We start from the raw sequence: 144179 nt of genomic DNA, 5'->3' as shown, positions 1-144179 counted from the left end.
GCAGACAGAATCAGAAGATACTCCCCCGTGTTTTTTTTCCCTCTTTTCTTTCTTTCTTTTTGATTTCTGATTGCTTCCCCCACCATTTTTTTCACCTTTCTTTCTTTTTCTTTCTCTTTTTCTTCTCTTTTTTCATTTTTTTCTTCCTTTTTTCTTTTTTCTTTTTCTCTTTTCTTTCCTTCTCTCTCTCTCTCTTTTTCTCCTTTTCCCAATACAACTTGCTTTTGGCCACTCTGCACTGAGCAAAATGACTAGAAGGAAAACCTCACCTCAAAAGAAAGAATCAGAAATAGTCCTCTCTCCCACAGAATTACAAAATCTGGATTACAATCCAATGTCAGAAAGCCAGTTACGAAGCACTATTATACAGCTACTGGTGGCTCTAGAAAAAAGCATAAAGGACTCAAGAGACTTCATGACTGCAGAATTTAGATCCAATCAGGCAGAAATTAAAAATCAATTGAATGAGATGCAATCCAAACTAGAAGTCCTAACGACGAGGGTTAACGAGGTGGAAGAACGAGTGAGTGACATAGAAGACAAGTGGATGGCAAAGAGGGAAAATGAGGAAAAAAGAGACAGACAATTAAAAGACCATGAAGACAGATTAAGGGAAATAAACTATGGCCTGAGGAAGAAAAACCTACGTTTAATTGGGGTTCCCGAGGGCGCGGAAAGAGACAGAGGGCCAGAATATGTATTTGAACAAATCCTAGCTGAAAACTTTCCTAATCTGGGAAGGGAAACAGGCATTCAGATCCAGGAAATAGAGAGATCCCCCCCTTAAATCAATAAAAACGGTTCAACACCTCGACATTTAATAGTGAAGCTTGCAAATTCCAAGGACAAAGAGAAGATCCTTAAAGCAGCAAGAGACAAGAAAGCCCTGACTTTTATGGGGAGGAATATTAGGGTAACAGCAGACCTCCACAGAGACCTGGCAGGCTAGAAAGGGCTGGCAGGATATATTCAGGGTCCTAAATGAGAAGAACATGCAACCAAGAATACTTTATCCAGCAAGGCTCTCATTCAAAATGGAAGGAGAGATAAAGAGCTTCCAAGACAGGCAGCAACTGAAAGAATAGGCAGGCAGCAACCTCCAAACCAGCTCTGCAAGAAATGTAAGGGGGACTCTTAAAAATCCCCTTTAAGAAGAAGTTCAGTGAAACAATCCACAAAAACAAGGACTGAATAGATACCATGATGACACTAAACTCATATCTGTCAATAGTAACTCTGAATGTGAACGGGCTTAATGACCCCATCAAAAGGCGCAGGGATTCAGACTGGATAAAAAAGCAGGACCCATCTATTTGCTGTCTACAAGAGACTCATTTTAGACAGAAGGACACCTACAACCTGAAAATAAAAGGTTGGTGAACCATTTACCATTCGAATGGTCCTCAAAAGAAAGCAGGGGTAGCCATCCTTATATCAGATAAACTAAAATTTACCCCGAAGACTGTAGTGAGAGATGAAAAGGGACACTATCTCATACTTAAAGGATCTATCCAACAAGAGGACTTAACAATCCTCAATATATATGCCCCGAATGTGGGAGCTGCCAAATGTTTAAACCAATTAATAACCAAAGTGAAGAAATACTTAGATAATAATACACTTATACTTGGTGACTTCAATCTAGCTCTTTCTATACTCGATAGGTCTTCTAAGCACAACATCTCCAAAGAAACGAGAGCTTTAAATGATACACTGGACCAGATGGATTTCACAGATATCTACAGAACTTTACATCCAAACTCAACTGAATACACATTCTTCTCAAGTGCACAAGCAGCTTTCTCCAGAATAGACCACATACTGGGTCACAAATCGGTTCTGAAACGATACCAAAAGATTGGGATCGTCCCCTGCATATTCTCAGACCATAATGCCTTGAAATTAGAACTAAATCACAACAAGAAGTTTGGAAGGACCTCAAACACGTGGAGGTTAAGGACCATCCTGCTAAAAGATGAAAGGGTTAATCAGGAAATTAAGGAAGAATTAAAAAGATTCGTGGAAACTAATGAGAATGAAGATACAACCATACAAAATCTTTGGGATGCAGCAAAAGCAGTCCTAAGGGGGAAATACATCGCAATACAAGCATCCATTCAAAAACTGGAAAGAACTCAAATACAAAAGCTAACCTTACACATAAAGGAGCTAGAGAAAAAACAGCAGATTGACCCCACGCCCAGCAGAAGAAGAGAATTAATTAAAATTCGAGCAGAACTCAACCAAATCGAGACCAGAAGAACAGTGGAACAGATCAACAGAACCAGGAATTGGTTCTTTGAAAGAATTAATAAGATGGATAAACCATTAGCCAACCTTATTAAAAAGAAGATAGAGGAGACTCAAATTAATAAAATCATGAATGAGAAAGGAGAGATCACTACCCACACCAAGGAAATACAAACGATTTTAAAAACATATTATGAACAGCTATACGCCAATAAATTAGGCAATCTAGAAGAAATGGATGCATTCCTGGAAAGCCACAAACTATCAAAACTGGAACAGGAAGCAATAGAAAACCTGAACAGGCCAATAACCAGGGAGGAAGTTGAAGCAGTCCTCAAAAACCTCCCAAGACACAAGAGTCCAGGCCCAGATGGCTTCCCAGGGGAATTCTATCAAACATTTAAAGAAGAAATCATACCTATTCTACTAAAGCTGTTTGGAAAGATAGAAAGAGATGGAGTACTTCCAAATTCGTTCTATGAGGCCAACATCACCCTAATTCCAAAACCAAAGACCCCACCAAAAAGGAGAATTCCGGACCAATATCCCTGATGAACATGGATGCAAAAATTCTCAACAAGATACTAGCCAATAGGATCCAACAGTACATTAAGAAAATTATTCACCATGACCAAGTAGGATTTATCCCCGGAACACAAGGCTGGTTCAACACTCGTAAAACAATCAATGTGATTCATCATATCAGCAAGAGAAAAACCAAGAACCATATGATCCTCTCATTAGATGCAGAGAAATCATTGGACAAAATACAGCATCCATTCCTGATCAAATCTCTTCAGAGTGTAGGGATAGAGGGAACTTTCCTCGACATCTTAAAAGCCATCTACAAAAAGCCCACAGCAAATATCATTCTCAATGGGGAAGCACTGGGAGCCTTTCCCCTAAGATCAGGAACAAGACAGGGATGTCCGCTTTCATCATTGCTATTCAACATAGTATTGGAAGTCCTAGCCTCAGCAATCAGACAACAAAAAGACATTAAAGGCATTCAAATTGGCAAAGAAGAAGTCAAACTCTCCCTCTTCGCCGATGACATGATACTCTACATAGAAAACCCAAAAGTCTCCACCCCAAGATTGCTAGAACTCACACAGCAATTTGGTAGCGTGGCAGGATACAAAATCAATGCCCAGAAGTCAGTGGCATTTCTATACACTAACAATGAGACTGAAGAAAGAGAAATTAAGGAGCCAATCCCATTTACAATTGCACCCAAAAGCATAAGATACCTAGGAATAAACCTCACCAAAGAGGTAAAGGATCTATACCCTAAAATCTATTAAAATAAAATAAAATAAAATAAAATAAAATAAAATAAAATAAAATAAAATAAAATAAAATAAAATAAAATCTATAGAACACTTCTGAAAGAAATTGAGGAAGACACAAAGAGATGGAAAAATATTCCATTCTCATGGATTGGCAGAATTAATATTGTGAAAATGTCAATGTTACCCAGGGCAATTTACACGTTTAATGCAATCCCTATCAAAATACCATGGACTTTCTTCAGAGAGTTAGAACAAATTATTTTAAGATTTGTGTGGAATCAGAAAAGACCCCGAATAGCCAGGGGAATTTTAAAAAAGAAAACCATATCTTTGGGCATCACAATGCCAGGTTTCAGGTTGTACTACAAAGCTGTGGTCATCAAGACAGTGTGGTACTGGCACAAAAACAGACACATAGATCAACGGAACAGAATAGAGAACCCAGAAGTGGGCCCTCAACTTTATGGCCAACTAATATTCGATAAAGGAGGATCCATTGGAAGAAAGACAGTCTCTTCAATAAATGGTGCTGGGAAAATTGGACATCCACATGCAGAAGTATGAAACTAGACCACTCTCTTGCACCATACACAAAGATAAATTCAAAATGGATGAAAGATCTAAATGTGAGACAAGAGTCCATCAAAATCCTAGAGGAGAACACAGGCAACACCCTTTTTGAACTCAGCCACAGTAACTTCTTGCAAGATACATCCACGAAGGCAAAAGAAAAAAAAAAGCAAACATGGACTATTGGGATTCATCAAGATAAGAAGCTTTTGCACAGCCAAGGATACAGTCAACAAAACTAAAAGACAACCTACAGAATGGGAGAAGATATTTGCAAATGACGTATCACATAAAGGGCTAGTTTCCAAGATCTATAAAGAACCTATTAAACTCAACACCAAAGAAACAAACAATCCAATCATGAAATGGGCAAAAGACATGAAGAGATGTTTCACAGAGGAAGACATAGACATGGCCAACATGCACATGAGAAAATGCTCTGCATCACTTGCCATCAGGGAAATACAAATCAAAACCACAATGACATACCACCTCATACCAGTGAGAATGGGGAAAATTAACAAGGCAGGAAACCACAAATCTTGGAGAGGATGGGGAGAAAAGGGTACCCTCTTACACTGTTAGTGGGAATGTGAACTGGTGCAGCCACTCTGGAAAACTGTGTGGAGGTTCCTCAAAGAGTTAAAAATAGACCTGCCCTATGACCAGCAATTGCACTGTTGGGGATTTACCCCAAAGATTCAGATGCAATGAAACGCTGAGACACCTGCACCCCGATGTTTCTAGCAGCAATGGCCACAATAGCCAAACTGTGGAAGGAGCCTCGGTGTCCATCGAAAGATGAATGGATAAAGAAGATATGGTTTATGTATACAATGGAATATTACTCAGCCATTAGAAACAACAAATACCCATCATTTGCTTCAAAGTGGATGGAACTGGAGGGTATTATGCTGAGTGAAGTAAGTCAATCGGAGGAGGACAAACAGTGTATGTTCTCATTCATTTGGGGAATATAAATAATAGTGAAAGGGAATATAGGGGAAGGGAGAAGAAATGTGTGGGAAATATCAGAAAGGGAGACAGAACATAAGGACTCCTAACTCTGGGAAACGAACTGGGGGTGGTGGAAGGGGAGGAGGGCGGGGGGTGGGGGTGAGTGGGTGATGGGCACTGAGGGGGACACTTGACGGGATGAGCACTGGGTGTTATTCTGTATGTTGGTAAATTGAACACCAATAAAAATTATTTTTAAAAAAAAAGAAGAATTTTTCCTAGGTTAATGAAAGGCAGTTAACTCAGCAGCCTAGGGAAGAAGCTAAGCTAGATGAAGGCAATTAGCCAAAATGGATAATAGGCATTCCCCATGTCTACTGACAACAGCACGAGAGGAAATGCTCCTAAACTAAAACATATGGGCTTTAGGGGAACTTTAAGGGACTGTCTGGATTGTTGGCAGGCAATGGACCAGGCTTGGAGAAGACATAGACTTCAACTCCAGAGTGGATCTTTGGCATTTTGTGAATTAGATGTACATACCTTGCTTGGAGTGCAGAGACCACTCTCCAATGTAATATTTTGGTACCTCTGCTTGAGAGGACAACCTGGATGGGTTGAGCCATTGTGCCCAGCCAGAAGAGACATCTTTTTGTTATTCTCAAGACTGAAAACAGGAAAATTCCTTTCTGCTTAGGAAGATTTAAGGAAAATACACTGAACAATCTATAAAAGTGCTCCAAGCTCAAGGGGTTGCTGACAACCAGCATCTGCTCAATAAAGATACATGTAATACATGGGCCTGATGTAAGAAACTGGTAATTTCTCACCCAGCATTGATGTGTCCTTCTGGATGGGGGAACAGCTTCAGGGAGAGCTAAAGATGTTTTTCTTCTTATCTGAAACAGGAAGCATAGAGGGCCAGGCATTCTTGGGTTCATTTACTCTTCACTCCAAACACTCCTGCACTGTCTTCCCACTTGTGTTACTCCCATCTACTTTGTCATTGTCATTCATTATTCCTTCACCCTGGCATGCCAAACCATTTTCTCTGCCATTTATTTCTTTACTTACTCCTTAGATTATATATGTATTTCTAACTATATATGACTGGTATGTGCATTGGTCAGGATAAGATAGGCTATGGTACAATAACAAATAGACTGTTACATCTCAGTGACTTGGCACAATGAAGTTTCTTTCGTATACATATAAAACCTGATGAGAGTCAGCAGGGGCTATCCTCCAACTTGGATAACTTGGGAATCCAAGCACGTTCCATTCTGTGATGGCACCATTTCAACATGAGGTCCAAGTTCTGTGCAGCAGGGCAAAAGAGGGCTAAAAATATTTTAAAGGCCCTACTAGAGAGAAACATATATCATTTCTTCCACATTCCATTGGCAAGAATGCAGTCACATGGCTTCCAGCCACTTGCAAGGGCAGATGGGAAATGTAACTTTCCCATGAGCCCAAGAAAATGAAAATAAAACAAGATTTGGCAAATATATAACATTGTCTCTGATAGCCTTTATGTCTGTGTTTTTGTGCCTTCTTTTTCATCTTTGTGTCTGTCCTCTAGGGGAACACCTTACTTTTCTGCCCCTCCACGCAAAAGGGTGAGTATAACTAGATAGTTGTGAGCATGAACATTATCTTAGAGCTAACCTAGTAAGTAGAGTGTGGCACCTCCAAGGCCACAGTAGCATATGAAACTAATTTGCCTCTTTCTGTAGTGGGAAAATCGGATGTAATATTTATCTTGCAGTGCTATCAGGATTATAAGCACCATAAGCCAGACACAGGTAGGAAAAGGACATAGTCTTTACCCCATGAAGATTCATGACCACCAGGATGGATTCAGAAGCTTTCAGGCTAGCTTCTCTGGGATATAGTGAAGCCTGTAGCATCTTACAGTGACCTATTCCCTGGGTATATACATTTCACCCTTCTGAAGAGACTGGCCATCTTTCTGATAGGCATGCCTACATAGGGAGATTATGCACATCTGCCCAGGAGGGTAGTAAAGATTTCATTACATAGCAATAGAAAGTTCCACGGAGCTGTTTTAAGGAATGGCAATAGCTACCATTTATTGAATGCTTGCTACATTCCAATTACTTTATGTGTATATTTACATCTAATCTACATAAAAATCCTCCCAACTTTACAAATGTAGAAAACTGAAGAGATGTTAAGAAAACTGTCCAAGATCACGCAACTAATAAGTGACAGAGCTGGAGTATGAATTCAGGTCTGTCTGGCTTATAGTGGCCCTTTGGTGGGAGATATAGAGTGAAGGAATGGAGTGTTTGGAAGAGTGACCCTTCTGCTTCAACTGCATTTTTTTCATCCTCTGTTCCATCTCCAGTTTAACTCCCACTTTCTCCACTTTTCCTTGTCTCAATAGCACAGCTCCAGCAATAACTAATGTAGGAGAGCAACTTGATCTGGAAGAAGCCTCCAGACCATAAAGACATCCACTCAGAAAGGGTTTTTGGACCAAAGGATATCTTGTCTATCATAAATGAACAAATTAGTTTATTAGAGAAATAGCATATAGCTAGAAAGCCATGAGCAATTAGTGAAATGACCTTTACTTCTCAGCTAGCAGACCCCAGCATGAAGCATTCTTTTGGTAATATAATGCACAGATGTAGAGGAAATGCAGTCCTGAGCTGACCTTACTGAACTTGTAATGGGGCAAAAGAGTAAAAACAGGATGAGGAAGCTTCTGCCACCAATCCAGCAGTGACCAGATAGGAAACTTGCTGGTAACCAAGGACTGAGCTACCACAGAAGCCTCCATCAGCCCCAAGTGCAACAGTGGCCAGGGAATGAACTGAGGCCAGTTTGGATGAGGGATAGAGTAGTGAAGGGAGGATGTCAAAGTTAAAAGGGCCTGCAGACATATCTAGTCTAACTCCCTCATTATCCCAGTGAGGAAACCATGGCTCAAATGGAAGGGGCAGGAGACTTTCCAGAAATCACACAGCTGACTAAGTGTCAGAGCCAGGACTAGAATTTTAGCATTTGGACTCTAACTAGAAGGCTCTTTTCATCTCGTCAATACATAATGCAAGAAACCAGTATTTAGAAAAGATATGTCCTCCTAAGTGTGCACATTAGGGAAGATAGGAGATTATACTTTGGAGAGGCTACCTGTGCTACCTTGCTTTACCCAGGGACTGTACCACATTGCTTCCGAAAAGCCTGTTATTTTTCTGCACATAGGACATCCCTGCTTTTAGCATACCCTCATGCCTCAGAAAGATAATGGGAAGAATCATCCTTCCATCTTTCTACCCTTTTGATCCAGAAGTTTCCTGCCCTATGTATTCACACCTTACTGTTCTGGAAAACTAACCAATGTTACATCAGACCAGCCAGTATGTTGACTCCAAAAAGCTGAGATTATAGACCAGAACTTTCCAGAAGCCACTATGTGGACCAGTTCAGTCTATGACCATATTTCTACTGGTCTGTATTGAAATTAGAAGAATCAGAACAATGCAGCGAGATTTTTTTTTTATGATAGTCACACACACACACAGAGAGAGAGAGAGGCAGAGACACAGGCAGAGGGAGAAGCAGGCTCCATGCACCGGGAGCCCGACGTGGGATTCGATCCCGGGTCTCCAGGATGGCGCCCTGGGCCAAAGGCAGGCGCCAAACTGCTGCACCACCCAGGGATCCCCAGTGCAGCGAGATTTTTACAAATTAAACTTACTCTAAATTTATTCTGTCCTTTCTACTTTTTTGGAGCTAAAATATCATTTTTACTTTTTTGAATTTTTAAATGAAATAATGGAGATTTTTGCTTGTAGAGGATTTTTATTCCACGAAATAAAAGCCAACCAACCTATGCATTCTTAAATAAATGATTTGTACACTTATACAAAATTCTAAATTCTGGGAAGCACTGATGTAAGCTACCCAGTCTACTTCCAACAATACATCTTCCCTCTCTCTGGGCCTTTTTTCTGCTTGCTGCTTCTTTTCTCAACTTTGCTTCCTGCCTTGTAAAGTTAATCTTCAGATGCGAGGAACACAGCCAGTGTCAGGTATTAGTGATGCTAATGCTAATAACTGCTTTATCAAATGCTTAATAAGATGCCTAGGGAAAGGCACACATGCCACATGCCATGCCTGTTTATTAATGGAACCAAGGGTAGCCACAGAATTATTAATAAATTAATTGCTTCATGATGTGAACCCCCACACCCCTCAGGCTCATTCTCCTAGCTATTGGCAAGATTAAAAAATAATTTGTTATATTGGGAATATCACAAAAGGAAATTTGGCAGTGGCAAAGTGTTGGGGGTACTCTGTATGAAAGTAATTCCTTCTCATAGTTAAACTGGGAAGCAAGACAAATACAAAGCCCATAGAGGAGTGGAAATATAAAAGCCGCAAGGAAAAAGGACCCTTTCTCATAACCCAAAGCCATCTGATCTCTAATAGGCCAGTGGTAACCACAGGAGAGGATGAATGGCATGGCCATGGTCTGATGAGGCTATGTGCATTGGTGTTCATTGGTGTTCCCAGGTCTATGGTAAAATTAGGGAGGTTGACTGTATGATTTTTGGCCCATTCCACCTCTGCCATTCTGTGGGTCTATACATTATAGGCTGCTAACTGAAGTGATCTTTAGACATCATTAGACTAGTAACTCCCTGAACAAGGCAACATATTTTTTAAAGATTTTAATCATTTTTTTCATGAGAGACACAGAGAGAGGCAGAGACACAAGTTAAAGGTAGAAGCAAATTCCCTGCAAGGAGCCTTATGCAGGACTTGATCCCAGACCCCAGGATTGCGTCCTGAGCCAAAGACAGATACTCAACTGCTAAGCCACCCAGGCATCTCAAAGGCAACATATTCCTTAAACCAATGAGTTTTATAATCTCCTTAGTTCTACAAGCCTAGGCGCAACCCTACTGCTGTGTGGTAGTTATCCACTTTGGAGAAAGAGATCTCACTTCCCCTTGTGTGGTACTTTTAAGGTAGGATAGAACACCTGAGATTCTTAACTTCCTCTAGTCCTTGGTAAAATGAGGTGAGGAGTGAATAAGTGAATGCTTGCAAGCATGCTGAAATCTGACTCTATTGAACTTGGTTCTCAGAAGTAGACATCAGGGTGCAATACACTCGGCTTCCACTAGTTTTTCACTTCTTTGACCCATTGCTGGGGTTTTCATAATCCTTATTCCAGGCCAAATACCTGACCTCCACTCTTACAGTGTTTCTTCACTGGTGACCCAAGGAAGACAATAGCTTATAAAATCTGTGAGTGGGTGACAGGGAAAGGAACTTAAATGTGTAAGACCTGGAGGGTACTCTGGATGAAGAACTAAATGTAAAAATGTTCTGTTTTCCAAAAAATCTGACTCCTATATCTTTATCCCTTCCAAAGCAAATTGGCTTGGTTAATCCCTAGCCATGAACCAACCATCTATATATGTCACTTTTCTCAGTTGCACCTGGCACTCTTCCACTAAGAACTTTTTTTAATCGAACTATAGCTGACAATGTTACATTAGTTTCAGGTGTACCATAGTGATTCAACCTCTCTATTCATTAAGCTATGTTCACCACAAATGTAGCTACCATCTGTCACCATACAGTGCCATTACAATTGACTATATTTCCTATGTTGTACCTTTCATTTCCATGATATATACATTCCATAATTGAAAGACTGTATCTCCTACTCCCCTTTAACCATTTTGCCCATCTCCCTACACACCCTACCCTCAGTAACCATCAGTTTGTCTTCTGTATTTTTTTGCTTTATTTTCATTTTATTTTACTTTATTTTATTTACTCTGTATTTATAGAACTCTTTCTGCTTTGCTTGGTTGTTCATTTTTTTTTTTTTAGATTCCACGTATGAGTGTTATCAAATGGTATTTGTCTTTCTCTGTAATTTATTTCACTTAACATAGTACTTTCTAGGTCTATCCATATTGCTACAAATGGCAATATCTTATTCTTTTTTATGGCTTATTCTTTTTTTTAATTTTTATTTTATTTATTCATGATAGGCACACAGTGAGAGAGAGAGAGAGAGAGAGAGAGAGAGAGGCAGAGACACAGGCTCCATGCACCGGGAGCCCGACGTGGGACTCGATCCCGGGTTTCCGGGATCACGCCCTGGGCCAAAGGCAGGCGCTAAACTGCTGCGCCACCCAGGGATCCCCGGCTTATTCTTTTTTATTCTTTATATGCATGCATGCCACATCTTCTTTATCTATTTATCCATCAGTGAAAATTTAGGTTGCTTCCATATCTTGGCTGTTGTATATAATGTTGCAGTAAACATGGGGTTGCATATAACTTTTTGAATTAGTGATTTCATTTTGTTTGGGTAAATACCTAGTAGTGGAATTATTAGATTATATGGTATTTCTATCATTAATTTTTTGAGGAACCTCCATACTGTTTTCCACACTGGTTGCACCAATTTACATTTTAAAGAACAGTGCACAAAAGTTCCTTTTTCACCACATCCTCAACAACACTTGTTATTTTGTGTGTGTGTGTGTGTGTGTGTGTGTGTGTGTTTTAGCCATTCTGGCACATGTAAAGTGACATCTCATTGTGGTTTGGATTTGCATTTCCCTGATGATTAGTGATGTTGAGCATCTTTTCATGTGTCTGTTGGCCATCTGTATGTCTTCTTTGGAAAAATGTCTATTCAAGTCTTCTGTCCCTTTTTAAATACAATTTTTGTATGCATTGAGCTGCATAAGCTTTTTATATATTTCATATATTTTGGTTATTAAGCCCTTTTGGATATATCATTTGTAAATATCTTCACCCATTTAGGAGATTGCCTTCCTCTTCTATTTTTTTAATAGTTTGAGAAGAATAGGTATTAGCTCTTCCTTAAATGTTTCATAGAATTTACCCACAAACCCTTCTAGTCCTGGACTTTTTGTTTGTTGGGAGTTTTTATGACCAATTCAATTTTGTTATTAGTAACCAGTCTGTTCAGATTTTCCACTTCTTGATTAAGTTTTAGAAGATTCTGTTTCTATAAGTTTATCCATTTCTTCTAGATTGTCCAATTTTTTGGCATGTAATTTATCATTGTAATTTCATAATCCTTTGTATTTTTGTAGTGTCGGTTGTTATTTCTCCTCTTTTTTATGATTGTATTTATTTGGATCCTAACTAAGAACTTTTAACTAAGTTAACTAACTTGACTAAGGTTTTTTGTTTTGAGAAGAAGGACTAGAGCAGAGTAAGCAGGAGCATGACAAGTCACCCACAAAAAAAGTCATGTTTACCAAAGATGTTGGCCTTTTACCTACACCGAGACATCTTACCTCTCAGGCTGGCCTTGATGTTTGGCTTCAGCCACAACCCATGTATGCTAAAAATGTTCAGCCTATGTTCTAGGCTGCTTAAGTAACAACTTGCTGAAGTATAGGGGTCCCACATATGTCTCACCAAGCATCTTATTAATGGGCAGCCCACCAGTTATCCAGCACATGCATTGCCACCAAACAACAGGGGTCTCAAAGAGCCATGCCATGCCAGCCAAGGCTATGATGGATGAAAGATGGAAGATGAATAAGAATCTTTTTTTTTTTTTTTTTTTTTAGTTTTCCTAACTGTCCTGTGGTCCGTAGCACCTGGCATTACCAGAATTAAAAATTGAATTTCTTTTGTTCAACTGCCTGCATTTAAGGTACATAGAAAAATTTCTAGAGCTATACATACCAAACTGCATGCAGCATTAACTCATGGGGTAGAGATTGGGGTATTAAAAGGAATATTTGACAATATGCATGTCTTTTGGAATTTAAAATAGTCTGTGAATGTAGATTTGGTACCAGTTTAAACAGGTTGAAGAAGGAAGGAAGACTTATGCCATAAGACACCTGAGAGGGAGAGGTGCCAAGGGCACTTAAATTTCTGAGCCAGGGATTGGGGTGATCAGCCTGAAGCAAAGCAATGAGGAATCCTTCCAGGTTGGGCTGGAGTAGCTGCAACTGACTGATGGACTTGTTTCACCATCACCAATCTACTCCCACAACCCCAGAAACAAAAAATCAAAGTGGTGAGTGGTTGAGATAGAGTTGCAAAGGGGTGAATTGTGAGCAAAGAGAATGAGGAAATCTATTTCCTGTCCCTTTTTCTAGCTCAAAACCTTCCTTTATTTTATACTCAGAGGGCTTAGGGGGCAAAGGACTCTTTAAACGTTCCTTTTTCTCACTTCTTTATTCACAGGCAGACTCAGCTTCTACCCACTACCCACTCCCTCTGCCATTTGCTGCCCCTCCACCACCACCACCCCCCCACACACACATACACACTGCCTTTAAAAGCTCAGGATCCTTCTGGCAGCATGGAGTAGTCAGTCTCATTTGAAGCATTGGCCAATGGCTGTGCAATCAATCCATTTAAAACTTTGTGGGAAAGCAGATTTATTTTCCTATTTCATCAAAGTTACCATGCCAGCTGGGATGCCTAAAGGCATGCACAGGTGATGGATGGAAGATGAATAAGAATCTTTGTATATACAGACTATAGCACCTTTCACATAAGTTTGACTCAGGGGGGCAGCTCTGGTGGCGCAGCGGTTTGGCGCCGCCTGCAGCCTGGGGTGTGATCATGGAGACCCGGGATCGAGTCCCATATCGGGCTCCCTGCATGGAGCCTGCTTCTCCCTCTGTCTGTGTCTCTGCCTCTCTCTGTGTCTATGAATAAATAAATTTTAAAAAATCTTAAAAAAATTTAACTCAGGGACTTCATCAACAGTTTGTTGTTTAGCTGTATCGGATTTAGATTTTGGAGGTACGTGGACACCTACCAGGACACTGAGATATCTAGTGACTTCTGATGGCTTGTTCAGTGTATGTCTGTGGCAAGCCACAGGAGGGCAGAACAAAATGCCAGGAAAGAGGTGAACTGCTTACTTCCACAGGCCTAGTGATTTTAGGCCATCTAAAAGACTGATGATTGACCAAATCCTGAAGGATTAAGGGGCCTCTAGCCTGGCTCATGAGATGACTGAACCAAATAGGTCATTGCTTTGAGTCTGTTTGAAATGTGCAGCTTATTCCCAGGGCCAGTGAAGTTTTGGCAAAGAGAATCAATTTGGATTCTGGCTTCCAATTAGACTGGACTTTTTGCCTTTGGGCACACTCTTCCAAGATTAAGGCTAACCAGCCCCCATTAACTAGTAGCTTCTTTGCTTTTTGTTCTCGGGCTGATCTTAGTTTTTGAATATGAGAAGAAAATATGATGTTTGCATGAGGTTAAATCAGTGAAAATGGCTTCTTGCAGAACACCTGACCTCAATAGTCTGGAAAGAAACATACACATATCTAGTAACTTCTATTTTCCCAAGGACTTCCATATATACTATTTCTTTTGACTCTAGCAACATCTCCATGAATGAGATAAAGAAGAAACAAATAGTCACATTTGACTAGTGAGGAAACTGAGGTCCAGAGAGATAACATGATTTGTCCCAACCTGCAACAAGCAAATAACAGAGTTTAGACTAAGTCTGAAGTTTTCTAACTCCCAGAGTTATGTTCTTTGTTCTGTGATATATTATCTTATATCATGTTTCCTTTTTTTCAAATATTTCTTGAATACCTACCACATACCAGGCACTATTTTAAGAACTGGGGATAAGGCAGTGAACAAAACAGTCTTTGCTTTCATGGAACTTACATTCCCCAGCAGGGGAAACAACCCATAAACAACTAAACTTAAAAGTATAATTTGTTAAGTGGTGTTGGATGCTACAAAAAATGTTTTAAGGAAAATTAAAAGTGTGATTGATGCTCTTTTTGAGAAGATAATCATGGAAAACATTCTCCACTAAGATAATATTTGATCAGACACCTGAAAAAAGGAAAAGAGCAGATTATGTGAAGGCAAAGTAGTCCAGGCAGAGAGAATGGCATGTGCCATGGCAAAGACTAAGGCAAGAATGTACATTGTGTGTTTGAGGAACAGTAAGGAGGTCAGTGCATATTTTATAATGATATCCACAGACATCCTACTGTATATGAAAGCAGACAACACTCTTCCACCTTAGTTTGTTACTCATCCTCTCAGAATTTGGGTGGGTTTATGGGTAATATGACACAAGGAGCAACTCCATCAAGGCAGAGCTAAGCTCTCCAGAGTAGGGCTCTATCTCTGAGAGCTCAGTGGCATCATCAATCAAGAACTGAAACTGACTGCACTAAATCTATAACAATTCAATCCAAATTTAATATTAAGATCATTTTGAAGTTCTGCATTAGTCTGGGCTAAATCACTTTAGAAAATGCACAACATCAGTTCCAATTTCAATCAATTCACAATATGTTAAAAAAACAACACACTTTTTAAAAGTTTTATTTAAATTCTGGTTACTTAACATACAGTGTTATATTAGTTTCAGGTGTACAATATAGTAATTTAACACTTTCACTCATCACCCTATGCTCATCAACCTGTGCACTCATCACCGGGTACATTTCTTAACCCCCACTACCTATTTAACCCACTCCCTCCACCTCACCCACATGCCCTCTGGTGACCATCAGTTCAGTGCCCACAGTTAAGAATCAGATTCTTAGTTTGCCTCTTTTTTTTTCCCTTTCCTCATTTGTTTTATTTCTTAAATTCCACATATGAATAAAATCATATGCTATTTGTCTTTCTCTGACTTATTTCACTTAGCATAATACTTTCTAGCTCCACCCATATTGTTGCAAACGGCAAGATTTCATTCCTTTAGATGGCTGAATAATATTCCATTCTATATATCTATATACCACATCTTCCTTATCCATTCATTGGTTGATGGACACTTGGGCTGTTTCCATTGTTTGGCTATTGTAGATAATGCTGTTATAAACATTGGGATGCATGTATCCCTTTAAATTAGTGTTTTTGTATTCTTTGGGTAAATACCTAGTAATGCAATTGTGAATCATAGGGTAGTTTTATTTTTAACTTTTTGAGAAACCTCCATACTATTTTCTGGAATGGCTGTACCACTTTGCATTCCCACCAACAGTGCAAGAAGGTTCCCCTTTCTCCACATCCTTGCCAATACCTGCTGTTCCTTGTGTTGTTGATTTAAGCCATTCTGACAGGTATGAGGTGCTATATCATTGTATTTTTTTAATAATACATTTTTTTTGGTGTTCAATTTGCCAACATACAGAATAACACCCAGTGTGCATCCCGTCAAGTGCCCCCCTCAGTGCCCATCACCCATTCACCCCCACCCCCGCCCTCCTCCCCTTCCACCAACCCTAGTTCGTTTCCCAGAGTTAGGAGTCTTCATGTTCTGTCTCCCTTTCTGATATTTCCTACCCATTTCTTCTCCCTTCCCTTCTATTCCCTTTCACTATTATTTATATTCCCCACATGAATGAAAACATATAATGTTTGTCCTTCTCCGACTGGCTTACTTCACTCAGCATAATACCCTCCAGTTCCATCCACGTTGAAGCAAATGATGGGTATTTGTCATTTCTAATAGCTGAGTAATATTCCATTATATACATAAACCACATCTTCTTTATCCACTCATCTTTCGATGGACACCGAGGCTCCTTCCACAGTTTGGCTATTGTGGACATTGCTGCTATAAACATCGGGGTGCAGGTGTCCCGGCGTTTCATTGCATCTGAATCTTTGGGGTAAATCCCCAGCAGTGCAGTTGCTGGCTCATAGGGCAGATCTATTTTTAACTCTTTGAGGAACCTCCATACAGTTATCCAGAGTGGCTGCACCAGTTCACATTCCCACCAACAGTGTAAGAGGATTCCCTTTTCTATGCATCCTCTCCAACATTTGTGGTTTCCTGCCTTTTTAATTTTCACCATTCTCAGTGGTGTGAGGTGGTATCTCATTGTGGTTTTGATTCGTATTTCCCTGATGGCAAGTGATGCAGAGCATTTTCTCATGTGCGTATTGGCCATGTCTATGTCTTCCTCTGTGAGATTTCTGTTCATGTCTTTTGCCCATTTCATGATTGGATTGTTTGTTTCTTTGGTGTTGAGTTTAATAAGTTCTTTATAGAATCAGAAGAGACCCCGAATAGTCAGGGGAATTTTAAAAAAGAAAACCATAGCTGGGGGCATCACAATGCCAGATTTTAAGTTGTACTACAAAGCTGTGGTCATCAAGACAGTGTGGTACTGGCACAAAAACAGACACATAGATCAATGGAACAGAATAGAGAATCCAGAAGTGGACCCTCAACTTTATGGTCAACTAATATTTGATAAAGGAGGAAAGACTATCCACTAGAAGAAAGACAATCTCTTCAATAAATGGTGCTGGGAAAATTGGACATCCACATGCAGAAGAATGAAACTAGACCACTCTCTTGCACCATACACAAAGATAAACTCAAAATGGATGAAAGATCTAAATGTGAGACAAGATTCCATCAAAATCCTAGAGGAGAACACAGGCAACACCCTTTTTGAACTCGGCCACAGTAACTTCTTGCAAGATACATCCACAAAGGCAAAAGAAACAAAAGCAAAAATGAACTATTGGGACATCATCAAGATAAGAAGCTTTTGCACAGCAAAGGATACAGTCAATAAAACTAAAAGACAACCTACAGAATGGGAGAAGATATTTGTAAATGACGTATCAGATAAAGGACTAGTTTCCAAGATCTATAAAGAACTTATTAAACTCAACACCAAAGAAAGAAACAATCCAATCATGAAATGGGCAAAAGACATGAACAGAAATATCATTGTATTTTTTATTTGTATTTCCCTGATGATCAGTGATGTTGAGCATCTTTTCATGTGTCTGTTGGCCATCTGTACATCTTTGGAAAAATATCTATTGATATCTTCTGCCCATTTTTAAATTGGACTATTTGTTTTTGAGTCTTCAGTTGTATAAATTCTTTATATGTTTTGGATACTAGTCCTTTATTAGATACAGCATTTGCAAATAATTCTCTAATTCTGTAGGTTGCTGTTTAGTTTTGTTGTTTCCCTTGCTGTGCAGAAGCTTTTTGTTTTGATGAAGTTCCAGTAGTTTATTTTTGCTTTTTTTTCCCTTGCCTCAAGAGACATATCTAGTAAGAAGTTGCTATGGCTGATGTCTCTAGATTTTGACGGTTTCAGGTCTCATATTAGGTCTTTAATCCATTTTGTTATTTTTGCTTTTGGTGTAAGAAAGTGGTCCAGTTTCATTCTTTCACATGAACAACACACTTTGTTTCAGATTACAGTTCAGTGAGACTATTTGGCTTCAGTTCGTAAAGTGTGACTTAGCAAATGGATGTGGCTAGTCCTAGCATTTGGTTTTTTTGGTTCCATTCAAATTCCAGTATTCAATATCCATCAGAGACCCCTTCTGTAAGCATAAGTAGAGCATCTTGAAGCATTGATGGTGTTGGTGATATGAAAGTGGGTTTTTTAATGTTTTTTTAAGATTTTATTTTTAAGTAATCTCTACATCCAACATGGGGCTCAAACTCACAACCCCAAGATCAAGAGTTGCATGCTCCACTAACTGAGCCAACCAGGAGCCCCTGTATAAAATGTTTTTTATTTTTTAATGGTTCAGTAGTTTTTCTTATGTCAAATGTTTTGAAACAATACCTTTAAAAAGCTGGAACTTCAGTTAACAGCAATGTGGCTTAATGGTTTGTGTTTGTTTATTTCATTTCACATTTTGAGGAAACTTATTTTCACTTATGTGGACAGACAAAACCCAGGGAGCACACGCTCTGACTCTAGTTGCTGAATATGCTTGACCCCTTCCACCCTTCTGTGTTCTCCAGTACCTGCTTCATCCATCAAATTTCTATTGAACAAAGCCTCAAAACTAGGAAATCGTTCCCTCAAGTGGGAGAAAAAATTCCCAGAATTCAGAATTCCAAGTAGTCCAGTGCCTTGCAAAGTCTGTAGTGAAAATGTTATTTTGGTCTCATTGAATAATTTCACATCATATGAGTATAGTAGAATGTGAATAGGCTTTGGAATCAAGATGAACTGGTTTTGATTCTGCTTGCCACTTACCATGTTTGTGGCCTTGGGTAATATCCTTAACTTCTCTGAGCCTCAGATTGTTTATTTGTAAACAGGGGTTAATAATGGTACCTGCCTCCAGGACTGTTGTAAGGACCAGAAGAGATCATGTATGTATAGTTTCTAGCACATAGTAGGTACACAGTCATAGTGCTAATCACAATAATGAGATTTTCTGCTAAAAGGAATAGATTAGCAATTTCTGGATTTGAAAATGTTATGCTGTTAACTGGCACTTTAGAAAACTAATGATGCCTGGAATTAATAGCCACAGTTGATGTTTACTCCAAGAATGATCAGCTAAAAAAGAAGTAAGTCTTGAAAATTCCACAGTGATTTGATTTCTCATAAATAGACAGCCAAGATCATTTCAGCACCCCTACCACAAACAAAAAGATACCGTGCAGATAATTTATCTGGTTTGGCTGCTTCTGCGGATCCGATTAAAAGGGTATTTACCAGATATATTTGTCAACCTTACCTTGATTCTTTGGCTCAGAAATGGATTAGAAGAGAAGCAGAAAAGAAACTCCAACTATTACCCATCTGGCACTACCTCTTTGACACTGTAATAAAAAAAATGACTGGTGAAACTTCCAAGCACATGCCAGGATTGCCAGGTTGTTTGAATACCCAGCTGATGACACAGGATATAGATTAAACAATGAGCTACTTTAATGAGGCAGACTTTGGACAGACTCTACAAGACAGCTTATTCCAAATTGTTCTATTGTAGTCAGGTAGGTAGATGGTGTATTAGACCTCTGGATAATAGTCTGTTTCACTGGTTAACATTCAGTATATTAAAGTGTCTCTTGGAAGCTAAGCTTATCTCTATGTCACTGACCAGAGAAAGGGACAGGAAGGGAAGGATAGGTCAGAATTGCAGTGCACTGAACTGAATGCCACCACTGCCTCTAACTGACTTTGAATAAATTCAATTCTCTTTTCCCAAAATGGAGAATACCACTCTAGTGACTGTCATAAATAGGCAAACTGGCACTCATTGGCATAGGTACAAGACAGAATTTTGAAATCAGTTAACTTAATATCACCAAAGCATTATTTTAAGCAGTTAGCCTGAAAACCTGTTACCTATGATATGGCAGCTCTTAGCAGATTCTCAATCTACTTTTAACTTTTCATAGAGGATTTGGCTCAGAAGATTTAGAAATGAACCAGTTGATATGTGATCCTAAACTGATCCATTGATTGGTAATTTCAAATCTTTCTCCCATGGGGGAGAAGAAAGCTGAATAAATATATTATTCACATAAGCATGATTTACTTGCTTATAAAGTTTAAAGACTAAGTCCATTTAGAAAGCATAAGTCAGGAAATTCTTAAGAGTGTAGACTAAATAATCAAAAGTTGAGGCCTTTCCTTTCTACTGATGTGATATAACTAACCAACTAAGCTCGTCCAAAAAAATAGTTTGTGTAACTTTTTCAGTCAGTGCCAAAGAGGAAGAGGGAAAATGCAAGATCATGGAGCAGGCTATAAAGTACATTGCCACATGAAGACCTAATTAATTGCTAATGATTCATTGGCTTTATAATGGAAAGGGGTCAAAATATACTGAACTGAAACACAGAAGTTATTATGGACACTCGGTGCCTTTTTAGTAGCAGATACTCTGCCAATAGCCAATGTTTGAATTTAATATTAACTATGCACCTGAAACAGAAAAGAAGTTCTTAGCCCATCTCTGCCACTAACCAGCTGTGGAAACTTGGAGAGAGTCATTTCTTCTCTGGGAGTAGTTTCCCAACCTGTGAAATAAGAAAGTTAAACTAAATATTTGAGGTCCCTTCCAGCTTTAAAATTCTATAAATCTATTTATTGGGAACAGAAAAAGGAATAAGAAGGTGCAAAAACTGTATATTTGGTGTCCTGTAAGGTAGAATATTTAGGTAGATGATAAAGAATGTAGATCATAGGGCAGCCTGAGTGGCTCAGCGGTTTAGTGCCTGCTTCAGCCCAGGGTGTGATCCTGGAGACCGGGGATGGAGTCCCATGTCAGGCTCCTTGTGGGGAACCTGCTTCTCCCTCTACCTGTGTCTCTGCCTCTCTCTCTCTCTCTCTGTCTTTCATGAATAAATAAATAAAATATTTTTAAAAAAGAATGTATATCATAGTAATCAACTATTAAGGTTGACCTGCATTTTAATTAATTAATGCAAGGACCTTTGCTAAATTCTTGAGACATTATGTCAACATTGCTATGAATCATTGAGTTATTCTGATTGTTATGTGTATGCCAACTACTACTCGCCATATCTATCATCAGAGTGCAAATCCCATCTGGGATCAAAATCCCATGACTTACATGAGATAGTAAGGTTAGAATGAATACTGAAGTGATTTACTTTGTTAATTTGGGAGTAATCTTGAAGAGATCTAGAAACTTAGATATACGAAACTTAGACTTCACCTTTTCTATAAATATAGAAGCTGGTATTTTTTTTTTATTTATTTTTTATTGGTCTTCAATTTACCAACATACAGAATAACCCCTAGTGCCCGTCACCCATTACTCCCACCCCCCGCCCTCCTCCCCTTCTACCACCCCTAGTTCGTTTCCCAGAGTTAGCAGTCTTTACGTTCTGTCTCCCTTTCTGATATTTCCCACACATTTCTTCTCCCTTCCCTTATATTCCCTTTCACTATTATTTATATTCCCCACATGAATGAAAACATATAATGTTTGTCCTTCTCCGACTGGCTTACTTCACTCAGCATAATACTCTCCAGTTCCATCCACGTTGAAGCAAATGATGGGTATTTGTCATTTCTAATAGCTGAGTAATATTCCATTATATTCATAAACCACATCTTCTTTATCCACTCATCTTTCGATGGACACCGAGGCTCCTTCCACAGTTTGGCTATTGTGGACATTGCTGCTATAAACATCGGGGTGCAAGTGTCCCGGCGTTTCATTGCATCTGTATCCTTGGGGTAAATCCCCAACAGTGCAATTGCTGGGTCGTAGGGCAGGTCTATTTTAAACTCTTTGAGGAACCTCAACACAGTTTTCCAGAGTGGCTGCACCAGTTCACATTCCTACCAACAGTGTAAGAGGATTCCCTTTTCTCCGCATCCTCTCCAACATTTGTGGTTTCCTGCCTTGTTAATTTTCCCCATTCTCACTGGTGTGAGGTGGTATCTCATTGTGGTTTTGATTTGTATTTCCCTGATGGCCAGTGATGCGGAGCATTTTCTCATATGCATGTTGGCCATGTCTATGTCTTCCTCTGTGAGATTTCTGTTCATGTCTTTTGCCCATTTCATGATTGGATTGTTTGTTTCTTTGGTGTTGAGTTTAATAAGTTCTTTATAGATCTTGGAAACTAGCCCTTTATCTGATATGTCATTTGCAAATATCTTCTCCCATTCTGTAGGCTTTTAGTTTTGTTGACTGTATCCTCTACTGTGCAAAAGCTTCTTATCTTGAAGTCCCAATAGTTCATTTTTGCTTTTGTTTCTTTTGCCTTTGTGGATGTATCTTGCAAGAAGTTACTGTGGCCGAGTTCAAAAAGGGTGTTGCCTGTGTTCTCCTCTAGGATTTTGATGGAATCTTGTCTCACATTTAGATCTTTCATCCATTTTGAGTTTATCTTTGTCTATGGTGAAAGAGAGTGGTCTAGTTTCATTCTTCTGCATGTGGATGTCCAATTTTCCCAGCACCATTTATTGAAGAGACTGTCTTTCTTCCAGTGGATAGTCTTTCCTCCTTTATCGAATATTAGTTGACCATAAAGTTCAGGGTCCACTTCTGGGTTCTCTATTCTGTTCCATTGATCTATGTGTCTGTTTTTGTGCCAGTACCACACTGTCTTGATGACCACAGCTTTGTATTACAACCTGAAATCTGGCATTGTGATGCCCCCAGATATGGTTTTCTTTTTTAAAATTCCCCTGGCTATTCGGGGTCTTTTCTGATTCCACACAAATCTTAAAATAATGTGTTCTAACTCTCTGAAGAAAGTCCCTGGTGTTTTGATAGGGATTGCATTAAACGTGTAAATTCCCCTGGGTAACATTGACATTTTCAGAACATTAATTCTGCCAATCCATGAGCATGGAATATTTTTCCATCTCTTTGTGTCTTCCTCAAATTCTTTCAGAAGTGTTCTATAGTTTTGAGGGTATAGATCCATTACATCTTTGGTTAGGTTTATTCCTATGTATCTTATGCTTTTGGGTGCAATTGTAAATGGGATTGGCTCCTTAATTTCTCTTTCTTCAGTCTCATTGTTAGTGTATAGAAATGCCACTGACTTCTGGGCATTGATTTTATATCCTGCCACGCTACCGAATTGCTGTATGAGTTCTAGCAATCTTGGGGTGGAGACTTTTGGGTTTTCTATGTAGAATATTATGTCATCGGTGAAGAGGGAGAGTTTGATTTCTTCTTTGCGAATTTGAAGGCCTTTAATGTCTTTTTGTTGTCTGATTGCTGAGGCTAGGACTTCCAGTACTATGTTGAATAGCAGTGGTGAGAGTGGACATCCCTGTCTTGTTCCTGATCTTAGGGGAAAGGCTCCCAGTGCTTCCCCATTGAGAATGATATTTGCTGTGGGCTTTTTGTAGATGGCTTTTAAGATGATGAGGAATGTTCCCTCTATTCCTACACTCTGAAGAGTTTTGATCAGGAATGGATGCTGTAATTTGTCAAATGCTTTCTCTGCATCTAATGAGAGGATCATATCGTTCTTGGTTTTTCTTTGCTGATATGATGAATCACATTGATTGTTTTACGGGTGTTGAACCAGCCTTGTGTCCCGGGGATAAATCCTACTTGGTCATGGTGAATAATTTTCTTAATGTACTGTTGGATCCTATTGGCCAGTATCTTGTTGAGAATTTTTGCATCCCTGTTCATCAGGGATATTGGTCTATAATTCTCCTTTTTTGTGGGGTCTTTGTCTGCTTTTGGAATTAAGGTGATGCTGGCCTCATAGAACGAATTTGGAAGTACTGCATCTCTTTCTATCTTTCCAAACAGCTTTAGGAGAATAGGTATGGTTTCTTCTTTAAACATTTGATAGAATTCCCCATCTGGCCCTGGACTCTTGTGTCTTGGGAGGTTTTTGATGACTGCTTCAATTTCCTCCCTGGTTTTTGGCCTGTTCAGGTTTTCTATTTCTTCCTGTTCCAGTTTTGGTAGTTTGTGGCTTTCCAGGAATGTGTCCATTTCTTCTAGATTGCCTAATTTATTGGCATATAGCTGTTCATAATATGTTTTTATAATCGTTTGTATTTCCTTGGTGTGGGTAGTGATCTCTCCTTTCTCATTCATGATTTTATTAATTTGAGTCTTCTCTCTCTTCTTTTTAATAAGGCTGGCTAATGGTTTATCTATCTTATTAATTCTTTCAAAGAACCGACTCCTGGTTCTGTTGATCTGTTCCACAGTTCTTCTGGTCTCGATTTCGTTGAGTTCTGCTCGAATCTTTATTAATTCTCTTCTTCTCCTGGGTGTAGGATCTATTTGCTGTTTTTTCTCTAGCTCCTTTAGGTGTAAGGTTAGCTTTTGTATTTGAGTTCTTTCCAGTTTTTGAATGGATGCTTGTATTGCGATGTATTTCCCCCTTAGGACTGCTTTTGCTGCATCCCAAAGATTTTGAACGGTTGTATCTTCATTCTCATTAGTTTCCATGAATCTTTTTAATTCTTCCTTAATTTCCTGGTTGACCCTTTCATCTCTTAGCAGGAATGTCCTTAAGCTCCACGTGTTTGAGGTCTTTCCAAACTTCTTGTTGTGATTTAGTTCTAATTTCAAGGCATTATGGTCTGAGAATATGCAGGGGACGATCCCAATCTTTTGGTATCGTTTCAGAACCGATTTGTGACCCAGTATGTGGTCTATTCTGGAGAAAGTTCCTTGTGCACTTGAGAATAAGTATATTCAGTTGAGTTTGGATGTAAAGTTCTGTAGATACCTGTGAAATCCATCTGGTCCAGTGTATCATTTAAAGCTCTCGTTTCTTTGGAGATGTTGTGCTTAGAAGACCTATCCATTATAGAAAGAGCCAGATTGAAGTCACCAAGTATAAGTGTATTATTATCTAAGTATTTCTTCACTTCGGTTGTTAATTGATTTATATATTTGGCAGCTCCCACATTCGGGGCATATATATTGAGGATTGTTAAGTCCTCTTGTTGGATAGATCCTTTAAGTATGAGATAGTGTCCCTCTTCATTTCTCACTACAATCTTCGGGATAAATTTTAGTTTACCTGATATAAGGATGGCTTTCTTTTGAGGACCATTTGAATGGTAAATGGTTCTCCAACCTTTTATTTTCAGGCTGTATGTGTCCCTCTCTCTAAAATGAGTCTTTTGTAGACAGCAAATAGATGGATCCTGCTTTTTTATCCAGTCTGAAACCCTGCGCCTTTTGATGGGGTCATTAAGCCCGTTCACATTCAGAGTCACTATTGAAAGATATGAGTTTAGTGTCATCATGATATCTATTCAGTCCTTGTTTTTGTGGATTGTTCCACTGAACTTCTTCTTAAAGGGGAATTTTAAGAGTCCCCCTTTAAATTTCTTGCAGAGCTGGTTTGGAGGTCACATATTCTTTCAGTTGCTGCCTGTCTTGGAAGCTCTTTATCTCTCCTTCCATTTTGAATGAGAGCCTTGCTGGATAAAGTATTCTTGGTTGCATGTTCTTCTCATTTAGGACCCTGAATATATCCTGCCAGCCCTTTCTGGCCTGCCAGGTCTCTGTGGAGAGGTCTGCTGTTATCCTAATACTCCTCCCCATAAAAGTCAGGGATTTCTTGTCTCTTGCTGCCTTAAGGATCTTCTCTTTATCTTTGGAATTTGCAAGCTTCACTATTAAATGTCAAGGTGTTGAACCGTTTTTATTGATTTTAGGGGGGAATCTCTCTATTTCCTGGATCTGAATGCCAGTTTCCCTTCCCAGAATGGGAAAGTTTCAACTAGAATTTGTACAAATACATATTCTGGCCCTCTGTCCCTTTGGCGCCCTCGGGAACCCCAATTAAACGTAGGTTTTTCTTCCTCAGGCTGTCGTTTATTTCCCTTAATCTGTCTTCATGGTCTTTTAATTGTCTGTCTCTTTTTTCCTCAGTTTCCCTCTTTGCTGTCATCTTGTCTTCTATGTCACTCACCCGTTCTTCCACCTCATTAACCCTCGTCGTTAGGACTTCTAGTTTGGATTGCATCTCATTCAATTGATTTTTAATTTCTGCCTGATTAGCTCTAAATTCTGCAGTCATGAAGTCTCTTGAGTCCTTTATGCTTTTTTCTAGAGCCACCAGTAGCTGTATAATAGTGCTTCTGAATTGGCTTTCTGACATTGAAGTGTAATCCAGATTTTGTAACTCTGTGGGAGAGAGGACTGTTTCTGATTCTTTCTTTTGAGGTGAGGTTTTCCTTCTAGTCATTTTGCTCAGTGCAGAGTGGCCAAAAGCAAGTTGTATTGGGAAAAGGAGAAAGAGAGAGGAGAGAAAGAAGGAAAGAAAAGAGAAAGAGGAAAAAAAAAACGAAAAAAAAGAAGAAAAAGAGAAAGAAAAAGAAAGAAAGGAGAAAAAAGGTGGGGGAACGAAACAAATCAAAAAGCAAAACAAAACAAAACAACAACAACAACAACAAACCACGGGGGAGTATCTTCTGATTCTGTATACTTCCGTCTAGTTGGTCTTCTGGGGGAGGGGCCTGCTGTGCTGATTTTCAGGTGTTAGCACTTGGGGGAGCTGCTCAGCCCCCTGCCTGGTGCAGGGCTCAGTGGGGGTTGTTTACCCCGTGAGGCCGCAGGAGGAACAGCCCCAGTGGCTGCGCAGCTCTGGAAACCTGGATTCAGCTCCTGCAGGAACTACTCCGTCTGCAGGGCCTGGAGGCTCCGGGGCGGGGCCGCTGATCTGCTCAGCTGGGGCAGGAGCGTCCTTACTGTCCTGGGCCCTCCCGGCCTCTGCCTGTCCCGGGGGGAGGTCGGATCCTGGGCTGTGTCCCCCGCGCCCTGTGCTCCCCTGCCTGCCCTGTTGGATTCGCGCTCCCGGCCGCCCAGCCCCCTCTCCACGGAGCCGCCGCCCAAGCCCCTCTGAGCTGCTCCGGGTCCGCCGTGCGCGCTGCAGCCCTTAGGGAGCTCGGCGCACTCTCCTGGGCGCGCAGTTGCTCTGTTAGTGTCCCAGGGAGCCCGAGGGCATCCCCGCCCTCCTGGGGTCCTGCTCAACTCCCTGCGAGGCCTTTCCTGCCCGGGAAGTTTGGTGCAGCTCCTGCTTCTCCGGGACGGGGCTCTCCTGTCCTGGGGACACTCGCCCCGGCCTCAGCCCGGCTCCTCACAGGGCCCCTCCCCCTTGGAGGCCTTTTGTTTCTTTATTTCTTTTTTCCCCGTCTTCCTACCTTGATAGAAGCGCGAACTCTTCTCACTGTAGCATTCCAGGTGTTCTCTCTTTAATTCTCAGGCCGAATTCATAGATTTTCAGGAAAATTTGAAGGTTTTCTAGGTAATTTGGTGGGGACAGGTGACTTGGGGACCCTACTCTTCCGCCATCTTGCTCCTCCCCCTGGTATGTCTTTACTTCTACAACTAGTGTTAGGGCCATAAATGAGAAGATAAAGATGTTTTCTCCATGCCTTTAAAGTGCTTTCAATTTACTTTTCTATCTCTTAGCCAAGATTTTTGTCAATAGAAAAGGATGCTATGATTGGTCTGAAATATTTACGTTTGGCTTTAGAATTTGGGGTTGGATTTTTGTTTCAAGAGGTATGCCTAATGCTTAGAAACTTCATACCACAAGCCAAATATTGAAGCTGCATTGCAAAGTGCAGGTATAGAAAGCACTGGGAAGTTTAGCCAGCCCTTCTTTGCTCTCTCTGCATGTTGAAGATGACATCTTCCAGAATGATGTATAAAACTAGTTCAAGAGGGGCTTCAGCCCTTCTACCAGGCTTGCTGCCTTTTCTGACCATATCCACCAGCAGATTTTGCTATACCTAACTACTGTTCCCAAATATTTTTGTTTCCAACTCTGTGGGAAATCCTATTCTATAAATTGGAGTAGAAAAGAAGAGAAACTGGGTTAATAACAAAAGGGAGTGAAATTCAATGATTCTGGTAATCCATCTGTCCATAATGAAGAATTGACTAAAGCTCCATATCATGATGTGATGGGATGAAACTTATTAATGTTTATATGTTAACCAACTTTTTCTTTTTCCCAGTGTATCCAAGAGAGGTTGGTTTTTGTTTTCTCAGATTTTTACCACTCTAACCTCTTCCTCCTCTGTTTAGCAAATTGATTTCAAGAAGAGAGACAGCAGGAATGCATGAGAGTCATGGAGAAAGGATTTAGGCTGAATTATAAGTCAATATACATAATAAAGTGCTTGGAGCAAAGGCAATATTGAGAAAAGAGAATTGTTCTGCCTGGAGGTCCAGGAAAAGTTGGAGGGGGTGATGAGTTGAAGAGAGAGACACTAGAAACCTGTGGAATATGATGGGGAAAAAAGCAGGAGAGAAAGGAGGATTTCAATGAACTTTTCTAAATCCCCTTCATGGTTTTTTATTACTATGGGATATGATTTATTTTGAAATTACTTTTGGTGGCTAAACTATGTCTTTGACCAAGACAGTACTCTAACACTGGTCAACAAGGGTCCTCACACCATAAAAGTTTCATTAATTTCATAAAATCATCTTTCTCTGAAGTTGAATGCCTTGCCCCTGTAGATATGCAATGACACTTCATAGAAGATCTGACAAATTGGTTTTTCCCAGTAGCTAACCATCAAAACCCTCCCTAAGGCTTAGGCCCTGGTGAGATGCAGTCTGGTATCAATAGCACTATCCCTCATCCCTGACATTTGGCTAGAAATTGTAACTTTCTCCAGTGCTTTGACATCAATTACCTCTTCTTCCATCTTCACAGCATCCCTAAAGAGGTAGGTAGGACAGGAATGCATACTTCTACTGTCCTTGGCTGGCAAGTAACTGGCAGAGACCGCAAATCCTTAGGCTCCTAATCTCTATTTTTTGGTATATGTTCCTCAGTGAATTCAACTATAAATTGTCTGCAATCCAAAGGATAACTGGATATAGGAGATACTTGAGAGCAGATAAGGATCATGTTAACTGTCTATTCTTCTGGGTTTTCTGTGCCAGGTCTCTATATTAAGCTAGAAGGCAATTTACCTTAACCACAATATCTTCGCTTTCTAAAGGAAAAAGACTCCTACTGGTTTAAGATGTGAAATTTTACAGCCTTTTTTTTTTGAAGGGGATGCAAAGACATTTCCATTTGAAGATTATATCTCTATCTTTTGCAAGACCACATTGTCCATTATAATAAATACTACCCATTATATAAGGAATTACACGATAAATTCCTCCCAGAATTCAGTGTCAGGGAAAAAAAATCTGTCTAGGCAGATGAACTCATAGTCATTTTTCTTTTTCACTCGACAGAGAACTATGTGACTCAATTTGGTTGTTTTCCTCCCTTTTTACCTCAACTGCCAAGAAACTCAAGAATAAAATTTAGTGGTCAAATACAGTGATTTATCATGGTGCTATCTGAAGATTCTAATTCTGCTTCTTATAACTTCTTGTCTGCTTTTAATTTGAACTGATCTGTGTTCATGTGTTCTGAACATTTGAAACTGCTTAAATCCTTTTAAGGAGGCATGTTAGAAAATCATGAAACCAAAGACTCAAGTGGGAAGGAATATCAAAAGATCATTTATCCCAATTGTCTATACAATGGTAGAAGTATTGTCTACTTTTCCTCACAACATGACCATTCAGCCTCTGTCTGAATACCTCCCAATTACAGAGAACTCACTATCTCTAAGACCCAAACATTCATTTTTGGACATTTCTGATTACTAGAAATTTCTTCCTTATGTTGACCTTATGCCTCCAGCTTCCATCACTTGATTCCGATTCTATTTCTTGAGGCTCCAAGAAACAAAATGAACCCCAGCTCTCCGTGGTATCCTTTCACATATATCAAGAGAACTATTTATGGCCCCTCTTAGTCCTTTAGTCTCTACTTCTCTTGGCTAAATATTAATTCCTAAAATTGATTTCCCTCAATACTTCAAGGGGAAACCATAGTAAACAATAATTGGATTCTTTTCAATGTGTGAATCATCAAAAACACAAGAAATAACAAGTGATGGTGAAGATGTAAAGAAAAGGAACCCTCATGCACTGCTGGTGAGGATGCAAATTGATGCAGTCACTGTGGAAAATAGTAGGACGTTCCTCAAAATAATTAAAAAATAGAATTCAATGCATGAATGGGGAACAGTTTTGCTATCAAAGATTAGTAACTGTTAAGAAAAAATATAGCTAACTAGGGTGCTTGGGTGGCTCCGTCAGTTAAAGTGTCTGCCTTCAGCTCAGGTCATGATCTCAGGGTCCTGGGATAGAGCCCAGAGTCCCACTCCCTGCTGAGCAGGGAGTCTGCTTCTCCCTCTCCCTTTGCTCCTCCCTTCTGCTCATGCTCATGCTCTGTCTCTCTCTCTCTCAAATAAATAAATAAAATCTTTTTAAAAAGAAAAAGAAAAAATAGCTAACCAACAATGGTATAATAAATACATGACTTAATTTATCCCTTTGGAATTTAATGAGAGGAATATAAAAACAGTACTGCTTTTCAGATAAGAAGCAAAGTATTTAACCTCAATTTAATAAACATGACAAATACAAAATATACTTTTTAAACAATAATTAAATTATATAAATATATCATTGTACATATCTAGAAATAGAGATAGAAAAGGGTGATGGAGGATAGACAGATGTATGGAAAGAAAAATATTAAACTAAAAAAGGAAAGGAGATGAAAATGCACAGAGAAAAGTACACAGAAAAGCACAGAAACATTTATTCAACACATATTTATTGAGTGCCTTTTATATGTGTCAGGTACTGTGTAGAGTACAAACATGACTCAAAAATGATTCCTGCCCTCAGGTAGCTGTAACATTTATTATTTTCTCTATATCAAAATATAAGAGAGATAAGTACACAAACAGCTATACAAAACAGGTAAATATTATATAAACATTAAAGAAGCGTAGATAAAATTATTATAGAAATTCAGAAATAGGGACATATCACTAGAGAGAACAAGGACGCCTGCATGGAGGAAGGAATATATGACTAGACTTTCAAGGATGGGTTGAATTTGGGCCTGTAGTGTAGGAGGCAAGGAGAGATTTTCAGTAGAGGAAAAGCACAAATAAAGGCATGCTAATCAGAAAAGTTCAGGGGAAAGAGCAAGAAATTGGTTTGTGCTAGAGCATAAACTATAAGAAGAAGGACAGAGAACATTAGGTTGGAACTTAACTAAGGAGTTTATAAAAATGTACAAACATTAAAATTTTTGGAACAAAGACCTGAAATTTAATCCCAGAAAAGTACACTGAAATACAGACAGAAATACACACAGAGGTAAAAAATTACTTCTCTGGAGTAACATAATCACCTTATAGCACTTTTTTGGAATACTCTCACTATAAACTATTAAAGTAATGTTGTATTTTCAAATTATAGGCATAAATGAGGATATTCCATGTTAATGTTTGTCCTGTGAGGTCAGTAACTAAGTAAATCCAAATGTGACCAACGGGGCAGGTTATACAGACTCACAACCATCCCAACGAATTTATTCTGACTCTTGGTTGCTCCTGGATCAAGGAATACCCCAAAGAACAAGCATGTCTTGCTTCTTATCCACACTGCCACTTGTAAAGAACCTAGCTCCATCAACTAGCCCCCTAGAGGGCTCCCAGCAATTGCTTAGAGCAATTGCTTTTCCTTTAATATCTCATTCCAGGAAGGCATGATGAGGAGAACTTCACCTGGGACTCTTCTACATGATGGGCTTAATCACACCTGAAGCAGTTGAAGTCCGTGAGCACAGGAGCAAAGACCCTCTCTGGCTAGTCTATACTCACTGGGTACATAAGTAGGCCCACAACTCAGATTTTATGGCTCTGGAGGATAAAGATAGTTATCAACAATAGTATCTGAATTAGTTCTTAACTTGCTTTGAAGTTTGTGGGCTTAGTTCTCTATGTCCCTCACTTTGTACTGGAGCTATTATTTGGTTGATGGGCATAGTGAGAATATTCCTAAGATGTTCTCTGAAGTCTGGCCTCTTCTCAGGTATTTTCAAGATTAATTCTATAAATGGAACTAAGGCCATGTGCTATAAACTACAAATGAATCCATAGGACTGGGAAGAACTGAAGGTTTGTTTTCCATACATTAGGGCCAAATTAGGAATATTCATATCTATGCATAAAATCCTGTCTCCATGGTAGAGGTGATTGAGAAATCTGCAATCAGTCAATCAATCAATCTCTCTCTCTCCTATTAATGTCAATACAGTTACCTAGCTCAAAACACTCTAAAGTATTCCTGCCAAGCCTGTGCCCATATACATGGCAAGTGATCTTATGCCAGGTTCTCTAAGAATAAGTATTCCTAAGGGTCAAGGGTTGTACTGGATAACTCAGATCTCTTTTTGACCTTGGTAAGAGCAGTTCCTCTTCTACTAACTAGAGGGTGACCATAAGAAGATGACTTCTCTTCTCTGGAGCCCAATATCCTTTTTTCACATTTCAACAGGGTTAATGATCTCCAAGATCCTTTCAACTCTATTATTCTATTTGCATATTTATTTGCATGGAATTAGATCACCTTTAAAAAATTCCTTTTTTTATTAAAAGATTTTTTTTTAATTTTTTTAATTTTTATTTATTTACTTATGATAGTCACAGAGAGAGAGAGAGAGAGAGGCAGAGACACAGGCAGAGGGAGAAGCAGGCTCCATGCACCGGGAGCCTGATATGGGATTCGATCCCGCGTCTCCAGGATCGCGCCCTGGGCCAAAGGCAGGCGCCAAACCGCTGCGCCACCCAGGGATCCCTAAAAGATTTTATTTATCCATGAGAGACACACAGAGAGACAGGCAGAGACAGACGCAGAGGAAGAGGCAGCCTCCATGCAGGGAGCCGGATGTGGGACTCAGTCCCAGGACCGTGGGATCACACCCTGAGCCAAAGGCAGACACTCAACCTCTGAGCCACCCAGGTGTCCCACTTTTCAAAAATTCTTAATGGCATCTGGAGCCACTCTAATTTTCTGTGAGCCAAAGTGAGAATATAGATTAATGGTCACCTCTATTCTCAGTGTCTCTTTGAAAAAGATCCACTGTTGCTTGCCTGCAGCAAATCCAAACTGGAAAAGAGGTGAGATAGTTGGGTTTTTACAAATCCCTCCAGAGAAACTCAAGCAACACACAAATAACAGATATATCATGTATTTTTTTAAAGATAACTTTCGTCTGCAGTTTGTGTCTGTGGTCTACCTATCAATTATCTTGACCTAAAAAGATGTCATGGATCAGAAAAGGGGTAAGAGAGAATTCTATTACAAAGTTTCCACTATTTTAATGGGCTAGAAGCAACCAACCAGATGGGAAATGTGCTTGATTAGGTCAACCAGCTTTAACTGGAGGATGGGTTAAAATAAAATGGTCAATCCATTGTGACCTTTTGTCTAATTAATGCTTACTTGATTCAACTAAGTTTTTAAGTTACACCCAATTGTTTGATATCACATAGATGTGACCACCCAGTGCACAGAGTATTATGATTTGGCTGTTTGCCACCTCCCAGTCCTTGCAAATTGATTCCACTTGGATTAAGGACAAGAATGTGATGAGATGAGTAGCTTGGTAATAAATTTGTTTATACTAAGCCTAAAACAAGGTAGACAGAATGGGAGTCCTTGGAACAACACTTTTTGGTAGAGTAGCTTTATGTAGTAAACTGAGTTAGAGCTCTCTGATGAGGTATAGCCATCTGCTATCTCCTCCTGCTTAGCTATGCCAAGAGAAATAAGAAACGAGTGGATCACTGAAAGCTGCCCACATTCTAAGCTGATTCAGCCTCTACCACCAAAAGTTGAGTAACATAGCCAGCAATAAAATAAAAGTAAAATGGGTTAATTTAAGAATCAGCTGACTTAAGGTATTATTTGGCGGAGTGGCTGTTATCATAACATGCAATAATGTATGAAGTGGGCCCAAATAAGGATAAAATAAAGAACATAAAAAATAAAGAACATAAAGGGAATGTGAGCAATTCAAATTTCCTATAAGCCTTTCTGTGTTTTCTAAATTTTTGACAATCAACCTGCATTGCCATTGAGATCAGTAAGAAAACAAATCTAAAGGGACTTAAATAATGCTCCATGGGTTGACCATTTTGTTAAGTTACATTGTATAGTAAAACCTCAAATAAGCAGAACCTAACTTGTAATTCATCAGCATTTGGCGCTCTTTTTCTAATAATCTATTTTGAGAAGAGACAAATTACAGGAAAGCAAGCATATACAAGAGAGGAGATGAAAACAGATTTGAATCTGTTTGAAAGCATTGTTCAAATTGTTTTCTAAATATTTTGTTTTGTACAGGTAATATAAGCTAGAAAAGAGCTGTGATAAAATATCATTTTGGTCCTTCATAACTACCAACTGAAGCCACTGTGCTAGTAGCAACAGGTGAAGAGAAAAATAATCAGTTGTATATGAGAAGTAGGCTTTATTCCACTAGGTAAGTCAAATGGTTCATGGGAGTAGAGTGTTTTTCTTCTCTGCAGATAATGAAACTGCTAAGGCAAATTAAAGAGAGCTTACTTTTGGTCAATGCAGAAGGCCTTAATGAAAAAGAATCCAAGAAAGGATAGAGTGGTCTTAGATAGGAGTTTATGACAGAATCGAGCAAAGGAAGACATGATCATGCACAAGACAGGATTAGTAGGCTATAAAAGGTGAGTTTGGTTGATATGCTGGACTTGAGAAATACCAAAGAGGGAAATGGGAGATAGGATCAGACACAGAGCTAATGGATCACCTCAGTGGGTCTTGTTACTCAATATTTTGCAGGTCTAGCCCAGAGCTATAGTTCCTAGGCTAAAGGACTGGATTAGGTTTGAGAGAATTCTGATCCATGGAGCCTATAGCTGCAGCCCCATTCATTCCCTACCCTTGCCTTCAATGATCCTTGCAATTCATACTAGAGGGCAGTGCTACCTCCTCTAGGAGAAGTAGTCTTTGGTTTTGAGTTGATATCTTTCTTAGAAACTTCCTTTAGGCCTTGCCTCTGTAGAATTCTTTTTTTTTTTTTTCCTTCCTAGAATTCTTAAAAGCTCAGCTTTTGACTGAGACCTAGCTACAAGTAGAGGATGATATTTCATGTCTACTCCTCTGCCATGCCTAGAAAAAGGAATTAGAAACTCTGATCAAGGAAGCTGAAAGGTAACTTCAGCCTTTTCTGAATCCTCTCAAACAGCTCTAGCGTAGTAAAGAGACTATCTGAGGCTGAGAGAGGTTAAGTTTCTGTGAAAAGTCCAGGGATGCTTTGAGTGAAAGTAGTGGGGAAACTGCCGGGAAGAGCTTTTGACTTTAAGCTTAGATTCAGGGTCAGTTGATAATGGAAAAATTAAATATGAGTGAGAAAGGTATCAAGTTATACTCTAGGCATTTCTTTTTTTAAAAAAAGCTTGTTCTAAAAGAATTAACTGCTTTACTGGCTGATATGTTTGGGTTCAGCTGTTTTAATAAAGAGATTATTTTTTATAATAAAAGGGAGGAAAAGCTTGCTTAACTATTTTAAACATGCCTATGACTTAAGTCTTATTGCTTTGGTCCATGTGACTGTGGCAAGCCACTGCCAATAACCCCTTGAAAGTAGAATCTGGAAAACTAAGAGCACAAAGTAAAAACAAATGTTCAAAGGGATTTATTTTAGGGAGCAGGGTAGGGGCTTAAAAGGCTGGGTCAGCAGGAGAAGGGAGAAAAAGAATAAAACTTAAAGGAAATTGCTCAATTCAATCCACTACTTCTGTATCTTTTACCCTGACAAGATCTCTTACATCTCTTCCATCATGTTCAGAATATAACCCTGAGGCCCAGTGAGCTCCTCACCTATCTAGCAAAGACTTCAATTATGTTGCTTCGATTCTCTTTACTTACACAGGAAAAGAGACCATGACAGTTGTGGAAAGATTTTGAATAATAAGCAATAAGAAAACAAAGGAACTTCTTCTTAGCCCTCAATTATCCAAACAACACAATTAAGCAGACTCTTCTCCTTCCCTCTACTTCCTATGCATTCCAGTCAACTGAGGTCACAGAGGACTGAGATTCAGATGTATGTTTGCTGGAAGTTTTTTTTTCCTGGCACTAATCTCATAGTATCTGAGTTATAAATTATGCTCATTAAATACTTTCTAGAGATTCAAACAAAATGAAAAAGAAAACAAAGTGCCTCCTACTTTTTTCTGTGAAAATAGAGACCTTCTTATCTTAGTCCAAATTGGGCCTGCTGTTTCGCAATGACTAAACTTGGAGGTGGTTCTCTACTTTTCCTTAGGTTTCATATCCATTGCAGTTTACATTCAAATGGCCTTTTTGGTGATAGCTGTGTAATGAACAAAACTTATTAAAGTTACTTTCCGGGAGCCCCCTTTCACTGGAATTAGGCTTGAATAACCCCATAGACTGGTCATCCTCAGAGGGTTGTATAGTAATTCATTAATTTCTTGCCCAGGCAGAACAATTTGTTGAACTGGAGTGAGCTTTTCCATTGCCTCACCAAGAGAAGATTCCAATCTCACAACTTTTCACTCCTGGGTAGGAGAAAGAGAACACAGTAAGTATACCTTCTCCATCCTAGGCCTTTCACAGGATTTCAATATGAATGATTCCAAGCCACACAACGCCACTCTATGCAAAGAGCTTGCAAATTGCTAAACTTTCCTGGATTGCTGAACAAATAAACATTATATGTGTCAGGTCTGCATAGCTAGATGTTGCTATTTATAAGGGTTTTTACAAATTTAACAAAAAAGAGGGCATGTTAATATATAAGTAATCTTTAACTTACTAATGAGATGTGTCCTAAACATTTATAAGTCAATGATTTGGAAGTTGGAATGCGTTGCTCCATAGAAACTGTGTTATATATGTGGTGGTCAGGTTTCTAGGCCAGTCTGCAAAGGCTGATTTAACCCACATGAAGCAGTTATATTAGAGCTCTGGCAGAGGTCCTAGGTCCTGAGAGCAGATGGAAAAGCATGCTTTCTTCCCATTCTTTGTGTCCAAAGAAAACCCAGAGCAAAGACTTAAAAATGGGGAAATCTAAACTGACTTTTCCACTCCTGTACTTGTTTTCACCCTTCTTCCATCTCCCAGGGATCCACTGCTCTTATGTTGTCCAAAGACATCTACTATGACCTTCTAGTCTTCATAGCTGCCAAACTTCCTCATTGCTCCTGGTCCTAACCAGAATGAAACTTCCAAGTGCTCCTGAACATCTAGCTCAGTTCACCTTCACTCTGGTATGAGTGATTAATCATCTCTTAACCTCCAAAAGGTACATCTATGATTAAAAGTTTCATCAATACCAAATGAAAAAAAAATACCAAATGAAGCCCAATTGGTGAAATTCTAGGGAAAATAACTAGATGACATGATAACCTTTAGGAAGGTTTGGAACGTGGTAGATATTTGGGGACGTGAAAAAGGAGCTACTAGGTAGACAGCATGGCCCTGCCTGAGAGGCAGCCATAGCAGTCAGTTCACCAAAGCTGTGCCCCTTTCACAGCATCTTTCTTTCCTCCACGTCTGACCACAGAGGGCTCCCTAAAGGTTTCAGATTTTCCCCTAACAACTCCCATGACAACAACGGGTGAAAGGCATTCATTGATATTGTGGGTCTTCGGTGAATTGTGTCTATCTCACTAGGAGTCAGCCGAAAATTCATAGAAAGTTGGTAACATTGTAGAATAGGTGGTGTTATTGGATGACATCAACATAGGACATTTAATGAGAGAAGCAAGATGTCTGAGAGCTCTTAGATCTGGATCAAGCCTTCTGATATTTGTCAAGGGTGCTTTTCTTGAGGACTTTTGTGATTTGTACAGTCTGCCAAGGCCACTGTGGTCAATTAACATGTTAATTAAAGCATAAGTGCTAATGAGGCCAAGATCAGAGGTCAAATCCACATTGGGGCCAGTTGGCTTCAATCCATCCCATATACTCACAGCCCATAGAAGCCTGCCCTCTATCAAGGGGGTCCAGATGAGTGAGTATAAATGGCCTAAGGCACATCCATTTTCAGTGCTGGGAAAACACTACAAAGCACACAGCCAGTGATGGTGAGTCAGCTGCAGTGTCTTCTACAAACTCCAAAACATTTTTAGGAACAGATAGATTCTTGCACAGTGCCTAAAATGCCTATGCCACCCCATCAAAGGGAAAACCCTTAAAGAGCTTCCAAGACCTTTCTTGCTGTGAGAGAAAGATAGAGAGATAGAGAAAGAGATTGTGTGCCTATGTGTGTCTGTGTGTTTCCTTCCCCAGGGGAAAGAATGATACTGGAAATTAGATGAATGTGTGTCCCAGCTGCTTAATCTGCTTGTACTGACCAATAGGAAGAAACAGAGCTAGATCCCAGGTGGCAGGACGGCAGAGGGTTTTATAGGGGGCTGCAGGGCAGCCGCATGCTCAGTACTGAAGCCTTTCTGAAGCATAAATATTATGATTTACAGAGGGTACCTGTGATAATTGGAGAAATGAAGACGCACTGGGTTTCTTTAGGAGAGAATCAGTCATGGAGAGCTGACAAAATCAACAGAGGCTAATAGTAAAACAAAATATATGTGGATGTATTTAGCAGTTGCTGCTAGAATTGTGATTATTCTGAAACTAGGCTAAGAACATATGCTAAGAAACAAGGGAGCAGGAGTTTATAGAGTGTATGAAGATGCCCTTATGTTTAATTCAGAATCTTGTTATTTCCAATAATATGTGGACAGAGCAATGGGTCTTAGGGTCAAAGTCTCCATAAAAGAGAAAATAAGAAAGTAAGATAGAGAAGAGATACTGACAGGAGCCCCAGAAAGCAATGGATTCCTCAGAGATAAATATATGGGGATAATTCTTGATAATTAGGCTGTTGTTGCTGCTTCATAATCATACCATTCTTGTAGGAGAAGGAGCAATGGGGGAAATTGTCCTGAATTCAAGCCAGGCAGTCAAGGAGTAACCAATCTTATTTTGGTTGGCAATGCCAACCTCAGAAGGGACCAAGCAGTGCCTCCAGTGGAAGTGACATAACATCCCCTAAAAGATGGTCTTGCCAATGGATCCTGGGAAAAGGGGATCATCATAATATTGCTGTATTGCTTAGATATATGTGAATCTCCAAAGACGTGAGGTGGCTCATCATGTCGTCCAGGTACTTGACAATGAAACAGACAGGTGCACCTGTCTGATAACTGAATGACAAGGCCAGCCTTGTTAACATTCAAATGTGTTATCTGTGCAGGAAGCAAGGGCCTCTCAGGCCGGGCAGCTGACCTCCCTCAAATTCAGCTTGCTCTGCAACAGGCCTCTCCACAAGGTTTTTGCTCAACTCAGTGGAGCTTGGAAATTCACCAACTCCATCACACTCTGCCAACAGAGTGTAGGCTTAGACGGGCACCCATGCCAAAGGGAGCCCCAGCTTTGAAAATATGGCAAACTCCTATGCGCTGTTTTCCTGCTGGCCATTACCTTATGGCTTGTTTCTCACCAGCTGCCTTTCTGCTTTTCTTTTCTGGAAGGCTGCAATCTCTACTGGTTGTAAGCCATGGCCCACTTGCCTATGGGGCAGAAGAGACACAAAAATAGTGAAGACAGTGGAGCAGAGTGGGACATAGGAAGACTCTAATTAAGTGTGAACTCTACTTACCCATCTTTGCCCATTGGTGGGGGCACAGGAAGGGGTTTTGTGAATCCCTTTTTTCCAACCAGCCAGAAAGTCTCTTCTGTGCCTTTGCCCTTATTATAGAAAATACAGAAAATCTTAAACATGCTATAACCAATTTTCCCAATTTTCCTTATTTTCTGGTCAATGGGGTATAAGCATTCAGTTGGGCTCAGAATTGGCTCTGTTTCACCCTCGTCACCATTCCCTGGAGTCTTCCTTCCTACACAGCTTCCTTACTATATATACCCGAGCCTCAGGCAAGTTCCATAAGCTGACACAGCAAGCAGATGAAAAGTTAACACCATTTGGTGGCACCAGGGTGGCTTAGTTGGCTCAGCTTCCAACTCTTTATTTCCGCACAGGTCATGATCTCAGGGTTGTGAGATCGAGCCCTGCATCGGGCTCCATCCTGGGCATGGAGCCTGCTTAAGATTCTCCTTCTCCCCTTCTCCTTCTGCCCCTTCCCCTCTCTAAAAAAAAGAAAGAAAAAGAAAAATGAACACCATTTGAAGCTGTCATCCAGATGCTTTGTCTACCCACTGTCACATAGCTCCATCGTTGGGAATGTGTGGTTGTTTGGCTTCATAGAAACCAAATATCTGGATGCTGAATTCAAGATTTTGTTTGTCATTTTTGCCCTGATCTTTTAGCCTTAGGCATCCCATTGTCTTTTGTATCTAGAGTACAAATATTCAGAGTCTATCTCCCCCAAACACTCGCCAAAGGCTCTCACGAAATTCAAAAATTGGAATAGATATGGAAAGCAGGCTGTGCAACTTTAAAGGCCAGGGCACCCTGGCTGCTTAGAGCAGTCCACATTTCTTTAAAAAAAAACCATTTTATTTATTTACTCATGAGACACACACACACACACACAGAGAGAAAGAGAGAGAGACAGACAGAGAGAGAGAGAGAAACACAGGCAGAGGGAGAAGCAGGCTCCATGCAGGGAGCCCAATGTGGGACTCAATCAGGGGAATCCAGAATCATGCCCTGACCGAAAGCAGGCACCAAACCACTGAGCTACCCAGGTGTCCCAAGCAGTCTACATTTCTGCAGTGTTCTTTTTTCCTTCCAAGGGATTTTCACAGGTAGAGAGAGACCCCAGGGAAGCCTCCATCTACAGCCCAGTTTCTTGGTTGTCGAGAACCATGGATTCTGAGAAGAAAAAAGGAGTGTAAACTCCATCTGGTCACCCCAGAGCCTAAGTGATGACCTCAGAGGAGCCAAGTTTTCTGCCTCTGCTTCACCCTCCCCTCTTTCCAACAAGCACTCTTCTCAATGTGTTTCACTCTCCTCCTTTCAATTGTCTTTCAACTGTTCTTTCATTTCTTCCAACCCATAAGGGAAAAAAATGTGTTTACTAAGACTGAGAAAAGTAATGGGATGTGTTTCCAACTCATTAACCTGAAATATGGTCTCACTCTTGGCTGATCTCATTTGGAACAGTTCTAAATTGTTTAACTTAGCAATTCAGTTAGATTTGACCCCCTTTAAATATCAAATTCATTTTTCTCTATTATATATCACATATATTCATCCCTTAACAATAATGCAACAATAATAATAATAATAATAATAATAATAATAATAATAAGCACATTTAATGGAAGAATCTAAAAGCATTTTGCAGATATTTGGCTCAAGGCTCTGAATAAGCCCACTATAGGCAAGTAGGAAGAGAATACCACAACAGCCCAATCTTCACTAGCTGGCAACCAACTCACCCTAAACCTCAAATAATTGGACTGTTTGGAGCCACTCTGTTTTCAGAAGTGAACAACTTTAAAATATACTCATAACACCTATTATATTTATTCTACCCTCACTATACCAGGTGTAGAAATACAGAAATGGCTCTGTGCTTTAGAAGCTCACAGTGTCGTTAAATAAAAACACTATCAGGCCATGTTTTGGGCTCTAAATACAAGCCCAAATCTTCTGCCCTCCTAAGCTCTTTTCCTCACAGTACCTAGTACAGTGTCTCATACAGAACAGTTGTTTAGTACATAGACTATTCCATTAACTGGAAAACTCAATCCTTGAGTACTTGGAATACTCAAGGTGTCATTGGACCTCACTTTGCTAAAACATACTCTTAAAGCTCAAATTTGAGGATCCCAACTCCCAAGCATATTTGGCTATTTGTCTTGAGATCTAGAGACTATAGGCACAGCATGCCAATCCCCAAAGGAGCTTTGTAGATTCCAGGATTGTCCAGATATTTGGGTGAGTCCTGGGACACACACTGGGATGCCAAAACCAATGATTGCAAAAGAAAATGGGAGTGTTATGGACTCAGGCAAGCTTCCAAATCAAAGAGTATGCAGGGGAGCCCCAAGGGCTCTCTGAGGTTATGGAGCCCATCCAGGAGAATTCTTAGAATCCTAGCTCTCTGTTTACCCACCCTATTTCCAAAATTCTGCTAAAGAGAGAAAAGGGGGAAAACAAGTATGCAACCACTAAAACCTAAAGCAAGCCCTTTGACTTAGTATCAATCCCTAGGCAGTCCTGGAAACCCCCCCCCCAAATAATAGCATCTTACTTTGGCCTGACACTTTTAAGACACTTTGGCATATCCTGTCTTTTTTAATTCTCACAAAACCTCTAGAAGGTGGGCTTATTATTAACTTCATTCTGAAAAGAGGGACACTGAGTTTCATGGAAATTAAATGATTTGTCAATAAGCACGCATAGCTGGAACTTGAATCCAATTTTACTAGAGTCCAAGTTTTACTTATTTTCTTTTTACTATGAGTTAGCTATTTTTATTGAGATATAACTGACATACAACATTATATTAGTTTCAGGTGTACAATATAATGATTTGATATATATTGCATGTATACTGTAAAATGTTCATCACAGTAAGTCTAGTTAACAACTTAGACTCCAAATTTTAAATGCTCTTCTTTCTATACCATGTAACTTTTCCAACACCCTGGAGTCAAGGGACAGGTCTAGAGGCCAAAAAGCAACTGTTGAGAATTTTAAAGATTGTGATTAATGAGCTTCCTGATAATCACAGGTCAGAAGAGGCTTCTATGTAAAGAAATGGAAGCACAGAGAGGACAAAATTACTTGTCCAGTGTCACACATTGAGTCATTGATGGGACAAGAATTAGAGACCAGACATTTTGACCTTCATGACTCTGCCAACACAACCTCATTATTTCCTTTTTTTTAAGAGATGGGGGTTGGGGTAGGGCAGAAGGAGAATGAGAGAGAAAAAAAATCTTAAGTGGGCTCCATGCCTAGCACAGACCCTGACACAGGGCTCAGTCTCACAACCCCAAGATCATAACCTGAGCTGAAATCAAGAGTCGGATGCTTAAGTGACTGAGCCACTCAGGTGGCCCCAACCTCCTTAGCTCAATTGCTGGTATATGTGTGCATGTGCACATGTGTGTGTGCACATCCTTATACATGTGCAAACATATATATGAGTGTTAGGTGTTGATGATAGGGGTGGAAGTGGTTGGGGAAAAAGAGAAATCACAAATCAAACAGGACTACAGCTTAGGGGCCTGACAATCAAATCTTATTTGGCCCCAGAATTCAGAGACAAGGTCACAAGTGTCCACCTCTGGCAATGACATAAACTGGCTTAGAACAGCCATTCAGGAAAGTCTTCTCAGAATGTAAATGTACCTAAGAGGCCCTAGTAAATACAGCTGATAAGCCTAGATATATACAAAGGCTCAGCAAGAAGCTTCAGACGTCAGAAAAACAATAACTGAAATAGGACTCATGTAAGAGAAGAGGTAATAAGACGACTTATCACTAGGCAATTAGGAAAGAAATTTTTAAAAAATAGAATTGGCCAGTTACACACTGATGATTTGTTGCCAGTACAGAGGGGATTAGAGCAGGCAGTAGGACAACTTCTCAGAGGCTGAGCTTGTCAACTCTAAATGAGTCCTCCCCCAATCTACCTCAGCTTTCTCAGTTTGATGTCTTTCTTTGTAACCCCCACCCACCTAATTACTCAACTGCACTATGTTCTCTTCTCTCACCCAATCCAATCTACACCTTTGATTCCACTAGGGGAAACAACTAAGTGTTACCACTCCAGTGAAGGAGATAGAGTAGGAAAAGAGTGTTGTTATTGGATCCAATCCTTGAGTCCAAGAGAAGAAGCTCTGATAGAGGAATTTCAAGCATCAGTCAGCTGGAAGGAGAAGATGATTTCAACTATCATCTTTGCCATCACAAAGGCTATCAAATGTGGCCCTTCTGACCTATGTACTAAAGTGATTCTTGCTCTCTAGCAACACAAAGTGAACAAGGGATGGAAATGTTGAATTAGAATTTCTGAAGTGTGCTGGTGAGATGGTCTTATTGGGATATATTGCATGTCCCCAAAGGGCAAGGAGTCTTCTGTCCCCCGGTCCCTAGTATGTAATATCCAATACCTGCCTCTGGTTGGGGGCAGAGGTACAGAGGCAGAAAGGACCTCCCATTTTCTCCTTTCTTTGAGACTTCCTATTCTCTTCTTTCTTCACATTGCTCCTTCCTTTCCCTTGCCCCCCCCTTCTCTCTCATTATCTCCCTCTCAATCAGGAAGCCTCTACCACCTCACTAAGCAAAGTCTGACATGGCCTTAGGGGAAGCTCTCCCTGCCTCTTCCTCCAGCTTGCTATAGCGTGTTCCCAAATTCCTTGGGGTAAGGAAAACTGTGAAGCTGCAAAGGGTCCTTTTGAAGTAGCCCTGCTTTTGTACTCCAAACACCCAAAGGTATGATTTGTTTTTGTTTTGTTTTTGAGATTTTATTTGGGCTCGATGGGCTCTCAATCCCATGACCCTGAGATCAGGACCAGAGCCAAAACCAAGAGTTGGGCACTTAACCAACTGTCCACCCAGATGCCCCATACCACAATAGATTAACTGTCTTGATTCTTTCCCTTTTGCCTTCCTACAATCTTATCACTAAACCAAAGGGTGATTTTTCCTATTGTTTCTCATCACACTAGAATATAATCTAAAGTCCTTCCAATCGGAGGACAATCATCATATGGTTTCACTTATGGGCAGAATATAAGAAATAGTGAAAGAGATTATAAGGGAAAGGAGAGGAACTGAGTGGGAAAAATTAGGGAGACAAACCATGAGAGACTCCTAACACTGGGAAACAAACAGAGGGTTTCGGAAGGGGAGGTGGGTGCGGGAGGGGGGGAGGGGGCAATGGGTAACTGGGTGATGGGCACTGAGGAAGGCACTTGATGGGATAAGTGCTGGGTGTTATACTACATGTTGGCAAATCGAACTTAAATAAAAACAAATGTAAAAAACAATGAAGAAGTTGTCTATTCCAAAGATATGATTGTTCCCGACTGGAATTTGGGGGGCAATAAAAACCATGGGGGTGTGGGCATATGTCTCCTTTTCAGTTGCAAAATTGTCACCTTTTCAGCTCTTCAGCTTTTAAATGATGGAATCTGTGCCCAGCAATACTGAGAGGAAAGTGCCTCAGGAAATAAAGCCACCTTTATCTTCCTCTGCTAAGAAATGTCAATATAGAGAGGGATCACAAAAGCCTTGAGTGATGTGATTCACTGTTCAAATAATATTGCCACTCCCATCATCTCACTGAGTTTTCTGGAGAGGTGGGAAAAGAACCTCTGTCCACTCATAAATGACTCATCCCATCTGCTAGAAGATATTAGGATCCATTGGAAGTGAAAAACTAGAACTAGCAAGGAAAGGAAGTGATCAACTAGAATCAAACCTTCCAAACTTTAACTTCTGAAATTCTTTTACATGTAAATTGCCACTATTTGAGGAAGGCTTGCCAATGACAGGAGCAAAGTGTGCATCACTCAGTACCTGGGTTTTGCTTTGCCCAAGTATAATCACTGAGAAAATGACTCTCATGCACCATGGTACCATAGAAAGAGCACTGAGTGAGGAGTCAGACCTCCTGGGTTTTGGCCTGATTCTGCCATCAATTGACTGTGTGACCCTGATCAAGTTACTTCACCTCTCTGGGCCTTGGTTCTTTGTCTAAAAATGAAAAAGTTAGATGATCAGATGTCTAGAGTCTCATACAAATGGAGAAGCCAGGGGCTCTGGGGTTACCAGAGGAAGATGAAAAGAATCCAGTGGAGATGGCAAAAAAGAAAGAAAGAAAAGGGAAAATTATCTAATCCTGAATCCCAGATCAAGAGATAGACATAACAGAGAAAAGGTGCTACAAAATGTTTGTCTTTCACAGGAACTGACTTTATTCCTCCTGGTCCTTGGGAAAAGACATAAAGCCACTCTGTAAATGGAGGGGGGGGGTGTCAATGGTATGGATGAAAAATTAGAAAGGTGACCACTGAGCAGGCAAATAGACTTTGGCTTATTGAATCATGTCTGGAATTGCCAAAGATGAAACAAAATGGAAGTTAGAAGATGTAAATAATAGTGCAACTCACTGAAAAGCCAAATTCTGGGCAATCCTTTAAGAAAGAAAGATGCAGCTCATAGTCTGAAAAATTCAGAAGGAGTTCTAACAATCCTCCTCACTGTAGCCATATTTTAAAGAGAAGAAAACTGAGGCAAAAAGGAACACTCTCTTGGGACCATAAATTGGCTTGGAAATTCTGCCCAAATTATAGCTCTAAGTCTCAGACATCCAGGTAAACCCTTTCGGCAGATGTGTCCAAGTGGTTTGATTAAAACACACACAAACACACACACACACAAACACACACACACACACACACACAAAAGGACATTATACCCTGAGCTCTGTCCTTCCTCGAAGCTCCACTTCATAGCCCTCACTCAGAGCTTGAAGAATTGTCACCGTGCTATGACTGACATGAATGCGGTAGGCTGTAAAAGAAAGACAGGTGTGATTTTGGATTCTTCCAGGTAAAATCAGTGAGAAAATATTAATGTAATAAATACCCCCCCTCCTTTTTTTTTTTTAGTGACTCTACACATTTTATTTTTTTTTAATTTATTTTTTATTGGTGTTCAATTTACTAACATACAGAATAACCCCCCGTGTCCGTCACCCATTCACTCCCACCCCCCGCCCTTCTCCCCTTCCACCACCCCTAGTTCGTTTCCCAGAGTTAGCAGTCTTTATGTCCCCCCTCCTAAATGAAGGAGACCCTAAGGAAAGTCCCAGAGAGAGAGAGAGAGAGCTTCAGGTAGGCTTTCACAGGAGGAGGAAAAGAGAGTGGTGGCCTTCTTCTCCAGGCCCAAATAAGGTGTTAGCTATAGCACCTATCAGCCTCCTACACACTATCTCAGATGAAAGGCCATGCAATAGAAAGGTGTTAATTTAACTCCAGGGTTGTGTTTGAGAAACCAGCTACCACTACTGTGCTCTCAGCTGAAATGTGACCTCCTCAGAGGGAAGTTAGGCTCTAGCAGCTTCATCCACAGGCTACTGCTAAAGCAGAGCTCCCGAGGTCTATATATCCTACTTAAGAGACAAAAGGGTGTCTTTTAACATGCACATTCGTACAACTATCTTCCAATACTGCTGCACTTAAAATAACATCAATAAAAAAATGCCCCAAGATCTCTGTCAACATTCTATGGCAATTATAGATTTATAAATTTCCTTTGGGTGGATGCATCTAGCTGTGTACACACACGAGTGTATCTTTCCCAACTAATGAGCCCAACTTGGGATAAGAGTGTTAACATTGTGGACTATGACTAAAAATTTTATGTAGCAACTAAGTGGAATTCTTTGGTGAAGAACAATCATTTATTATTAACTCAGATAGTATCCTTGACTTTCTTGAAAAGTATTATCCTATGAAGTAAGATCTTGTTCAAGTTGAGTCTGAAATACAAGTCCAAGAGTTATTCCCACACATACTTGAGAAAATAATTCTTTTAGAAGCTGAGAACAATCTAAGCAGGAAGGCATGGCTGGAAAGAATTTCAAGAAATTTCTATGTGTTCTCGTAATAACTTGCAGATAATAACATAACATAATAACATAACTTTCCTTCGAGCTCAATACTGTTATTTGTGTCTTACTCACTAATCCATGGTCACCCAAAACCTCTGCTCAGAAAGGGTTCCTAAAAGCCACATGCTCATCTAGGTGCCCCGCTAGCCAGCCCCCTGTGCCCCATTCCACTAGCATCTGGTGGTCAGTCATAATCCTACTAGCGAGGAATACACAGGTCAAAAGAGAGAGACAGCTCATTCCAACTAGCACTCAGGGGTGTGGCAAGGAGAATCACTCCAGAACTGGGTCACCAGCTACTTCTATTCCAGAGTAAGTGAATTCAACTGGGCATAAAGTGGATATTGATGAAATTAATTTTTAATAGACCTATGACATATCCTGGTCTCATATTCAACATGAGGCTACCTCTACAAATCTTCAGTCGGGTGTGGAGCTTAATGCCCTATTTTGGTCCCAGTCATTAATTTCCAGAAAAGCACACTAACCAGCTCTTTTAGTGCTGAGACCACATATGTCTGCTTCTTTGTTTCCCTCACAATGCCTTCCTTGCATAGTCAGTACTTAACAAACAATTGCTGTGTATGATTCACTCTTTTCTTCTTCCTAGCTGATCACTGGACAAGGTGCTACCTAAATCTGAAAATTCAGTTTCTGCTCTCAGCTCTCTTTCCAATATGAAGTGAGTGGAGTTTCCCTGGTGCAGACCAGAATATGACTTCAGTCTTCTACAAGCTTACATCAGTCCAGTGTGCTGTGCCAAATCTGCATTGTGATTCCATGATCAATTTCACTTCATCTTGGGTTGCACTTTAAGAGCAGTCATATGCATGCAGTGGTTCCTGGATGACTACTTCCATGGCTTCTGCCATGTCTGTGGAGTTCGAAGACTTTCCCAGATGTGAGAAAATTTATTCTGACAACAGCTTCTAAGTTCTGTGCTGCCTCCTTAATCATGGCCGCACATGCTAGATTGACTAAGACTGGACCCATTGTGCAAGCCCATTTCTGCACATGAGTGATGAGGAGTGGGGTCAGACAGAGCACCACCCACTGTGATATAGGCCACCATATCATCAGGGACTAGTCTGCATATACTGCTGGAGTTTGGGAAGAGTTTATCTTGTCTAGCAGCTGCCAAAGCCAGGGCTTCTACGAGCTTAAGTGATTTTAAATAGAATACCCATGAAACCTGTGTATAGTACCTATTATTGTTTTCTGTGCTTTTCCTATATTAGTATAAACAAATTTTTGCTCAACCATGATAAAGGTAAAGGTATGTTGTGATTCTGACATTGCCTTAGTACCAGCAGAAAATAACCAATAAAGAGGTGCCAGTAACAGACAGATGGCGTAAATGTTTACAGTTTTATTCTCAAAGAAGGGGGAAAGAAATGGTATTTTGACACCATGCCTGTTTTGATAGAAACTAAGGGTTTTATATACAGGCAAATTGGAATTAATTATTTCAAAATTCCAAGCTCCTTAGACTGAGGGATTATTGCTAGCTAAATTCAATGGGGCTATTTGATAAAACCAGAACTCTTGGGATCCTAACTAGTTCAGAAAGAGGACTAGAGCAGCAAACAGCATTTGGGTGGGAGGCAGCTGATTCTGTGTGTGTCTCCACAAACTATTTGAAAAACTAAAAATGCCAGTCCCCTACTTTCTCTTTTCTAAACATGTCTTCCCCGAACCCACTAGGCTAGCCATTTTTTTTTCTTTACCCAAAGGACATCTTTAGTTGCTTCAATCAAATTGACTATTTCAGTGTCACTTAGCTACAGCTTCATTTCTGTAACAAGAAAGGTACATGTTTAATACAACATCACCCCCTACTGGCTTGCCATTAGAAACCAGGAAAAAAATGTGTGTAAAATCTTAATCTTCTCAAATTATCTTACTTTTTCAAAAAACATTAAAACATCAGGTATTCTGCTCTCCTTCCCTCTCTTGAAGAATAACCACTTTTTCAACGATAGGAGATTACCATCCCATCCCATCACTTAGAGACTCACGTAACCCTGTTGATTCCATCCGAGAAGCTGTGTTCACAGTGTCTCCAAATAGGCAGTATCTGGGCATGGTAAGGCCCACCACTCCAGCAACAACTGGCCCTGTAGAGTAGCAGTCAGTTGGCATTATAGTCAACAGGTATACAGACAGATGCTTAGATCTGTCAACGGGGACAAATAAGCATAAAAGCCAAACCAGAAAGGCCTCAGCAGAGACTCAGGATCCAAGCAGGTTTGTTGCAATTAAAAAAAAAAAACTGAGCCTTTGTTATGTCTTAGGGTTGGAAAGAGGGATCTCATGGGGCTATTCATTTCCCAAGAGAATTATTGCTAAGACAATTGGAAAATCTGAAAAGAAGTAGAATTGATTTTCAATCATTTGTGTTAGGGACATGGACAAGCAATATGGATAGATAATTGAAGAATTTTTAAAAATATTTTATTTATTTATTCATGACAGAAACACACAGACAGAGAGAGAGGCAGAGACACAGGCAGAGGGAGAAGCAGGATCCATGCAAGGAGCCCAACGTGGGACTCGATCCCGCGTCTCCAGGATCACACCCCGGGCCGAAGGCAGCGCTAAACCGCCACCCGGGCTGCCCTTAAGAACATTTTCTATTTGCCATTAGAATGTATTTTGTTCTTACATTTCAATATGGCCATGTTAGGTGTTCAGACAGTGAACATTACTTGAAAAAAATTTCAGAGACCATTTTGAAAACCTAATTCAGGAGTATCTAGAAAGTTCTCCACCATTACATTTCTGGACTCTGCTTTGTTTCTATTTAAAATGGTTCAACATTATCTTTTTGCTATTTCCTGAGTTTAAAAAAGAAATTAAGTGTTTTTTGCTTCAAAAAGTTATTTCTTTAAAAAAAAGTTATTTCTTTAATTTATAAGGATAAAAATAAATAAGAACTACAAAACTCGGGCAGCCCAGGTGGCTCAGCAGTTTAGCGCCGCCTTCAGCCCAGGGCCTGATCCTGCAGACCCGGGATACAGTCCCACAGCAGGCTCCCTGCATGAAGCCCGCTTCTCCCTCTCCCTCTGCCTGTGTCCCTGAGTCTGTCTCTCTCTCCCTCTCTCTCTATGTGTCTCTCATGAATAAATGAATTAAATATTAAAAAAAGAACTACAAAACTTACGTTTTTCATACTAATTCATTTCTTACCCATTCATATGCATTAATTGAGCACTGAGCTAAGGCACCATGATGAATAAAAAAGAAATGTAACACATGGTCTCAGTTCTTTACGAGTTTATAGTCAAAGAGAAGAGACTACTAAACAAGAAGCAACTAAGCAACAACCCGAGACAATGTATAATTGAAGTAACATAAATGGTAAAAGCAAAAGTGCTGTAATAATTTAGAAAATGGGAAGGGTTTTCTTTTTTTGGGGGGGGGAAGGGTTTTCTTATTAGGACATGGTTCAGTCAAGAAGAATGAAGAAGGCGGGATTTTATTTGAATCTTGATGGGTGGGTAAGATTTGAGTAGGAGAAAAGGGACATGAATCATAGATTTGTGGTTTAGATTGAGCATGGAATCTTGGGAAGCTCTTAGAGAAAGCAGTCAGCCTAGTTCAGGGGCTAGGGAAAAACTGGAGTCAAGATTGAATATTGGGCTGCACAAGATTGAGGACCTTGAACCACTAGAGAATTTTGAGCAGGGAATTATGTGACAATGATTTTTTCCTTTTTTCTTCTCAGATCAGTGTATAGAATGCATTAAAAGGGGAGAAAGTAAAATCAGGGAAACCTGTTAGGTGGCTGTTGCTATAATGCAAGCATAAGGTTGTGAATACAGGGAAGGAGATGATGGGGAGGTGAAAGAGAGACATTGTGAAAGGAGAATCAACAGATTTTTTGGCTAACAACCATGAAGAAATTGGCGTGGGCTTATGGTTTGTGGAAAAGGTGACTTGAACTTTTAGACATGTTGAATTCGAAATAATGGTGAACCATCTAAGAAGACATATACTGAAGAGCATTGGAGATGTGGAACTGAAGCACAAATGAGAGGTGAGGACTTTTCTTTAAAAGAAAAATACTGAACACTTGCTGTGTGCTAAGCATTCAGGATGCAAACATGAGTAAGAAAAGTTTCCTGTCCACAACAGGGATGTCCACTCTCACCACTGCTATTCAACATAGTACTAGAAGTCCTAGCCTCAGCAATCAGGCAACAAAAAGAAATAAAAGGCATTCAAATAGGCAAAGAAGAAGTCAAACTCTCCCTCTTCACAGATGACATAATACTGTACATAGAAAACCCAAAAGACTCCACCCCAAGATTGCTAGAACTCATACAGCAATTCGGCGGTGTGGCAGAATACAAAATCAATGCCCAGAAATCAGTGGCATTTTTATACACTCACAATGAGACTGAAGAAAGAGAAATTAAGGAGTCAATCCCATTTACAACTGCACCCAAAAGCATAAGATATCTAGGAATAAACCTAACCAAAGAGGTAAAGGATCCATACCCTAAAAACTACAGAACACTTCTGAAAGAAATTGAGGAAGACACAAAGAGATGGAAAAATATTCCATGCTCATAGATTGGAAGAATTAATATTGTAAAATGTCAATGTTACCCAGGGCAATTTACACATTTAATGCAATCCCTATCAAAATACCATGGACTTTCTTCAGAGAGTTGGAACAAATCATCTTAAGATTTGTGTGGAATCAAAAAAAAAAAAAAAGGTTTGTGTGGAATCAGAAAAGATCCCGAATAGCCAGGGGAATATTAAAAAAGAAAACCATAGCTGGGGGCATCACAATGCTGGATTTCAGGTTTTACTACAAAGCTGTGGTCATCAAGACAGTGTGGTACTGGCACAAAAACAGACACATAGATCAATGGAACAGAATAGAGAATCCAGAAGTGTACCCTCAACTTTATGGTCAACTAATATTCGATAAAGGAGGAAAGACTACCCACTGGCAAAAAGACAGTCTCTTCAATAAATGGTGCTGGGAAAATTGGACATCCACCTGCAGAAGAATGAAACTCGGCCATTCTCTTACACCATACACAAGATAAACTCAAAATGGATGAAATATCTAAATGTGAGACAGAATCCATCAAAATCCTAGAAGAGAACACAGGCAACACCCTTTTTTAACTTGGCCATGGCAACTTCTTGCAATATACATCCATGAAGGCAAGAGAAACAGAAGCAAAAATGAACTATTGGGACTTCATCAAGATAAAAAAGCTTCTGCACAGCAAAAGAAACAGTCCACAAAACTAAAAGACAACCTACAGAATGGGAGAAGACATTTGCAAATGACATATCAGATAAAGGGCTAGTATCCAAGATCTATAAAGAACTTATTAAACTCAACACCCAAGAAACAAACAATCCAATCATGAAATGGGCAAAAGATATGAACAGAAATTTCACCAAAGAAGACATAGGCATGGCCAACATGCATATGAGAAAATGCTCCGCATCACTGGCCATCAGGAAAATAGAAATCCAAACCACAATGAGATACCACCTCACACCAGTGAGAATGGTGAAGATTAAGAAGACAGGAAACAACAAATGTTGGAGAGGATGTGGAGAAAGGGGAACCCTCTTGCACTGTTGGTGGGAATGTGAACTGGTACAGCCACTCTGGAAAACTGCGTGGAGGTTCCTCAAAGAATTAAAAATAGACCTGCCCTACGACCCAGCAATTGCACTGCTGGGGATTTACCCCAAAGATTCAGATGCAATGAAACGCCGGGACACCACCCCGATGTTTATAGCAGCAATATCCACAATAGCCAAACTGTGGAAGGAGCCTTGGTGTCCACTGAAAGATGAATGGATAAAGAAGATGTGGTTTATGTATACAATGGAATATTACTCAGCCATTAGAAATGACAAATACCCACCATTTGCTTCAACGTGGATGGAACTGGAGGGTATTATGCTGAGTGAAATAAGTCAATTGAAAAAGGACAAACATTATATGGCCTCTTTTCATTTGGGGAATATAAAAATTAGTGAAAGGAATAAAGGGAAAGGAGAGAAAATGACTGAAAATATCAGTGAGGGTGACAAAACATGAGAGACACCTAACTCTGGGAAACAAAAAAGGGGTAGTGGAAAGGTGGGCGAGGGTTTGGGGTGACTGGGTGATGGGACTGAGGGGGGCACTTGGCGGGATGAGCATTGGGTGTTATGCTATATGTTGGCAAATTGAACTCCAATGAAAATTTTTTTTTAAAAAAAAGATAAGGTTCCTGTCATCAAGAAGCTTATAGTCTAAGGGTGTCTGGCTGGCTTGTTTGGTAAAGCAAGTGACTCCTGATCTTGGGGTTGTGAGTTCAAGTCCCATGTTAGATGTAGAGATTACTTTAAAATTTTTTATTTGTTTTTTTTTAAAGATTTTATTTATTCATTCGTGAAAGACACAGAGAGAGCAAGACAGTGACACAGGTAGAGGGAGAAGGAGGCTCCCCACAGGAAACCCAATGTGGGACTCGATCCCAGGACCATGAAATCATGCCCTGAGCCTAAGGCAGATGCTCAGCCACTGAGCCACCCATGCAACCCACTTAAGAAATTTTTTAAAAGGGGCATTCAGCTGTCTCAGTCAGTAGAGCATGTGACTCTTGATCTCAGGGTCATGAGTTCAAGGCTTACATGGGCCTACTTAAATTTTTTTTTAACTTTTAAAAAATATTTTTTTTATTTATTTTAGAGAGTGAGTGTGTGCAAGCAAGTGAGGGGGTAGGGGGAGAGAGAGAAGGAGAGAGAATCTCAAGCAAACTCCCTGCTGAGTGTGAATTCCACAACCCTGAAATCATGACTTGAGCCAAAACCAAGAGTTGGATGCTCAAGTGATTAAGCCACTTGGGCACCATCCTCCCCAAAGAATTAAGAAGCCTAAAGTCTAATGAAGGAGAGACATATAAACAGATTATGCTGTTGACTATAAGAAGGATCAATAGAAAGAAGCAAGAGTAGAAGCAAGGAGATGTTATTGCAGTGATCCAGGCAAAAGATGCTGGTGGCCTAGACTTGAATCATGAGAGGCAAATACAGACAAGACAGATTCAAGAAATATTTAGAAGATAAGATGCTTAAGACTTGGTAAATGGTTGAATGGTGAAATTCAGGGTGAGAGAAGAGTCAAGGAGGATGACTCCCAAGACTAACTGGATTAACTAGGTGAATGGTAGTGCCACCAACTGAAATGGAGAATACAGTAAGAGGAGGAAGCTTATGTGGGAAGAAAATAATTCTGTTTCAGATTTGAGTCTGAGATCCACATAGAACATTCAGATGGAAATTTCAGCAGCAAGTCTGATACACAAGATTGAAGCTTAAGGGAGAAGACATGTGCAGAAGTGGGGCTGGAAGTCATCAGCATACAAGTGGTAGTTAAACCATAGACATGGCAGAGAAGAGTATGTAAGGGGAATAAAAAAGTGAATGAATGATAGAACTTTGGGGGATTATCAATATTTAAGGGGCAGACAGAAACAGAAGAGATGATCAGACAATGGTAGAAAATGAAAGCCAGGATGAAGTGGGTTGAGAAACAGAAATCAAGACATGCAGAGAGCAAGGAGACCACAACTCAGAGCTTTGCAGACAATAGGAGAGCAGCCACAGTTAGAGAGCAGAAGTTGCTAAGAGAGCCAGTGAGTATAATGGAAAAAAAGCATTCAGAGAGTGATGAGCATGTCATAAAAGCCAGTTGAGGGAAGTTGTAAGTATAAAGTATTGAGGGGTGCACTACCCTTTTTCTAGTCTTCCCTTGAGGCACATAGGAAATGTCTCAAACAAGAAAGGTCGATTGAAAGGGTTTGGTACCTAGAACAAGGACTGCTGCCCACTGGGTTAGTACAGGTGCTGGGAAGAGAATAAACCTTGGGTAGGCATAAAGAAATTAGGCAGCACTAGACGCCTAGATAATCCAGCTGCCAGTAATCAGAGAAGAACTATCCTCCCCCACCTTTTCTAATTTTCCCTTGAAGTACATGTGCATGTCTTTTCTTACTTTAGCTGGCTTTCGTTACCTGAATGCAGGCCTATTCTAATCCGGACTGGCACCTCTGGCATGTGTCGCATCTTGAAGGTACCCACAGAGCTCAGGATATCTAGGGACATGTTTGCAATCTCAGCTGCATGCCGACTTCCATTCCTGTTTGGGAGCCCTGAGGCCACCATGTAAGCATCTCCAATGGTCTCTACCTGGGAATCAGGGGAAATAGAATAAGTAGGCAAATAACATGTGTGTGTGTGTGTGTGTGTGTGTGTGTGTTTGTTTTACAGAGTTTAAGGGGTATGAGGGAGGCTTATTTCTTGTGAAATAAAGAAGATGGAGAGAGACTGTCAGAGGTTCAAGGTCTAACTACACTTTAGAATCATTTAAGGAGCTTTATGTCAAAAATACATATATACATGTATTTAATACATATATACATATGTATTACATATGTCCATTACATACATATACATATGTATGTAATTACATATGTATATCACATACACATAATATATATTATATAATACATATAATATATATATTAATGTTTAGGTCCCACACCCACAGATTCTAAATGAAGCTACTTTACAGGTTCCTGGAGAGCCCTAGAGAACTATCAGGCCCAAAGTAATTCCTGAGGGAAGGGAAAGGGAAGATTTCTGGGACTACCCATATATGTCCATGGAAGAGCACCCCAGGAGAAAGTGCATATGGTGCTCCTCTAGCAAGTATTTCTCTAGAAGACTTTAGGTAAATGAGCTAGGTCAGCCTTAAGGCAAGTATAGAGAAAGGGAAAGAAAGAGGGGTCTTTCTGCTTTGCCTTGCTAATATAATGGAGTTAGTTTTGTAGTCCCTTTGGTATGAGAACTGAATCTTTTTCCAACAGCTACCGCCTCGTCTCCTAGTGCCACATCTCTAAGGGGCAGCAATACCTGCCCTCAACTCCTTTGAGACACCTGTAAAGAAAGGGAAATCTGTATTCCTCATCTTCCCAAAAGAAGTGTGCTTACTCTTTTATTTTTTTTTAATTTTTATTTATTTATGATAGTCACAGAGAGAGAGAGAGAGGCAGAGACATAAGCAGGCTCCATGCACCGGGAGCCCGACGTAGGATTCGATCCCAGGTCTCCAGGATCGTGCCTTGGGCCAAAGGCAGGCGCCAAACCGCTGCACCACCCAGGGATCCCTGCTTACTCTTTTAGGTAACTACTAAGTTGAAGCTTTTTGAGTAAATCCAAAAGACAAGTAAGCTGGAAGGACTTCCATGAAATGTGCCAGTCAGACTCAGCTAGTACCAAGGTTGGATCCACTTAAAATCCATGTTCTTCTAGAAAACTGCACTAACAGTGCAATAGTTCAGACCACGAAATTCTGATATCATACTGCCTTGGTTAGAATCCCAGCTGCACTGTTTACAAACTGTGTGGCTTTGCCAAGTCACTTAACTTCTCGGGGCTTTAGTATCCTTTTTTTTTAAGATAGGGATAATCACAGTATCTACCTTACAGTTTCCTAAGGACTAAATAACTTAATATATGCCAAAGCACCTAAAGCCTGCATGGTGGATAAGTACAAGCTATCATCATCATCACCAAACTGATATGTCTTGACACAAGCTCTGGGATGATGGCTATGACTCCACTCCAGAGAAAGTTTAGTGATCAGCAATAGGCTTCTCATCATAACTTTCTATATAGCCAGTAACAACGTTGCTTTCAATCCATGGGACTTTGCACCTCACCATACTTCCATACAGGGCCTCCCTTACCTGGTGCAATTGGAGAAAGGGATCCCTACCCTCAAATATGCATGCCTGCCTGCACCGAGGAAGGCAACAGGTACAAGGGAAATATATGGGAGGGAGAGAGTCACAGACTGGCTATTATTAAAGAATAGTCGTTGACATTTGCCCAAAACGAGTCAGTCACACAGGAGTCCCCACAGATATGGATGAGGAGATTAGAAGGTAGGGAGCATGGGCAGTGCCTAGCCTTGGTATGGAACTGCTATAGGGGACTCTGAGTGGCATGAGCCAGCAGAAGGACCAGAAAGGGCAGAGGAGGTATAGAAAGGGGTCTGGTGGATATTGGGTGGTGGCAGGAGAATGGAAATTGAAAACAAATCACCAGCTTCATAATTCTGCAGTAACCTTCTCACTTCCATTTCAGATTATCAAGTGCCAGGGGAGGTGATTCCAATTTTACAGGTAAAGAAAATGAAAACACAAATGGGTTTGGTGACCCACTGCTGGTTCAATTTTATTTCCTTTGCACTGTTGTTTTTAATAAACAGGACTGAAAAAATAGATTTCATTTTTGTATTTGTATAGCTGTGCTCTATCCTGGAAACAGCCCACTGACTCCCTACTGCAGCCATGAAGTACCAAAATATCTTATGGCCTCATCCCTAAGACTTCCAACAATTGTCTGAACAGTATCAGCTGCACTGATTAAACCAGTGGCTGTGTTATTGCCCACACTGAATCATCTTTGATTTTAGTTTCAACTGAATCAGCTTTCAGTGATTTGTTTTTCTCTTCAGGCTGCTTGAGTTCAACAAGTTAAGACAGGTAGTCTGATTCCATGGATTTTTCCTCCATGTGGTTTTCATGTGTGCTTCTTCATTAGTTTGCAGCTCCTGGTGATTGACAGGTATGATGTCTATTTCCGAGCCCTATTTAGGTGGCTTGGCCTATCCCTGAGGCTTTCTACCTGACCTGAAAGGGCCCTGTCTAATCTGAGATAAACACACTGCCCTGTGTGTGATTTGAGAGTTAGAACATTTCAGACTACTGTGAAGGATCCAGTGAATGGAGGTACTCATTCCCCACTTCTACCTTGGTTCCTGGGATAAAGGAGCTGTCTAAAGTTTGGGATGCCTGGGGCATATCTCTCCATTAATAAGACAAGTATCCATGTTGTAGATAACGTGGAAATGGCCTTGCACAGCTATAAGATTTTTAATCATTTTCTGCCTAGAGATAAGACACATAAAAAATCAAGGGTAAGGAAGCATGGTACTCAAATGAGTGAATGTGGTCATCTGTTCTCTGCTCATCTTCTGCAACCTTGATAAGAAGAGTGGAAATTGACAGCTGGAGGGATGGGAGGAAGGTGGGAGCAGGGGGTTGAACCTCATAGTTAATGACTTCTTTAGACCTCAGTCCACTACGTGAGCTCTTGGTTACCCTGTAGCAATCCCAAAGAGCCTCAGGTCTAATAGTTCTTTGATGTATGTAATGCCAGAGTTCCCTCCTGTATAAAAATGGTACTTAAGGGACTAAACCAAATTTTAATAGCATCTATTAGACCTACACAAGTTTTACCAAGATGAACTCTGTAGCACTCACCAACTGCAGGTAATGCACCAATGCTTATTCTGTCTCCCCTTCAATACCTAGCATGATGTGGTTACTGTGGTTACTTAGCCACTGAAGTGCAATAACCCTTTTGATTCCAACCTCTTCTTAGTCTCAGTTCTAGAAAACGGCTCAAGAGAAATCTGACTAGCAATCTCTTCCTGAGTTTATCCTGTTATTTTGTAAAGTGTGAAATTTTATGCTTTCTGTCTGGCCTTCACTTCTAATAATATGCCAATGGAAGTGGTATATTATTTAAATTTTACTTCATTAATCAGAAAGGGAGACAAACTATGAGAGATGCTTTACTATAGGAAACAAACTGAGGGTTGCTGGAGGGGAGGTGGGCCGGGGGGACAGGGTAATTGGATGTTGACCATTAAGGGAGGCACGTGATGTGATGAGCACTGGATGTTATACACAACTGATGAATATTGAACTCTACATCTGAAACTAAAATAAATAAATAAATAATAAATAAATAAATCTCCTTTCATAACAACATTCAGTAAAATTCCATTTTAATTTTGGAATATATACAGAAGAGCCTTATGTAAAAATTCCTCTCTAGAATATATTTCTCTGCTGAGTAACTTACCTTGTAGACATCATGACTGCCAATGATGGCATCAAAGAGTGTGTACAGGTCATTGAGAAGATCCACCACCTCAATGGGCTCACTCATGGCTGAGATGGTGGTAAAGCCCACAATGTCACTGAAGTACAAGGTGACCAAGTCAAAGCCCTCAGGTTCAACTGTGCAGCCCTTTTTGAGGGATTCAGCAACTGATCTGAAAAACAGACACAGCTATTCCTCAGAGGGCACAAGGCTTCCTGCATGCCACACACACATCTGCTAGAACACAATTTCTCCAAAATCACTGCCAAGTAAATGATGAGGAAGAATGTCATCTGGATGAAAACATTAATTCTTTCATTTAGTCTATAAATATATTTTGAGTGCTTATGATGTGCCAGGCATTGTGCCAGATACAGGGATACAGCATTGAACAGACAGCCATGGTCTGTGTTTTTGTTGAGATTTTTCAGCTAACCTTTTTCCTCAGTTGTCCTTTCACTCAAGGAATGTTCCCAGGTTATTGCTTTGCATGAGATCAGTTTCCTCAATTATCTCCTAGAAGATCATGTTACAACATAATCAGGTGCCTTGGAAATTTTGGAAATAGTATCAACAGGTAAGGCTTTGAATTAAGGAAGGAAAAACATAGAAAAACAACTCTTCTACTCTCCTCTAGGAGCTCAAAGAACTGCTTCCTTTTAATTGGTCAGCTTCCAAGCAAAGTCATGAAGTGACACATAGAAAAACTGCAGCACCAAAAACTTAAATGACCAGTATGCTCCACAGGTAGTGGGAAATTAGGAAGGTGTGCTCTACTCCCTTGGTTTCCAATTCATCTTTGATTTGAAGGTGTGACTCAAGCCTACTGGGAGTAGAGAGGGTGCAGGACAGGGGGAGGGAGCAGTTAGTTGATGGGCAATTTTTTTTCTATTTTTAATAGAACACACTGTTACAAGGATTCACACTCCTCAGGTGTTCACACATACGGTGGTAGCATCTGTGTTAGAAGCTTTTCCGTTTTCTGTTTTTCAATTTCCAGCTCTTCTGTCCGTTCCTGGATCAAATCTTCCAAGTTGCTAGAATATTGCTCCAACATCCGAAGCATGGAATCAATGATATTGGTCTTCTTCCCTTTATTGAAAGTTTTAAACTGGAAGTAAAACAGAAAAAGGAGTGAAGGAGTTTTCACTCTTCAAACTCAGAGATGATAGAGTAGGACCCCTTATCACAAATCCCTTCCTCTAAAATGCCATTGCACAAGAAGTAAACCTAGGTATAAATAGGAAAATTCACCACTCAAAGTCATTGTTACCCTGACCCATTCACAGGCTCATTTTCCCTGAGTACTTCTTTCCGCCACCCTTCTGGCTCTTTGAAGTCTGAGCAAAGGTCTTCTGGGAAGAATTCTCCAGCTCTCAGATGCTGTCACATGAGTAGTAACCACTTCAAAGTCAATAGGATCTCATCTTGAGCCCAGGCCATTTGTGAGTGGGATAAGGGGAAAGAAGTCATGAAGTACTATTTTACCATTCTGGATAATCAACCTACTAAATCATCCTTACTTCTAATACCACTGTGTTACCAGTTCTTGGACAGTGGATGGTTCCCTGACCTCTTAAATATGACCCAAGAACCACATGATAAGATCTACCCCTATTTCTTACCATCTTACCATGGGGGCCAGGAATAATGATGTACCCTAGCATCTACCCTTCATGTCAGTTAGGGTCATGTAGAAATTCAACTAACTGTCTTGCCCCATTATATGCCCTGATCCTTTAGATGTGGCTGCATGCCATGGATTTTTAATGTGCCCTCCAGAAACCCTGTCCATCTACAGAGGCAGGGAGCTTGGCATAGCATTGGAATCACTTGGGGGTAGCTCCTCCTTGCTGATGTGTTCAGCATGCACAAGGCCATGTTTACAACAATGAAAAGACTGGTGGTAGTTTTTCTGAGCAGACATCTAGGAATTTGTCCCAATGAACCCTCTTACACAGCTGGGCCACACATGCTCCTCTTAGTACTCAATGCCCCAAAGCTGATACTAGGGAGTTTCCTTCTGAGCCTGGTCCACATCTACAGGTCTACAAAGGTCCTACAGGTAATCTCAGTAGCCTGCTCAGATGTTGAAGGCTCCCCTATTGCCTAACCCAGGGAGCCTCCTTCTCCTTCTCTTCCTATTTAAGTTTTATTAGCTGCAGGAGTTGGCAGGCTATCCTGGTCTTTCAGATGGTCTCAACTTCCATTGAAGCATTTCAGTGATGGCAGCCCCACCAGTAACTTGTTTGAAGGCTGTATGATGTGTACTCCTTCTATCTATCACCAGCTTCCCTGCTGCCTTCTGAAATAACATCTCTAGCATCAACACAAGGGCAAATGCTTTTTCTCTTGCCTCATGGTAAGTTTTCAGAAATGTGACCTTCATGGTCCTTTGCCTTTTCCATACTATTGAACACCTGCCTGAGTGTCCTCAAGAAACCCAGCCAGACTAATGGAGGCATTGTTAGCTGGGGACATGGATGACTTCATATGCAGGGCCCCTCGGGCTTTCAATCCAACTCTTTCTTTTTTCTGCCTCAGATACCTGCCACTCACAAAGCATCTCAGTGCTGTACTCCAGCCAGGCTCAAAACTCTCTCCACCAGAGCTCACACAGCACTCACAGAAAGCACCCTCAGTTTCGGTATCTCGTAGTTTCAACACAACCATAAGCTGCATGTTCCAATATAGGAACTGTACCCTAGTTCCCCTCAGCAGTGCTCTCTCTGTCCTTTCCTCATTTCTCCTATTTATTCTCCAACTCTAGGGAAAGAATCAGCCTCTATAGAAATTCAGTCTCATAAGTAGAGAGGTTACCATTTTTCTTGCACTCTGTTGCCTCAAGTAGTTCCCTGAGAACCTTAAAAATCTGCTTTTGTACTCCCATTTGCACTTTCTTCCATCATGAGCATTCTTTCAAACACTACCTTTCTTGACCCCTCAAAACCACCTAGCATCACTTTGATGGTATACTCATCAGAACTTTCTGGGATCTTCAAAGCAAATGTGGCTCTATGAGGACCTACATCTATTCTATGATACCCATCTTTTAACAGTCTCAATGCCATTACCTTGCAAATACCCAATAGTTCAATTCTATTTCTGAAAGGTCAGTTAGGTCAGACTGTGGATGGTCTGGAACATATACAGAAGAACATTAAAACCAACCATTGCACTCTTGGAGGATGTACCAGGGATATTCCACTATCAAAGGCCTCTAAACAACCACCCCAATGCTTCTTCCCCAAGAGGAGTGATATTTTTTTCTCTTGAAAGGGTTTCCTTTCACAATATGATGAGAACCCAAGGAGTTAGTTTTGGGTAAGCTGGCTTTAGGATGACTTCTGGGCAGTGCTAAGATTCACAGAGTCCTTACCTGATTAAGTATTTCATCAAAAGTTGGTCGCTGTTCTGCAGGTTCAGCCCAGCACTGCTTCATCAGCTGGAGACATTCTGGAGGGGCATATTCAGGAGGAACCACTGGTCTGTACACAGGCGGAGGCTTCTTAAGTCTGTCTATGATTTCTGTACAGAAGTAAGAAGGGAAAGTTTCATAAAACCCCAGAAAGAACACCAAGATTTGGCAAAGATCATTGAGGTTTAGCAAAGAAAGAGATTAATTAGGAAAAGATTCACAGAAAAGCCATCTCCTTTGCTTTCTCCTTAGATGGCTTGCATATAAATTGTATCTGAGCAAAGGAAATATTAGTCAAGTGAGGAGGGGGCAAAAAATTGATCAACTGGGCTATTGGTATCATTTAGGCTCAGCTTTAACCTGCTGGTTTTAGGTTTTAGTTGTGGCCTATCTGATGTCAGTTCTAACACTACACCTCCAATGATCTGGCTCCCTTCGTTTACACCCAAATCATTTAAAGTTTCCAATGCCAGGCAGTCCGCCGGGTGGCTCAGCAATTTAGTGCTGCCTTCAGCCCAGGGCATGATCCTGGAGTCCCAGGATCAAGTCCCAGGTCGGGCTCCCTGCATGGGGCCTGCTATTTCCTCTGCCTGTATCTCTGCCTCTGTGTGTGTGTGTGTCTCTCATGAATGGATAAATAAAATCTTAAAAAAATAAATAAATAAAGTTTCCAATCCCCACAGTAGACCCACTTAGCCTTCCCTGAAGGCCCAGGCCCAGGCCCAGCCAGATCCATGCTGTGAGCCCTGCCTGGCCCCTAGGAAAGAGGATTAAGAACTCCAATAAATAGTTCAAGACCTCATCTAGATCCCCCTGGCTGCTTGTCCTTGAACTCCACTTTCAGTGAAACATTTACTATGTATCAGACTATGGGCTAATGACTTTGAATGCATTCTTTCATTAGATTCTCACTACAAACAGACGAGGTAGGAACTCTTATTTTTATTTTACAGGAGGTGAAAATGAGGGACAGAGAGAAAGTAAATTGCTCAAAGTCATATGACTAACAAGTGACAGAATTTGAATTTGACCCCAGGCAGTCTCAATCTACTATGTTGTCCTGTTTCTAAATGCCTCAATCTTCAACTGGGAGTTCCAAAATTCCCTATTCAGACCCAAAAGCCACTAGTGACTGAGAGGTCAAGATTAGGCAGACTGAACAAGAGTGAAAACTCCCTGGAAGTAGAAAATAGTTAGCCTTCAATGTCCTCAGCAACCCACAGCAGACCTCAAACTGTTCTCTCTGCTTCCAGTCTAGCCTTCTGCAAAACATTCTTAAAACACAAATTTAGCCATGTCACTTTCTTGCTTAAAGCTCATTCACGACTTCTCATAACACATAGGGTAAAACCCAAGCCCTATCTCGTCAGCTCATTTCTTATCCCTAACCCCCTCCCCATAGCCTCAACTCCAACAGGCACCAAACCTTGCTTGCCCCACTGGTGTGTTCTGCCCACCTCTGCATTGGCTGTAACACTCCAACTGTGCTGCTTTATACCATAGTGAGTGTTCCCTTGCTTCCATGAAAGGGAAGGTTTCTGCCTCTGACTTCTCAGTCCCTTGTGACATTACGCTCCTGCTCCTTTAACCCAGGTTGGCCTATATCGGTAATGGCTTCTCCATTGCAGCGCCCAACTCTCAGTGTAATAGATTGCGTGCAAACCAGTCCCTTGGAGTGTGACTGCCTTCATTCACTCTCCAGTAAAGGGAGTCCTTAGCCTTCTACCAGAACACCATTGAGTTGAATGGGTTACCTCTCTGCTTAAGCCCAGTATAATTCGTGCCCTTGAGGAGGTTATAGTCCAATTGAAGAGCTAAACAATGACCAACAATATATGTGCTGCCGAAGCAAGCACAACAATGACCAACAATATAAGCATTCTAGCAGACATTATACACAGATAAGCACAGAGGGGGCACCTGGCCCACATTGAAGAGGTCAGAGAAGGCTTTCCAGAGCAGGTGACAAAAATTGGATGGGGCAAAGTGGAGAGAAGGTAGGGGCATTCCAGGGACTGTGAGAAGCTCTCCTGAAAGCACACAGGTAGCTGGAGTGTAGGGAATGACAGAAGATAAGCTTAGAGAGGTGGCTAGGGGCCAGATTTCAAAAAGCCTTGTATGTCATGTGAGGAATCTGGGCTTCATTTGACAAGTGATGGGGAACAGTTAGGGAGTTTTGAGTAGAGGAATGATATGGGACTCTGAGTGGGGCAAAGAATAGCTAAGTATTTGGGGTTTTTTTGTTTTGTTTTGTCTACATTTTATATTTTTTTCCTTTGAAACAAATTTAGACTCCAGAAAAGTTATCAAACTATTATAATAATTGCCTGTATACCCTTCACTCAGCTTCCTCTAATGTTAATATAACCATAGTATGAAGGAAATTAATATTGGTACATTACTATTACTACTGTTCTAGTCTTTATTTGAATTTCATCAATTTCATCCCTAATATCCCTTTTCTGTCCCACAATCCAACTCAAGATCCCATATTGTATTTAGTTATTGTGTCTCAGTCAGCTTCAGTCTGTGATGGTTCCTCATTCTGCCTGTCTTTTATGACTTTGATACTTTTGATGAGTACTGGCCAATTATTTTGTAGAATGTCTCTCATTTGGGGGGTGTCTGATGTTTTCTCCTGGGTTGCTTGTTATGCATTTTTTTGCAAAAATTCCACAAGGTGATATTGTGCCCTTGTCAGTGCACTGCGTCAGGGGGTACATGATGTCAACGTGCCTTGATCATTTGGTAAAGGTGGTATCTGCAGGATCATTCTCCACTAGTAAACTTAATATTTTTCCATTTGTAATTACTAAGTATGCAGTGGGTTCATACTCTCAGGATATGCAAATATCCTGTTTCCCCTCAAACTTTTGCCCAGTGATTTTACCATTCCTTTATGTATTATGCCTGACAGGCAGCAGCCATTTTGGTGAAAGATGAAGATAAAAGCCTAAGGCATGTCACAGGGAAAGTATGGAAGACCTTGCCATCCAGGAGCATCATGAAGGGTACTGAGATACCTGGCAGAAACTGTCCCAAAGTAGAGGAGGCTGCTAAAAAAAAAAAAAAAAAAAAAAAAAAGCCAACATAGGTCCTGTAGGAGGTCCTTGGCTTATGTCACAATTTGGAAAGGGCCAGCTTCTTGGGTTGGGGAACTTCTTCCAAATTCCTAAATCTGTTTGGCTTTAAGTCCCACCTGCGCATAACACAGACTATTTGCAGACTAGTAGGCAGTTAGCACAAACACATAACTGTATTCACTCTTCTGGCAAATTACAACAGCCTGGGTTAGGCTGATGATCTGGGTCATGGTGGGCCCCTGGTGGCCTTTTCTCACTTCCCACTTACCTTTGGCAGGCAGATCCATCATGCAGAATGGGGTGCCTCGGACCATCACTTCTTGCATGATGATGGCAAAGCTATAGACATCTCCTGCAAAATAACCTAACCTGCTGCCCTTTGGGGCTCTCAACAGTTCAGGGGCCGTCCATAGCAACTCTGAAAAGAAAGCATTGTGTAGTGAATGCAGAGAGGATTAACTGACAGCATTTGCAATGCCCTGAAAGGTTCCAAGGGTGCTGTTTCATTGACTGCTTTACATTTTTATTAGCATGTGGCATGGCATGCCCCCCGGGGTCCAAAGCTATGAATGCATGCCCCCCGGGGTCCAAAGCTATGAATCTAAGAAATTGCACACAGAAAAAGCACACCAACTCTCCCCACTCCAGGACCATGCAAGCAGATATAGCGGCGGTGTGGGGCAAGGCAGAGAAGCTCAAAGTAGAAAAACTATCTGGCACTTGCTTTCTTGCTCTCTTGAGCCTGCAAGTAGCAATTGACAGGCTTCCAGGGAAAGGCAAGTGCACAGCCACTCTGGTTGCCATGGATTTGCTATTTGCTAAGATCTATATGTGTCTGGTAATTTGATTGTGCCAGGGCTCAAGGATTCCCAAGTTGCTTTCTCCAGGTCTTCTCTAAGAGGATTAGAGGATCTCCAGGCCTCCTCTATTCCTCACAGAGCAAAAAGATGCAACAATTCCTTCAAGTTAGTTCTACAAATATTTATTGAGCGTCTATTATGTACCAGGCACTAGGTTCAGGAGAATGGCGCCAGAGATGAATTAGACCTTGCCTCTGCCCTTGTAGAGTTCACAGAGCAGTGGGCAACACAGACATGTGAATCCCTAACTGCAATACACGTCAGGGCCACTTAAGAAATATATAAAGAAATACACAATGGGGCAACTGGGTGGCTCAGTCAGTTAAGCATCCAACTCTTGGTTTTGGCACAGGTCAAGATCCCAGGGTCGTGAGATGGAGCCCCACTGTCAGACTGTGTGTTCTGCGTGGAATCTGCTTGAGATTCTCTCTCTCCCTCTGCTCCTCCCTCCGATCATATGCTTCAGTCTCATAACTAACTAACTAACTAAATAAATAAATAAATAAATAAATAAACATTAGTGATGTAAATGGAATAGTCAAAAGTTGGAGGGAGCACTTTACACAGAATCGTATTAAATTGCCATTTCTGTGAGTCAAAAATGATTGAATATTGACAATTCCATGATGCTCAAACAGAGAGAGAGAGAGAGAGAAAACTGAGCTGATCAAATTAATCCAGGAAGGCTTCCTGGAAAAGTTAGATCTTAAAGGAGCTTGTTAAAAAGGTCAAGGATGTAGTTTCCTAGAGCTGATAGGGTAAGGGCTTTACAGGGAGAAAGAACAGTACGTGCAAAAGAACAAGAAGTAGAAAGGAGCAAATTGCAGATGGGGGTCGGGGTAAGCAGATTAGCTTGGCTGAAGAGAAGGGCTCTGTTAAGGAATAATGAGAAATGAGAAATGGGGTTGATGAAGTGGGGGAGGGAGGGTTGCTAGAAGAATGAGGGCAGAAGGTGAGAGGCCCTGAGAGCCAAATGAAGGCATTTGGAGTGAATACAAAAGGCAGTAGGGGTGCGGGAGCTGGAGAGGGATTTGATGAAAGCTGTGTTCCGAAGATTAATCTGGCAACCTGCATAGGCTGGATTGAAGGAAAGAGGCTGGAGTCAGGGAGACTGGCTAGGAAGTTATTACAGTAAGAGCTGGAGGGGAAGTGAAAGGGGCCTAAGTCGGGGTGGGGGCAGCAGCTGGACAGGGAACCAGAGACACAGGAAGGCTATGATGGAGAAGGTAGTGACAGCGCTGGGGATGGACTCATTGTGCTCCTTGGAGGGGAAAGGTTTGGAGTAAACCAGGGTTGAACTCCAGAAAGGAAGGCTGGAGAAGAGTGTCTGCTGCAGGTGGGGGTGTGTGTGAAAGTGCTGGCTAACTCTTCACCTTGTTAACTTTGGGGTATTAGGAAGGGAGCCCAGGGGACAAGCTCCTGCAAAGCAGGAAGGAGGATGGAGAGGTCAGTAATTATTTTGGTGTGTTAGTGAAACCCAGGAAAGAAATACTCACCCTGGAAATTCCTATTTTGAGCCAATTCTGATCAAAATAGTGGAATGGGGAACTCTAGCCTCACCTCCAATCATGTACTCATCTTCTCTCTTTGTCCTCCAGATGTCCCCAGCCTTTGTCATACCCACACACCCCCACTTTCCTGCCCCCATGAACGTCTCTGACATACTTACTATAGTGGTTTTTGCCTTTATGTCTTCTTGCCTAGGAGGACTTATATTTGCAAATAAGACCCAAAGAGATTGAATGTTACTTTGGTAAAAGGAATGCATTTCTGACTGTGGGATTTCAGGAATACATTTCTGATATAGTCTGGAAGGGAGGGCAGAGAGGTTATCTCAGAGCAAGAAAAATGCAGCTGTTTCTTCTGCTATCCTCTCTCCTACTCATTTAAAAGCAGAATAAGGGAAAAGAGGACAAAATTCTCCAGTAAAAAGCTAGATGATTAAATACAATCATTACCAAATAGTATTTTCAAAGAGCACTTACATGTATGTTGTTAATGGCTAAAATGAGGCTTTATCTGCACTATACTTATATAATTGAAAGTGGACAGTAATGAATACACTTACAACCCACCCCCATTTCCCCATCCCCACTCCAGAGCCAAGTAAGAGCCACTACCTACCATTAGACTTGAACTCTCAGGAAAACTAGAAAAATTATTTTGGCTTGTTTTGCATCTGCTGATGCCAGTACTAACTCTGAGCCTTGCTGTGGTGATAAAACTCAACCGTGGAGAGCCAGTATGGTGAAGTGCAAAAGAACAAAGAGCTGAAAGTCAGGAGACAGAAGTTGAGCCCACAGATTTGCAAGAGGCTTCCAGTTATAAGATTCTATTAGCCCTGTCATCTAAGGAGGAAGCAGCAAGTATCTTTATTTAATTTTTTTTAATTTTTATTTATTTATGATAGTCACCAAGAGAGAGGGAGAGAGGCAGAGACACAGGCAGAGGGAGAAGCAGGCTCCATGCACCGGGAGCCCAACGCGGGATTCGATCCCGGGTCTCCAGGATCGCGCCCTGGGCCAAAGGCAGGCGCCAAACCGCTGCGCCACCCAGGGATCCCTCTTTATTTAATTTTATTTCATCCGTTCACCAATTCAACAAACATTTATTCTGCCAGGTATAGAGTGAAAGGGAAGCAAACCTGTTTCTTGCCTTCACAGAGCTCATAGGTTAAGTTGGGAGAGAAGACGGCTAATTAAATATGTAATACCAGGGGCGCCTGGGTGGCTCAGTCAGTTAAGTGTCTGCTTTGGTTCAGGTCATGATCCAGGGTCCTGCGATGGAGCCCTGCATCTGGATCTCTGCTTAGCCTGCTTCTCCCTCTGCCTCTGCCTACTATGTTCTCTCTCTCTCTCTCTCTCTCTCTCTCTCTCTCTAAGAAACGAAATATTAAAAAAAAAACAGGTAATACAGCAAAATATGGTATTACAACAAAGTTCAAAGCCCTAAGAATCATAAAGAGAGAAACTTAGCTGAGCATGGGGGGCCATGACAAGTCTCTTGAATCAGTGGTATTTAAGGTGAGTCCCAAAGACAGAGTAGAATCTAGCCAGACTCAAAGGAGTGTATAACAGAGGGGGAAGAGAAGAGTATCCCAAGGAATGGGCAAAGCATGTGTGAAGGTCCAGGAGTAAGAGAGAGCCTGGGGTAGATAAACAACTGGAAGGAGTTCAGCCCTGCTAGAGCCCAGAGATAGAGGGGGAGTGATTAAGTACAAGAGGTCCACCAGACCTAACCCACACAGGGCTCATAAGCCATGTAAAGGAATTTGAACTTTTTCCTAGGAGCAATGGGAAGCCATTCAGTGAATTTTGGCACAGCTCTAACATGATCAGATTTGCAGTTGAGAAAACTCCTTCTGGCTGCAGTGTGTGAAGAATGCATTGAGCATCCAGACTGCCATTGCAATTTGGAGAGTGAAATGAAACAATAAGAAGGAGAGACAGAGCAAAAGACAGATATGGTACACACACACACACACACACACACACACACACACACACACACACACCCTATCCTTTCCCCACTCCAAGACCAGAGTTTCTTAAGTTTGCAAGTTGCCAACCTGTGAATTAAATGGAACTCTGGGAAGCTGGGCATTGCGTTTATCTTTTATAGATGAGTCTTCTTGACAGGAAGCTAACTAAGTACTTGACGATCTGCATCTGCTGTCCCCAACATTCTAGCATTAATACCAGGCAACTACTCCAAGCTTTCAAACTGGAAGTAGCCACACAATAACCATAAGATTAAGTTGGCAACAAGAATAGGACCACAGAAAGAGAGAGAGGGAGAGGGAGAGAGAATATAGCACAGTTTTTATTGTGATTACCAGGAGCTTCAAGTCCTCCAAACCATGGATGGGCAGAAAAAGGAAATTGTTATTATAAATTGTAATTTAGCTGTGTGTAGGAGTCAATATTCAAAAGACCTGAAGTGAATTCCTGGAACTACTAAGTAGCTGTAGGACTTGGGCAAATCTTGAGCCTCACTTATCTCATCTGTAAAACAAGAGTTGGACTAGATGTCTTCCTAACATTCAATATTCTGCAAGTTTTGTAAAGCACAAAGATGCTGCCCCTAATGGCTGGGCTGTCTTGTCTGCATCTATGCATATTCTTTCTGTGTCTTTCGGTCTTTGTTTCCCTTACATAGTAAAGTCAGCAGTTTTAAAACTTACACTGCCAAAGATTCTTTCAAGAATATATGTTGTAATTTTGATCTGTCCCTCTGTCTTTCTTGGGCTATCTGTTTCTCTGTGTTTCTGTGTCACTCTCTCTTCCTCAGCCTTGCAATGCTGGCTAAAATTCTTAATGCCCAAATGTCCTCTATGTATTTAACTCCATTCTTTCTCTCCTTCTTAGTCTCTTTTCCTTCCTGTCTTCCATCAGCTCTTCCCTCACTCATCCACTCCCAATTCCCCATCTCAGATTTCTCCCATTTCTTTGATCTGTCATGACCCCTACAGGCATTGTTTGGTGCTGCTACCAGGGCACTAAATAGAAGACAAAAACACCAAATGCGCATTACAGGCATGCCTACTTATTTACTAGAAGACCATAGTTCTGTCTGAAGCCATCCCACGCAACCCACAGAGTATTTACTTGCAGGGAGCCCCCTCCTTGCTTCTTTCTCTCTGACAGAGACAGTGAGGGTAGGCTCTAGTGACATCCCATTCCAGAATGTGCTATGTGGGGGTCCAGCTGCCAAATTACCTTCCATTCAATCTGACAAGTATTTATTGAGCACCTACTGTGTGCCTATTGCTCAGCAAGTTCCTCCAGAGACTCCTGGGGTCTCCAAACAATACAGCCTAATCCTGCCACAGCAGGAACTCAACATTATTGCACTGGCTTTGTTCTGAAGGTTAGGCTGTGCTGAGATTACAGCCTGCAGACTTCATTCAACTCCTTTGGCTTGGAAATAAGGCTGAATTTTCAACAAAAGTGGATAGTTGAATCAGCCTGAGGCTTTAATTCAGTGCATATTCTCATTTGAATTTTGGAGTTACCTTGTGTGCATCAGAAGGGTACAATACCTTGCTTACCTTCCGCAGAAGGTTCCTCTTGGGAGAGTCTTAGCGTTTCCAAGATGTCATTAACACCGTAATCTGTCACTTTCAGTACAAAACGCCCATCTACCACACAGTTCCGAGATTTCAGCCTCCCATGAGCAAACTCTCTGTGGTGTAAGTACTTCATGCCCTGCAGAGGATTCAAACAGGATTTCCTTAGTAACTTATTTAACTATTTTGTGCTTTTAGAGCCAGTTTCTGAGCTTGTTAATGGCATGAGCTATTATGGTCCAGAATTCAGCCCTTTTTCCCTTATATGCAGGCAAAGCAAAACTTTGACAACAAGAATTATTTCCAGGTCCCTTCCAGCTCTAAAATTGTATGCTTTTGATGAAGAATCCTATCTTGTGTGTATAGAAAATTGTATGTTATTGGGAGATTTATTAACATTTCAAACTTAGGATGGATCCATACATATAAAATTTCTGAGAATTGGAAGATTCTGATTTTTCTCCCCCCAAAAAGTCTCGCCTGACTTTCATCCACTGTTGGCAGAATGGAAATTGGTATATACTTTCTTGTGGGCAGTTTGGCAATAGGTATCAAAATTGAAAGCATGCACCCTGTGACCTAGGGAGTTTGCTTCTTCTCTAAAGAGATGCTTGTATATCTGCACAAGGAGACATACACAAGAATACTTAAGGCAGCTCCACTTCATAATATTATATAATTAAAAATACAATGAGTACCTGTCAAGAAGGGACTGTCCAAATTGTGGTGCATCCAAACTACAGAATATTCTGCAATAATTAAAAATAATAAAATAAATATGTATGTACTGACAGGAAATCATTTCTAAGCCATAAAGTAAGTGAAAAATAGAAAGGGGCAAAACTATGTGACAGTGTGTATTTTTAAAAACAAATAAAATCTATAATGTATGTAAATATACATGAGATGAATTGTAAGGTTAATCACCAAACTGTCAGCAGTGGTTAGCTCTGGGCGAGGATATGAAGGAGGGTTGAGTAAATATTATTATTTTTCCCACATATATTTATATCACTTGATTTAATACATTATTTTTGTAATTAAAAGTAGACAATAAAAAAGAAGAAAGCTGAATACTGCTGATCTCTGCAGCTTGCCTGGCAATTCTATATGACATTCAAATGTGATCTAAGATGACTTTATCAGATGGGTTTACTCATTCACATATAAATACAATTCATGTTCTAGTGCAATCATCTCAGAACTGTTTATGTTGAGCCCTTTTAAGTATCTGGCACTGTTTTGTGGCTTGACACCCCTTTGTATCTGTATGCTTTACATCTTGTCCCTCAGAAAGTCTGCAGTCCCCAGTACTTCTGAGCTGAGTCTGCAGTGGGTGAAATTTCCTCTGGGAGTTATCTAATTCTTGGGTTTCATTCATCATGGGCCTGAGAGGACTATCATGTAGAAGTTTCTCCCTTAACTCATGGGACCTTGCTTATAGGATGAGTGGAAAGAGTACTAGAATTGAAATCAGGATGTTTGAATTCTATTGTCAGCTTTGCCACTTAATAGTTGGCTGATAAATATTTATTGAGCACTTCCTATGTATGGCAGATACTATATAACAGAGTGTACCTCGTTTAGCTTCTCTGAGCCTCTGTAAAAGGAGGATAATCATACTTATTTTATGGAGAATTGGAATGAGATAATGTCTATAAAGCTACCTTGAAAAGGGTTAGGCCACAGTATAAAGGTCAAGACTGGCCAATATGCAGGAGGCTCAACAAGTCATTGATTAACCAGTTCAGCCCCATAAAAATACACATAGACACAATTTGCATACTATTCCAAGGAGTTCATAGACTCCACTAAAGCCCATCCATAGACCCATTCATGAACCCCTTTAACTCTCATTAGTCCTTGCCTCAGAGAATGGAAGTGCTGCCTGACAGACCCTATGGTCTTTTGGCTTTCTGGTCATGCTGAGTTTCATATCTACACCTATGTTGTGCAAAGACCTATCCCCTAGTTCTAGACTGAACCATCTGTTAGAAGGTGAAAACCAGGAGATAAGGCTAAGCAGCACTAAAGGATCTGTGAATGAATACTTTTCCCCATCCAGAAAGTAGAGAAATGGGATGGAAGGAAGGGCTGCTTAAGGCAAAGAGTGCTCAGTGACAATAGGAAGTAAGGACAAATTTGGCCCTCAAAATGGGGGAGAGGGGTAGGACAAGTAAATCCCTTCTATATCAGTACCTTATAACAGATATGGACAAAGGGACCATGAGAAGGGATGGGGGCAGACCCTGGGAAGGAAGGTGGAAGAGTGACATCATCACAATGATCCAAGGAAAATAAAATATCCCAAAATGTTTAAATTCGAATCTATAGTGAAAATCCAAGATTTCCTCAGTCTTTCCATTAACCTTGATGAGATCCAGCAGGAGTGATGATTTAAACATCCAGTCAAGTTTCACATCCTGATTTGTCAATATGTCTTCTAAGCTCCTTCTGGAACAGAATTCTGTCACAATGGCAAACATCCCTGAATCATAGAAGAAGCCCAATAAAGGGTTAATATTCTCATGATGCAGGTCCTTGATCTGGAAACAGAGGGAGAGAGGAAAGTCACTGTCTTTTTACAATGGGGGACCAGAGTTTACGGCACATGCCTTCTCTTCAAACTTCCTATGACTGCTTGCTGTGAAAAGCTGAATGTTGGGCCCCATGATCTCCAACCCCTCATTATTCCTGTGATTGTTATGTTATATGGAAAAAGGGAGATTATTCAGGTAGGCCAAATCTGCTTGTATGAGCTCTTCAAATCAGAAGAGGAGGGAGAGAGGAAGTCAGAGATATTCAAAGTAGGAGGACTCAATTTTTGGCTTTGAAGATGAAGGAAGGAGGCTATAAGCCAGGGACTGTGGGCAGCCTCTAGAAGCTGAGAACAGTTCTCAGCTGACAGCCATCAAGGAAATGGGGACTTCAGTCCTACAACTGTACAGAACCAAATTCTGTACACAACCTAACTGAGCCTAGAAGTGATTTTCCTCCAGAGACTCCAAATTAAAGCTGAGAATGACTGACACCTTGACTTGATCCTCATGTGATACTAAGTGGAGTACCCAACTGATCCCACTTAGACTTCTGATCTACAGAATAGTGAGATGATAAATGGGTTCCATTATGTTTGTGCTATTTTGGTATGACGATAAAGGTTCTACTCACCAATTCCACTATGTGTGTTGGGGGAAGAGGGTTCCCACACAACCAACCAATTCTCCAACACCAGCCAGGTGTCCTACAATTCAGCTCAATTCTGACACTATCTACCTGGAGATAGCATCAGATCCCAAAGGTTAAGGGTTCAATCCTACAAGATTCCCCCCGCCCCATACACACTTCAGACACCAGTAACAAGTCCAGGTTACCTGGGCTTCTACAAATGAGCTATAGATTAGAGATTCTAACAACCCTCACCTTCAGTTCAATTAATTTGCTAGAGTGGCTCACAGAACCCATAGAAACATTTTACTTACTAGATTACTAGTTTATTATAAAAGGATATAACTTAGAAACAGCCAGATGGAAGAGATGCATAGGACAAGGTATAGCAGAAAGATGTGGAGCTTCCATGCCCTCTCTAAATGCATGCCACTCTCCCCAAATCTCCACATGTTCACCAACCCAGAACTCTCCAAACTCTGTCCTTTGAAGTTTTTATGAAGGCTTCATTACATAGACGTGATTGACTGTCCATCCATGATTGATTCAACCTTCAGCCCCTCTCCCCTCCCAGATAGTAGGGGGGAGGGGGTACTGAAAGCTCCAACCTTTTATTTTTTTTTTAATTTTTATTTATTTATGGTAGTCACACAGAGAGAGAGAGAGAGAGAGGCAGAGACACAGGCAGAGGGAGAAGCAGGCTCCATGCACCGGGAGCCTGATGTGGGATTCGATCCCGGGTCTCCAGGATCGCGCCCTGGGCCAAAGGCAGGCGCTAAACCGCTGCGCCACCCAGGGATCCCAGCTCCAACCTTTTAATCAACTGGTTGGTTCTCAGGCAACCAGCACCCATCCTTAGGTGTGGTCTGAAAGTCTCATTAACATAACAAAAGACACTTTACCATTCTTCTCACTTAGGAAATTCCAAGAGTTTTAGGAGCTCTGTGCTAGAAATATGAAGACCAAAGACATACTTTTTACTATAAATCACAATATCATAGGCACTGATAGAAAATCGATGCAGGGCAGCCCTGGTGGCTTAGCGGTTTAGCGCCGCCATCACCCTGGGGTGTGATCCTGGAGACCAGGGATCAAGTCCCACGTCCGGCTCCCTGCATGGAGCCTGCTTCTCCCTCTGCCTGTGTCTCTGCCTCTCTCTGTGTGTGTCTCTCATGAATAAATAAATAAAATCTTAAAAAAAAAAAAAAGAAAATTGATGCAATGGTCAAAGAGGGAGATTCTACTTTTTAAAAAAATTATTTATTTATTCATGAGAGACACAGAGAGGGAGAGAGGCAGCGACACAGGAAGAGGGAGAAGGAGGCTCCATGCAGGGTCTCCAGGATGAGGCCCTGGGCTGAAGGCGGCGCCAAACCACTGAGCCACGGGGGCTGCCCAAAGAGGGAGATTTTTTTTTTTTAATTTATTTATGATAGTCACAGAGAGAGAGAGAGAGAGGCAGAGACACAGGCAGAGGGAGAAGCAGGCTCCATGCACTGGGAGCCTGATGTGGGACTCGATCCTGGGTCTCCAGGATCGCGCCCTGGGCCAAAGGCAGGCGCCAAACCGCTGCGCCACCCAGGGATCCCAAAGAGGGAGATTTTAAAGAGAGATTTCTCCTGGCATATTGTAAGTGAATGCTAGGGCTGTGGCCTTCTTCCTGATTTTTTGGGGACTCTGGAATGGAGCTCAGTGAGCCAGGAGGACTAAAGAAGTTTAGTACAATGAAAAGTGGAATAGACTGTCTATTTGTTAATATTCAGGTAATAAAATAAATAGCCTACATAAACATCAGGCCAAACTCTACAAAATTTGTTTAGAAGAAACATCTAGAATTCTGACTATATTTTCCTTTTGCATCATTAATGTTTTCACTAATGCAAGAAGCATTTCATAGTGTGTGCCCAGAATGTCCAAGGCACTGGGCTTCATGCTAGAAATGCAGAATTAAGCAAAATGAAATAACTGTCCTGGAAGAGCTCACATTCAAAAGGGGGTGATAGACAAATAAGCTGACAGATGTATTTTACTGTAAAATGTATTCTTATGGAAGGGAGAATGGCATGCTGGGGGAGCTCAGTTATTTATAGCCTGAAGGATCAGAGAAGGCTTCCCGGAAAAGGTAATGTCTTGACTGTCATGAAGGACAAGTAAGAGTTGAGCAGGTCAAAGTGACAGGGTGGGAATGGCTGAAAGTAAGAGCATGTTATGTTGAGGAAATTGTAACAGGTTTAGGGTGGCCAGAACAGAGTGCAAGGGAAAGGAGATAAGACACAAGATAGACAGGAACCACATCCCATGGGTCTTTGAAAACCTTGCTATGGTATTTGAAATTTATATCATGGGCACTCAATAATTGCTATCTATTACTCTTACTATTTAATAGGGGATGAGAGGGAAAAAGTTTTCATAATCACTTCCAGATTTCTACCTGGATTCCTGGGTAGATAGCAGTGCCACACATCAATATAGGGAATTCAGGGATGGTTTAGTAATGGATATGTAGGTGTCCCACTCATATCACCTTTACTATGCATTCCCCAGACACTGTGAATGTTGGCTAAGAACTCACAGCTATTCCATTCTCAGGAAAATTGTCCTAGAGCCCAAACCAAATGGAAGCCAACTTACCTTAAAGGTTAAGTCCCATCCACAGACCTTAGCCAATGACTGACTGCCTAGGGTTGGTACAAAAGTCCAACTCCCTAGCCTCAAGGTGGGACACATGGTATAACTTGCACTCCAGCATTTCTCCCATGAGATTATACTGAAGCTAGAAGCTAGTCTCCAGCAGAGATCACATACTTGCTGAGCTATCCTGCTTCTCTCACTCCCTTTCTCTTGGAGCATTCTCCCAATGAGTAATTTGAACAAGAAACTCCATGTCAGGCTCAGCTTTTAGAGAATCTGACCTAAGGCAGATGGGAAAACAAAATTTTGGTGGTGGGGAAGTCTGATTAATTCAGTTTGGGACATCTTAAAAATGAGGTGCCTGTGGGACATCAAGGAGGAAGTATTCCACAGTTGGATATTCAGGGTTTGGAGATCAGGAAAGAAGTCTGATCTGGATAAATAAACTTGGGAACTATAAGCATGCAAAGCATGGTACATGAAATTAATGGGAGTGGATAAGATAGCCCAAGGAAAACATACAGAATGAAAAGAGAAGAGAGAAATATCAAAATTTTTTAAATGGAAAAGGAAGAACATCCTGTATAGACTTAGAAATGAGGCCAGGGAAGTGGAGAAAAGACTATTTAGAGCAATTTTATAAACACCATAGGAAGAGTTTCAGGAAATTGAGGTAAATGCCAGAAAGAATTTCAGGAAAATGTTATAAATGTCAGAGAAATCGGATGAAGATGAAGATGGAAAAGCATCTGATGAATTTGACCAGTAGTAAATCATTAATTATTCTGAAACATCATATAAATATGTTTACACAGATATGCATACACACACACACACACACACATAAAATATATAGAATAAAGTAGATATATACATTTAAGCTGAGAGTTACCAGCCAACATTCACAGCAGCTGGGGTGGATATATAATAGAATAATTTGTGATTTAATCCTTTCCCTTATTTCCCACATAAAATATGTGCACTTCATGTAGGAAATAAGAGAAAGGATTAAATCACAAATTATTCTATTTTGAGCATTGAGAGTATGGTGGGACATTTATTGAGATGGAGTATACCACTGGCTTGGTATATGAGCCTACTTCTCCAACAGGGTGATCCAAGCCAAAGTTAAATTATCCCTAAGGTGAATGGTAGCTATTGACCATTAAAGTTGCCTTTTAAGCATAAAAGCCTAGCACTCCTTACAAGTTACTTAGTCCAATGCAGCTTAAACCAGCTAAGGCAGACAAGGAAATTCAGCCCATACATAGCAAAGTGGGCACTCACTATTAAGGTTTTTTTTTTTTTTTCACTATTAAGGTTTTATTGTGCCATCGCTTATGGACCAAGGAGCCCAAACTATTGAGTTCTAAACCTCTTGGAAGACAGAATACAAAGTGGATGTATCTGCTAGCTATTCAACACAAACCTATTTCTTTTTCTTATTGGGAAAACAATTAGTCCATATTTTACAACCTCCCTTGGAGCTAAATGTAGCCATATGACTGAATTTTAAACAGTGAAATATAAGAGGAAGTAATATGTGCCAATTCTAGGTTAAGGATTTTAAGAAGTAACTATATGCCTTTCATGTTATTTTTCACTTGTATAGATGAATGCAGATGATGACAGGGTCCTAGGAGATGGCATAGCCATAAAATGGTTATATCCTGGGTCCCTGAATCCCTGTATTGGAAGGAAGTCACCAGCCAACAAAGAACACCTACCTTGCACTGTTATTTGGATGAGAATTAAACTTCTGCTGTGTTTGAGACATTAAATATTTGGGGGTCTATTTGCTATAGCATCTAGCTTTACACTAGTAGCCCCAGAATGGAAAAAGTTCAGGCCTAGGTTTTCCCTGGATCTTTACAGTCATATGTCCTCAGCTACAACCAATAGAGAAGAGCACATATAGGAACCAGGTAGGTACCTACATGCAGTCATGTCTTGCTGACATTTTGGACAACCCCAGGAAGCAGAGAATGTTTGGAACACCTTTTGTAGCAAGATGGTCATCTGAACATTTCCTGGGTAGGCATGTACTTTGCCCCTTCAATAATATACCCTGAAGTGGTTATCATCAAATGTTCAAGAGTTAAATTGTCCTATCTCCCAAGATGTTTGTTAGTACTGCATCTGATGTGAAACCTTTTAGCATACAGTCACCAGAGAAACCTGCTCCTAAGTCAAGCATTAGCTTAAATGATCTTAAAGATGTCTTTAACTGTTTGACAATGTTTCTGGGACATTGTAACATCAGAAAAATGCCTACTTGCACCACAGCTGCGATACCATCCTACTGGTGGGTATGGACCCTTATGAAAATTTAATTCTCTACATCAGTGCCTGCCATTACCATGTCAACCATTGCTACCTATTTTGGCAATAAGATTTTCTATCTCCATGGACTAAATGGCTGCTATGTCTTCTTCCTCTGTTTCATTTTATTTTGTTTTGTTGTAGAGAGCTATTGTTCAAGACCTCCTTGTATCAATCTATTCACTCTTTACCACCCAGAGGTCAATGGTCATATAGAACATATTAACTAGGTACTAGCAGATTTCTGATGGTATGTTTCTGTAAGTAACACTTCATTAATTTAATAAATGTGTATTGAGCACCTTACTCTATGTTAGACACTGAGGTGAGGGCTGGAAACAAATGGTGAACAAAATATTACATGGTCCCTGACTTCTTAATTGAATAATTACATGAAGAAATGTAAATTTGCAACTCTGACAAGTCCTCTAAAGGAGAGATACACAATGTAAGTATGTATAATTGGGGCTGTGACCAATCAGGGAGGTTGAGGGAGAGTTCCTGGGAAGTGACAGTTGAGCTGGGAGCTAAAAGATATGTGGAGTTAACCAGGCAAAGAAGGGAGAGAAAAGTATTCCAGAGATTGAAATAGCATGTGAAAAGGTTCTGTGCTAGGAGCATATCACAATCCAAGGACTAAAAAAGAGCCAGTGTGGCTGATGGAGAGAGGGTAAGAGAAATACTGTAGTATGAGATAGGGCTGAAGAGGCAGAGCAGAGCCAGACCATGGAGGATCTAATGGACTATTTTAGGTAGGTTTTTCTTGATATTAACGGCAATTAGAGGTACTTCTATACCACGTAAGATACAATAAGTCATGGCAGACTACCATTCCTGATACCACAACATTAAAAAGCCAAACTGCAAAAATATAATATTTTAAAAGACAACAAGGATATGCATACACAAAATAAAGGAACTAAAACTAAGAAGGGCAGGAACCCTTCTGAGATAAGCAGATTTTTGCCAGCCATTTTCTTCCCCGGGGACATTTGCTAATCCTTGTCACAAGCTGAAGATCAGGTTTAGTCTAGGAAAAGGGCTTTGCTGGGAAAAAGAGAAAATTAGCAAAGTTCCAGCAATTGTGAAGTACTGGTATAACAATTAATAAACTTTAGGAGACCTAAATGTGAGATGGTTCTCCCCTACCCCAGTATATATTCTGAGTTTGGACGCTACAGGGAAGACTAGGAAGCTTCCGTAAGGTGAGATGACATCTCCTTTAGTATCCCAATACTTAGGACACAAAGTCTCACTGTAAGAGTAAGGCCTGCCACAAATAGATGGCTGAACTTATCCTCAAAATATTTGCCTAATTTGGAAGCATCATAGGGTAAGGGTAGAGGCCAAAGAGTAAAGCTCAAAGGCTCTGAAGCATCATCTGGACATAGCCAATCTTTCAAAGTGGAGAACTCCGCAGGCTTTTAGAGGGATATGCTCGGGAAACATAACAGAATTAAAGATGCACTAAGTCTAATTAAAACTACAACATAGCTTCCATTCAGCTCAGTCTCTGATTAGATTAATGTGTTTACTCTTTCACTCTACCCACCTGACTGATGAAAAGAGAAAACTCTCAATGGTAGAACATATTATCTGGAGCCTCTACAATGTCTTTATATAAAATGTCTACTACATAATAAAAAAATCACTAAATAGTTGAAGAGGCAAAAACAAAGGAGACAGAGGACAAAGGAACATGTCTTTAAATAATGCATAGACCAAAACCCCCATAAAATATGGATCAATATTTTTTAAACCATGAAAACATGAAGGCAGTGGAGAGTGACCAAATGCACAAATGCAGGTGAAGGTAAACCTGAAAAAACACAGTACAATAGGTAAAATTCATATTTGTTTTTTTTTGTTTTGTTTTGTGAGAGTGTATTCTCCAAACTGCATATGACTTGAAGGCAGAAACTGCATCCTGGCAGGTTCGAGGCATCAGAAGGCAAAGTCTGGAGCCAACAGAATAGTTAGAAAGTTAGGGAAGAATTCCTGGAAGGTAATGTGCTATAGGGCAAGTTCAATCACCAAATATACATATAAAATTTGCTCAAAACTATATTTATCATGGTGAGCATCTCATAAAATATATAATTATGAATTACTGTGTTGTATACCTGAAATTAATATAACATTGTATGTCAATTATACTTCAATTAATTTTTTTTCAATCTGCCCAAATCCTTGGCTGAATGTTGATCTTTGCATGCATGAGAAAGATCCCAGGTACCTCATAAAAAGGCAACAAGTAAACCTGTAATTTCAGACCAGAGATTTTAGTTACTACATACCACATGGGAGAAGAAGTTGAAAATTGAGTCTAGCCAAGATAACTGTCAGCAAAAACAAAATATCATTCTTCAGAGCAATCTAACGGAATCCAGAATTTCTAAAATGTACCATTCATAATGTTAGCAATCAACAAAAAGCCTTAGATATGCAAAGAATCAGGAAAATGTGACCTATACACAAAAAATAAAGGCAGTCAGTAGAAATCAACCCTGAGATGATACAGATGTTGCAACCAACAGAAAAGAACTTTATTTTATTTTTAAAAAATATTTTTTTATTTACTCATGAGAGATACAGAGAGAAAGGCAGAGACATAGGCAGAGGGAGAAGCAGGCTCCCCACGGGAAGCCTGATACAGGACTCACTCCCAGGACCCTGGGATCATGACCTGAGTCAAAGGCAGATGCTCAACCACTGAGCCACCCAGGTGCCCCCAGAAAAGAAGCAGATATCCCAAATATATTTGAGGACTTAAAAGACAATATATGCAAAATGAATATACAGATAGGGAACATCAGCAGAGACATAAATTCTATAGCTAGAAAATATAAAATTCACTAGATTGGCTTAGGAGATGACAGAAAAGTCAATGAACTTGAGGAGAGATCAATAAAAAATACATTAATCTGAACAACAGAGAGAAAAAAAATTGGGGATAAAAAATAAGTAAAGTCTCCAGGATCTGTAGGACAATATCAAGTGTAGCACATACATAACTTCAGTTACAAAAGGATACAAGAGAGAATGGAAAATAAAAAATTAATAAATGGTGGCCCCAAACTTCTTGAATTTGTTGAAAGATGTCAATTTAAATATTGAAGAAACACAAGCAACGTAGTAACATTACACTCAAACTCCTGCCATTTGAAAATCAACTTAGGGCAGCCCCGGTGGCTCAGCGGTTTAGCGCCACCTTTGGCCGGGGGCATGATCCTAGAGACCTGGGATGGAGTCCCATGTCAGGCTCCCTGCGTGGAGCCTGCTTCTCCCTCTGCCTGTGTGTGTGTGTGTGTGTGTGTGTGTGTGTGTGTGTGTGTGTCTCATGAATAAACAAACAAAATCTTTAAAAAAATAAACTTAAAGATCCAAGAGTCTTAGTGACCTTCAGATTAAATACAAAGAAACCTATACCTAGACACATTACAGTCAAACTCCTGAAATCTAAATATAAACTTTTGAAGGCAGTCAAAGAATATATTTTTTAAAAACTCATTATTTAAAAAAAATCACAGAAAATCAGAAATAGGGACATGTGTGAAAAAACCTTCAGATAACATCAAACCCAATAGTAAAGCATTAAATTGTTTTCCTCTCCAGCCGAGAGAAAGGCAAGGACGTCTTTCTTCACCAGTTCTACTCAAAAAAATTGTGAAAGCATCAAAATACTGATGGGAAAAATTAAAGAAAACTTAAGTGAAGATCTATACCATATTAATGGACTGGAAGACTTATTATTAAGATGTCCGTTGTCACTAGTTGGTTTATAAATTCATACAATTTCTATCAAAAGTTGTCAAAGCCATTGCTTAAGTAAAAGAAGCTGATTCTAGAATTTACTGAAAATTAAAATGAATGATGCTACCCAAAATGATGTTGAAAAAGAACAAGTTGGAGGAGTTTACACCACTTGACTTTAGGACTTACTCTAGAGCTATGATAATTAAGCAGTGTGATGTTGGCAGTAGAGTACATTAGTGTGTTAGTTAAACAGAGTAGAGAGTCCAAAAAATTACCTACACACACACACACACATATATATATATAGTCAGTTAATTTTTACCAAATTGGAAAGTTAACTCGATGGAGAAAGGAAAGCTTTTTTAAGCAGTTGCTACAGGAACAAAAGGAAAGCTTTTTTTAACCAATTGCTACAGGACTGGCTATCTCTATGGAAAAACAATGAACCTTGATCACTATCTCGGTCCATACACAAAAACTAATTCAAAATGGGTCATAGTCCTAAATCTAGAATCTTGGAATAGACAAGGATTTCTGGACCACAAAATAAAACAATAGATTGAACTTCCTCGAAATAAAAAATTTTGCTCATCGAGAGACACCACTAAGAAAACAAATAAGACACAGACTGAGGAAAAATATTACAAAACACATATCTGACCAAAGGTTTATATCCAGGATACATGAAGAATGTCTACAATTCAAAAATTAAAAGACAAAAAAAATTTTTTTCTTACGTGGCAAAAATTTGAATGGGCAATTCACAACAGAAGATACACAGAAAAATTATAAACGTATGAAAAAGTACCCAACAACTTTAGCCATCAAGAAAATGCAAATTAAATCCACAATAAGATACCACTTCACAGATACCAGAAAAGCAAATATCAAAAAGACAGATGCTGCTTAGAATTTAGAATAAATGGAACATCCATACATTTCTGTTAGTATAAAATGTTGTAACCAATTAGAAGGAAGAACTGTTTGGATGTTTCATATAAAGTCACCTGTATCTGCTCTTTGACTCATTTAATCTATCTTTTTTTTTTTTACAGATTTTATTTTCTTAACTGATCCCTACACCTATTATGGAGCTTGAGCTCATAAACCACAGATCGAGTTGTATGTTCTACCAACTGATCCAGCCAGGCACCTTTCAGTTAGTCCATTCTTATGTATTTACCAGAGAAAATGAAAATATATGTTCACAAAACCATATCATGTCAAACCCATTAGAGTGGCTACTATAAAATTTTTTTTAAAAAAACAAACCCAGGGATCCCTGGGTGGCGCAGTGGTTTGGCGCCTGCCTTTGGCCCAGGGCGTGATCCTGGAGACCCGGGATCGAATCCCACGTCGGGCTCCCGGTGCATGGAGCCTGCTTCTCCCTCTGCCTGTGTCTCAGCCTCTCTCTCTCTCTCTGTGTGTGACTATCATAAATAAATAAAAAAAAAAATTTAAAAAAAAAATAAAAAAAATAAAAAAATAAAAAAATAAAAAAAATAAAAAAACAAACCCAGGCAGCCCGGGTGGCTCAGCGGTTTAGTGCCGCCCAGGGCGTGATCCTGGAGACCCAGGATTGAGTCCCACGTCGGCCTCCCTGCATGGAGCCTGCTTCTCCCTCTGCCTGTGTTTCTGCCTCTCTCTGTGTGTCTCTCATGAATAAATAAATAAAATCGTTAAAAAAAAACCCAAACCCTAAAATAATAAGCGCTAGCAAAAATATGGAGAAATTAGAAGCCTTGTGTACTGTTGATAGGATTGTGATGAAATGGGACGACCACTATGGAAAATTTTATGAGATTCCTCAAAAAATAAAAAATAGAGCTACCATATGATTCACTAATCCCACTTCAAGGTATAAACCCAAAGAATTGAAAACAGTCTCAGGTATTTGCACACCCATATTCATAGCAGCACTATTCACAATGGCCAAGAAGGTGAAGCAACCAAAATCTCCATCAGGAAATGAGCAAGGGGCACCTGGGTGGCTCAGTGGTTGAGCGTCTGCCTTTGTCTCAGGTTGTGATCCCAGGGTCCAGGGATCAAGTCCTACATCCAGCTCCCTGCGGGGAGGCTGTTTCTCCCTCTGCCTACATCTGTCTCTAGAAAGTAGAATGGTGTTAGCAGGAATTGGGGGTAGGTGGAAAAGAGAGTTGTAGCTTAATGGGTAGAGTTTCAGATTTGCAAGATAAAAAATGTCTGGAGATCTGTTTACAACAATGTGAATATACTTCACATAACTGAACTGTGTATTTAAAAATAGGTAAGGAGTGCACTTGTGATGAGCACTGAGTATTATATGTAACTGATGAATCACTAAATTCTACACCTAAAATTAAAGTTGATTTTTTGTAAAAAACAAAAAAGTTGATTTTTTGTAAAAAAAAAAGAGGTAACATGCTAATTTTGTGTTTTTTCACCATTAAAAAAGATTATACTTTCCTTATTCATTACACCAAAAACCTAGAGACTAGCCAAATGTTCAGCACCAGGAGAAAATAATTGTGATATATTTATAAAATGAAATACTACTTAGCAATTAAAAAATGAAATATTATTATATTCAAAAACATGAATTAATCTTAAAAAGTATGATGTTGAGAAAGAAAAGCCAGGCACATAAGAATACATATTGTAATATTCTATTTATATGAAATCTAAGAACAAAAAAAAATACCATTTTATGATGATAGAAATCAGAACAGTGGTTTCCTCTGGGCTAGGGACAATGACAGAGAAGGGAAACAGGGAGCTTTCTAGGATGATGAACATATTCTATATTTTGTTTTGGGGAGTGGTTACACAGATGTATACAATTGTCAAAATTCACTGACTAGAACATCTAATTAAATCTGAATTTAAAAAATTTATTTTAAAAACACAATGATACTACATGAAATAAACCAGTCACAGAAAGACAAAGGCTGTGTGATTCCACTCTCATATGCAATAGCTAAAGTAGTCAAATTCACAGAAACAAAACAGAATGGTGGTCACAAGGAGCTGGAAGGGGCTGGGTAGGGTAGTTGTTTAATGATATAGAATTTAAGTTTTGCAATCTGAAAGAGTTGTGACAATCTTTTGCAGAATAATGTAAATATTCTTGACACCACTGAATTATATACTCAGGAACGCTAAATTTTGTTATGTCTTTATCATCATTAAAAATAAAAATTTAAGGGACGCCTGGGTGGTTCACTTGGTGAAGTGTCTGACTTTTGATTTCAGTTCAGGTCATGATCTCAGGGTCAGGAGATCCAGTCCTGCATTGGCCTTCTGCACTGGATGTGGAGCCTGCTTGGGATTCTCTCTCTCCCTCTGCCTCTCAACTCCCACCCCCCCTGGTGCACTCTGCTCTCTCTCATTCTCTCTCAAAAAAATTTAAACAAAAAATGAAAAATTAAAAAAAAACAATGAGGGGGTGCCTGGCTGGTTCCATTGGTAGAGCATGCAACTCTTGATCTCAGGGTCATGAGTTCAAGCCCCACCTTAAGGATAGAGTTTACTTATTTTACTTAATTAAAAAAAATTTTAAACCAATGAGATACCCCTGTAAACTCATTAGAATGGCTAAAACTATAAAGACAATCAAATATTGTTGATGATGTAAAGCAAAGGCAGCTCTCATAACTTGCATGTAGGAAATTAAAATGGGAAAAGATTTGATAGTGTCTTGTAAACTTAAATGTACACTATACATCAACATAGAAATTCAACTCCTAGGTGTTTAACCAAGAGAAATTAAAATATGTATCAGTAAAAAAGACTTGTAAAAAAAAGAGAGAGAGAGACTTGTAAAAAGCATATTCCTAGCAGCTTTATTCACAATAGACAAAACTGGAATCAGTTCAAATGCCCATCAACAGGAAAAGACATAATTAAATTGTGCTATATTCATATGATTGAATAATACTCGTCAATGAAAAGAACAAGCCATAGAAGTGATACCACTTCTATGAGGTTATAGAAGAAGCAAAATTAATGTAAGGCAAGAAAAACCCTGGAATAGTGGTTCCCTCTTTTGGGGAGTGGGCACAAATTTACTGAAGAACACAAAGGACCTTTTCCTGCTGATGAACATTTGACTAGTCTCTAGGTTTTTCTGGAGAGAAAGAAATGTTTCTTATCCAGGATCAGCAATCTTCTGTAAAGGTACATATAATAAATATTTTATTCTTTGCAGATCATATATTGTTTCTATTGCATAATCTTTATTTTCCTTTTTTTGTTGTTTTTTACAACAACTTAAAAATGCAAAAAAACATTTTTAGCTCCCAGACTATGAAAAACAGACCATGGCCAGATTTGGTCCAGGGGCCATGGATTGCTGATCCCTATTTCATATCATGATAATGGTCTAGACTATCTGGGTGTATCCCTTTATCAAAATTACATATCTATAATATGGGCATTTCAGTGTATATAATTGTACATCAAAAATAGAGAACTGCAAAACAATAACAACAGCAATAATAACCAAGTTAGAGATGAAATAATAATGGTAGAATGTTGATAACTTTTTTGAAGCTGGGTGATGGGCAAATGGAGTTTGGTTATATTATTCTGTTTCTTTTCTATGTGTTTGCTACTTTCCATAATAAAAAGTTTTTGAAAAGGAAAGAAAGACTTCCAGGATGTAGCTAAAGCAGTACTTAAGGGAATTTTTTAGCTTTAAGTGACTATAAAAGAAAATAAAGGGTAGCCCGGGTGGCTCAGCAGTTTAGCGCCGCCTTCAGCCCAGGGTGTGGTCCTGGAGACCCGAGATCGAGTCCCGCGTCAGGCTCCCTGCATGGAATGGAGCCTGCGTCTCCCTCTGCCTGTGTCTGTGCCTCTCTCTCTCTCTCTGTGTCTCTCATGAATAAATAAACAAAATCTAAAAAAAGAAGGAAAAAGAAAATAAGGAAGGCTTCCAGTTCAAAAAATTAGAAAAAGAACAATGAATTAAAAACACAGAAAGTAGGGTGCCTGCGTGGCTCAATCAGTTAAGCATCTGCCTTCAGCTCAGGTCAAGATCCCAGGGTCCTGGGATTGAGCCCCTTTTCTGGCACCCAGCTTATCAGAGCATCTGCATGTTCCTCTCCCTCTGAGCTGGTGCTCTCACTCACTCTCTCTGTCTCTCTCAAATGAATAAAAAAATCTTTAAAAGAAAACACAGAAAGGAGAATGAAGGAAATAATAAGAATATAAATCAATGAAATAGAAAGCAGACGTACACTTGAGGAAAATCAACAAAGCCAGAAGTTGATCTTTGGAAAAGATTTTAAAAATCGGTAGTCCTCTAGCAAAATTGATCAAGAAAGAGAAAACACAAATTATCAATATCAAGAATGCAAAGGGGGCATCACTATAAATCCTAAAGCTACTTAGAATATTGCATGAGCATATTAGATACTTCTTTGTGCCAGTAACTTTCACAGAATATATGAAATGGCCAATTTTCTTTTAAGCTATAACTTACCAAAAGTGGTACAAAAGGAAATAGAATGTTTGAATAGTCTACTATCTATTCCAGAAATTGAACCTGTAATTTAAAATCTCCACACAAAGAAAAGAGCAATATGAATCTCTTTAAAGAGAGTTAAGTAGAAAACTGACAAGATCAGGATTCTATTTTGAAAAGACCACTTTGCAAAGTGGAGAAGAGATGTGAGAATGATAAAAGTATATGTGGATAGAGTAGTTAAAAGATAATTACCAGTGGTTGCCAGGGATTAGGGAGAGGGAGGTATGAATAAGCGGAGCAGGGGATTTTTAGGGCATTGAAACTATTCTGCATGTTGCTATTATGGCAGATACATGTCATTATACATTTGTCAAAACCCATAGAACAGACAACACCAATGGTGAGCCCTAATGTAAACTGTGAACTTTGGGTGATAATGATATATCAATGTATGTCCAGCAGTTATGACAAATGTACCACTCTGGTTTGGGGTGGTGATAGTGGGGGAGTCCATGCATGTAGCTTGGGCAGTAGGCATATGGGAACTCTGTACCTCCAGTTCAATTTTGTTGTGAACCTAAAATAGTTTTTTAAAAATTACTTCTCTTGAAAAAAAAAAGACAATTGCAATAGCTCTGGTGGAAGTTGATAGTGGCTTGGAGAAGGATGGTAATAGTCAAAATAGAAGAAAAGAAGAACATTGGAGGTTGAAGGAGAAGGGAGAATCTTTGAAGTATGAGTTGAAGAGAGTAAACTAACCAATAAAGTATAATGGACTTAATGAACAGTGATAAGGGACATTTTAAGATGAGAAACATGAATTTATAGTGAAAACAATATACCTTGTTGCATGACTTTCTGCTACAATACTTGGCTATTTGAGAGCAGGCACAAAGTGAAGAGTTAGAATCATCCAGAATTTGGATTTTGTAGATATGTTTGACCATAAAGGCAGAAATGAGAATGTGTTCAAACGATAGATTATGGAATCTAAGATGGGCACAAGAGAAGACAAAAGAAGGATTTATGGTTTGGAAGAAAGTAGAGGTCAGTAGACAGGAAGACCTGATGTAAAGTACACACAAGGTAAAAGAAAAGGAGGATACACTTCAAAGACTATGATGCCTGAATCTATGATTTTGGAGGTAAAGCATTTTCAGTAGCAATTATAGATGATGACAAAACCCAAGGTACAATGATAGCAGTGGATGGCCAAGTGGAATGGAAGAAGAAATGATTAGAGATCATATGGCAAGGAACTAAACAGCTAAGGTATTAGATGGCACTGGGAATATGCCAATTGGTTACAGATGGTAGGGAAGAACATGACCTTGGAGATACAGCCTGATTTTCCTACACACACTTTTGCAGAAATTAAGGCCCTAAAAGGATGTTGAAAGTCATCAGTCCTTTGGCCTTCTAACTCCAGCCATTTGCCTTTCAAGAATATCCATCTCACTGTGCAGGGCTCTTTTCTACAGGTGGCTTACCAAGATCTGCTTTCCATTCTGGCTCCTGGTATCCAGTCTCAACATATTAAGATCATGAAGGCATGTAAGTGGTCAAGGCAGTGTTAGAGGCACAGTGATGGCATAGTCAGTTCCACCTCCTGCTTCATAAAAGTACTAGAAATGAATTTGGGCCTTTTGCGTGGTAAATGCTGGAAAACTCTGGCCTTCCTCCTAGAGTTGAGTTGCTATCTGCACCTGACATGGCCATATGAGTCAGTAAAGGGACACATAAAAAGATGTCATGAGAATAATGGGAGCCAGTTTTCTCACTATTAAAGAACAGAGTTACAATACGGAAAGGAGAAAGGACAAAATGAACTCTGTGGCATTCAATTATAGTTGGAAGTATTAATATGAATTCATGCTTTTAGATAGATGACATATAGATAAATGATAGATTTGAATAAAATAAAAGTCCATACATGCACACAGGTATAAATATATAAACAAATAAATAAATGGTGGAGAAGGTAAGGCTCTTTCTTACAACACAATACCAATCAATTAACATAGAACACTGGAGTTAGAAAATCAATGGATGCTAAAATTAATGAGCAAAAGTTTGATGAGAAACAATGTATTTACACAGACTTAAAGTATCTGTTTACAGATTATGTATTAATTACAGTGGGGGAAAATAAATTTATTATTAAAAAAATAAAAAAATAATAATTACAGTGGGGGAAAGACAGTAACTCAATACTGGAGAAATTTATTAGATTTTGAAACCATCTAAACTAAGCAATCAAAATTAACATCAGCAATAATGGGACAATTGATATTGTGTGCCTCCTGATAAAAAGCACTGAGAAGAACACCATATCACTTCTGTAGTATTCTAGCTAAAGATGCAAACCTTAAATCTAACCATGAGGAACATGGGATAAACCCAAATTGAGGGACCATCTACCAAGTAACTGACCTGAATTCTTAAAAAAAAATCCAGGTGAAGAAAAAACAAAGAAAGGCTAAGAAACTGTTCCAGATTAAAGGCAATAAGGAGCCATGACAACTAACCATAATGTGTGAGCCTAGATTGAAAACTGACCTGGGGAATATTAGCTATCATGTGTTTTGACCATTGATAAAATATGGACAATAGAGAGGTACCTGGGTGGCCCAGTTGGTTAGCATCTGCCTTTGGTTTGGGTCATGATCCCAGCATCCCAGGATTGAGCCCTATATTGAGCTCCTTGCTCAGCAGGGAGCCTGCTTCTCCCTCTTCCTTTGCCCCTCCCCGTGCTCATGCACACTCTCTCTGTCTCAAACAAATAATCTTTTTTAAAATATGGACAATAGTTATATTATTTATTAATGTTCAATTTTCTAATTTTGATCATTATACCATAATTATATAAAAGAATGCCTTTTTAAGGAAATACACACTGATGTATTTTAGAGGTAAAAGTAGAGGATGTCTACATCTTACTCTCAAATGGTTCAGAAAAAATAATATACATAAGCTTATAAATAGAGAATGAAAAGAAATTAAGCAAAATGTGAACAATTGCTTAATCTAGGTAGGGTATACAAGAATTCCTTGAATTTTTCTTGCAGCTTTTCTGTTAGTTTGAGATCACATCAAAATCAAAAATTCCCCCAAAATCACAAACACATTTTACCTTGGGTCAATACCTATCATCTTACTTCCATACTTGCAGTCAATCAGCTCTCCCAAGTTTGGCCCTGCTTGGCTCCAGACTTTGAAGTTAGCTTCTGTTTAGCATCCTGGATCATCAAACCAGTGTGGAATTGCCTATTCTAGCTCTGACATTGCCCCCCCTTCTGGATTCATCTCTCATTATTTTACCATCAGGGACACATCTTGTCCACCATGAGCCACATCTCTTCCATTTCACCATTTCCTTTGTTTTCTCACTTGTACAGTGCTCGGGATGTAGCAGGTGTCTGATTCATACTTATTGGATTGACTTGAACTTGCCTGCTTCAGAGATGTGAAGAAATCTATTATTACTTTCTAAAACTCCCACTCATGAGTCTAAAGGAACTGGAGACAGGCTCTGTGAATCTTTTATGGACTCAAAACTCAAGGAGGAGCCAAAATTTTAAGTGGTTTGGGAGGAATCATTGTCATCCCTGCCTTATCTACACACTGCTTCCTTAAATGAACCATCCAAGGACTCTAAACATAACTGGTAAGACTGGGGAAATCACCGTTTTTCTTATGCAAGTGGTAATTACAAGATGACTTTTCCAGGCCTGACAACTGGAGAATTTGAAAGATTATGGGATATATACTTAATAATAAGCATAATAGCTACCATTTTGCAAAGAAGCTGTATGTCAGGAAATGTGCAGGATGCTTGATGTGTATTATCTCTTTTTTTAAGATTTTATTTATTCATTTATTCATGAAAGACACAGAGAGAGAGAGAGAGGCAGAGACACAGGCAGAGGGAGAAGCAGGCTCCATGCAGGGAGCCTGATGTGGGACTCGATCCCGAGACTCCAGGACCACGCCCTGGGCCAAAGGCAGGCACTAAACCGCTGAGCCATCCAGGGATCCCCCTGTATTATCTCTTTTAATCCTCATACTAACCCTGGGGAATAGACATTAATGTACTTCCTTTACAAATAAGGAAAATAAGGCTCAGGGAGTTTAGGTGACTTGTCCAAGTTAAAATACCTCTTAAGTGGGGAGAGCTGGAAATTGAATTCTTCATGTCTCTTTGACTTCAGAACCCATACTTTTGCCATAGCAACACATGATTCACATCAGGCCAGTGGCAACCCTGCAGTTTCCCTGCACTGATTCGTTAAGCGGTCTTCCTAACAGCTGATGTTAGTTACTTTGGAGAAAGGAGTGGTTTTAGTGGGAATGTACATAAACAAGCATTTCTCATACCATTTCAAACATATCACTTGCACTCGATTTGATGTACTTAATGTCTCCAAAACCTCCAGAGGGGAACTTTTTCAGCCACACCCAATCACCCTAGAAAGAAAAGGCAGAGAGGAGTGATGAGACTTAGTTGCCAACAGCTTTAGAGAAATGTCCCTTCCATATGAAGGGTATAATCACACCATCAACTCAAACAGGCTTTGTTCCTCCTCCATTAGCCTCCACCATATGGACATTTTGTATTTGAGCTAAAAATGAGGTCATGCCGGGGTGCCTGGGTTGGTCAGTCAGCTAAGTGTCAGACTCTTGATTTTGCCTCAGGTCATGATCTCAGGGTAGTGAGATCCAGCCCAGCCTCTGGTTCCATGATCAGTGGGGAATCTGCTTGAGATTCTCTCTCTCCTTCTCCCTCTGCCCCCACCCCCACTCAGTTTCACTCTCTCGCTGCTCTCTCTTTCCAAACAAACAAACAAACAAATAAATAAAATCTGAAAAATGTGGTCATGCAGAGAGTTGAAAAATTAAAATTCTAATTGACTAAGCCCAGGAAAACCATTGCAAGTATCCAGACCCCAGAAAAGGAATGATACAACTCTCCTAAATGACTCCCTTCACTAACTGCAAAAAGTGCTAGGTCATTTCACTTACTCATAGCTAAGTGGTGTAGCCTTCGGTTCCCTGTGGTTAATGGTGAGGGTTGGTGGTTACAATTCTTACTGCCTTGAGGCATCCAACTTGGGAGATGTAAGGCCGGAGACATCATAGAGCAAATGTTCTCTGCATTTACCTTTCTCAATTTTTCTCTTGTGGGACAGGCCATTTGGGGGGCCTCTTATGCTTCAGTCATAAGCCAACTGGCTTCAATGTAGATTAAACATTTCTTACTTGGATGCACAAATGTACTACCATAGTAATATGAGTAATGTAGACTCTTTCAGGAGTCTATTTCTGACTTTTTAAGTACAAAGCAGCTATTTCTAAGGCTGCTGTCAAGTCAAACACAACAATTATTTTATTGTCTTCACTTTAGCACCAGCACCTGATAGATAATTTTCTTCTCCATGCATAGCCTCAAGGATTCATCAGTCATCAAGCCCTATTTAGTTTCTGTCTGACCCAAATTTTTTTTAAAAAGCAATACAAATATAGCTCCCTTTTTCTCCATGATAATAATAATGCCTCGCATTTGCACAGTGCTCTTAACTCTTCAAAGTGCTTTCACATCTATTACCTATAGCCTGGATGTTCCATTTCAGGCTGTACCAATTTGTCATCAAGTAGAGAAAATAAAGCAGAGAGCTCTGTGCAGTCAAATTCCAAGAATAAGACTCTCTTATTAACGATTATATCCAGCTGTGGCACTGCATCTGGAGACCTGCCAGAGGCAAAGGCTAATAACGGGAGCTGCGGGCATCTGAGTTACATGTCCGCACTTTGGGTTAGAGGGCATCTTCAAGCCAAGGAGCTCAAAACCCTTTAACTAGGGAATGGCTCTCAGCGGCCTTCAGCAGCTGAACAGTACTGTGCCAGCCAGGCTCAGCGCCTACAGGTAGTTCAGGATCAGTGCCTGCCTGCAGCAGAATGGTCAAGCACGAAAGGCAGCCTGCCTGGTCTCTTGCTCAGAAATTAAATTCTCTGCACCCCAGACCAGCTGTATCATGGGCACCTGGAAACTGGTTAGAACTAAGGCCAAATCTCAGGCTCCACCCTACACTTACTTAATCACAGAAGTCAAGAGGGTCAGACATGAGCTTGGAGTTTTAGCCTTCAGAGGACTTTGCCCTTTAGAGGGATCAAAGCCAAGGTTTAAGCTGCAAGAAAAAAAATTCTAACTGGGAATTCACAAAATCAACAAATGTATAGGATATACCGGTGGGCAATGAAGCCTTTCCAGCACTTTTGCAACCATATTACCCAGCCCCTGGTCATTACTAGTTGTTATGGCAACTTTGTGCTAATTAGAAAGGATGCTCAAGGAAAAATAAAGAAACAAACATGTGAGAACTTTACTTTACAGCCTGTGGCAGCCCTGCAATGTTGGGCAGCAGCCCTGGCCCGATACATTCGTGCATGTGCCACACTCTCATTTACTCATACATTCTCCAGATACCAAGGAACACATTCCTCTAGCAGCATGGATATTCTACATACCACCAAGCCCTGACTGCCAGGTGGAGCCTCTTTGTCAGGTTTGGAGTCAGGCTATAAACGTGGAAGAGAGAAGTTGAAATTGGATCTCCAAGAATATTAGGCAGGAGGAAGGAATAACCTCAAAAAACTCCTGGGGACTAGTCAAGGTAGCATATAATCAGGTGCACATATGTTTACTGGTGACTATGTGTGAGTATAGTTGAGTACACTTGTATAAATGTACATATGAGAAATAGCCCGCCCTCCTCCACCTCATTCCCAAACTAGACTGGGAGGTCAGAACCTCTTTGCCTACTCCTGCACCACTCTCATATAAATTAGTATATGTCTATAATGTGAATAGTACCCTCTTAAATATGGTGCCCTTGCGCAGTGTACAACATGAACATCAGTACTGGCAGCCCTGACTCTGCCTCTAGCCAGTACCTGATACATTTTTTCCTGGAGTCAGCCTTATTACAGACAGGCGTTAGCCTTCTCTCTGACTTATTAACTTTTAGAAGTAGTTAAGCAGAGCTTTTTTCCAGCCAAATCACCAAATTTGAGAGCTGGAAAGGATCTTGGGTATCCCTGTTCTAATCCCTTCATATTTTGATAAAGAAACTGAAGTCTGAAGAGATTAAGCAACTTGTCCAAGGTCAGAAGGCTAGGTAGTAACAGAACCAAGGTCCTCCACTTTCCACTTTATTGCTCTTTTCTCTCATGGGCTTTCTTTGGTTTGGGGGATTTGTGTGTATTTGTTTTAAGATTTAAATAATTCTCACAAACTCTATAAGCAAATTTTTATTGAGTCTGTGTGTGTCCTATTTCCTGAATAATGAGGAAAAGGAAGGAAACAGGCAGGTTTTATCTTTACCACATATGCATTATTTGTTTTGTTTTTTCCTTTAAAAGTGAGAATAAAATACTTAATTCATCATTCACTTTTTAATTAAGAGGAAGAAACATCAAACCTATCCACTAAATTTTTAGAGGTAATTTAAAGTCTATCAGTTTTGCACTAAGGCCATAGAGGATTAACTAAGAGTCAAGAGATCTAGGTCCTGGACCTGGTTGTGCCTCAAATTCAGGGGTGGCCTTAGGGCAGCCACTTCGGTGGCCTGAGCCCCAGTTTTCTTATGGACAGAGCTGGACGATTCTGTGATGAGAGACATGGTTGGTGGAAAGGAGAGGGGGATGGAAACAGCTATGTGGGATATAGAAGAAGGTGAGAAAAAAATAAGAAAAAGCGCCTTGGGAAAGGAAGATGAATAGGGAGGAAGTATAGTGGGAAGAGAGAAAGGAGACAAGGAGGAAAACACAGGGAGAGGTTGAGAGGCAGAAAGAGTCAGAGATGAAGAGGGAGGGATAAGTTCAGTGGGTTCTCGCTGAGCGTATCAGGATTGTGTTACTGCCCACCTCACCCCTCTCCCCTAGACTGTGGCTATTAGAGTATATTGTGACATGTTCCCACTGGATCTGCTATTCCCAGTTCTCTCTCCCCAGTGTTCTGCTCTGGGGATGTATGAAATAAGGGCCAATTTTCTGGTGCCTCATCTCTGTGCAGAATCAAAGTGGGAATTTGTATCACTGTCGCACAATGTAATGGCACATCCTAGGGAAGCCTGTCTTTTGCTATCAGCCATCTGCTACCCCGGGCACACTAGGTAGAACTTGTAGATCTTCCAATAACAATACTTAGGAAAATCTGATTTATTTTAAACAGATGCTAGTTAATGGATCTTCTTTAAAACCCTCCCAATAGAGAACCATTTCAGAAGGCACACTGAACTTCTTTGTGTGATCTGTTGATTCAATTAACTTATGCTCTTTCCCAGAGTCCTCTTCAGCCCTAGCCAGGCAGTTTTCCAGCTTCGGCTGTCTTTCTTTGCACCCTGCCATCAGCCTAATCTTGACTTCATGGTGTGGTATTATTCTCACTAACACCCTCCTTTTGTGCACATAAAGGCTCCCTTTGGCCTATACAGTTCAGAAATACTCATGATCTGACTGACTAACAGTCATTATGGGAACTAACTCAACCCTTTGCCTCCTTCCAAGATGAGGAAATATCTGATGGATTCTTAAAGGCCAGTTACATATAGATGTTTATTTTTGCCCTTCTTAATTCTACACTATAACCTCCCATCTCCACCAAATAAAACATAGCACAATTCAACACATAAATTCTTACATAGAATCAGGGAATCATAGCATATCTGAGCCAGAAGAGACCTTCAAGATCTCTTAGTCCAGCAATCTCCAGCCCTGGCTGCACACACAGGGAAACTTGAAAAGAATTCCAATGCCTGAGCCCACCCCATACCAACTGAATCAGATTTACTAGGGATGGAGGCTAGGCACAGGTATGTTTTTCGGTTTTCCATGGAGATTCTAATGAGTAGCCAAGATTAAGAATTTAGTTCAACCCCTAATTTTACAGATGAAAAACCAAGAGATCGCCTTAAGTTACTGAGATTCATTTCAGAATCTTAGAGGTGTCAGTACATTCATAAAGCTATCAGCCCACTGCATTTGACATTCAAAAGCCATGTGATTGTCTTGGTTTTGGTCTTTGAGAAAGTAGAGCTGTCAATTCCCCAAAGCCGCAAGTTTACATGTGAAGCAAATCTCCTCTTTGATTAAATTAGCTTCAAGGCAAGATCCAGAGGGTTTCCTGCTACAAATTTAAGTCAGAACACTCAGGTACACTGAGAAAATATATATCATGCCAATCTTGGTGTTTTAGGCCTCTCTGTCAATTATTTGGCCAATGGAGGAGAGCACTCATTTGGAAAATTCAATACGTTGGACAATCTAAAAACTCATTCTGTTCTGTTTTGGACTTTCTTTGTAGTTACTATTGAAGTTGAGAGTGTTTGCTGCTTTTGGGAGTATCTTCAAACAAAACAAGAAAACCACACTGGGAAGTCATCATTTAGGAGGGACTAGTTTCCCTTTTACCCCCTGCTTAACTCTTTCCTGCTGAGAAGAAACAATTCATCCCTCCAACTGTTGCAAGATTTGTTCTGGTTGCCAAATTCCAGTATCTTAGAACAAGGGGTCAGGGTTGGCCTCTTAAAGCTTGAAAGACAGAAACTTAAGTGAAAAAAATTTTTCATTCTATTTTACACAGTATAAGATCACCTGTTACAGGCTAAGGAAAAAAAAAAGAAAAGAAATGAATAATTTTAAAAGATTTCAGTAAGATCAGAGGATAACAGGTTTAGGAAGAACAACTAGAATTTGAAGGGAAGGGTTTGCCCAAAATACCACTCTACAAAAACATGTTTCTAGACATTCCATCACAAACACATGACTCAGGAATCATTTCTTCTATTATCATACCCATTATCTTTTAGAATGTGTGACATGGTTAAGTGTTTGGCTCCATCGACTTTTTTTTCACGTACACAGTACACAGATGGAGTTGAAAGACCAATGAAATTATAAGTAGATCAATTGCTGAGGAAAATCTTTGTTGAAAAGGTCAGCTAAACAAGTCCATGGGTGGATAATGAACAAAAAGAACTGGAAGGACTTACCAAAAGCCTCAATATTTTTACCCAAAGACTAACTCCTAAATCACTGTCTCATTTTAAAACCTGAGAAGGCAGCAGATTAGATAGCTGTTGGATATCCTACCTCATAAATTGCTATGTTGGAGTTTTCATAGGTAGCTGGAGTTAGACTCCCTGAGGAAAAAGAGAGCCTTGGGGACCTCCCACTTTGGACTTCTGAGGTGATTTGGAAGCTTACACTGGCACGACTTCCTCTCTGTGAAAGGATTAGGGAAAAAAAGGTTATAAACAAAATTCTCATGATTTAGGACAAGACATTGAACTATGGTAAAGATACTGTTCTTATCTGGCTTTTTTTTTCCTCAGAGAGTAACTATAGGAATTGAACTTTGTAAACATGAAATTAATTTTGCCTATCCCCCAGAACAATTTTTTTTAGGCTAGGGTTTCTATCATGCTTCACCTCCATATACCACAAAAGAAAAGTAAATATTCGCAGGTACCTCCATCCAGGATTAGAATCAGTGATTTGGAGGGCACCTGAGTGGCTTAGTAGGTGAAGGGTCTGCTTTCACCTCAGGTCATGATTCTGGGTTCCTCGGATTGATCCCCACATTGGGCTCCCTGCCCAGCAGGGAGTCTGCTCCTCCCTCTCCCTGTGAAGCCCCCCTCCTTCACCCCTGCTCATGCTCACTCACTCTTGCTCTCTCTTTCAAATGAAAAACTAAGATATCTTTTTAAAAAAATCAAAGATTTGGGGGTAGGCAAGAAAGAGCACCAGTCATAATTTAATCTGGGACCTTCGTTCTATAGACAAAAATAAGAACATAAGCATCTAACATTTTGAAAAAAATCAATAGCAGAACTAGCACATAATCCTGCCCTTCTGGCTCTCAGACCTGGCTCCTTTTGTTACACCATCTTGAAAGGCAGCCTTCTTTGTACAGGCAAGATTAATGGCAGAAGGTATCCCAGAAGGCAATAAGATAGTAGAGAGTGAGTAGATCGTCTGCTCATGATTTATGAGTTTGATGCTTAAATAGGCCAAGTTCTTTATTCCTTGATTTGTTAACTTGTACACACAAATCTGGTAAAAGAGGACCAGGAAGTACATCACTGAATGACAAGAGGAAGAGTTATCTGCAATCTGTAGTAACCTTTAAAATTGAATATCTTTTTTTTAAGATTTTATTTTTTATTTATTTGAGAGAGAGAGTGAGAGTGAGCAAGAGAGAGTGCACAAGCAGTGGGAAAAGGGAGAAGCAGGCTCTCCACTGATCAGGAAGCCCAACACAGTACTCAATCCCAGGACCCTGGGATCATGACCCAAGCTGAAGGCAGTCACTTAAACCGACTGAGCCACCCAGGTGCCCCTAAAATCAAACATCTTTATCTTCAACTAAACCAGCAAGCTTATTTCATGTGAAGAAATCATAAATCAACAGGTTCCTCATATTCTCTTCCATGTCCCCAAATGTGCCTTTCTTGGAATTATAGCCATTCAGAGTTAGCAATTACATTTTGTATAATCTAGGCTAGCCCTCACCCCCTTCAACTCTAACACCCCCATTTTACAACAAGGAAACAGAGACCTCATGATGGATATAGGAACTGGACGAAGAAGGTAGATGTCATAATTCCTGGTCTTGTGATTTTTTCTAACACATCAGGCTCAGCTTCACTCTTGCCTCCCAGTAAAAATGAATCTTAAGTACCTTCACATACTCTGCTCTTAATGATCTTTGATAAGCTGAAGATCACTAGTTGCTTTAGCCCTGAGTTAAGTTCAGTCCACCAAGACCAGCCTATCATGAAGTTCCAAGGCAATAGTAAACTACACCTAATGTGTTGAAATCTCAACAGCTCATGATTCAGACAAGATGTAAAACTTGACTCTTCACATAACCCCTGCATAAACCTGAACTCTCCTCAACAAAGCTAGGCCAGGGAGGAATCTACTTCTCTTTCATTCTTTATTTTCATATCTCAGCAGGCGCACCTAAATCTGTATATTGAGACATAGGCCTCTCCATGAAGGGGCACAGGAAAAAGCAAGAGAATCTGCCAAAATCCACAAACATTTGGGCTTCAGCTTTACTTTCTTCTAAAAACTTCCTCTCTTGACCTGACTTCTACTGACCTGCCAATTTTTCTAGACTGAATTAATTTTATATTCACCAAGAGTTTACACTTTCAGACATTCCATTTGGATGGAATTCTTGGCTTGGCTTCTTGACTGATTAGATACAGCCAGCTGCAAGTTTGTGACTACACAGCAATTAAGGAAAACGTACGCTTCCCCTACCTTTTCCCACCAGAAACTCTGATACCAGCCAAATGCCAAAAGGGACATGGAGGCCAAGAGCTATGTTCTAGAATAATGTCATCCTTTCCCACCTGGGCCAAAATAGTAAAAAAATAAAAGAGACATTCTCTATAAAGCTATCAACCCCTGTTGCTTTTCATTTTTCTTACTCATACAGTAAAAGGTGCTGATTATTGGGGTATTTTTTTACTCTCATTATATCAAAATTTGTGCACAAGTGAAAGAAAGGATATATCATCACGAACAAGTTTTTTTTTTTTAATTTAGGCACTTTGTTCATCTGAAAGTAGCACTATCTGTTATTTATAGTGATTTTGTGAGATGCAGTACAAAACCCCAACACGTTTTGTGTTTCAGTAGGAAAGAGAGAAGGCACAGGTGGAGCTTTTACAGACTTAACTGGACTAGTGCAAGGCCTATACAAAGAGGTGGCTAATTCAGCCCAATATCGATCTGTCCTTGTTGTTTTGACACTTGAGAACCAAAACATGTAGGCAATTGAGATGAACTGTCATTTTGACATGGACGCCACCACAGGAGTAGGAATTTTAAAAACAGATTTATTGCTCTTAACCAAAACTTTAGTAAACATTGCCACATTTGAACAGCAACTTCTAATTATCTGCTTTTACTACTTATTACCCATTTCTGAATAAAATGTCATGGGATTAAACACTTGCTTTCCCAGTATTGGATTATATATTGGGATTGCTTCAGAGCTTGCACTTCAGTATCTACCCCTTCTGATTAAGGTGGGAAAGTTCATACAAGGCATATAGGGTATGGCAAATCCAGACAAATTCTATCACTGAGTCCAGGGTCCTCTGGTGGCTTTAAAAATAGAGACTAACATCAATACATTTTTATGGTATGAGAGTAGAATGTAGCTTTCAGCCACAGTGATAATTTTGGCATTCAGCAGTACATTTCCAGGAACATGATATGAACCTTACAAAAGAATTTTTTTGATGATTTAAACAAATAAGAGTTAGGGTTGGAATTGAGAATTAAATAGGTGAATATTTCATCTGATTCCAACTGCCCAGAGTATTGCCATGTAAACCCATTGTCACCCAGCCAACTAGTTCAAGTATACTTTTCATTTAGTGGTTAGTTTGGTCACAGAGATCATTAATTCTCAGATCTGGTACACTGGTTTAGCAAAAGTAACCAGCACACAGGGGATAATACGATGTGTCTGAATTCTCTCCTTATATCTCACAATCACTATACCCGAATTTGCAAAAACTAATGTCTTTATTTTGGCCACATAGACTAGGCACAGAGAGGCGTACTCTCTCATCACTAGTTACAGTTGACAAAACTCTTCCCCATACTGTCTTTTTTCCCAGCTTTTGTTTATGCTGTTTTCTCTGCTTACAGGGGTCCAGAAGATAAATATAAATTGGTAACATAGGCTGAGTATAAGACAGTAGAGAATGATGGGAACTGTGTCAAACTGCAGAGAGCTTGCCTTCCCAAAAGGGCAACTACTACTGAATACAGACCCATTGCCATGACAATACCCAAAGCTTATGGATGTTCCAACCTTTAAAAAATACCCATAAATCCAGATTTTTATGCATAATCTCCCAATTTCAAAATTCTGGCTACTATTTTTTATAACTCTAAGGATCAAACAAAAGTGGTTACTAGTTTATGGCCTGTGATCCAGACAAGTCCTATCCATCCTTGTTTAAGACCCAGCTTTGGTGCCAGGTGTCTTAAAAAACCTTCTTCCTGAACAAGGGGTAGTGGAAAAGGAGGTGGGCGGGAGAATGGGGTAACTGGGTGATGGGCACTGAGGGGGGGCACTTGATGGGATGAGCACTGGATGTTATGCTATATGTTGGCAAATAGAACTCCAATAAAAAAATATACAAAAAACAAAACAAAACAAAACCCTTCTTCCACTGATACATCTCCTCTGAAGTTTACCGTACATCTAGTGTCTTTGGTGCAATATGGCAGCTCTCAGCTCTCTTGTGTGGTGTGATTTGGCTCTCTGATTTAATTGTAATCTCTTTGAAGGCAGGAAAGACATGTCATCTCTCACAAAGCCTAGCCCAGGGCCAGAACATAGTAATGGGCATACAGTGAAGAGCACCAGTTGCAACACTATCGCAATCTGAACAGAACCTCCAGGGACATTCAACTGTCTTTCACTCGTTGATTCACTCACCAAACTTTTATGAGCACCTATTATACTATCAGCACTAGGTCAGGTGCTATGGGCTGACATAATGTACCTCTGCCCTTGAGGAACTAGCAATCAAATGCTGTACTCATATATACTAAAGAACAGCTACATGAAGTCAAAGCTACACTATTGCTCAAAGTGCACTGCATCACTTCCACAAAACTGTTCTAAGACAGCACTATATACTAGAAATGTAACCTCAACTACATACACACTTTGAGCTTTCTAGTATTCATGTTAAATAAAGTAAAAACCAGGTGAGAGTAATTTTAATGATACATTTTATTCAACCCACTATATCCAAAGTATTATCATTTTGACATGTAATTAATATATTTTTTTAATTTCATGAGATATCTTATGTTTTTGTACTAAATCCCCTATATCCAGTGTGTATTTTACTCTTACAGCACATCTCAATTCTGACTCGTCACATGTTGTTTTTTTAAGATTTATTTAGGGGTGCCTGGATAGCTCAGTCCCTTAAGCATCTGCCTTCAGCTCATGTCATAATCCTGGTATCCTGGGATCAAGCTCTGTATGGGGCTCCCTGCTCAGCAGGGAGTCTGCTTCTCCTTCCATTCCTCCCCCCTACTTATACAATCTGTGTGTGTGTGTGAAATAATTTTTTAAAATAAAGATTTATTTATGTGTGTGTGAGAGAGAGAGCGAGCGAGCATAAGTGGGGGGAGGGGCAGAAAGAGAGAAAGAGAGAATCCTCAAGCAGACTCCCCACTGAATGCAGAGCCCAACACAGGGCTCCATCTCACCATGCTGAGATTATGACCTGAGCTGACACCAAGAGTCGGATGCTTAACTGACTGAGCCACCCAGGTGCCTCCAGACTCGCCACATGTTAAGTGCTCAGTAGTCAATTTTGGCCAGTGGATACCATATCAGAGAGTGCAGCAAGAAAAGAGGATGCTTCTTACCTTACTGCCAAGGTGGGGGTTGATAAAGGTCACATCCTCCAAAGTCAGTAGAAGTCTGTTGAGTCCCTTAATCAACTGGATCTTATTTATACGACGCCTGAAACAAATGTAAAATCAGAGGGGTCACTTGGGGCTGGGTATTTTACCAACCCAGGATAAATTTGCCATCACAATAGAAGTTTTTAAATATACAAGATAATGGAGAGAGTGACCACAGATAGATCTTTACCTTAGTACCCACAGCAAAGAGAAATAGCAACCCTGGGTCTCATGACTTGCAGAGTTACAAAGACCAAAAGAAAAAAATGAAGATGCCATTGAACAGGCATGCAAAGGGAAGGGTGAAGATGCTGAATAGGGACAGTAAGTCAGACCCAGACCCATAAAGTAGTGATCCCACATCAAGAGCACATTCAGAACAGCACCTCATAATACTTGCAAAAAACTCAACATCCTTTCTCTTATGCCACAGTACATCTTCTAATAATACCCAGACCAAGAATCATTAATCTCCATTTTAGAGACACAAAAACACATTAAAGAAACAAAACAAAATTAAACATATTGTGAGATGCCCTAGCCTGAGGCAGAGCTGGGACTCAAATCCTTGGTCCCTGGCTGTGGGCCCAGATTTCTGCCCATAAGACCACTTGTCTTGCAAAGTTGCATCTCTGCGTTGCCAAAGCAACAGGTTGAAAAGTGGAAAAATTCAATCAGTTGGTTGCTTTGTCTACATGATTCCAAACAAGTGGGCTGACTGTGTTTTTCTTTTTTCTCTTTTACTGAATAGGTCTCTTGTCTCAGCATTACACAGATACAGTGTAAACCTGATTCTCTTCAAACATACCCATTAATTTGCAGCAAATGTAATAATTTCCTACAAATCAATTACTAGACACATAGAAGTTTATAGTGTCTCCCTACACAGCCAGGTAGGTCATCTCAGTTGAGCTGACCAGGCAACTTGAGGACCTGAAGGATACCTTGGATTTAGTCTGTGTGGTTGTTTTGTTCTGTTTTGTCTTGGGGGCTCTGACAGCTACAGTTTGGCTTAGCTTTTTCCATAACCCCTTAATGGCCATCCTGTGGAATGTATTAAAGCCAGTGCCAGAGTAGGGAAAACAACCACTGAATCAAAATGCTTTGTCAAGTTGCTCTAAGGAAGCCTGCGATGTCACTGTAGCTTTAAGCACCAGCAACACAGTGCGTTTGTCTCAGTGATTCCACCGATTTGTAAACAAACAATTAATGTGTTTCTAATTGTCTGCCAACAAATATGTCCCTTATCACTGTGGGAGCTGCTGCCCTGCAGAGAAAATTAAAAGAGCCCTGTAGTGAATTCTTGGGTAGAGTACATGAATCTTTTGGCAAAGTAAAGTATCACTCCCCAACTTCTCTGTCTCATATGTGTAGTGAATTGTCTTAAAGCAGGCACACCTGTGAAAATAACCATGCTACAGAACACACTCTAGTAGAATGAGAACTGGATTCCCAATCCAGAGACCTGGGGTGTAGCGCAGATTCTGTCATTAATTAGCCAGATGACCTTAGATAAATAATTTAACTTCTTTGTGCCCTTGTGTCCTCATCTGTCAAGCAGGATAATGGTTCCTGTGTTACCCGCTTTATAGAGTTGTTTTGAAAATCAAATGAGATAATATATGTGAAAGTGGTCTGAAAAGCATGAAGCACCATGAAAGTATAAGAGCTCATTATTATCATTATCATCATTAGTCTTACAAAACACTGGAGAGCTTTATAGAAAGGCAAGGCAATCTGGTTCAGAGTAGGGAGAAAGGAGGAGTTCAAAGAATCCTTTGTTTTGGGGTGGTTGGGCTCTTTGCACATCTTTCTTTCTGAAAAAAAAAAACTTAAACAATCAAAACACAGAGAAAAGGAAGGAACAGAGAGTCACTCTCCTACAAGTAATCACCATCTATTACAGAAACTCATCAGACGCTCATTTCTTCTGATTGCAGTCTTGGTGGGCAGAGAGGGAGGCAGGCAGCAAAGAGAGGACATTTTTTGTGCTTTGTTAGCTGAAGAACCAAGGACCAAGTGACTCTGGGAAATGATGTGCCTCTCTCCCATCTCTGAGTTTTCGGTGACCACTTGAAGTACGAATTGTCTCAGACTCATTTTCCTCTCCATTCATTTCCCTCGCCAGTCTTTTGGCCCTTCAGCCCACAAACTCCAAACACCGCCCCCCTCATGATTTTTCAAACTTTTTCCCCTTGCCTTCCCAAGAATTGCAGATTGAGTTCACTCTAAGCTGAAGGAACCAGTCTGTTCCCTGGGAAAGACCAGTGACACTAGGCATGGGGGTGAGGTGGGAATTTGACAAGTCACCTAAAGCATCTGAGTGACTCCATTTTTGACCTTGCCATGGGATGTTTTGGCAGTAGGTAGCCAGAGCCGATTACTCTTCAAATCTCCCTAGAGAGGGGAGCTTTCCGACTGGATGACATTTATTTGCACTAAGCATCTCATGATATTAATTCAATACTTCGGTCTTTGGCAGCAGCTAAACTCAATACATTAAATTTCTGTTCTGAGCAGGAATATGTCACAGTCACATAAATTAAAAGAAAAACTTCCTTTGAATGAACATCTTTGTCAAGTGTGTTCTAGCAATTCACAAGCTACACACCACTCTGAATGGCTTTATCAAGTTTGGAATGAGGAGATTGAATAATAATAGTGGGTTTTTGCAGTGATGCCAATATACCAAATACTAAGAGTACCACCTGTTAGAGTTTCAAGCCAGAATTTCACAGACTCGTTAGAACACCAGAGCTGGAAGGGCTCTTAAAGATCACTTAATCCAATCCCTTCATTTTACAAATGAGAAACTTCTGGCCAAGAGAGGTTTTGTGTCTTGTCCAAATTTACACAGATGCCTAATACACTCTAGACATTTTTTTCCTCAGAACTTGCCAAAATAGCTCCACTCCATTTCCCACCAAGTTCATGTCATATTGTTGTCAGGATCACTCTTACAAAGAGATAACAAAGGTGTGGTTAGCAGGATGGAAAGAGTAAAGTGGGAGGGAAGAGCTGATTTCACTTTTCATTTTTACTTTCCCCCAAATTGTCTTAATATGGGAAGGGTTCCACCGTTAAAATGCAAAGATTATGAAAAAGGAACATCATATTAAGCCATCTTCAGCCACTTGTCCTTGACCCTGAATTCGTTCATCAGAGTAGTTGGTCACCTGTCATGGGATCTGAGGGAGAAAGACAAAGACTTGATGTTAATGATGATATTGATGATTAGCCAGGATAGCTTTTGTCCAAGGAAGAACAGTGCGAGTCTGGAATATGATACCCTAGGCAAAAGGTCTGAATGTCAAAGTGAGGATTTGAGGCTCCCAACAATCATCAGGAGAATCCCATGTGCCTAGAAAGTAGGTGAGACTTTACCACTTGTTGAGCGCCTACTATGAGTCAGGTATTACACTAGGTGTTTTACCTACTTTATTTAATCCCTTCTACAATCTTGTGAGCTGGTGCCATATCCCCAACTCTTGGATTCTAGCCAAAGTCTGACCAATTCTTGGAATTGGTGAACATATCCCGATTCTAGTTCTACGGGTCCAAACCATTTGTGGAAAAAAGTGGGTAGAGGAGGCTCTGCCAGTGGAAAAGGAAGCACAGATGGGGAGTACACAGGCCCTAAAGGACTAGTTCTCTTATTTCATGATAGTGGGTAGAGCCAGATCTACTCACAGACAACAACACTGACAACACAGCTGAGGAAGTTATTCTTGGCATCAGGAAAACACTTTACTCTAAATGGGGCCAGTAGGGAGGGTAAATCGCTATGGAAAACAGAAAATCAGTGGGTCATGTAATGAGGAGATTGTATTGAAACATGACTTCCTGGAAATAAATATTAACAAGGCTATTATGTGCTTGTACTTTTGTATACAAAAAGAACAAAAATGTACCTTATAAAGTAAGCAAATCCATTAACAGACAGCAGGGCTATCAGCAAAGCAAGGCAGACCATCACAGCAAAGGCAGGGTCGATGCCTGTAGAGAGCAAGAGGAAGAATGGCATTATCAGGCTGTAAATAAAGGGCACCACGGAGCGGCTCCTCATGCTTTCTGGTGAGTGTAAAATCAAGCCACATCTACCTAACTTAATTCCATTTTTCTACAGCACAGTATGTCTTGTTGACTTTATGGACGCAGAAAGCAATTTTGCCGTTCTGAAGCAAAACCACTCACCACTCTGACAATAACAAATCACAGGAATTAAGGCTGACCCGGGTGTTTCTTTGGAGGAAAAAGTCCACGAATGAAAAACTTTGAGAACCTTAATTTAAGTTGGATAGCAATAGAGTTCTTGAGAATAAATATGTTATCTCACCATAAAGGGTAAGTATTCTGCCACCTTCATAAAATAAAAGACCTTTTAAATTCACTGGAGCCCATAGACCTCGTAAGTAATAGATGGAAAACACAGCACTTGTCCTTCAAGGGTGAGTCTGATTTTGATAATTAGGGTTTCATTGAGATGTAAATTGGCCTCTAGAAAACCTAAACATTTGGATGGATTACTAAGATTTCAGAAGGAAATATATGAGGACGCTATTATAAAGGCAGCCTAGGTATGTCACGGTCAAGCAAACTAGAAATTGAAGTCCATTTCAAATAGATGCATTTGATTAGAAGGGCGTGGTATATGCTCGCATTGGAATATTTTTTTTATTTATTTTTATTTTTTTTAATTTTTTTTAATTTATGATAAAGAGAGAGAGAGAGAGAGAGAGAGAGGCAGAGACATAGGCAGTGGGAGAAGCAGGCTCCATGCACCGGGAGCCTGACATGGGACTCCATCCCAGGTCTCCAGGATCGCGCCCTAGGCCAAAGGCAGGCGCTAACGGGGTTCCCCGCATTGGAATAATATGGATCCTTCCAAAGTTCCCCTGCCCTCTGGCTCTCAGAGATTTGATGGAGTTTTCACTCTTCCTCAAGCTAGAGGAGTTCCATCAATCAATCAAACTGCAAGTACTTATTGGATGCAGACTGTGTTGGTTGTGGGGAGTGGGGGGCATAAGAATTATTAGCTATGGTCCCTGCCCTCAAGGAGCAGTATGTTTGGGAGGGGGAGACACAATCAATACACAAGAAACAATTGAAAAGCAATTTTGTGCTAAGCTGTAAGGTACAGATTTTTAGTTCAATGGGAATTCAGAGAAGAGAGGATAGAGAAATGGTATTTCTGTGGGTGGACCTGACTGGCAGGATTTGGATATATCAAGGGAAGGTGATCTTTCTAGCAGGGGAAATGATCACAGGTCATAGTTGACAACAGACCAAGGAGAAGACTCATGTCTTCCTCTTTCTCTTCCTCTTCATAGGGAGATCCTTTTGAAAATGAGTGGGGGTAACTTTTAAATTGTGATTATCAAAAAAAAAATAAAAATAAAAAAATAAATTGTGATTATCCAAAGCTGCAAAGTACCTCTCATTGTCCTCGTTATTTTAAATTAACTACCTGGAATGCCAAGATGTTTATCTCCCCTGAACACAAATGACTCATTCTATGAGTGTTCAAATGTTAAAATCTGCCGTCTCTTGAAGAGGTTCCCTGGTAACCCACGCTGTGCCCAATTGACCACCAGTGATTTTTCCATTTCTTACCTCCTCGACAGATCTTCCCTTCAGCAAACCAGCATTTTGCATCTGCTCGAGGGGGCCTGTCACCAGGGAAGTGAATGGGGGTCCCTCTGAACTGTAGCAGCTCCGTTTCCATGTCCACGGTATAAGTACTATAGAGTTCCCATTCTTTCCAGTTGGTGTCCAGGATTACATATTCTGCAATTCCATTTCCATTTGAATCTGTCCTTATCAACTGGTTGAATCCATAGAACTGCATGTTTCTGGAATGCTGAACCAGGCTGGCAGCACTAGCCGGTCCATTTTCTTTCAGAGCATTATTCATGGCTTGTGCGATAAAGTAAATTGAATTGTAGATGGTTCCAAACAATGGTGAAACCTATTTTTAAAAATTACAATTATCTTGAGCCCCAGTTGCCCTAGAGCAATCTCAGAGTGTATTCTAAGCCTGTGTTCGTTATTATGGGCTGCACATCTGAGTGGAGGAGAGCTATGAAGACCCAGAGGAAAAAAACAATGGTTTCTGAGGACTTGCTTGGTTTCTCCTCTGAATTTTTCTGTTTTTCTCCCCCAGGCCTTCACATCTTTAAATGTATCAAATATGACAATTTTATGAGCTAACCAAGTAATACACAATATATTTTTATGCTCCTAAACTAAGAAAATGATTTAGAGTTATAAAGGGCGCTAAAAAAACAAGTATAGAATAGACAAGAGTCACTCATAGGAAATTTACCAGGTTAATTACTGGTGCATTATGCATGGTAAAATCATTTTGCTGGCACTACTAGAATGGTAGGTGTGTGTGTTAAGACTGTAAATAATGTGTCTCCACAGCCCATGTCTGTGTCCTGTCTTAGTCTAAAATGGCTCTTCTCCTAGACACATGCTCCCCAGAGAAAGTGAACACTAGAATACAGTTTGAAACACATATTTCTCCCCCCCCACACACACACCCAAATACAGAGCCAAATATTGTAATGTATGGAGAATGTGGGTTTTAATCAAGAAACCCTATACCCTGTTGGTGTCCAAAGCAACAAAGCTTTGGTGAGAAGCCACTGTAAAGTAGTAAGGCTTCTATGGTGGACAGCATGACTCTGCCTGCTATATAAATACAGAAAAGCAACAGCATGGGAGTACTGAGCCTAATGCACTGCTTCTTAACCGAATAAATTTGGTTTGGGAACAAGCTTGTATCTCTTCCAAAAAGGTAGGGAGGAAGAGAGAATGATCCCTCCCTTCACCCCGCCACCCCCACCCCCACGGACCATGGCTTCATGGTTTTCCATAACATTTCACTTCTGGGATGGAGTTCAAGAAAACTATAGTCATACCATTTTACTGAGCTTCAAAGAAAGTTGATACTTGCTACTTTGGTTTCATGAGGTCTAAAAAGCTATCTTCCTGTAATAACCTTCATCTGAATAAAAGAGTCTAAAATAGAGTGAATCAAAAAAAATTTTAAAAGAAAAATAAATAAAAATAAAATAGAGTGAATCATTTTCATGTTGGAAATACAAGTCAAGATGCAGAGAGGTATAGTAGCAGCTAGCAAGACACTGCCAGGCCTGGTTAACGTAGAGCAGAGGGTTTTCAACTACCCAAGGAGTGTCAAAAATACAAATGCCCAGGGCACCTGGATGGCTCAGTCAGTTAAGCGTCTGCCTTCAGCTCGGGTCATGATTCTAGAGTCCTGGGATCCAGCCTGTGCATCATCTGGCTCCCTGCTCCATGAGGAGCCTGTTTCTCTCTCTCTGTCTGCTTCCCCTCCTCCCATTCCTATTCTTTCTTTGCTCACTCTCTCTCTCAAATAATTAAATAATATCTTTAAAAAAAAATACAAATGCCAAACCCAACCCAGACCAACAAAATGAGATACTTTAGGTTTGGGACCCAGTAATCAGTATTATTAAAAGCTCCCCAGGTAATTCTAATATACATACAGGGTTTAAACCAACAGTACAGAAGATGACACACTGGCCTGTGGTCTCTTCCTAATGCCAGAATATTAGGCAAGTCACTTAGTCCCTCTCTCTGGGCTTCAGTTTCTTCCTCTAAAATGTTTAGAAACACGAAGGTCTAAACCTTGGAGATCATCTGGTCTACTTCTCTTTCTTTTTAACAGGAAAGGGAGATGCAGAGTAGTTAAGTGATTTGTCATGGTCACTCCCTTGGGCATACAATCAGGACTAGAACCCAGGTTTTTTGTTTCTTAGTTTAGCTTTTTTAATTTTTTTTTTATTTTTTAAGTTTTTTTTTTATTGAAGTAGGTGTTACCTGTGGTCTTCTTTAGGTGTGAACCCCTGTGAAATCTCCCAACACTTGGTCTAGTTCAGGAACCAAATTTAGCTTGCAGACATTTCAGTTCTGACTGTATATGAGTTTTTTTTTTCATATCTCTGATCTTTTAACATGAGAGCATTAAACAGCTCAATCCTTAGCCCTCTTTTCTATTAACACTCACTCCATTGGGGACCTCTTCTGGTCTCATGGTTTTAAGTACCACATGTATGCCATCAATCTCAGATGTATACCTCCAGCACAGACCTGTTTCCTAAATTCCAGACTCTTAAGTCAACTACCTACTCTGATATCTCTACATGGATGTTAAATTTCAATGTACCCCAAATCGAGCTCCTGGTTTTCTCCTTAAATCTTCCTGCTTCATCTGTAATGAGTCTTCCCCCATTTTTGTTTAGAGTTGCTCCATGCTTCCAATTGTTCAGGCCAAAAACCTTGCCCCGGATAACAGAGTTAGCTAAGAGCAGGGCAGAAAGCAACACGTCAGTCCCCTGAGCATTTGTTCAGTGATCTCTCTCCACCACCCTGCCTTAACATGCACCGTAGAAACAGGCATGGAGAACAGATGGAATGTGCTGCTACCCAGGCATCCACACTTAGTTGCCCAGCACACATTGAGGTTCTCTTAAGGGACTTTCATTAACTCTCCCTTTTGACATTCTCAGATGCTCCATTTAATTGTCTTCAGGATTTCTGCAAGAGCTTGCCTGTTTTCTGGGGCTTTCGTAGGTTATGACAATAAGTTAAGGCTGGAAGGTGGAGTATAAAATCAATACTAGTAAAACAAATGAGTTAAAAAAAAAACAAAACACAGGGCAGCAAGCCCCTGAAAGCAGAGAAAATGCTAGTATGCTGTTTTGAAAGGCACAGAGCCTTCTGGGAAAGAGACTGCATCTACCTACAGCCAAAAGTTAAAATTGAAGCTATTAAAAATGACACCCTCACCTCAGAGTTGACCCGTCTCACAGGATTTTCAGCTGGCCAAGCTATGCTGCCCTTTATGTTCTTGGATTGACTCCTGTTAGTGCTGACTGACAGCAACTTTCCAAGACTACTGAAACCTGAAGCCTGTTTTTCAGGATTCTCTATCCTCCACCACACATCACGCACACACACATGCACACACCACATGTGCGCATGTGCACAAATGGGCGTGCATGTTCACACGCACATAGCCACAAAAATATAGTAGAATGACCTAAAGCTAAAGGAAGGAGCATAGCTATAGCGATAGCATTGGGTTGCAAAAGAACTGTCACAATGAATGGCCCACTCTCGCTGTGAGGGCTTGGATTTGTGCTCCAGCTTGTCTGTGTTGCTGTTTCACCCACTGTGCTCTTTGGCAGTATAAATTGCTGCTGCCCATAAGTCAAAGACACACTCTGTTAGCATTGGTCACAAGAGGTCTCCAGCTGCAGATACTGCAAATAATGAGAGAACGAAGAGGTAGAAGGTGGAGCAAGGGAAGAAAGCCCTCTCCACCACCTCTGTCCCAGCTTCTGGCTATAGCTCCAAAGAAGCAAAAAGGGACTGGCAGGAATTTCCCTCAGGCGCTGACCTTGTTGACATCACAGCCCAGATTGGTGATCCGACTCATAAATCTATTAGTTTTGCCTGCTGTATAGACCTGAACCTGATTGAATGAATTATGAATAAATGAATGACAATTGATTGTTTGTTATTCAGAGACTTTAGCTAGCTCTACTCTAGGCTTCGTGGAGCTTGGTATCCAAGAAAACAAGGTCTGGGCCAGGAGCAGCGATTTTCAAATTTGTTCAATTTAATGGTTCATGCTGTTGTTAAGTTGACTATCATCAGTTCAGATTTACTGTGCTTGAAAGACACAAAAACTGACTTCCACAGCATTTTGCCCTTAGAAACATACATGGAAACATACTTGGGCTGGAAAGCAGCATTTGAAGGACAAGATGGTAACATCTCTTTTAAACAAAAAGGCAGGCACGTGCAGGCAGGGATAGAGAAACCAAATGGTAATCAAATTCCTGTTGTTAAAGGTAGTACTTCCAATAATACATGATCCCAAACCTTGGACTTAGCCAAGAGGCGGCCATTATCCAACCTGTTTGATATGATACTCATAAACACAATACCTTTATTTTTATGGAAGGATTTCTTTATTTCTTTTTTTTAATTTATTTTATTTTATTATTTATTTATGATAGTCACACACAGAGAGAGAGAGAGAGAGGCAGAGACACAGGCAGAGGGAGAAGCAGGCTCCATGCACCGGGAAGCCCGACGTGGGACTCGATCCTGGGTCTCCAGGATCACACCCCGGGCCAAAGGCAGGCGCCAAACCGCTGCGCCACCCAGGGATCCCGGATTCCTTTATTTCTTAATAGAATGATGTACAAAGACATTTGTAGCCACTGTAAGCTGCAGTCAATCTTTCCTGACAAGTGTCTGCTGGACCCTATCCTGGAATGCTTCAGTACTAACCACATCCCCTGCAGCCTACTATCCCCATGCCAGGCACCCATATTTAAGGTAACAGAAAGCAATGACTATAGGAGCTTCAGGTCTTCCCTGAGCTTGCTGAGAAATCCAGAGGATTTCCTTTGCTTAGGCAAGTAAGGCTACATTTGGAAAAATTATTCCAAATGTGTGTTCCAGCAATATGCATTTGTAACCAATAGAATTTCAGTGAAAATAAGCATGGGGAAGACAACAAAAGTAAGGGATGCAGGCACTAAAGCTTTATTTCAGAATCTATTTCAGATGTCAAAATTTAAAGTCACAAAGTGATAATCCTTGCCCAATCATCCTGAGACTAAATCAGGAAATTTTCCCTGGCTTCCCACTCCCCAATCTCCTCATTCTGATTTATTGTTCTCTTTTCATGGGCCCTCATAATGCCCTAGCACCTCCTATGTTAAAGGAAAACAATCTAAAAACCCCATTCAAATAAAAGTGTTAGTCACTTAGGAATATTACTTTGAATAAAGCATTGGACATGGGACACGGTGTAATTTTTTAAAAGGCTAATGCGTGGGGACACCTGGGTGGCTCAGCGGTTGAGCGCCTGCCTTCTGCCCAGGGCTTAATCCCAGAGTTCTGGGATCGAGTCCTGCATCGGGCTCCCTGCATGGAGCTTGCTTCTCTCTCTCCGCCTGTGTCTCTGCCTCTCTCTCTGTGCCTCTTATGAGTAAATAAATAAAGTCTTTAAAAAAAAATAAAGCCTAATGCGTGGTTAAATGGTCAAGTTCTGGTAGCAAATTAGTGTTGGAATCCGAGCCGAGCTCTGCCACTTGCCAGCTGTATTACCTTGGAAAAGTTATCTCGAGCCTTAGTTTCATCATCCATAGAGTAGAGATAATAATGCCTGATTTGTAGGCTTGATCTGAGGATCTGATGAGACCATTTATGTTAATTACCTGGTACAGAGTAACCACTGGATACCTGAGAGCTGCTATTGTTCGTACTTCAGAAGAGAAACACAGAAGTCTAGTAATACCATCCTTGGAAGCAGAGTGGTCAAGTACCTTGTCCCAGTCTTGAATTTGTGAGCAATAGGTAAAAATCCCAATTTTTAAAATATATTTTTATTGAAGTCCGATTTTCCAACATATAGTATAACACCCAGTGCTTATCCCATCAAGTGCCCTCCTCAGTGCCCGTCACCCAGTTACCCCATCCCCCAGCCCGCCTCCTCTTTGTTAGTTTCCCAGACTTAGGAGTCTCTCATGTTTTGCCACCCTCTCTAATTTTTCCCACTCATTTTCTCTCCTTTCCCTTGTAACTCCTTTCACTATTTCTTATATTCCCTGTATGAGTGAAACCATATGATGATTGTCCTCTGATTGACTTATTTCACTCAGTTGTATTTTATTTTATTTTAAGATTTTTTATTTGTAAGTAATCTCTACACTCAAGGTTGGGCCTGAACTCACAACTCCAAGATCAAGAGTTGCACGCTCCACTGACTGAGCCAGCCCTTAAAATTCCCAATTTTAGACTCAGTGTTCTTAGAACCCTGAAATGGTAAAACTTTTGCCTTCATTGAGGGAAAGACTTTATTTCTATTTTATTCTCCATTGTATAACCTGCAGAGTGCATAGCCCATAGTAATAATAAAAAGAACATTAATACGACTAATCATAAACATGTATTAAGGGGTTATTAAGTGCCAGGCAAGCTCTTTATGAATACTAACTTATCTAATCCCACAATAATTCTATGAGATAGGTCCTATTATTATTCCCAACTTAAAATAATGAAAACAAGATGCAGAGAGCTTAAGTAAATGTACAGCACTCTGCCTTCAAAGCCCATGCTCTTAACTACCGTGTTATATTTGAGCCTAATAAATACTGCTAAATTAATTAACTGACTGTGCTAGACTCACCAATAACTTTTTCTGTAACCTCTTTTTTCCTTCATGGCTTCCTGATTGAGGATAGTGAGATCCAAATTTTTTTCTTCACTCTCCTCCTCCTCTCAAATATCACTCCCAAACAAGGAGAACAAGGAACAGAAACACCAACCCTCCATATTTGTTAGTAATAGAGGATGTCTGTAACTCTGACCCACAGAATAAGAAGATGCAAAGTGGTAACTGATTTAGCAGAATGGGGGGGGGGCGACTAAACCCAAGTACCTGAAGAGGGGAATGTTGGTGAGCAACAAGTAGATTTCCCCCTTGAGAATTCCAGAAAGGCTCAGGAATTAAAGGCACCAAGTACTATAGAAGAAGCAGGAGTAAGGCAGAACTTTAAAGAAGGAACAGCTCTTTGAACATCCCTGTAAGGAGTAGTTAGACATCCGCCATCCCCACCTCTATTGAGAAGAGTCAGATCCCTGCTGGGAACAGGTTAAATCAATTCAGAGCTGGGACACCTAATTCAAAGAAGGTAAAAGTTAGGCATGCCACAAAAAAGAATAATGAAGTTAAAGTCTTTACACTTAACAATGAGAGTCCCAGTCTCCTTCCCCCAACAAGATTCCTGGAATAGTGACAGCCAGGATTATGACTCCCAAAGAGATGGGAGCATTCTTCCCTGAAGAAAGTGTAGCCCAAGAGGCAAGATCTACAGATCTTGACCAAAAAACTCCAGCTGGCCAGCCAATTTCCCTAAGCTGAAACTCGTTCAACAAACACACAATGTACATACACCTTCAAATCTGTCTCTTAGACCTTCACTCTTAAATACAGGCAACCAGGATCACGAGAGAAAGCTTCTAAAATGAAGTAGAAAGACCAAAACAAAGAAGCATGAAAATTAGAAACAGAGAAAAACACAGACAGCAGAAAAATACTTCAAAGAAAGTACAATTATAAAAAAAAAGAAAGTACAATAAATATTTTCTGAGAAATAAGAGAAAAAACTATATTTACAAAACAAAAGCAGGATGCCATTAAAACAAAATTGTCAAACCAGGAGGGCACCTGGGGGGCTCAGAAATTGAGCATCTGGGGGATCCCTGGGTGGCGCAGAGGTTTAGCGCCTGCCTTTGGCCCAGGGCGCGATCCTGGAGACCCGGGATCGAATCCCACGTCGGGCTCCCGGTGCATGGAGCCTGCTTCTCCCTCTGCCTATGTCTCTGCCTCTCTCTCTCTCACTGTGTGCCTATCATAAATAAAAAAAAATAAAAATAAATAAAAAAAAAAAGAAATTGAGCATCTGCCTTTGGCTCAGGTGGTGATCCTGGGGTCTTGGGATCGAGACCTGCATCAGGCTTTCTGTGAGGAGCCTGCTTCTCCTTCTGCCTACGTCTCTGCCTCTCTCTCTGTGTCTCTCATGAATAAATAAATAAATCCCTTAAAAAAAAAAGAATCGTCAAACCACAAAAACCAACTCTTGGAAATTAACAATGTGATAGAAAAAATTTTAAAAATCGGTAAATGAGAATGCAAAATTGAGAAACTCTTTTAGGAAGAGTAACTTATAACAAAGACATGAATGATACAAGATAAATAATTAGACAAAATCAACCTAGGGGCACCTGGGTGGCTCAGCGGTTGAGCATCTGCCTTTGGCTCAGGGTGTGATCCTGGGGTCTCCAGATCAAGTCCCACACTGGGCTCCCTGCAGGAAGCCTGCTTCTCCCTCTGCCTATGTCTCTGTCTCTCTCTCTGTTTCTCATGAATAAGTTAAAAAAAATCAACCCAGATAATCCTATAAACAAGTAATAGTATTTCTAGAGAGATCAAAGACAGTACTGATGAGGAAATTATCAAATAAGTAATATACAAACATTTCCCAGATGGAATGAGATTGAAAGGCCCCATAATAGATCCTGCATAATATATGGCAAGGACCAAACATCATCATGAAATTTCCTAACATCAGGAATAACAAGATAGTCTTAAAAGCTTCTGGAGGAGGGGATCCCTAGGTGGCTCAGTGGTTTAGCACCATTCCAGGGCATGATCCTGGAGTCTCAGGATCGAGTCCCACATCAGGCTCCCTGCAGGCAGCCTGCTTCTCCCTCTGCCTGTGTCTCTGCCTCTTTCTGTGTGTGTGTGTGTGTATGTGTGTGTCTCACGAGTAAATAAATAAAATCTTTTTAAAAATTATTAAAAAATAAATTTAAAAAAGCTTCTGGGGGAGATGGGGTGGGGCAGAGTGTAAAGAGGTTGCATCAAAGATTCAGGAATAGCAATGGCATTGGAGTTGTCAATGACAACAATGGAAATAAGAGGACAGAATGCCATGTCTTCAAAGTGCTAAGGGAAAATGATTTTATTTTATTTGATTGATTGATTTTAAGTAATCTCTATACCCAATGTGGGCTCGAACTCACAACCCTGAGATCCAGAGTTGCATGCTCCTCCGACTGAGCCAGCCAGGCGCCCAAGCGAAAATGATTTTTTAACCTAGATTTATATACTCAAACAATCAATCATGAAGATAGAATAATGACTTTCAGACATACAAAATTTCAAAACTTTACCTTCCATGTATCTTTCTCACTAAAGAATGTGCTCCACCAAAACAAGAGTAGACAACAAAAAAACAAGTCACAAGATTCATGGAATAATGGATTCAGCACAGAAAAAAAAGAGAAAGAGATGTTCCAGGATATTAGGGAGATCTTATCATAACAGTTTTGCAGAAGCTTTAGAGAACAATAAATTTATATTGGAACAGGTGGGTGGAAAGCCTCAGAAAAAACAAATGAAATTGATAAGGGGTTTTTACTATGTATAAAATTGTTCTGTGAAAATTCTATAGCTCTATCAATGTGGAAAGACTTCGAAATTCAAATTAAGGTAAACAAATTTAAAAACAAAGCAATTATTAATCCCAGTAAAAATCAAATGTTACATGTAGAATGATTTGTTACCACAGTATACTATGTGGATCAGCAATCAATGATATTTAGATAGGTATAATATTAAAAATAAAATATGAATTTAACTAAAAATTGTGGCATACCTATAAGGAAGCTTTGAAGGAATATAAGGAAGGATATAAGAGCTAAAAAATCCTCAACTGTAATTAGAAAGTCAAAAAATAATATCTAAATTGATTAATCAAAGGGCACCTGGGTGGCTCAGTCCATTAAGTGTCTGACTCTTGGTTCTGGCTCAGGTCATGATCTCAGGGTCGTGAAACTGATCCTCAAGTTGGGTTCCACACTGGGCATGGAGTCTGCTAAAGATTCTCTCTCCATGGGGTGCCTGTGTGGTGCAGTTGGTTAAGCATCCGACTCTCGGCTCAAGCCCTGATCTCAGGGTCCTGAGATCAAACTACGCATCAGGCACCATGCTCAGCACAGAGTCTCCTTAAGACCTCTCTCCCAAAAAAAAAAAAAAAAAAAAAAAAAAAAAAAAGACCTCTCTCCCTCTCCTTCTGGCCCCTCTCTTGCCTTCTCTTTCTCTCTCTCTCAAATAATCCTTAAAAAAACAAACAAAAAAAAAGGTTTTCTCTCCTTCTCACTCTGCCCCTCCCCATTTGCTCTCTCTCTCTCAATAAAAAAATAAATAAAATTAATTAATCAAGAGATACCAGAGAGAGAGAGACAGACAGACAGACAAGTAGCAGTATAGTATTTAGAAACCCAGAGGTAAATGCCAGAATAAAGAGCTAAAAGGTCAAGAAAGTGATTGCTTCTGATGAAAGGTAGGAGGGAAGCCTAGGGACTGTTTTGTTGTTGATGCAAACTTTTTAGCACTTCTTAACTTTTAAAACTACGTGCTCGTATCACTTTGACAGTCTGGTTTTACTTTTTAAAGAAGTAAAGGCATAAATTAAAAGAGATTGCAAGCCACTGCTATAGGCAATATAGCCTATCTGTAGAAATTTCAACTCCACTGGAAGTTATTGAGCAAGAGAGAAATACAGCCATGTTTTTCATTCATTTGTTTACTCATTTACTAACTGTCTCACTCTCAAGAATTTACACCCAATAAGATCAGGAACAAGCGATGCACTAGTAAATATTTAACTCTATGAGAAGGAAAATAGCTCTTACTTGTATCATTTACCAATTTCTGTGGTGTAAACACTCCCAATGCCTGATTTCTAGCTACCAATATGATGCCACTAAACACAGAATTGGGAAAAGATGCACACAATCAGCTTTTGTAAACTGGCTCCAACACACCACTGACAAGAAACGTGTCTTGTTTACTGTTTTATCTGGAGTTCAATATAATGTATGGCACATGGCAGGTGCTCAGTAAATAATTGTTGATCTGTTGACTGAATAGGGGAAAAACAACAGGAGCCCAGGGACAAACAAACAATGCACTACATAATTGGATCTAAGAGAATACCATTTGGAATTCTGAAAGCAAAATAATCTTGATAGCTGAAACTATTGAGAGATTTTCTGCCAGTAATCAAAATTTCAAGAATAAGGAGCTGAAAGGAGATTTTAACTAAGATGATAAGTATATGGTCATTCTGGCCCAATGGAAGAAAAAGTGGGAAGGGAGGGAGCTGTGAGCCAGACATTCTGCTAGTTACTTTACATATGTGACTTTGTTCAATCTTTGCAATAATCCTAGAAGATGTCGATCACTAACCCATTTTACAGATGAGAAAACTGAGACTCAAAAAAGGACACACAGCTAGTAAGTGGGAACCTGGGATTTAAACCCAAGTGTGTCTAACTCCTTACCATTCTGCTATAACAGCTGCCTTCAAAATTGTAGCAAAATAATTTAGGAAAAAGGAGGTTTTGTTTATCAGAAATGTGAAGATAATTGTCTCATTGCTCTCTCAATCTTTGGTTATGAAGGTATACCTTAGGCAACTGCAAAGTGGGGGTGGAAATGCATCCAAACAAGCTGTTTTATAAAATCTAGATTCTTTGTTTTAGGTCTATTTTCTTGTCTAAAGCAGAGTACAGGCTGCCTAGCAACCAAGATAATGGTGTCTTTTTTTTTTCTTGCCTTAATTACCTTATGTTTTCCACAAGTACAAAGAGATTGGATCAAATATTAAGAGTAGAAGGTCTGAGTTTTTTGTATCAATATATCTGTTCATATATATGTATGTACAACACAGACACACACACACCCCTTTTTCCTTCCCTCAATTTCGTGATTAAAGTAAAAAGACTCAGTGTGTATGTATGTGGTGCCATAACATTGGCTAAAAAGTACAAAACTTCACCATCTCTATGCTTGCCTATAAATACACCAAGCAACTGCTTTGAGCAACCATTCTTAGAAATTTAAGGGATTTTTCCAATTCTTGACCAAACTGACCATTTGTTTTTAAACATGTGTGTGTCTCCTAAAGGAAAGATTTATTATAAATATCTCAGTAGCAATAAAATTCAAAGTCAGCACTGTGAATATCTCTACTAATCACTATTTTATCAGAACAAGAATCAGCAAAATCTTTGTTATCAATATTTAAACTAAAGTTTTATATGAATAATTTGTTCAGAGGGAGAAGTCTATAGGATAAAGACATTAAAGGGTGGATATAAAGGAGAATATCATAGAAAATGTGAGTGTTAGATACAATCAGATGCCTGCCTGACAGCCTTCTTCCCTGCTAACAAAATCTCAATTCTGTTCATATTTTTTCAGCAGCCATAGGGTCAATCATGATGGTCTTGTTCCTCTTTCTAAATTACTGATTTAGGTATACATAGGAGACATGAATGTGATCAGGAAAGTGTGGAGAGAAGTCTGCTTGAGGAGCTTTTGGAAAAGATTTCCTCACTCTTTAGAAGCACAAGAAAAGGACATTCCCTATTTTTATCTGGAGACAGTTCCACCTATAATATATGATGGAACTGTGGCAGCTATCGTGGGACTGTGGCAGCCATCATGGGACCATAAGACCAACCAAATCATGATGATAAGATAGCATGCAATGGCTTGTAAAGTGGAAAGATGAGTTGAACCTGGTTCATTGATAACATCATTGAGCTGATAAATTAACTGACCCTCGAGTTCCCATACCTTCAAATTTTGAAAAAAAAAATTATTTGGGCCATTGTGTGTTGAACTCGCAGCCAGAAGCATCATAACTGATACAGTAGCTAGCAAATGCTAGAACTTTTACTCCTACTTGCATGTTAAAATAAATACTTCTAAAAATCACTGCCTTCTTCTATATCTGGCCTCCAACTTATAAAAAACCCCTCAGTATTTTTTTCAAATTTAACTGTTATCTTTGGCCTCCCCGCCTTCCTCCCATATCCCTTGTCTTCTTTGTATGTTTCCTCTTTTTGTCTTTGCTCTCCATTCCTTTCTCTGCTTTCTTCCCCTCCCCACTCCTTTATCTTCCTCCAGTCCTAAGTGTCTGTGACTTGAATCTGAAATATGTTTATACATATATTCCACTTATACACATGTAAATAGCATATCTTGTATATTGGGATGGAGGAATTCTTCCCCATTCCAAATGATTCCTTTCATACAGAGATAGCTCTATTAGCAAAACAAAAACAAAAACAAAAACAAAAAAACAAAAAAACACCCTGACCTCTCTTCACCCCCTTACTGATCCCTTCCCACAAAGAAGGAGTGACTTAACCTGACAGGTTAATTTGGAAGGAAAACTAAGCCTGTGTAGCCCAGCCCCTCCTAACTTCTCTTTCTTGGGAGCCAGCTACCTACAGGAAACACATACTCCCCTATGCTCCTCCAGGCTGTATATTTTACAGAAGGCATGCCCTCATGGTGCCAGGATATGGTCATCCTGCAACGCTGTTGACTAGGTGGAGAAGTCTGGGTGATCCTCAGTTTCAGCATTGGGAAGCTCAAATGCCAACAAACAGAAGCCGCATTCTCTAATACTGCTATCATCAATAATAAAGTTAATATAGTCTCATAACACCAGCTCTCTTTTATTTTGAAGAGATTTAGAACTATTCAAACTAGGTGAACTTGGGTCGCAATAAGACTTCTTTTCTCTAGCCCCTTTGAACAGCACTACTATATATAAAAGCTTTGTTTCTCTGTTCTTAAATATATTTTATTTATCCTTCATGGCTACATGCTGTCATTGTAGGCGGCTTGACAGTAAAAAGAAATTCTTCAACAATGTGTCTTTGTTTTATAAATGTTTCCTGCAAACAAAAGGTGTTTTTAATTTGTGTGTGGCTGTCTGCTCTTGATTGGGTTGCCTATGGAATAGAGGCTCTTCATAGGAACAATATTGACCTTCCTGATTTTTGAGGGTCTCCATTTATGGTAACTTGTAAATCTTCACTTACTTGATCTAACTCCAGCTTCTCAGGAATTTCATGTTTATCTGCTGCCTCAGTATAAGCTTGATAGAAGGTCTTTCCTTGTGACTCCACTGTAATGGTCAACACAGCATCATAGGCTTCACGGAGCTTTGGGTTGTTCCTCAGGACCTGGTAGGGGGTATGCTTATAAGGTAAACTGTAGAGCAGGGCATCATAAGGAACAAAGACATAGGTTCCATCAGTCATTTTCAGATCGTGAGCCCATTCCAAGAGATGCGTCTGAGTCTCTCCCCCAATCAAGGCAGAATGCATACACATGATGATTACTGAAACCAACAAAGCAGGGAGGTTATGGTAGTAATATGTTAGTAAAATAGAATTCCAAAAACCACAGATTGGGAGAAATAAATAAATGTGTTATAACCAATTGGTAAATTATTTTTATCTTATTCCTCTGAGATGATCAAGATGTTGAAGCCCCGAGCTAAGGTTGAAGGATGTTCAGGGACTCTGGATTAGGCATAAGGACAAAACAGACATGTCTACAACCTGCAGAGCCTAATACTAGACAGCAGCAAGAAAAAATTTAGCAAATGGGAGGTAGCATAATGAAGAGGCTTTAGGATTGGAAGATTCAGGTTTATATATTAGCATCACTAGTTATGGTTAGCTGTATACCCTTAGGTAAATCACTTTACCTCTCTCTGCCTCGTTTATAAAATGGAGATCATAAATATATACTTTGTGGGGTGGTAGTGATGATTGAAGGAGCAATTCATATAATGGGCTTAGCACACAGCACTCAAAAAATAGTAGCTATTCTTATACCTAAGAATAAAAAGGCTAGAGGGAGAAGATGGGAGACATTCTCACCATTGCTATTTATTGTCCAGCTCAGCAAACATACATCCCAATAAATTTTGCACAACTGTGCCCACCCTTACCATGGCCATTATAGACAATGAATGATACTAGCTCACATTCACCTCTAAATACTAATGATACTGTGGGTGATATGATCAACTTCTAAAAATCTAACTTCTCTATAATTGGAATTACTTTGCATTCTATTTAATTCTCCCTAGACTTATGAAACTATGTTATTTGGCAAGGATATGCTAGAATAGAGTGGATTAGAGGAGGCCACGGTTGAAGAATGACAGCAAGATCATGAGACTGAAAGTCTTCTATCCAATTTCCCCCTTGGCATGCTAAATGAGTTTAGTTTAAACCCACTTGTGCTTCAGTGCCCACATCTTTCAAATGTAGATTCCAAAGCATTTCACAGGTACATTGAGTAGTTTAATTAGATAATGCCTGGCAAGTATTCTGAGCTCCTTGAAGAAAGGCAAAGGTCCTATTGCTATTGGTAAATATTAATTATACGTGCTTACACGGAACCTTTAATCTCAGGAACTGAGTACGCTTAACTACTTTCAGTGACTGGTCTTTGGCATTTACATATTTCTTCATCCATTTTCAAAAACCTTTTGACACTGGATAAATACTCCCAGAAACTATCCCCTTTCACCTAGAGCTGACACCTTTCAGTTTTTTAAGGAGTAACTAGCAAGTTATCAAGATGATTTAAATTAAACACACACAAACACAGCATAATCTGAGTTTTCAAATAACCATTAGTGCCTTCAATATAATCGACCCAAAAGGTTTTGCCTGTATTCTGATTCTTAAATCTTCCTTCAGATACTGTAGGATATCTTTGGAGCTAGTTTATGAGCCACAGGAGGAATTCAGTCTCCTTTGTGCATAATTACACATTATATAATGGGGAAATGGAGTGCCAGAGAGGTTTGACAAGGCAAGAGCTGGATTCAGAAGGAAAAATAAGAACCAAAGACATCGAACTCCCTAAATTTGGTTACACTATTAAACGTGAATTGGTTTGGGCAAATTAGTCCAGTAACAGATCCATTGAGGGAGAGAAATGAGTTATGTCTGGTGTTTCCGTTAGTTGGTCAGTTTGTCCACCAGGATCCTTAGCAAATAAGTCCATATTGGTATCTTTCTTTGACAAAAACAGAGATTAGTTGACTTGACCAAGATTACCCAACAGAGATAAAATTGTATTTACTATCTTTCAAGGAATATTAAAATTATTTCATTAGATGGAGTATGTTAAATGGAATTAAGTGCTTTATGTTGGTTGAAATACCGCAAATACTTTAACATACATTATGTGTAGTGGGAGCCATGGTGTACCACTCAGATGTACACTTGACGACGGAAGCAGTCATTCTCCTAGTTGCTGGTGTGTGTGTGTGGGGGGGGGGCTGCGGCTGGTGTTAGGAGAGGATAGCTAACACCTCTCTAAGAATTGCCCTCAGCTGAAGAGAGCCACCACTCATAAGGTCACACTTCCTCAGAAGTGTGCTGGAGCTGGCTGGTGCTAGTTCACAAGAGCCTGGAGTTAAATTTTCAGGGATTTATGTGTGCTAGTCAGTGTCAGACTTATAGCTTGAAATTGGGTATGGTGGGAGTGATTATGGAAATCACTCCATGAAAATCAGCAAAGGTTACAAATCAGGGGTATGTTCCCCTGACAAGCCAGCTATTAAATAATTATTATCACATCGTACCCCTTTCTTGGCATCAGCTTGTACCCAATGACCAGTCAAGTACTGTGTCTTATTTATCTCTGGATCCTGGTACATATTATGAACCCAATGAACATCGTTTAAATGAATGTCTGGTTGTACACTTGGGTATCTTTTGTGGATTCCTTGAGATGTGAAGCATGGGCATATTTGGATTATTAGTATGAAGGAAAAAGTTGAAGCAATATTTACTGAGCAGGTAAATTCTACCATATTTTCCTTAATGCTTAGTGTCATTAACTATGCTCAAGACCTTGCCCTCAACCTTAATCTCGCCTTGTAATTTTTCTCTCCTTGGCCCATACTAAGGATATTTTAGACAAAGAATCAGAATGTTCAAACTGGAAAGACTCTGTGAGACCTACTAGTTCCTTTCATTCCTCTATTATTTGATAGATGAGCAAATGTAAGCCTTGAGAGGGTCTGGTCACAGGCTCCCTCATTTTTTGCATGGCAAGACCTCACCATTGAACATAACTAAAGTAGGAAGCAGATATGCTGAATTCAAATAAGTATCTTAATTTAATAGATTGAATGCTTTGTGAACAGAGATTTGTGGATGCATCTGTTCTACATGATGATTTTACTAAATAGCTTTATTATCTCAAAATTACATTCATTAAAATGGGATTTTTACCTGTAAGTTGTTGTCAGGAAAGGATTAGTGGACAAGGCCTAGGTCATTGGGTGATCATTGAAGAATACTAATTTGTAAGTTTCCATCCTGATTGTTAATAGTCAGCCACTCTCTAGCCAAAACAAGGATCAGGAGATACATCCTCCTGAGATCCCATCTCACCACAGTATGATACTAGTATTTTCTCTGAGCTTCCTGAACCCCACTCAAGATATCCAGCAGCTGTGTCTTCATACTGTAGTACCCACTAGGGCAGGCTGTCCAGGACCTTCTCTTTCACCTTCAACACCAGCAGCTAGAAACATCATGAACCTCCACAAGAAGTCTATTACTAAGTTGCTCAACTCTTTCCCTTCTTGTATTGAAATAGTCTGTCTGATAGTTCCTTGAGATAGAGGAATTGTGTCTCTTAGAAGGCAAAGTTTATTTTTTTTCTTTCTTGCATATTACTGTCTATAGAGTCCTTAGTGGAGGAAACTGAGCCCAGTCTCACATCTAAGTCCTTAGGAGTCACATTCATACTAAGAGCCCATAGTCTTGCTCCCAGTCCACAAAAACAAAACCCCCCTCACCCCACATTCTACTGTTCTTTATCTTCATTTTAACCCTTTTGTGCCATCTCCTCCTATCACTGAAATTTATTTTAACATATTATGTTTTAACAAATGTTGAGAGAGGGGGGAAGGTACATGGGCCAGAGGGAGGGGGTGGCATGCTGTGTGATTTATCCCAAGTCTCACATTCCCCCAGGATTCAGCCATCTGGCCATACTGTGAAAGAAGTACATCCAGACCCTCTTCCTGTCAGCTTTCTTCTAGGCAGTCTATAAAATGAATGCATAAGAAGAGGGTGGGAGACTCTGGAATCTGCATGTTTCCCAGCTCTGCCCTACAGTGTGTGATCCGGTACAGGAGGCCTTCAAAGCACAATGTAAGAACACTGCACCGAGGCGATGTGTGACTGTTTTTATCAGCTGAGGATATCCTCTGTCCCCCAACACACACATTTTTTGGCTTTAAGTCCAGAGACCACCACTTCCTTACCTGCCACCTGTGTTGAACCAGTGCAAGTAGCTCAGTACGATGTCAGACACACGTTTCATTTAATGGCCATTCTACCTACATCAGATTGTGTTTTCTCATATCCAATAAAACTGGTACTACGAGTGCATTTATTGCCTTCACATTGCTGCCCATCTTGAGATAAGTTTTTAATATTTCGCCACACCTTGCAACATATGTTTTCTTTGACTTTTTAAAACTGCTAGACAGAGAAGGCCTCTTAAATGCTGGAAGTCTAGATGCTGGAAGCCTCTTTAGAGATTTCTTCTTGTGCAGGGTCTTCAATAATTTTATCATTACCCATTGAACCCATTCATGAAAGTGGGTTGTCTTTGACCATTTACATTGACTTATACTTATCTCTACCAAATTCTATACCAAATTCCCTATCGACACAAAGGCTCTTAGCCATAGTATTATGTCATTGTTGTTACTACTGTAGGAAAAGAAGGCCAACACCAGCTACCTCCAGGTGCTTAAAAGAATTTCATCAGTGGGCCCAACAATTAAGAAAAAAATGGAAGAGCTGAATTATACACCTACATGGCACACACGATCTTAAGTGAGTATGCTTTAGAGACATATCTCAGGTAGGCAGGAGGCAGTAGAGTATAAGTCTTTCACTTGACCCAGTGGTTCTCAAAGAATGATGCCTAGACCAGCAGCATCAGCACCACTGTGAACTGGTTAAAAATGCAAATTCTGGGGCTCTTCCCCAACCTTCCTCCCTGAAGGAGAAACTCTGCAGAAGGAACCCCACAACATGTGTTTTAACAAGCCCCAAAGTTTGAGAGGCATTGTTTAGACCAACCGGAGCATGTAGCCTGACTTTCCCATTCACTAGCTGTGTGACATTAGGCAAGATCTTTAACCTCTTTTGGTTTCTATAGTCTCATCCATAAAGTGTGTTATTTTTTTAAAGATTTTATTTATTTATTCATAGAGATGCAGAGAGAGAGAGAGAGGCAGAGACACAGGCAGAGGGAGAAGCAGGCTCCATGCAGGGAGCCTGATATGGGACTGGATCCAGGGTCTCCAGGATCACGCCCTGGGCTGCAGGCGGCGCTAAACCGCTGCGCCACCGGGGCTGCCCGATAAAGTGTGTTAGATAATAATACAGGGATATTGCAAGAATGGAATGAGATGGTCTATACAAAGCCCTTGCAAAATGACTAGGACACAATACACTCTCAGCAAATATTAGCTATTACCAATGTTGCTGGGTTTTTTTTTTTTTTTTTGGTCTTTTTTATGTATAATAATCTCCAATAGATGGGAAGAGGCTAGCCAGATCCCCAGCAATAACATCGTAATAAGCTTTTTAATTTCGAACAAACGAAGACCATTCTGTGTCCTATTTACTAAATATCATATTGTAATGAAGCATTCCCAATTTGAAAGGATTTAAAGGCGTCCCCATGGCTCAACAGCCTGGTAAACCCAAATGGAAAGGATTTCACAAATCAGCCAAGCATTGATAGGCAAAAAGGTGAGGAGAGGAGTGGAGGGCTTGAAATAGCCATTTGAAAAGTTCCCCAAAGAGCTTTTTAGTGAGGCCTCCTTCTAGCCTTTGTGAGATTAAGCAAAAAACAAAAACAAAAACAAAACTCCTTTGGGTCATTGCAACCCCACAGGTGCTCCGCCTGGTGAGTGAGTGCTCTTTTATGCCAGGGGATCCAAATCTCCATCAGGGCTAATGGTCTAAGTAGAGAATGAACTGGATTTTGGCCCTCATGCCCACTCAGCTTGATCCCCTTGGGCCAGCCACAACCTCTATAAGCACAACTGTAAATTGAGGACCTTTGTCTTCGATTACTATCTATATTATTTGACTTTGTCAGAAACAAAGATTATTGGTAATTGCTTCTGAAGCTTCAAGGAAAATGAGCAAGAAAGGCTGAAACCCCCCTTCTCTGGGACTTCATTTACTCCATTGTTTGTCGTTAATAAAGGCCTACACCTACCTCCTTGTTATGTGAGACTCACAGGTGTTGTACAACTTGAAAGGAAATACCTATCTTTTGGGTAATCCTGGATTAAATGAGATTATCTATATGCAAATACTTTGTAAACTGTAGAGAGCTGTTCACATGTAAAGTGGTATTATGGTTGCTCTCATTGTCTCTATGGCAGCGTCTAGTAACACCCCTGCTATTTCCCCTCCGAAGAGCCCACAGCTATTATTATTGTTATTATTATTATCATCTTTACTACTATGTGTTATCACCACCTCAGTATCCTGTGAGAACAATTTAGACCTGATTCTGAGAGAGACGTTTCTTCTGACTCCAGTGAAGTGCCAGCGATGCTTCTTCATTGGAAATCTAAATTTACAGAAAGGACAAGCGACCCACCAACCAGAAGTAGATAAACCTCCTCTCCCCTTCATCCTCACATCTACTCCTCACTACACCACCACCTGGGGCTGGGACCACTGTTATTGTGAGCAGGCTGGACAAAACCAATCTTTCAACAATTTTTTTTATTACTGCCAGATATTGCTGGGCCTTTCTGAAGGAAAGAATCCATTTCCACCATATTTTGTACATCACCAAGAGTCCTTCTCTGAAGGTTCGGCCAGGGACCCACAGTGTAAGAAGTAGCCTCACAGCCAACGGAATAGGGAAGAGGCTGGGCTGGGCTGAGCTCACACAAAAAGCTTAGTGCCTTTTAATCAAGAGAGATAACAGCCAGGAATACTTGAGCAGTCTCCGTCCACCCCGAGAAGAGGGGCTAGAAAATCAGAGATTTGATCTGGTATGTGCTGTGCTTGGTGTGTTGTTAACCTTCCTTACCGCCCTATTGCCTCAGTTCCTACTCACTGGCCTCTGGCTCTGTTTCTCACCAGATCTCCCACTTGCTTGATGGGATAAAAAATGTGCCCCTTACCCCCAGGCCACTCAGTTCGAGTCCTGATAGTCTGTTTATGTACATGCTCTGAATCCTGCCTCTCATGCTTGCACTGGCTGAGACACTGCTCTCACTAGCTTACTTTGATTCACCCCCATTCCACAACTCCCACTGTCGCACCCTACCCACTGCTTCAGTGAGCCCTCAGGTGCCAACAGCTGGCTGTACCAGATCCAAGTCCCACACATCTTTGGCTACGCCACACTGGTAGAGGTCATACTGAGGCCACATCCCAACTGATGGCTCAGTTTCCCTGCTCCCCAGCCCCAGCCCCATTCTGTCTCCTGTCAATAAGGTCCCAGCATGCCTCATCTGAGTCTGCCTATGTTTTGTCAGAAACCAGAGGCAAAATCCTGCAGTGCAGAGCCTTGTCCTCATTCCCTTTTATCGCCTTGAGTCCCTACTTCATTTCCTACCCAGAGTCTGCCTCTGCTCAATAACCACAGACTTTCCTCTCTAGGCTTTTCCTTCTCCAATCTTAAAACTTCCATTCCTTTAATGTGCTGGTGCATAGTGTTCTAAAGAAGACAATCTGATTAAACCAAGTTATATTAAGACAGAAATGACTGGCAACCTAAAGTCAGGACCATTGATTTGCATTTTCATTAACTTAAAGCAGTGGTTCCTAACCCTGGCTACATTTTTACAGGCACCTGGAAAGCTATTTGAAAGATCTCTGCTGGGGCCCCACTGCAGACAACCAGAGTCTCCACAGGTGGCATCCTGGCACTGGTCATTTTGAAAAAGTGTCCAAGTACTTCTAGTATGCCATCAGAGTGAGAAACATCGACCCAAAGGAATGAATCTTGAATAGTGGGTCAATGATATGTACATCTGCTACGTCTCTGACTCGGACGACTTGTGTGTGGCAAGCACTCAGTCCTAACTTCACTCAGTCTGATGTCCAAAGTGCTTCAGAGCCTGGATTTATTTAACATTTCATGGTAGAGGCCAAGCTATCATTTCAAAGAGTATACTATTTAGAATGGGTGGGATGGGAAACACTCACTGAACTGTAAGCTCGCAGGAGACATGGGGCTTCATGAAGATTTGTGACATATTATAAAATTACGATATTAAATCTGTTAGCCTGTTTCTGGCATGACTCCTCCCTGGAAATGGTTTTATATCTTTAAAAATAATTCTGTGCTCTGCTTTGAAAGTATCAAGCTCTATTATGAAGTAATCAGAGCCCCACTGATTGCTTAACATTATAGGATCTTGTAGACTGGAGCTGGAAGCAGACTACTGTAGTTCTGGGAATGAAACCTTCTTGTCCTCATCTTCCCATAAGGGTCATAATGAAGGTCCAATACTGGTGACCTTTGAAATTTAAAATGGGTTTCTGTTTACAGGCCAGGCTAAACGGGACCATTCTCTAACAAACTCATTGTTATGTTAAGGAAATGACTGGGACCAGGACTAATCCTAGCACTAATCAATTTGAGAAGGAGTTTCTGAGCTGGCCGGTCTCAAGTGGTGCAAAGGGGAAATGAACAGTGGTCCACAAATCTCTGCCACTTTCCAGAAAAAAATGTAAAGTGGAGATTTAAAACACTGGACTAGGGGATCCCTGGGTGGCGCAGCGGTTTGGCGCCTGCCTTTGGCCTAGGGTGCGATCCTGGAGACCCGGGATCGAATCCCACATCGGGCTCCCGGTGCATGGAGCCTGCTTCTCCCTCTGCCTGTGTCTCTGCCTCTCTCTCTCTCTCTGTGACTATCATAAAATAAATAAATAAAAAATTAAAACACTGGACTAGAAAATATCAAAACTGTGCCACGAGGGCTTGCTGTAAGAGTGAGTAAGAGACATCTGATTCAAGAGGACCAGGAAGGGCTCCTCTTCCCCCAAACCTACCCAGCTAGCTCTGGTGGCGGAAGGTTTGCAGGGTCAGTCCTTTGCTTCACGCTCTGTCCATTGCCTCTGCAAGAATCACCTTTGAGCGTCAACCTTCTCATGGGAAGGGAGAGGTAAAAATCTGGGCATTCTCCACATTTTACTATGCTTTTATCGATCAGCTAGGGCCCTCTGAATCAGTTAGCTGTGTGTTGCAAAGAGATAAGCCCTATTTTGGGGGTGGGGGTAAGAGGACAGAAGGGATGTATATTTTGGAGTCCAGAGAAGACAGGTTCCAAGTGAAATGTGATGAAGCAGGTGACAAGAACGGACCAAAAGGGAGCCAGAAGAGCACCCCGCTTTGGCTGATCCGAAACTACAGGGGTCCTATAGGCAAGAAGGGTACGTGGCTACAGTTGCTCTTGATGCTGCGTGTAGGCACTGGAATCCAAGGGCATCTTAACTGCCAAGTTCTTTGTACTTGTATTTCGTTCATAAAATAGGCTCTCTTGAAGCCAGATGGTCTTCGAGCCTGAGTGGGAGTGAAAGAGGGCAGACGCATGAAAACCTGGGGGGGGGGGTGCTCTCCTAGGGTGGAAGGGTAGGAAACCTTTTGGAGATCGTTTTTTTTTTTTTTTTTTTTTTTTTTCCTCCCGGAACCACATTTAAACCTCAGCGGGGAGAAAGCACTCACTGCGAATTCTGTCAGCCTGGCGAATCTGTTGCAGAGCTTTCCGCATGCTCTGGCTGTCTTGTCCCGTGGTCAGGACGACCCCTACAGGCAGGCCACGGCTCTGAAGGGCACTTGCAACTCGGTTGGCGGTGTGTACCCAAATGTCTTCATCTGAGGAAATGACTCCGGCATGTGCCCACTGGAAATATTTCATGACAGTTACCAGCACACGGATGGGAGAAGGGAGCGTCCGAGAAAAGGTCGGGTAGCTGTTTTTATTGTCTAATTCGTAATTCACACAAGCCCAGGAGAAAATCCCTTTGTTCCAGCTGTTTCCCAGGAGCGAGGCTGCCTCACAGTAGCCAGGATTGGCAGGGCCAATAAATCCTGAGGCCATCTGGTGGTGAGAAATGAAACTGGCAAGGGCTCTGGCAGTCTGGCAGTCTTCATTGAGAATCACATATTCGAAAGAGTAACCCGGGTCAAATGATGGGTCCCTGTTGACCCGCTCAATGGCTAATCGAGCAGCGACCTCAGGCAGAGCCTTTGAGAACAAAGGATCACAAGCCCAAGGGCCCACAACCCCTATCTTGTAAGGGGGCGCCCACACCTGCTGAGGGATGGACATGAGGGCCAGGAGGTACAGGAACTGCAGGAACTTGCAGGCTGCAAGGCCACGGTGTCTTCGCTGTCTTCTGGGAGCCGCAAGCCAGAGCATAAGGTGAGAAAAAGGCCAGGATCCCAAAAACATAGCCCTCCTGCTTCTAGTAAGCTAGCGAAGAAATGTTGGAAGGTTAGTCTGCTTTACTGAGATGGACAGTGGTGTTTCCAAATGCCTGCCAGAGGGAAAAATTCATTACTTGCATTATTCCTGAAGCTTCTGGAAAGATTGCTTATCAAGGAATGGCAAAAGAATGGCAATACCCAAACTGAAAATCTCTTTCCCCTACCCTGACCCAGACTCCTCTTCTTCACATACTGCCTGTGTGTACTCCTCATCTCAATAGATGGCACCTCCATCACTGTTCGCCCACTTGCTCCAGTCAGAAACCTGGTAGTCAGCTGAGATTCTTCCTTCATCTCTAGCCCTACGTTCGATCTATCACTGAGTCATGTTGATTCAACTTCAGCAATAGCTACCCTCCTCACAGCATTGTAAGGATTACATGGATAAACATACAGCAAGTGCTTACAACAGGGTCTTGCATTGTATTAGTGATATTATTATCATTATGATATTTTAAAATTTGTTCATTTTTCTCTACCATAATGCTTCTTGGAGAGAGACACAGATATAAACAAATAATGGCAATGCAGAGTAAAAAAATAGTATGATTAAAGTAGCTCAGCAGAGGAAGATAGAGAGCATCACCCAAACACTGATTTCATGGGAGGTGAGGAGGGACAAGAAGGGTCTCCCTAACTTGAATATTGAAAGAAAGATAGCTAGGTAAATGGGGTTATGAGGGACTTGGTGCTAAGTGCCTTCTAGGCGGAAGGAACAGTGTACAGTAACACCCAGGGTTTTTTTTTATAAATGTTTTTATTTTTTAAAAAATTATTTATTGATTGATTGATTTGAGAGAGAAATAGAGAGAGCATGAACAGGGGGAAGGGCAAAGGGAGAGGGACAAGCAGACACCTCACTGAGTGCAGAGCCCGACTGGGGGCTCGATCCCAGGACACTGAGATCATGACCTGAGCCAAAGTCAGACACTTAACTGGCTGAGCCACCCAGGCACCCCTGAAAATTGTTTTTAAAGAAGAAGATAGGGCAGCCTGGATGGCTGAGCGGTTTAGCACTGCCTTTGGCCCAGGGCGTGATCCTGGAGACCTGGGATCGAGTCCCACGTCGGGCTCCCTGCATGGAGCCTGTTTCTCCCTCTGCCTGTATCTCTGCCTCTCTCTCTCTCTCTCTCTTTGTCTCTGATGAATAAATAAATAAAATCTTTTTAAAAAGAACTTCATTAAAGAGGAGGATATGTTAGAGTCTCAGAATTCCAAGGCATTTGTTCTGCTCAGATCTATGATGTCAGCTAAGGCAAGGGCCAGGTCACCAAGAGTCCTATATGCCATTCATAGGTTTTTCAGTTTAATCCAGTAGAAAATAGTTTTAAGCAGAGAAATGGCATAATCAGATTTCCATTTTTTTAAAGAAATGCTTTATTTTGATTTATTTTTAATATTTTACTTATTTATTTGAAAGAGTGAGAAAGCACAAGCAGAGGGAGCTGCAGGAGATGGAGAAGCAGGCTCTCCACAGAGCAGGGAGCCCAACGTGGGACGCGATCCCAGGACCCTGAGATTACGACCTGAGCTGAAGGCAGATACTTTACCGACTGAGCCACCCAGGCACCCCAGATTTCCATTTTTATTTTTTTATTAAGATTTTATTTATTTATTCGTGAGAGACCACAGAGAGAGGCAGAGACACAGGCAGAGGGAGAAGCAGGCTCCATACAGGGAGCCCGACATGGGACTCGATCCCAGGTCTCCAGAATCATGCCCCGGGCTGAAGGCAGCGCTAAACCGCTGAGCCACCCAGGTTGCCCAGATTTCCATTTTTAAAAGATTGCTCAAGTAGCAGTGTGGCCAACAGATTGGAAGGGGTAAGACTGGATGCAGAGAAACCAGGTTAGAAGCTGTTGTAGTAAAAAAAAAAAAAAAAAAAAAAAGAAGCTGTTGTAGTAATTCCATATGAGAAATGATGTCTGAACAAGGGAGCAGTTGTGACAATGAAGAAAGGAGATGAAGTCCACCCAGATTAGAAAATATCAATGAGATTAAGAAAGTGGAACCAACAACAACTTGGCAACTGACAAGATGGAGAAGGGAAGGAGAAAAAGGACTCCAGGATGATTTTGAGCTTCTCAGACCTAGACAACTGGGTTAGAAAATGATACAGGTCTCCAAGATAGGGAACACTGCAGGAGGAGTGGGGAGATATAATGCATTCCATTAGACATGATGAACTGGTCATGCCTGTAGAATATTCAAGTGCTATGTCCAGTGAGCAATTTGACACACTGGATCTCATCATAGAAAGCTGAGCTAGAGATAAAAATTTGAGTATAATCAATTGATAGAGGATAATTGAAGACATGTAGAAGATTGACAAAGAGTTGTAAAGTAGAGAAAGAAGAGAGGACAAAATTCTGAGAATCCACATCACTTAAAGGTCAGGCAGAGAGAAAGGAGGTAATAATGAAAACTTACATGACAAGTCCAGGGAAATAGCAAAATACAAGAGATGGGGTGGCATCTTACAATCCAAGGAAGATGAAGCTTGGAGGATGAATAGTGTTTATCACATCTCCCACTCTACTGAGAAGTCAACTAAACATTGGATTTGGACTCAGAGTAAGGCTGCCAGTTAAGGGACCACAGTGAGTCAAAAACAAGGATTAATGAAGTGGAGTCAGTAAATGTAGAGAACTCTTTCAAGGTGATGCATGCATAAGCCTTTCTCTATTTTGCCCTTGCCTTTATACCCCCATCTCCTACTGTTTTCACCTGATGCTACAGTACATTTCTTGGAGTTCTATAGACATATATCACATAGCCTGTGAAGCATAGGATTTGGAAAATGCCATTCCTTCTGCCTGGAATTCCCTCCTCCCTCCTCTCACACTCTACTTCTGGGTTCTTATGAACTTTACCTTCAAAACCCAACTGAAGGGATCCCTGGGTGGCACAGCGGTTTAGCGCCTGCCTTTGGCCCAGGGCGCGATCCTGGAGACCTGGGATCGAATCCCACGTCGGGCTTCCTGCATGGAGCCTGCTTCTCCCTCTGCCTGTGTCTCTGCCTCTCTCTCTCTCTCTCTCTCTCTCTGTGACTATCATGAATAAATAAATAAAATCTTAAAAAAAAGAAAATGTCAAAAAACAAAACAAAACAAAACCCAACTGAAGTGTTCCCTCCTCTATGCAGCCTGAGTTAACACCCTCAGATTGAGTTCATTGTTTTTTCCATCTTTGCCTCATACTTATACCCATTAGGGAAGGTGTCAATATGATTTATAAACTGCCCCTATTTCTGGTGTATATTATGACATGGATACTGTTCGATATCTCTATATGTACAGGACCTCATACTTTCAACCACAAAGGATGAGCAATAATGAGGGCAACTCCCTATGGGGAACAGAGCCCACTGGATTGGGAGCTCCTAGAGGTCTTCTTCATAGTCCCAATGCCTAGCCAAGTTATCAAGATAGTAGCTATCAGATAAATGGTGAAATGAATGAATAACAGAGTAAGGTTGATCCAAAGTCAGAAATAATCTCTCCAGACCTAAGAAGAAGAATTAATAGCTTGAGGGAGATGTTAATAAAGAAAATCCTTAGTGAATTTTCAATTTCTAATCAAAGATCAAAATAATGGATGTTTCTCTTCAGGGCTGATAATCAGTGCAGGTGGGTACCAGTCAAACTCAACTGGTTGTTTATTACTGGCAACAAACGTGCCTCTGCCAGGCCTGTTGGTTGTTATCTTGAGTCCCATTCCTAATATCATGAGAAAGGGACTCCTCAAGAGACCAGCTGGGGGCACTCCTGCAGGATCCTAAAGACCTACCACAATAGTATACCCCAACATTTGTAAACAAGTGAAAGTGGGTTAAAATGAGGGTCAAGAAAGACTTAGGAAGGAAATGTCTCACAAAACAGCATGAGCCAGAGGCTGAAGGGTGTATCTGATAAAGAAGGGGAAATTCTCAACTTTGCTTCCGCGGGTAGTGGAAAGGTGGTTCTGGGCTGATTATATCCATAAGGGCATCAAATCTATTCCTAGACCTGCAAAATAATCTAGCCCAATTTTCATTCGCCCAAATAAGTTTCTTCTGTGTGCTATGTTGAAGGCATGAGGGTGAGCTTCACAGTGGATGAGGTATGAGATGTAGACTTAGCCTTCAAAGAGCTCCCAGCCCAGCACTACAACCTGAGCTCTATTCAAGAGCTAACATGCTTCTCTTCCCACTCTCCCTCAGCCAGTCTTTTATCTGCCACAGCAAAACTTGGAAGCCAGGGCATTTTCTGGGTGGCATGGGAGAGGTTCCTATTTCTGGTCTGTATTGTGACAAGGTTATTGGACTAGATGATATCTGTCCTTAGAGAGCCTCGCTCTTTCAACCACCAGGAATGGACAGCAGAGAGGGTAACTCTAAATGGGGAAAAAAGTCCTCTTTATGTATGACAGAGTGAAGAAGCCAACCGACTGCCTCTTCTCCCCCAAACACACCCAGTTTTGTGAGTTCCCTCCCAGAAGTAGTACATTTAAGCCAGAAATTAGCATTTGGGTAACAAGGGCTAAGATAGTGAGCTCTTGCTATGTATCAAATACTGGGCTAAACTCATTTATTATCTTATTGTGAAAACTCAATTAAAAAAAATTCACCATGTCCTTTGAAGCAGGGACTATTATCACCTACATTTACAGATGATGAAATAGGCTCAGAAAGGGTAAATAACTTGCCTGAGGGCCCACTGTGATAGAATGGGGATTTGCACCCCAGTTGATTAAGTACTAAAATAGACAGACTGTTGCCATCCCCTAATCTATGAAGTCACTGAGATCACCATTATTTTTTTTAGGATTTTATTTATTTACGCATGAGAGACATAGAGAGAGAGAGGCAGAGACACAGGCAGAGGGAGAAGCAGGCTCCACTCCATGCAGGGAGCCCGACATGGGACTCGATCCTGGGCCTCCAGTATCCTACCCTGGGCTGAAGTCAGCGCTAAACCGCTGAGCCACCAGGGCTGCCCAGAGATCACCATTATTATACCTTCTTTGCTACCCATGTCACTTTTGAATAATTCATTTGTGGCTTTAAAAATTCCCTTAGTGTGGTACCTGGGTGACCTAGTCAGTTAAGCATCTGCCTTTGGCTCAGGTCATGATCCCAGGGTCCCATGTCAGACTCCCTGCTTGGCAGAGAGCCTGCTTCTCCCTCTGTCTGCCATTCCCTCTGCTTGTGCTCTGACAAATAAATAAACAAAATCTTTTAAAAAATTCCCTTAGTCCCCCATGAAAGAATAAATTATATAATGAGGGGGAGGGGCAGAGTAAAATGGGAGGAGCAAACACATTCATAATCCAACCGGAAGGAATTTGCCTCTACTATTCAAGGCCAGTCTTGGGACAGCTCTCTGAATCAGGGTTCAGTGTTGCACAACCAGGGGTTAGGGGCACCAGTCACAATGGATTCTATAGAAAGCTTAATCCTAGTTCTCTAAAATGGAAGTTTTGGAATTACAGCTTTGGAATGTTCGTTCTGATTCTCAATTTCCTCACCAGAAAACTGAAGGCAACTTTAATTTAATGTAAAGGATTAAATAAGATAGAATGCTGAGCACACAATTTTCTTTCAATAAATAGTAGTTCTTTGCTGTTTAAAAAAAGGACTGCAAGGAAGCCTGAGTGCCTCAGTCAGTTAAGGGTCTGCCTTTGACCCAGTTCATGATCTTAGGGTCATGGGATCAAGCCCCACGTTAGGCTCCCTGCTCAGTGGGGAGTCTTCTTCTGCCTTTCCCTCTGCCCCTCCCCCATTCATGAATTTCTCTCGAGCTCAAATAAATAAATAAATAAATAAATCTAAAACAACAACAACAACAAAAAGGACTGTGTTGGGAATCAGAAGGCCTGAGTCCTGAACCCAGTTCTGACACTGACTTGCCATGTGACATTAAATTACTATTCCTCCTCTCTAAATCTCTTTCTTTTTTTTTTTCCTCAGCTAGACTAGAGGACCTGCAAGTCCCTTTGTTCTCTGATATACATGGATCCTGGGATTCTTTATTAATAACTTTATTAATCCTCTGCACTTGTTAAACTACTTTCTGAATTCATTCAATATTCTCTACCTTTGCTGTTTTAATTAGTTTTTTACTAGTGTTCCCACAAGTGGCTTGTACTTACTCTTATCTGGCAGATCCAGTTTCTGATTATTTTATAATTTTGGTCTAGAATCCTCTATCAAATACCTACAATGTGAAGTATGACCCCGCGTTCTCCTCCCCCCCCCCCACCACACAGACCAAATATTGGAGTTATGCTACATGGAAAATTCTGGGTTTCTAAAACCATTATCTTTTTTAAAAAAAGATTTTTATTTATTTATTCATGAGAGAGAGAGAGAGAGAGAGTTGGAGACATAGGCAGAGGGAGAAACAGGCTCCATGCAGGGAGCTTGATGTTGGACTCCATCCCGGGACTCCAGGATCACACCTTGAGCCGAAGGCAGGTGCTAAACTGCTGAGCCACCCAGGGATCCCCTAAAACCATTATCTTATCTTCATTGTTAACACGTATACATTAAGATCCTAGTTTGTGCTAGGCCTGAAACCACAAAAGTGGGGAAATACATGGCCTGAAATTCATCAAGAAATGCAATTAGGTACATCAGAAGTAAGAGGGCAATAATATCCACCAACATGGCTCACATGGAGGGTAAAATTTGTAAGTTCCTTGCTTCCTTTTCTTGTCATTTTACGTCCAGTGCCCGCACAGCACCTGACACATAATAGGTACTGAACAAATTCTTGCCAAATAAATACTGAAGAAGAGAAATGGAGCACAAATGAAATGTTTTATATTATTATGTTCTTGAATAGGCTCTATATTAGGCCTTGGTCAGGAACCACCTTTGGCAAAATCATCTAGTAGGTAAAATTTGTCTTCAAACTTCTAGTCTCGTTCTCTCCACCATCTCTATTTAATGGAAAAAAAACAACTCTAGAAAAATAATTTATTTACATAATTCCACTGATATGTAAAATAATAATAATATTTGAAAACTTTTCATATTCCTCCCCAACAAATGGTGTTTCTTTTTTTTAAAGGAGTCAAGAAAAAAAAGGAGTCAAGAAAAATTTACCCAAAGGAATTAAACTCTAATATTATAATTTCAACTTCAAGCATCAGTTGCAGGTAGGCAAAGGGAAGAGACCATTTTTTGAGTAGAAAAATGAAGGAACTTTTGGTGTTCCTCAGATCAAAGTCTATTCTAGATGTAAGGCTAGCATTTTTATGTTATAATCCAGGTCATTCCTCCTAACCACAATGCCTACACATCTCAAGTTCTAGCAATCTATTTTTTTAAGATTTTATTTTATTTGTTTATTCATGAGAGACACAGAGAGAGAGAGAGGCAGAGAGAAAAGCAGGCTCCATGCAGGGAGCCTGATGCAGGACTTGATCCTGGGACTTGACTCCAGGATCACACCCTGGGCTGAAGGCGGCACTAAACCGCTGAGCCACCGGAGCTGCCCCACATCTCAAGTTCTAAAAACTTTGCTATTCAACACCACATTAAAAGGATCATACACATGATCAAGGGAGATTTGTCCCTAGGATGCAAGAATGGTTCAAAATATATAAATCAATAAATGTAACACACAATATTAACAGAATGAAGGCTAAAAATCACATGATCATCTCAATAAACACAGAAAAAGCATTTGACAAAATTCAACACCCTTTCATGAATAAAAACTCCCAACTAAACTAGGTATAGAAGGAATGTACCTCAATATAAGAAAGGCCATATATGACAAGCCCACAGCTAGCAGACTCAATGGTGAAAAACTGAAAGCTTTTCCTCAAGATCAGGAAGAAGACAGTGACACCCACTCTTACCACTCCTATCCAATATAGTACTGGAACTCCTAGCCAGAGTGATAGGCAAGAAAAAGAAGGAAAACACATCTGAATTGGAAAAACAGAAGTAAATTATGTGGGTTCCTAGATTGCATGACCATATATGGAAAATCCTAAAGACTACACACACACACACACACACACACACACACACACACACACACAATAACTGATTGGTGAACCTTATAAAGTTGCAGGGGAAAAATCAGCATACAAAAATCAGTCTCATTTTTATACACTAACAATGAATATCCAAAATGAAATTAAGAAAATCCCATTTACAACAGCATCAAAAATAAAATACCTAGGAACAAATTTAACCAAGGAGGTGAAAGACTTGTACACTGAAAGTCACAAAATGTCAATGAAAGAAAATAAGAAGACATAAATAAATGGAAAGACATTTTCAGCTCATGGATTTGAAGACTTAATATTATCAAAATGTCTACACTGTCCAAAGCATTCTATAGATTTGATATTATCTCCATCAAAATCCCAATGGTATTTTTTTTACTGAAATAGGAAAAAATTCCTAAAATTCATATGGAACCACAGAGTATCCCGAACAGACAAAGCAGTCCTGACAAAGAAGCATAAGCTGGAGGTATCATACTTCCTGGTACCAAAATGTATTACAAAGCTATGGTAATCAAAAACACTATGGTACTGGCATTAGAACAGACATATAATAATATCAGAAAGGGAGACAGAACATGGAAGACTCCTAACTCTGGGAAACGACCTAGAGGTGGTGGAAGGGGAGGAGAGTGAGGGGTGGGGGTGACTGGGTGACAGGCACTGAGGGGGGCACTTGACGGGATGAGCACTGGGTGTTATTCTGTATGTTGGCAAATTGAACACCAATAAAAAATAAATTTATTAAAAAAAAGAACAGACATATAGACCAATGGAACAGAATAAAGAACATAGAAGTAAACATACACGCCTATAGTCAACTGATCTTTATCTTACACTATATGCAAAAATTAACTCAAAATGGATCAAAAATCTAAATGTGTAAGAGCTATGATTAAAAACTCCTAGAAGGCAGAAAGGGAAAATCTTCTTGGCGTTAGTCTTGGCAATAATTTCCTGAATATGACACCAAAAATGCAATGCACAAGGCAAAATAGACAAATGGGACCACATCAAACTAAAAAGCTCTG

The 144179-nt window shown here is 40.4% G+C and overlaps 1 protein-coding gene across 1 annotated transcript; it reads right to left on the bottom strand.

The window, feature by feature from the left end:
- Nucleotides 1-35904: 35904 nt before the first annotated feature.
- Nucleotides 35905-135106, bottom strand: GUCY2F (guanylate cyclase 2F, retinal). The gene is made up of 19 exons (XM_077890404.1): nucleotides 134377-135106; nucleotides 124647-124948; nucleotides 110718-111072; nucleotides 109016-109100; nucleotides 105066-105162; nucleotides 99732-99863; nucleotides 93960-94049; nucleotides 74629-74805; nucleotides 72242-72398; nucleotides 66600-66749; nucleotides 63210-63358; nucleotides 60778-60941; nucleotides 59810-60002; nucleotides 55885-56059; nucleotides 49858-49956; nucleotides 46643-46737; nucleotides 39898-39986; nucleotides 39720-39808; nucleotides 35905-36790 (listed from the first exon to the last, which is right to left on the bottom strand). The coding sequence occupies exons 1-18, from the start codon at nucleotides 135104-135106 to the stop codon at nucleotides 39721-39723; spliced, it is 3327 nt and encodes a 1108-aa protein (XP_077746530.1). The 3' UTR covers nucleotides 35905-36790; nucleotide 39720.
- Between the last annotated feature and the right edge of the window lie 9073 nt (nucleotides 135107-144179).

Source organism: Canis aureus, chromosome X (genome assembly GCF_053574225.1).
Source record: "Canis aureus isolate CA01 chromosome X, VMU_Caureus_v.1.0, whole genome shotgun sequence".
NCBI classification, from domain to species: Eukaryota; Metazoa; Chordata; class Mammalia; order Carnivora; family Canidae; genus Canis; species Canis aureus.
The sequence above is the reverse complement of the archived record's forward strand: the minus strand, read 5'-3'. Positions and strand labels throughout refer to the sequence as shown.

Excerpts from the sequence above, each read along its gene's own strand:
- GUCY2F (XM_077890404.1), bottom strand. The coding sequence starts at position 135,106 with ATGTTTTTGGGATCCTGGCCTTTTTCTCACCTTATGCTCTGGCTTGCG. Across the intron at positions 72,399-74,628 it reads TCCTGCTGGATCTCATCAAG|GGCATGAAGTACTTACACCA; the intron begins GTTAATGGAAAG and ends AATCCTCTGCAG. Across the intron at positions 49,957-55,884 it reads TAGAATAGGCCTGCATTCAG|GGCCAGTTGTTGCTGGAGTG; the intron begins GTAACGAAAGCC and ends GCTACTCTACAG.